General features: G+C 37.3%; 1 long non-coding RNA gene across 3 annotated transcripts; it reads right to left on the bottom strand.

Annotated features, from left to right (window-relative positions):
• Nucleotides 1-35,197: 35,197 nt before the first annotated feature.
• LOC129039324 (uncharacterized) lies at nucleotides 35,198-117,806 on the bottom strand. Of its 3 annotated transcripts, XR_010126790.1 has the most exons (6): nucleotides 117,603-117,806; nucleotides 61,239-61,356; nucleotides 60,917-61,021; nucleotides 51,065-51,181; nucleotides 44,773-45,053; nucleotides 35,198-38,210 (listed from the first exon to the last, which is right to left on the bottom strand). It is a non-coding gene; the product is annotated as an uncharacterized LOC129039324 (long non-coding RNA). The 3 variants fall into 3 exon arrangements; XR_010126789.1 differs by lacking the exon at nucleotides 51,065-51,181; XR_008503309.2 differs by lacking the exons at nucleotides 35,198-38,210; nucleotides 44,773-45,053; nucleotides 51,065-51,181 and adding an exon at nucleotides 58,081-58,170.
• Between the last annotated feature and the right edge of the window lie 13,124 nt (nucleotides 117,807-130,930).

Here is a 130,930-nt window from a genome sequence, read left to right as displayed (position 1 = left end):
ATTTTAAATAGGACAGTCAAGGTAGGCCTTATTGAGAAAGTGATATTTGAGTCAAGACTTAAACTAAGTAAAATGCAAGCCATGGAGATAACAAAAACAAGATTTTTCCAGGCATTGGAAATTGTTTTTGCAAAGAAGCTGAGGCTGGGATGTGCCTGGCATGTTTGGGGAAGAACAAGGAAACCAGTGTTTCTTAGGTGCAGAGTTTCTGTGGAAGAAAAAAAAAAAACTCAGAGGAAATAACTTATTTAAGGGTTAAATTGAACAGTCGGCTAAACAGCAACAGAGGAAGATCTAAGTGTTTCCAGTTATTTGGCTTTTCTTTTTTTTTTTTAACACCTTATTAACTTAGTTAGCTAATTAATTAGCTAGGTAGGAAGGTAGGTGGGTAGGTAGGTAGGTAGATAGGTAGCTAGCTAGTTTTGAGGAGGTAATACATGCACACCGTATACATTTCCGAATTTCCAGTGGTCTGAAGGAGTGCACAGCGAAAAGTCAGCCTCTTTGATGCACTTACACAGTGTCTCCCTACCCACAAGGATCCAATGTCACTAGGTCTCCTATGTATCTTTCCAGAGACATTCCATGACTCTTTCTAATACACACTGCCAATTGAGGTCATTTGGAAAAGCAGAATGTGTCACTGAGATCTCGACAAAGTTTGCTTTCATAGACGCACCTGCATCTTTGTACAGTAATTACAGACCCCAAAAAAGGAGGTCAGCCCAGATGGTGTTCATCCCATATGGGTGGGGTGGGGCCTATCTTGTGAAGTCACCAAGTCACCTCATGAAGAAGTTACCTCGGTGTGGCCACTATTTATTCTGAGAGCTATTTTTGTTCCCATATCCAGAGGAAGATTCCGTGGCTGTCGTTTCTTGTCATTTTCTCCCAAGGATAAGGAGCGATTTCACTGCTTGCGTGAAAACATGTGTAATGAAATTAAAAAAAAAAAAACCATAGGCAAAAATAAATAAATGCAATAATAAAGTGAATAATAAATGGAAAATTTCTGTGTTTCATCAATCAATATGGATCAGGGACAATGCGTTCTTTGATAAAAGTTAGAAATCCAAGTTTTTTCTCAAGTGGAGCCAAACTACACGTAATATATACTTCAGGCATTCAGGCATTTCCCTTATAGGTAAACAAACAGCAAGCCATAAAATCTTCTGTATTTCTTTGATGTTACAGATGGTCTTCTGTTTTATCATGGGCTGCAAGTCTGATTCTGCTCTGTGAGATGTCTTGCATAATTTTCTAGTAGTATCAAAAAAAAGTGCCATACAATCAGAATCTCCAACGATAGTAAGATAAAGGATGTTGCTTTCTTCAGAAACATTCCTATGGCCCTAGCATTGTCATCACTCAACAGCCTATCTCTATAACCACTACTATATTTTTCTAAGACACGATCCCTGGAATTAACGTGTATCTTTAGCTTTGTACTGGTGTTTCCAGTCCTTGAATACCCCCAACTTGATTTTTCTTAGCCTAAAAAATGACCTAAATTTCCTTTTCTTTTACATTCTATCTCTTTCTTGCCTCACCTAACACATGTAAACCACCACAAAAGTTGAGTAGTAGCTCTCCTGTTTTTCCCCTTAAGTTTTTTACTTACTGTAATACACATTTATTCTAGAAGGACATTTTGGTTCTAGCATACCCTCAAGTTAATGATATCATAATGTATGCTTCTGACTCAGTTTGAAAATCCAAATAGATTAATGATAGTAAAGACTTTTGAGAAAGTAAATAAATATATTATGGATACTTGAGAGACAAGTAATACAAATACAGTCCCCCAAAACAAGTAAAGAGAAAGCTGTGATTCAGTGATAGCGTTTTCTGGCAACTTTTACCTGATTCTTACCTTGTTCTCCCACTGTACTGCCCACTCCAGGCTTCTTTTCCCAGCATAATCTATCCAGACCACTTTTGTTTAGTATCCAAGTGTAGCTCTCCTTTGTTCCAGGCTGAGGTCCAGGATATAAAGGTGATGCAGTCACAGGTTCTAATGGGTTAAATAATACTTGGGCACTGCTGGATGCCAACTAGTACAGTTTTCTGGCGATGATATCTTAACTGGAAGAATGGAATCCATTAGTTGGAATTTCAGTTGCTGACTGATCAGCAGAAGAAATATGTGGGATAAGAATGTCTTCTGGAGCCCCTTAAATCAAACCAGCTAGGATATCGCCTTCTCAGACTGCACGAGGAGTCTACTGAAATTCTGATTGTCTTAGATGTACAGCACAGAAGTTTAAAAGACCAAAATAGGGCACAATAGAGTTATCATAATATCAGTACCAACTTTAGGTGAGAATTTAGTCATTAAATATAATTTACTTCCTATTTATTAAAAATGCTGGCTCCTGAAGTCATTCATATGGAAATGAATCTGTGAGGCGTAACTTGTGATCACAGCGGGGGGATGAGGAAGCCCTTCAGATGCAGCTTCCTGGGGAAAGCATGAGGAGCAACTCAACTGGCTTCTTATGTGAAATAGACAGATTTGCCTCTTAGATTTTTAAAAAAGAAGAAGAAAAAATAATTTATAACTTAGAAATTAAAACTGTTGAATGCCACATCTAAGATGAGGCAGCACTATCCATTTCAAGGATTATAAAACGAGAGAAGTATGATTTGTAGAAATGAAATAGAATTTTTTCTAAGGGAAGCTTATAAACTTGAGACTACATATCAGACAAGTTCACAAATTTGGGAAAAAGGGATACATGTATAAGCCTCTCCTGTTGGGCTAAGAAAAGGAAAAAGTTGTTGGGTCTTGAGTTTAATTTTTAAATTTTTTGGTGAGTAGAAATGAGCTCATATAAATAACATTTCCTCTTTTGTGCTTTGCCTAAACTATTCTTCTAAATTGTGATCTTTAGCCACACCAATCCCCAGAGTTCCTCAGATTTCTGCTTCGGTGCTGCTCATGTCATAAACAGAATTCTTATAAAAGCATTTTTAGAATGTAAAATCTGCAGTGGTCCAGAGATGAAGCTGTTTTAAATAGATCTATATTATTAGTGAAAATGTGGTGTAGTACAGCACACAGCAGAGAAAGCCTGAGGGGTCCTGGTCCTAGGCCCAGCTCTTCTGCTGGCCATGTGGCAATGAATGCTCTGTGTCTCTGATTTTTCACTGGTGAAAGAAGAGGGATGAAATGAATGGCTCCTCAGTTATCTTCCAACACTGAGAATCTGCCTTTGTTATGTAAGAGTAGCCTGGCTTTCACTCAGGCCTGATCATGAATAACAATCTTAATAGTGGTGAGTAATGCACAGAGTCACTTTTCCACAACTAGGAGAATCTTGTGTCTTGAAGAAAACCTAGGAAATCATATCGCCTTGCCCTCCATTGCCAGTGAGGGCTGCATCTTCATCCTTCAAATATGCTCTTTCAGGCTAATCTTAACAACACTTCCCAAGGGGCAAACTTCACATCTTCTATGTCCTTAATGGCAGAAGTTCTTCCTTATGTTTGGTCTGAATCTCCCTACTGAATTTGCAATTTATTTTCATTTATCCTATCCTTAGCAGAGAGGGAACGCAACTGGGGCACACATTCAAGTACTATCTATTATTAATCTGAGCCATAGTAAATTTGTTTGTACTAGAGTTTCTGGGGTCTTACATTGCATTCCAGTGAGATGATAGAACCTGATCCCTTGATGGAATGTTCTCTTTGAGGTCTAAAATGACTGAACGATAAAGGCTAACAGGCTGGCAGGAATCCTGAGCAGTTCTTGATAGTGGTCACAGGAAAGGGCATTGTTTCTTTGGCTGTCCAGTCTCCTAGCAACCTAGTGTACAGCGGCTCTTGACATAGGGCTCTCTGAAACCCCACATTTAGAACTATTAAACTATTTCTTCTAAAATTAAATATGTAAAAATCTGATAAAAAGGTAATTTTTCCAATAGCACCTGGTGCTTAGTAGAGATAGGGAAAACTGATGAAAGGGAGCATAATTATACCATCTAGCCGTACCCACTGCTTTCTGAAAGGTGAGCTCTTATTATGCCCATTTTACAGACAAGGCAGATGGACACACACTGAGAAACAAACAATGCTAACAATATCAACTGTTTAAGAGGGAAACGTTTAGGATTTGGAAAAGAAAATGAAAGCAGGGTTACCTTGCTGACACACAAAAAGTAATAAGAGCTCCCTGTTCACTTTCTGCCTCCTCCTAGTCGTGTGGGTATCCTGTGAGAGGCACAGAAGAGGAAAAAAGCGGTATTCCCTGGGGATGGACTTTCCCAGCCTCCTCCAGAGGAGTCCAGGTTTGTGAATCAATGCAGGGGGTGGGAATGGGAGTGGGAGGGGTTGGCCAGGCAAGGCTTTCCCTTTACCCACACAGGCTGTGATTAAGAAGGCATCCATCTGTCAATAGAGGCGCTCAGCTGTATTTCCAGCCCAGCTTCCTCCCAACTGACTCATTCAGTGATGCCACAATCTAATGTTTATGACCTAACAGATGATCACCATGGAAGCAGCACAAACCTTGGACTGTTGAGGATCAAAACCAGCGTAGAGGAGCTGGACCGTTTAGGAAAAGAAAAAATGAAGACCCTTATTCATAGAGACCACATCTTAAGACTGAACATCCCATTCCTCATGTGGGCACTTCCACCCGTTACTAAAATTGATATTTGGATGCCTTCGTGCCTGTTGGAGAACCCAAATAAGGATTTAAGGTGACTAAGTACAAACAGATAGCATGGCATTTAGAAACAGAGAGCAAGAAGTAGAAGGGAAAATGTGTATGCAGCAATTTAACAAGGTTTGGATTACAAATTCAGTTTCCTTATCTTTTTGCCAGCATGTGGCAACAGTTCTAAGGGAGACAGAAAATGGGTTGAATGCCAGGAGAAAGATGAAGATCCCCCCAAACTCAACTTTATAAACAGTCCTGGTGGAATATTCAGAATGTGGATGTCAGGATAAACTGGCTATTCCACCCGCCACTGCCCCCCATGAAAAGAAAAGCCTAAATGAATAAGAAAGGCAACGGAAATAAGTGCTTTTTAGTAAAGATCATCGCATTTGGTGCTGTGAGTGGCAGGAGGCCTTGGCACAGACTTGGGAGCTACATGAGGACTCCAGTGGCGCGGTCAAGGTGAAGTGAGCCTGACTTCCTGGCCTGGCCTCCCCAGACTAATAATCAAAAAGAGCTGCCCTTCCCCAGCCCTAAACAGCCTTGTGTGAACAGAGTGTCTCCTAGTAGTGCCTGCGGCTTACAAGTAATGTGAGAGTCTTTTTATAACTGTTGAGGTTTAACATAAAAGGAAGCTCAGAATCAGCGGTAAAGGGAGGGGAATGTTGTGAACTACAGACCATCTGAAATGGGGAAAATCATAAATACCAGAGTGTCTGATTATTTGAATGTCTCTTGAAGTCAAATAATGAACCTTCTTCATGTTCTGCTTTTCTGGACTTGGCTCCCTCTGACAAATTTGCAGGCATCAGGGTCTGTCTGGAATTCATTCCAAGTTGGAGGGATATTTTTTCCCTTGACATTTTGCAGCTGAGACAGCCGGAGCAGGAAGCTGAGGAGCGTAACATTACCAAATATGTCCTTTCTCCTGCCCGTAAGTTTTATTTCCACAGGAAAAGAAGGCAGATGCTGGCCAATAAGAACTGGCCAGTAGAAATGCAGCCACAGCAGGCGGCCTCTACTGGAAGTGAGGAAATTGATCAGATGCCATTTTTCACAAGAATGGAAACTGTTCTAGGTACCACCAATTAAAATTTGTGCTACCCTGGAGGAAGAAGTTTGACAGGTTCCTACAAGTTGCCCAGCTATTTCAGGGGAATTCTTTATCACTCTATTGGTCTCATTTTCTCAGCACCCCTGGAGTGGGAATTAGAGAGTTGGCCTTGATTGCTGACACACTGTGCTTTTCACCAGATCATTTCTCCTAGGATGTGGGGGAAGCTTCAGATGCTTTATTGCTAAAATGAAGGTTTGGATGTGATGAGCTCCCAGATCCCCTCCAAGACTCGTTTCCAAGCTTCTTCAATCCTGTGTTTCAACCACTAAAATAAATCCAAATATTTGTCCAGATGCTTTTCTTTATGGGTCTAAGACACTAGTCTCAAACTATCATATCTACATGGTCTAGGAAAGAACATAAGTGAGCAGAATAGCTGCAGATTGCATACCCTTTGCTTGCATATTAAATACAGTCAGTTCTCATATCCACAGTTCCACACTAGCAGATTCAATTAACCTTGCATTGAAAATATTTTTGAAAACAATAATACAACAATAAAAAAATACAATTAAAAAAGTAAGATAACAGTTTACATGCCATTTACATTGTATTAGGTATTATAAGTAATCTAGAGGTGATTTAAAATATAGGGAGGATGCGTGTACCTTACATGCAAATACTACATTTATACAACGAACTTGAACAATCTGTGTATTGTGGTGTTACGGGGAGAGTCTTAGAACCAATCCCTTCCCCAAACCTCACCCTTATCCCCACCCTGCTGATACCAAGGGTCTGCTGAATGTAAGAAAATTCTTTTTTTTTTTTTTCAAACGGTCTCACTCTGTCACCCAGGCTGGAGTGCAGTGGTGTGATCTCAGCTCACTGCAACCTCCGCCTCCTGGGTTCAAGAAATTCCCTGCCTCAGCCTCCCAAGTATCTGGGATTACAGGTGTCCACCACCACGCCCGGTTAATTTTTGTCTTTTTAGTAGAGACCGGGTTTCACCATCTTGGCCAGGCTGGTCTTGAACTCCTGACCTCATGATCCACCCGCCTCAGCTTCCCAAAGAGCTGAGATTACAGGCATGAGCCACTGCACCTGGCCAGAAAATTCATTTTTTAAACATAATCTTCTTGTTTGATCTTTAGTTATCCTACTTTTAAAAGAGAACGCTTACTGAGAAAGTTCTTTACTGAGGAAAATAACAACCTATGCATGTTTTAAATGGCCAGCAATGCTTAATGTTGAGTCAAGAACACTTTGGGGAATGGTAGAAATTGGAGTAATCTGCAGCATGGACACCCCATTGGTCCTAATGTGGAAACTGCTTCTCCAGTGGGTCACCTTCAAGCAGAAATGGAGGCCTAGTGCTGTTCAATTGTGATTTTTCAAGAGAAATGGGAAACTCTATTTTAATGTGAAATTGAGTTAATTTCAAATATTTTGTCTCAAAAATTTTAGAGTCAAGATTTGAGGACAAGTGTATGATGGCAACGGGCCACACTCAGCCAATGAGTAGCTCCTTGGTGATCTCTGATCTAGTATTCAGCTGATTTAGCTAGCCCTATAATTTTTTTGTGTGATAATATTGGAACTTTGCAGTCAGACCTCCATGCTCCGGTCAGGGTAATTATGTATGTGTAAGGCAGAAAAACATGAAATATTTCATTAATATCACAGTGTTTTTCTTTGGAGCCACTTCTTGAATCTTCTTAAAGCTGCTCCATCAGACCGGTGATCTATGTTGTTCAGTCATGAAAGTAAGGAAAATATTCCATTGCTCTTGATATAGTTGTCACTTTTGCATATGAAAATCTTACAGACAAAAATGTATTTTAAACAACATTAGATAAGATTGGCAAACTTTTTTTGTAAGGGTTCAAGCAGTAAATATTTATGCTTTGTGGGCCATATGGTCTCTGTTGCAACTGTGCGTGACTGTGCAAAATCAGCCACAGACAATCCATACACCAATGGGCCTGGCTGAATTCCAATAAAACTTTATTTATGCAAACAGATTGTAGGCCAGATTTGGCCCACAGGCTGTAGTTTGCCAACCCCTGTATTAGATCATAAGCTCTTCTAAGTTGTAACCTGTGCCTCATTCAACTCTGTATTTTCGGGCTACACAATCCTGGCACAGGGGAAGCACTCCATTAACATTAAAAAAAATAAATTGAAGGTTGTTGAACCTAGCAGTTTATGTCAATCATAATTAACTTCCCATTTACATGATTGACACTCATAGTAGGGTTTATAGGTTGTGTTCACTCTGAGACTTACATCAGCATTTGAACCTCCTCAGAGAGTTTGTGGCTTAATCTCACTGTTCAAAATGAGGGAAGGAGGTGCCCAACCAGACTCATGCAGCAACCTAATGGCTTGCTTACACCTCATTCTGAGACTGATGGGTCAAAGATCAGGAGCCACAAAAAGACCCTCATCATTTTACAGAGAGGCTCCTTTACAAATCTTTACCTCCACTCTTCCTTTGACAATTTAAATGACCCCAAACCAAGCATCTATGGAGTCCTTACACTGTAGCACAATGGTTTTCAAAATGCTGGTTATGACACAGTGCACATATACTAAAACATTTCCCAAAACAATCCTCATCCTTATGAAGAGTAATTCACTGGGATATTTTCCCTTTGCTTATATTTTATTTATTTTTTAGTGCTGATCATAACTCTCTAAATTGATTTTAGAGAAATTTTTCTAAGTAAAAATGAGATCAGAAGTCACCAAGCTGCTGCCCATTGGCTGGGTAGGGCCCTGTCAGCATCCTATGCTTGGCTCTAAAATTTATGAGCCAAAGTTTTATTTTCAAAATGTCACTGGATGTGACATTTTGTTTGAAAACCAAAGAAGCAGGCTCAGTCCTGTCCTTTGGGGATTTACAATTAAACTGTAGACATAAGACACAGATGTCTGATGTCTATGGAATACCTCCTGAGATCTGTTAGGAGACAGGTCATAGTATTTGTGCCACCTGGAGTTCTTTACTGGTGATAGCTGGCATTTTGACAATCATAGATAAGCAGTATCATTGGTCTGGGCGGGAGCCTTGCACATGGAAACCTGTCTAAAGAAGAGAGAAAGAGAGAGTACTGAATTGGGATGAGGACCCACTTTAGAGAAAAAAAAAATCCAAGAAAAAGGCATCAGAAATGGTTTTTTTTCACCCAATTCCATTCCCATGGTGAATCAGGAGAACCCAAAGTAAAATCAAGATTTATTGGCTGGAACAGTGTGTGAGAGGATTAGAAGAGAATGAGAGTTCAACCTGCTTGACTTCCAAAGTCAAAATGGAGTTACTGGAGGAAATGGTCTGGAGAAGAGCTTAGTTTTTTTAAATGAAAGTAACTCTGTGGAGAAAGGAGAAGATAAAATTTCTCCAAGGCTCCAGCCAAGACTAGTGAGGCCAATCTAGACATGCAGTTATTTTTTAAAATTAAGTATTTTCTTTTTGGTTAATAAGTTTGTCAAACCTGGCATAGTTTTGGAAAGATAATGGGGAAAAGAGCTGAGATCGTTTGGGGTGGATAATGAGGAAGAGAGCTGAGATAGAAACTTGGGTAGCCAAATGGTCAAGCAGATTAATTAGCTTTGATAGCCATATTCAAGTTATGGGTAAAATATACTAATTGACCACCATTTGGCAGTAGGCGTGGGGAGGTAAGGAATGAAGGGATTGGATTTGGCAGAAAGGCCCTGTAATTGAATACATAAAAGCAACCACATGGATTTTCATCAACATAAAGAAATTAGCCAACTGGAAATTCTGATAGAAAACCTCTGAAAGTGAGAACCAAACTATGTAGGAAAAAAATTATATTAATAAAAAGACCTATAAAATAGTTCGGGACACATAAATTAATGTTAAAGACATGTCTATTGAGAATCAGAAACAAAGGACTGCATAAAACGACTTAAGAGAAAGGGAGACAAGATGGAGGGAAAATAGGAGCTTTGATATTAAAACCTGGAAGAGGAGAAAATACTGATTTTCATTATTGTTATAGACTAAATGTTTGTATACCCCCCAAAAACTTATAAGTTGAACCCCTAACCCCCAATGTGACGATATTAGGAGATGGAGCCTTTGGTAGGTGATTAGATCATGAGAGTCAAGTAATGTATGAGATTGGGGCTCTTGTAACAGAGACATCAAAGAGCTCCCCCTTCTCCCCTCCTGCCATGTAGGATACAATGAGAACATGGCCATCTATGACCAGTAGGGGGCCCTTGCCAGATGCCAAATGTACCAGTGCCTTGACTTTGGACTTCCCAGCCTTCATAGCTGTGCAAAATAAATTTCCTTTGTTTATAAGCCACCCGGTCCATGGTATTCTGTTACAGCAGCCTAAATGGGCTAAGATAATTACTATGCATAATTCTAATTTGATGGAAAGAAAAATCATAACAACAATGAATATCTTATTTAAAGATTATTTTCACTTTTACAACTCTACAATGGGATTTTCATTTCAAAGGGCTTTATGAAATACACAAGTAAAAGAAATAGGAAAACAGTAATAAAGCCAAGTGATGATATTCTCTATTACATGAATGATGGCATCATAGATATCAGGAGTCTGGTTTTGCAACACTTAAGGGAGGGTGTCTATAATTATCTCCCAATGATGTGAACCTTCACCTAATTTTTCTCAAAATATAATTAATTTTAAAGCAATTTTAAGAAATCTTGGATGTTATAAGTCCAGTGCTACTATGTCCATCAAAAACCCGACTCCATTATTTTGTCGACATACTAAGTTTCACATAGCATTTTAATGAAAAAAAACCAGCCATATTTTTAAAGCCGTATGTCATACTCTCTCTTACAGGTTGGATTTCATTCTCCTAGTGGTTTCTCCTAAGTCTCTGCCATATATTAGGAATAAATAGAATCTTTAGTAGTGATCTTCTCAAAGTTATGGTTTTATAGGCAACACTTATTGAGCTTGATCTCAAAGTGCTAGTCAAGATTCCTTAACTTTTCTTTTCTTCAGAAGATAAGGCATAGGTCTTTATCCCAAGACTAGTTGAGAAATAACTGAGAATAAAAACAAGTGGCATCCCAGGTGCAAATCGTTCTGGACTTACAGTAAGAAAAAGGGAGAGAAGGGGATGCCTCCTGGAACCTGAAGCAAGTGTCTTGTAATGAGAAACATAGTGTCGGGTCGCTCATTCAACTATTTGATCATCTCAGTAGTAAAAGGAGAAGTAGCAGGAGACATGGATTCACAATCCCAGCTGCTGGACTCTCCCTCAGGGTGGGGTCCCCTCTTTGTCATTTGCCCTTAAGGACAAGCACCATCTTCTCTCTATTCTGGGCAACTTGCTTGAATAGATGGTTTTTACTTAATATTACAGAAAAATTTCCAGGGCACTACATCACTTCCCAATGCAGATTTACATTTTTTTGTTATTTCTCTCCTCTCTCATTGCATTAGTTTGTTTACAGAAGAAAACTCATTATAAACATATATATCTAATATAGATACTTGTGTATAGTATGTGTATACATGTAAACACACTCATTTGACATCCTATTTTATCCCCACACACAATTCATAAAACAATATTTCTAGAGTCCTGTTCAATGAGAGGTAGAGTTATTACAAAGTATTATAATAGTCTGTAATATAATATTGTATAACATAATATTGTAATATAAGAAGCGACCTGCAAAAGGTGTTTCCCCTAAGCCTTTCTCTATATAGGACCAGAATTTATTCTTTACATGTTCTATGTTGCAACTTACAACACAGAAATTGCAGTGACAACAATTTGTAGGAGGCAGAACATAAAAATGACAAATTTTTCCAAGAAAAGAAAATCTTCTTTAGACAGGAAATGACATTACCAGCTCCTAAGGCATCTAACAATATTTTCTGGGTGAATAAGTAAGATATTGTCAGGTTGGGAGGACACCACTTTTTTTCTTTGTTGAAATGTCAGTACTAGTAAGCCAAGTCATCCAGCTCCGGTGACTTGGATAGTGCTGGGTCAGGTCAGGCCTGGGACTCAGGGTGGCAGGGCTCAAGGTAAGAGTGAAATTAGAGGTTAACATACCATATGTCTTAATATTTAAGTTACTAATCAAGCTAACACACTATAAAAACATGTTTGATTCTCTTCCTTGACATATATACTTTCACAATGACAGAATTGGAAGCATGTATAAATCTATGGTTTTTATATGACTGAAGGCCAGAAAACTATTGAAGACAGGTGCATTAATTTTTATTGTGCATTTCTAGCTGTTTTGTTGAAGTCCCATGGTATTGGCATGACTAATAAAAAAGGTAAACAAATTTAAGAGTAATATGAATTTTTAATATTGTGGAATGCTCTACAGCCACGTTATATGATGGTTGTGGATACTACACTAGTTTGTGCGTATTTCTGGAGCCACCAATTGGAACGTGAAGAGAAGTAAGAAAACTTCCTTTTTGAGTAAGAAAATGGCTCAGCACTACTTGGAAACAAGACTTTGTTATGAAAGAATGAATTGCATTCATATTATTAGAGAGGAGGAATTTGACAAGTTACTTAATATTTTCTTGTTCTCTTACCTAAGGGCTTCTGCTGTTCAAATCTTGCCTCTACTCCAAAACAGTTTCTCTCTTCTACATCAGCAACAGCACAGACACAATCACTTTTTCTAGGATACAGGGCATGAGATAGGCAGAAGCATTTCCCTGGAGCCTGAACCATTTTAGTCACAAGAGCAGTGGTTAGGGTTATAAGTCATGCTGTGCCAGTGCTGAGGACTGGATCCACAGTAAGGGCACTCATGTGTTTTTTACTAAAAGTATTTGTCATGTGTTTGTGATATGCAGTCAATAGCAGGGGCCTCTCTTATGTGCAGGTAAAGGCAGTACTAGGTCTAGGGTTTTTGTCAAGTGCTTTCTAGATGTTCAGAATCCAAAAAGCCTTAAGGCATGAACAGCTTTCAAAGAAAGATGTCAGTATTATGGAGTTCTTTGGCAGGCTAAGATTTGATAATTCTACGTACTATGTTGTATTGCCAAGGTGGCCATTGCCATATGGGAATAGAGCTGTAGATCACTTATAGCAAAAGATTTGCACTGATGTTTTTTTTTTTTTTCCTCACGGACATGATCAAGTCTATGGCAGGCAAAATCAGGTCTCCTCCAGTGTTTTGTTTTTGTTTTCTTATGAGAATTCCTGATCCAATTGAATTTGGCAACTCCTTGATCTTGACCCCTGTTTTTCTTGCTCTCATGTCTCTATGTCTTTTTACCTAAAAAACACTCTGTCACCACTGGTTTAATTTCAGTTTGATTACAAGTCTTTTCAATTTCTGATCCATCAAAGGTTTGGTCTTCACTAAGCATGCATTTCCCACTCCAGACTCCAAACACTGTACAGGCTTTGAACAATGGGTATCTGTTCCCTCCTGTCAGGTTTCCAGAAATAAGCTTTAGAGAGCTGCCATGTGTTTCTCTTTCTTTACACTCCAGCAAGAACCCCTCCGTGACTCACACACACAGAAAGCCAAAGGCCCTGAATGGTTATTTATTCTTGCTAGCTGGACGACCCTGCACGTGGCTCTCAGCATGGGTGAGGATTAGAGAACTTTGGAGAGGTGCGTCACGTAATTTAAGTACAAACAAAACTGCATGAATTTGCGCTTTGCTTAGATCATGCAAGGAAGTTCAGGGTTAACCATGAAACCCAACTCAGCTTCCTATCTTTGTTTTTCTTCATGTACACTCAAATGGGAGAAGGATCATATCTGATCCTTCTCAGAGACTTGTCATTTTGAAGAGCTTACAACATAGCATTCAGCCCTTAGAATGGACACTCTGAATATTTAGCACATGACTCCTGATGGCCTGATTAGATCAATTTGCTACACTTGCTTCAGATAAATAAAGATGGACAAACTTTTACCCCAATCATGAATTATATGTGAGCTCTAGGAATTGTTCGTCTTACAGCTTCCCTGTCATCTGGTTGTTTTCTGCCCAGTTTTGTGGAGTTTTATCCTACGCATGCAATTCAGTATTCAGCAACAGGCTCACAGGACCCCAATGCAGAAATGTGGGTGTCTTTCTCTCATAGCATTCTCCTCTCTGGTGGTTTGCTCTGCAAATTTCTGCTGTCTCTGCCTCCCTGAAGTCCAGTCTCTACTCCTCTACTCTGCAAGGCTGAAGTTCTTTCTGAGGTCTTGCTACATGCACCACGTAGCAAATGCCTTCAGGCAGGAAACAAGTACATTCACTGAGCTCACCTCCTTTGTCTCCCTTCTCTCAGACGTCACAGTTCTGGCTGCCCATTGTCCAGTGCCTGTTTCCAATGATACAGGGTTTACTCTGCTTTCTAGTTATTTACGGTAAAATGGTAAATGTGCTACCAGGCACTTTTTTATGGATGGAAGTAGGAATCTCCAGTCATAAGTTATGATTTAATGATATTAAAACCAAGATAAAGACGATCTACATGTTTACCAAATACATTTTCTGTTTTCCTATACTTCACTTTCCATGCTAGATACAAAAAGTTAGAGCTTAGTTCTGGGGTAAAAATTGTCTTAATCTTATAATGAGTCATAATCAAGAGAAACACTTCTTTTTCTTGGATATTGTCTTAAAGATGTGAAATCTGGAATTGCTGAAGTCAGCTTGCAACTAATCTACAGAAGAGGTACATATGCCAAGGATGGCCACATGGAAACATATAAAGTACCTATGTTCTTGATGATTACATAAAGCCAGTGAATTAACCAGTTATGAAATATCCTAACTTCAGACTTCTTATTATATGAGATAATAAATTCCTTACAATTAGAGCTAGTGGAGTCAGGAATGTCCGTTACTTACAACCAAAAGCATTGTAACAGATAATTTCCTTCTTATGAGTAAGTTAGTAGCTGACTTTGAAAGCCCTTAACTGAAATGAGAAGGAAAGGACAATTTTGAGGATTTGGAGACAAAGTGAGCAGTTCACTTTGGACATGTTGAGTTTGAGTTACTTACAGATCATTGATATGGTTTGGCTCTATGTTCCCCCACAAATCTCATTTTGAATTGTCATCCCCAGATGTCGAGGGAGGCCACTGGTGGGAGGTGATTGAATCATGCAGGTGACTTTCCCCATGCTGTTCTCATGATAGTGAGGGTGTTCTCATGAGATCTGGTGGTTTAAAAGTAGCTTTTTCCCCTGCGTCTCTCTCTCTCTCTCTCCTGCCACCTTGTGAAGAAGGTGCTTGCTTCTCCTTTACCTTCTTCCATGACTGTAAGTTTCCTGAGGCTTCCCCAGCCATGCAGAACTGTGAGTCAGTTAAACCTCTTTTATTTATAAATTAGCCATTCTCAGATAGTATCTTTATATCAGTGTGAAAACAGACAAATACAATCGTCCAGTGGGATGTCAATAGGCAACCTGGATATGTATATAACCAGAAGATGAAAATGTTCTGTAGATTTTGGGATCATCAGTGTATGGTTTTTGAAGCTATGGTTATAGAGACTATTACTCAGCAGAATAAGAAAGGATGAAGATATTCATCAAATGTGGTCTCAAGGAGAATGTATTCATCTCATTGTAGAGGGTAACCTAATTTTATCTTGCTATTTCCTTTCAGACATCTGCAAAAGGCTGGGATAGGATCTGTGATGAATCTGGAGACCTGTGACCCCGTGGAAACAGAGATGGTCCCTAAAATTCAATGCAGCCTGGTCACGTATGCAACAGCGTTGTCCACTTCTTGTTTTTAAGGAAATATATAAAAGAGTCCAAAACAAAGCCATAAAGATTATAGTGCTTTATAATCAAGAAAAATTGTATAAACAGAAACCTATGTAGTTTATCAATATAACTCATAGTTCTTAAAGAGAGTTTGACAAGTTTATACAATAAATCAAAACTGCAACAGCTTGTTCTCCTAGGAATTTACCCCCTAGTTAGTAGATTATAAAACTTTCTAATATTAAAGAAGCATAATCCAAAATTGCAATCATAAGAACATTGATTTGGTGATTCCTTAATGATCTTTCTTCATAGAATCATGAATGTCTTCAAAACAGCCAGACACAGAACACCTTTATGTCACATTACAAAATTTTTAAAGAAATAAAGTTTCAGTTTGTGTTCAAATAGGTTTAGAGAAAGATTATTTTCCTAAACTAAATTGGGTGGAACGATCTCCTTTGACAGTCAAGCACAAACTAACGTATTAAAATAAGCTTTGACATATGTTAGCAACTATATATAGACTCAACCAATCATGTTAAAGGCTAGAGTAATTTGATATTTATTAATTACCTTAAAATACAATGAAAAGATAAGTAACATTAGAAGCAAATATACTTGGATATGTAAATGTAGGCACTATTTTTCTTTAGCAGTGAAGATTATGTGTAAAGTTACAAGGATTTGAGAGAATGTACATAAAATATTTGCTCCAGGGCCTGGCACCTGCTAATACTGAATAAATGAGAACCATCACTGTTGTGACATCATCATTCCAGCTAGGCCAGTCCCACTGCATCATTGTAGCATTATTAGAAACACTGTAAAATTTTATTTGTTTTCACCTAAGACTGGTACAGTGTAATTATTTGTCTATAAAAACAAATCATATCAGTGGTCTATTTAAGTTTAGGAAGTGGTAGATAAAGTTTATCAAACAAAACCCCCCTCCCTCAAAAGTCCCAGTATTAAGAATGAGTCAGGAAATGTTGAGGCTAAGAACTGACGTAACTCTCTTTTAAGATGTTACAGTCATGATTGTGAAGGTGCTCCCACCTTCCCAGCCTCACCTCCGCCATGCCATCTTGGCCACCCCTTCCCTCTCTGGAGGTAATGGGAATCCCAGAAAGAGCCAGAGGAAGCTAGCTCTACTTGTCTGCTCATTAACCAATCCAATCTAGCTCTCTCTTTCCAAAGAGTATTAAATAACTTACCATCCCTTCAGACTAATTATTATTCCTTCTTTCAGACCTTTTGTACAATTAACTCTAAAGCTCTCTCCTTATCCTTTCCCTGTTTAATTGCAGTTCTAAGCTAGATATTCTTTTGCTGATAATAGCCTGGAAATTCTAAAATGGCTTTAGGATATGCCTCAGTTAGGGTTGCAGGGATCATGTTATTACTACTCTACCTTATTTTAATGTCCAGTTTTAATTTTTCCTTGAGGGTCTTTCACAAGGTTTGATAAAGGTTCAGTAATGCTTAGGGTTTTACCAGTCACATTTATTGAATGAATGTTGACCATGCTAATCTCAGTCTCCCTGAGGCTCTAATCTTTCTGAACATCTGTTAAATTTGGTGTTCTACCATGCTCAGTTCTAGGCTCTCTTAGCTCTTCCATTATATAGTCTCTCTAGATGATCTTATCTTTCCACATGTTTCCATATGATCTATATGCTGATGGCTTCCAATATATTTCCAGTCCAGTTCTGTATTGAGAGCACAAAGTACATATCTCCAATTATCTAACTGCTCTTGAATATCCCACAGACATCTTGTCCCTGAACCCAAGAGCCTAATCCTCTCCATTTCTCCTATTTGTAATGGAATCATTTAATTAACCAAACAGTAGTCCAAACCACAGAGAAAAATGTCACTTCTGTTTCTCCTCACACATCCAATCAATACAGTTTTTTTTTAATTTTACTGCTTAAGCCTTTCTACTTCTCTATAATACCACTGTCTTTTTTCCTGTTTTGGGTCACTACCATCTCTTACCTAGAATCCTTAAAGAGCCTCATAACTGGCCTCACTGCCCCTAATCTTGTCTTTCTTCTATCTCTACACTCAAATCAGGATGATCTTTCCAAACAAAAATCTGTGATATATAATAACAGAAAGTGGAGTAGAAGAATATGGGATTAATGCCACCTATTGAGCAGTGATACTAAGGAGTTTATTAGAGTTTTAAAAATACATTTGGTCATTTAGAGGTCCGGGGAAAAAAAACAGCTGACATTTGCTGAGGGCTTTTCTTATAACTGTAAAGTTGACAAAGATGGTGATGATGATGATGATGAAGATGATATGAAGATGAAACAAAAAGATGACTTATATGTTCTTAACTCATGCAAGCAGACCAGTGTGGAAGTGAATAAATTGAAAGCTGTGGGTTTAAGCTAAAGGAAACCAGTCTATCTTTAGGGCTGGCCCCAGCAGGGGTACAGAAGCCAGAACAAATGTGTGTCCAAACCTAGGCAGCATTCAGACAGATGTCAATACTGCAGGACTCCTGATCTCCTAGGTGACTAGAACAGCAGAGCAGTACACAGGAGCAAATGGGGACAACATTCTTGTCCTGGGTGTCCGATCAATTTGGAGAAGGACTACATGTAATACCAGTGTGTATTGAAAAGATAGGTGGAGGCATCAGGGTCATAGCAAAGCAGGCTGGCATTCAGGGTAGGACCACACCTAGAGTATAGGTGGGCACATTGAGAACAGAGCTATAATCAAAATACCCGTGCAAAGCTGAGGGTGAATCCTGAGCAAATAACTGTCTTCAGACACACTGAATACAGGCCGACTGGAGAAAAGATGGACTTTGTCTAATGGTGTCTGCAGCTGGATAGAAATGAATGGAATAGAGACTGATGAAGAAACAAATAAATCCACTGTTAAGTTCAGCAAATACTCCTGGAATGCCTACAGCATGAAAGACACTTTGGTGACTTTATGGGCATTGCAATTAGGCAAAGTCAGGAGAAAATGCCTAATTCTCCCATAATGTTGGTACCACTGCCTTCTGTAAAGAAAGGCATGAATAATGCCACCATTTCCAGGCACAGAGACCACAGTTATATAAACAAGCTTCCATCCTTTCAGGGAAGTCAAAGGATGTGCCAGAGCTCCCACTTCTGTTTACATGGGGAGAAGACTTCATCTCCCATGCAGGGAAAACAATTTTGATTTTGCCAGTGCCCCTGGAAGGTGAGAGAGTAAAAGCTATGTATGAATTAATACGAGACAGTTTTCTTTCCAACGTTACAGGACCAAGAATGGAGTGAGGAAAAGAGAAAAGAGAAATGGAGGCAACTTTGCAAGAGGGTAAGATTTCAGAGCACCAAGACAAAGTATACTCTGTAAAGCCAGTGATACTATGTAGACTTCTACGTCATTAGATTAGGCCTGCCTGGAGTAAACTTTTAAATGTGCCATTTGTAAGTTACCTAAATGAGTAAAGGTGGTCTTTTTATTTTTACTCTATTTATATTGCATACACAAATTTTCTTAGAGAAAATTTCAGAAATGATACCTTCTTTCACACTGATGGCCAATATGCTATCACCAGTTCAATTTTCTGTATTTAGACACTAATTAGAATGTTTCAGGGAATCTGCAATAAACCTAAGAAAATAATTAAAGTTTACTGATGATCAGGTCAATTTATATTCTATCTGGCTGTCTTGTTTTTAAACTCATGCATATTAAAGGTATGATATGAGTGTGAATTTACTGAAGCACAAATCAAAACCTGGGATTTGTGTTGTAATTGTGTGCATTAATAGACTCGCCAAAACTTGCAATAACTTTCTGCTAAGCATATCAAGTAGTCCTAAGTAGTTGATACATCTACTTTCAAGCTTCTGCAGATATTCTCAGCTTATGAGTAATTGTGTTTCCCATGCAAGTAAGAAAAAATGAAGATTGCTTGCTTCAGAATAATGATAACCTATTACAATAACCCAGAAAACCAAGATATCAGAAACCCAATGAGATCATTTATTCCGTCATCTCTTATTATGCACCCACACCACCATAGCAATGTCCTCACTTAGCTCTTGGTTTTCTCAGAGGGCTTATTCTTCAGAAGTACTTGTCTTTTGTTTCGCTGCAGACTACTTTGTTTTTGGCTTTAATAGTCCTCCCCCCTTATTTTCTGTGGAGACCCAGGTTCCAGTGCTCATTTGAGCATCTGACAATAAGTAGGGTATTACATTTTAGAATCCAAAGAAATAAAATTCTTTCTGTTTTGCTAAATGATAAAGAACAAAGAAACAAATTTCCAGGCCATTTAAAAAATATAGACTTTCAGAGATATGAGGTTCCCCTAAATAAAGCCTTCTCATTGTTATTCATTTTCATTTTTGAAACACAGACTAGAATGTCTCAAAAAGTTTTCCAAGAATGTTATCTTTTACACTCAACTTAAGAGTTCATTGCCAATTCCAAAGCTCATAAAGTTTATTTTACAAAAATAAGCTCTGCATGAATGGACATATGAATCAAAGCAATTATGTATTAATTAGCCATGTTGCCCACATGTGTGTTTCTTTCCGTCCTTGCTTTAACTCACTTGTACGCATCAAAAAGAATGAAATTTGAAAAGGAAACACAGGGTTTCAATTGATGGACTATTACGATACAAATCGTTCACCAACAGTAGCCTTTGTTTACTTTGTTTCTGTTCCGATTCTTCCCCACAAATCTTTGACATTAGCAAAACTTTCTTCTACAAATTATTCTTAATGAAAACCTTCACACTCTTATGCTTTATCAGATTATGTCAATTCATCTCCTGAAGCTCTGAGAGGCTGTTGTATTTACTGGCAAATATCCTTTGTAAATCGCCTACTCTTTCCCTCTCACCAGCTGCATCACCTGAGGCGGGAGGACATGAGAAAATTGTGTACTAGTCACATTCCACAGTGACACATCTTCATCCGTCAGCTCTTGGCTTCAGTGTCTTGGGAAATTCTGACATGAGGAAATATTTCAAAGAAGCGGTATTGCCCCCAGAATGAAGCCTAGTTCTAGTTGTTTCCAAGGTATTAAAATGTTTCCCATCTGTTCTGTAATCATATCATTTTTAAGCACCCTCCATATTCTATCCAGGCTTCCAGCTGAACTCTGGGAATACAAATATGAATACCATGAATAGAACGGAGTCCTTGATCTCAAGATGGGCAAATTCTAGTAAACAGAGACACAAGGAAGATAATTCAATATATGTTGCTGATATTATGTATTCATTCACACAAATGTGTTGAGAACCTCCTTTGCCAGGCATTGTGTTAATCATGACCATAGAAGCGAACTCAGAGGAGAGGCCCTTTGCCCCAATAGAGCCGGGCAAGAAAAGTTCATGGTCAAAAGCACAATAATGTGAAATGTCATAGACAATGCAGGGATCCATAAACTATTTGCTATTTTTAGAACATAAAATGCTAGGATTAGAAAAATGACAGATAAATTTGAAGTTGTGTGAAGGAGAAAGAACTAGGCTGGGAAGAATCCAAAGGCACTTGGCTTCCTAAGGTCCCTTTCACCAGAAGGAATATATTAGATTGGTGTAAAAGTAATTGCAGGTTATGCCATTAAAAGTAATGGTAAAAACTGCGGTTACTTTTACACTAACCTAATAGAACAGCTGAAGATATTCTCTTAGCGAAGTATTATAAACTCATTAGGCTAATTTATAACTACTGTCTAGAATTTGATTAAAAGATTCCCATCATGAACCAAACAGATAAAGGAGGCTAAATTTATGTGACAGAAATAAACAGGGAGGTTAGCTTGACTGAGGAGTGGAATTTTTCACAGACATACAACACACACATTCACACACACAAACTCTAGCATAGCAATTTATTTGTATTAGCTAAAAAAAAATTACTTAATATTCAGTGTGTCTAAAGCCACTACCCAAGTCACGATTACCCTGAAAGGGAGTAAAAACAGTCAAACTACCTTGAATTTGACTCTTGCTCACTCACTTTCCATATATTCTTCCTAGTCTCTGTGACTTGTGAGACTAGATACCTTTATTATTGGTTGCGGAAAAGACAGAGAAGTATTACCGCTATATTGCTCACTTTTTCCTAATCCCTTTCTTGCTGTCCTACAAGGAGCTGGAGAAAAACCTATTATCTGATGTGAATTACATACAAACTATTCACATTTGACCACATCCGCTGGGTAAAACTCACTTACCGATCCCAAGGAATGTACAAATGCAGGTTCCAAAACACAGGCTGACTGATCATTCTGGCCGTCTAAATTGGGAGCTAATTAAATGTTTTCACTGGAAGTCTCTTCTCACTGCAGCAGAACAGAGCCATTCTGAAGCAAACACTTCAGTGAAACACTTCTTTGGGAGAATCCAGTTCAGCTACAAGAAACATCCACTTCTAGCTGCTGGCACAATGTATTCCTACTTGATTTCCCCACCCCCCACAATGTATACATGTAAGTGAAATAATACTTATGCAAATGTAACCCCAGAGAAAAGATGACATTATATCTCATTGATGTCAAAGTGATCAGCAACAGTTTGTTATTAGCTATGCAGGATTTCAATCCAGTCCACTAAGGCTGATGAAAGATTATATAAATAATTTGCATAAAAGAGCTTTTGGAGCAGCACTTAAATGTGTTGGGTATCATTTGAATGCAGTAAAGAGTGGGAAGCTAAGTCATTCATTTCATTTCCATTAGTAATTAGATGTTGCTTGAAGCATTTCTCCTGCTTGACAATCTCCTAAAGAAATACACTGTTTGAGGCAGTGGAGCTCTAACTCTCTCCAAATGAGGAGCCTGAATTTGGACTTACAGCCCAAGCTTCTTGTGAGGGGCAGCTGGACTTAGACTGTCCTATGGGGATCTAAGAAGGGAGGCTGACAAGAAATCCTGAAGGCCAGAAAGGGAAGTTGCTAAGTGTCTCCAAGTGAGAAGTCTCTACTTGGACTCAGCCCAAGCTTCTTTAGAAAGCCAGGAGCTTTTAGCATCACAAAGTCTCACATGTTATTAATTATTAGGGACAATCATTCAATCACTTTGGATGCAAAAATTAGTAGCACTTTGGGAGGCCGAGGCGGGCGGATCACTTGAGGTCAGGAGTTCAAGACCAGTCTGGCCAGCATAGTGAAACCCTGTCTCTACTAAAAATAAATAAATAAAACTAAAAATTAGCCACGTGTGGTGGCAAGCGCCTGTAATCCCAGCTACTCAGGAAGCTGAGGCACAAGGAGAATTGCTCGAGCCCAGGAGGAGGAGGTTGCAGTGAGCTGAGAGCATGCCACTGGACTCCAGCCTGGGTGATAGAGCGAGACTCAGTCTTAAAATACATAAAAAGTTAAATAAATAATTACTATCAAATATAAAAATGGCTGCAACAAATATACAAATAAAACCTCAAGTTGTTCAGAAGCTGGTCTTGGGCAAGAATTGTCTAGATTGGATATTGCCATCAATGTGAAGTGTCTTCAATATTTAACATGAGTGAGAAATTGTGCCAAGTGATGGTGCACAGATATGAAAAAGACAAAATCAGGCTGACATGTAAAAGGATAACTTCGATTTAGTAAAGTAAATTCTAAGGTAGAGACAAACACAGAGTGGCATAGAAGCCTCCTAAGGGCAGGGGCTCGGTGAAGAAATTCTGGAAAAAGAGTGAGGACTAAACTAAATTATTCACAATGAGTAGGAGTTAACCAGCATAAGAAGGAATGCAATGGATATTCCAATAGAGAGAGCAGAATAACCAAAATAACATGTATATAGTTTTACCATAAGTTTCATAAAATTATACTGCATATGGGGAAATGACAACTGGTGGGTAATAGGAAGAGAGGATTCTGCAAAAAGTAGTCTTGCAGGCCGGGCGTGGTGGCTCACCCCTGAAATCTCAGCACTCTGGGAAGCTGAGACAGGCAGATCACCTGAGGTCAGGAGTTCGAGACCAGCCTGACCAACAGGGAGAAACCCTGTCTCTACTAAATATACAAAATCAGCCAGGTGTGGTGGTGCATGCCTGTAATCCCAGCTAATCGGGAGGCTGAGGCAGGAGAATTGCTTGAACCCAGAAGGCGGAAGTTGCAGTGAGCTGAGATTGCGCTGTTGCATTGTAGCCTGGGCAACAAGAGCAAAACTCCATCTCAAAACCAAAAAAAAAAAAAAAAAAAAAAGAGTCTTGCAAATCAGAAAAGGTAAAAAAAAAAAAAAGTACATTTTTTAAAAAATGATAAAAGGATTCAAATGGGCACATTACAAAAGTGATTATCTAAATATCCAAGAAACATATGACTATTTGATTGCCTCGTTAGTAATCATGGAATGCAAAGAAGCTTTCATGCTATGATAAGAAACCTAGACTTTATCCTCTGGGCCATGGCAAGCCATTGAATAATTTTGACAGAAAACCAATTTAAAAAACTCAGAAAATAGAAATAGACCCACAGAGGATCCAAATATTGATACTTACACTTATATAGAAATGTAAAGAGCCAAGAATAGCCAGAATATTCTTGAACAAGAGGAATACAGTTGGAGGACTTACTTTACCAGATATTAAGACATATTTTAAAGCAATAGTAGTAAAAGCAAAGTGTAATGATAGACAAATAGACCAATGAACACACTAGAGGCTGCATAAATAAACTCACATACATATGGATACTATAGATTTGATAAAGGTGGCACTGTACAGTAGAGGGGAATGTACTGTCTCTCAGTAAATGGTACTGGGGCATCTGGATATGCATATAGGGGAAAAAAAGAAACTTGACTCCTACCTTATATTGCACACAAAAATCAGTTCTAGGTATATTGCAGAGATCAATGTGAAAGGTAAAACATTAAAGCTTATAGAAGAAAACATAGGAAAATATCTTCATGATTTGGGGACAGGCAAAGACTTCTTAAATAGGATCCATAAAGCACTAGCCTTAAAGGAAATCATTGATAAACGGAATTACATGAAAATTCTAAACACAGATTATTAAGAGAGCACAAAGGTATACATATCTGCATATCTGCATCTATATCAATATCTATCTATCCCACAAGATCTTATATCTGGAATATATAAAGAACTCTTACAAGTCAGAGAACAGGTAGTGTGTTCAAATTTTTAGTTGAATAGGCACATTACAAAAATCAATATCTAAGAAACATATGAATATTTGATTATCTCATTAGTAACCAGGGAAATGCAAAGTAAAACTACAGTGAGATAGCACTAGACTGCCCCCATATTATGCAAACTTACATACCAAATGTAGACAAGGTTATAATACCAAATGTAGACAAGGTTACAATACCAAATGTAGACAAGGTTATAATACCAGATGTAGACAAGGTTATAGAGCCACTAGAATGCTCTCAAACACTGATGGTAGAAGCATAAATTGATACAACCAGCTTGGAGACTCTGGTAATCACCAAACTGGATGTAAAGGTACTCTGTGACCTAACAATTTCACTACTAGGTAGATTCCTAGTTTCTAGTTTTCTCAACAGAAATGCATATATATCTGCACCAAAATAAACCTTTAGAGCATCATTATTTGTAATGGCCCCAGACTGGAAATTTCCCAATTCCCATTCTACCACCTATTTTAACAATAGAATGACTAAATAAATGATAGTATATTCATATAATGAAATACCACACAGTAATAATAATGAATATTCTGTAACTACATGCAAAAAAAACAGGAATAGTTTTACAAAAAAAAAAAAGAGTATATTCCACAAGATGTCATTTCACAAAATTAAAAGCAGGCAAAACTACTTTATGTTGTATTCAAGATAGTATTATCCTTGGGGGTAAGTAGGTACTGGAAGATGGCCAAAAAGGAAGTTTTATGGGTGCTGATAATATTCAGCTTTTTATCTGAGTAGTGGTTATGCAGGTATATTCAGTTGAGAAAATTAATGAAGCTGTATACATATACATACTTTTCTGTATATTTTACTTCAACATAAAGGTTAAAAAACACCTAAAACAGCCAGGCAAGTAAAGTACATAAGTGAATCATATTGGGTATAAGTAAATTACTGACAATATTTCTTACTGTTGTTTGCTCTTAACAGAATCTTAGTCTTTTTTGACAGACATACTTGCATATTACACATCCAAGACTACTTTTTACTTTAAAATATGTACTAACTGTTAGCACCAACAGCATTGCTGAATCAAACAGAATACTAAGTGGAAGAAGTCAGATGTGGAATTACCATATAATTCCTTGTATACGCAGTTCAAAGTCAGGCAATACTATCTGTGGCATTAAAAGGCAGCTTGAGTAGTGTTTGTAATGGGACACAATAGGGAATTTTAGGATGCTGGTAATGTTCTCTTGATTGGGTGGTGATTACAAGAGGTTTTTTTTTACCTTGTTGGGTTATGTGCGGTGGCTCATACCTGTAATCCCAGCATTTTGGAAGGTTGGAATGGGAGAATTGCTTGAGCCCAGGAGTTCGAGATCAGCCTTGGCAATACAATAAGACTTTGTCTCTACTATAAGAGTAAGAGTTCATAAATATTAGGCCTTTATTAGGCTACATATTTATGGTTTATGTACCCTTCTGTATGCCAATAAAAACCACATTAAAACACAATTATGGAATATACCTTGTAAGAGAGTTGGTAAAGGATATAACATCACTTTTTTCTCATCATATAGAACTGAGAAAAAAGTTGGCAGAAAATAAAGGCAGAGCAACTGACCTGCTTAAAAGAATGCTTCTATGGCTGGGTGCAGTGGCTCACACCTGTAATCCCAGCACTTTGGAAGGTCAAGGCAGGAGGATCACTTGAGGCCAGAGATGTGAGACCAGCCTGGCCAACATGGTAAAACCTCATGTCTACTACAATTACAAAAATTAGCCAGGTGTGATGGTGCATGCTTGTCATCCGAGCACTCAGGAGGCTAAGGCACAAAGATAGCTTGAACCCAGGGGGCAGAGGCTGTAGAGAGCTGAGATAGAGCCCCTGCACTCCAGCTTGGGCAACAGAGCTAGACCCTGCCTCAGAAAAAAAAAAAAAAAAAAGAATCCTTCCAGGCCCACGTCATTGCGGGAAGTCAGGGACCCTGAATGGAGGGATCAGCTGAAGCCGTGGCAGAAGAACATAAATTGCGAAGATTTCATGGACATTTATTAGTTCCCAAAATTAATACTTTCATAATTTCTTACGCCTGTCTTTACTGCAATCTCTGAACATAAATTGTGAGGATTTCACGGACATTTATCATTTCCCCAAACAATATTCTTATAATTTCCTATGCCTGTCTTTACTTTAATCTCTTAATCCCGTCATCTTCATAAGCTGAGGATGTATGTCGCTTCAGGAGCCGGTGATGATTGCGTTATCTGCACAAATTGTTTGTAAAACATGGGTGTTTGAATAATGTGAAATCTGGGCACCTTGAAAAGAACAAGATAACAGCAATTTTCAGGGAACAAGGGAGATAACCATAGGGTCTGACTGCCTGCGGGGTTGGGCAGAACAGAGTCATATTCTTTTCTTACAGAAAGTGAATAGGAGAAATATCTCTGAATTCTTTTTTCAGCAAGGAATAGCCTTGGGAAAAGAATGTATTTCCAGGGGGCGGTCTCTAAAATGGCCACTCTGAAAGTGTCTGACTTATGCAGTTGAAGATAAGGGATGAAATACACCCTGATCGCCTGCAGTGCCCTTAGGCTTGCTAGGATTAGGAAATTCCAGCCTGGCAAATTCTAGTCAGACCGGTTGTCTGCTCTCGAACTCTGTTTCCTGTTAAGATGTTTATCAATGACAACGCATGCCCAACGGGACATGGAACCTCAACAGTAATTCTAATTTTGCCCTGGCCTTGTGATCTTGCTCTGCCCTTATGATATTTTATTGCCTTTGAAGCATGTGATCTCTGTGACCCATTCCCTATGCGTACACTCCCTCCCCTTTTGAAATCTGTAATAAAAACTTGCTGGTTTTGTGGCTCAAGGGGCATCATGGAACCTGATGACATGTGATGTCACCCCGGAGGCCCAGCTGTAAAATTTATCTCTTTTGTACTCTTTCTCTTTATTTGTCAGACTGGCTGACACTTAGGGAAAATAGAAAAGAACCTATCTTGAAATATTGGGGGCTGGTTCCCCTGATACCATGTTATATCTATCATGCCTGTTCAAGGTCATCCACTGACACTTGACCAAGTGGACTTTAATAGAATGCACTCCCACTCACAATGGCAGAGTATCAGCCCAGTCCATTTTTCTGAAGGAAATTCTGAGTTGTAAAGAACCTTTGAAAAATATCTATATGTAGAATAAACTCAAACTTTTACCATTAGGATTTTTTTCTAATTATTTGTAATCTGTTTCAAAACACTGAAAACATATTAGTGTGTACCCAAACAATTTTGTTTTCTAGCTGAACTTTCATCTTCAGAATCAGCTGTATAATATGGGCAAAGTTGCCAATATACTCTAAACATTTTGCTATAAGACTACAGCCTGAAATTCCAAAGAAATGTATATTGCAGCCTGGTTTGGTTGATTTTTATTCTTTTTCTAAATGAATGCTTTTCTTCTTGTTTGCTTGCTTTCATCCTTTGAGGGAGTCTTGTAACTTACCTCTAACTAAGCGTGCACATGAATTGTTACTCATAAGGTTAGTCTATGTGCTGGTCTTGCTTTTCAGCAGTCTACAGCGTGGCAGAATCTTTTGGAACTATGCTTCACATAACCACAGATAATTTCCTTGCTTTGCCTCCTTGTGCTTGTCCTTCAGAGTGTGACAGCTGCCTAGTTGCCACCAGCCTATATCCTTCTCATATATCCACCCTAGAAGACAGTGCAACTAAGCTAGGGCAAGATACAGGGACGATGCACTTTTTGAAGCCCAAAGTTGATAGTTGAGGTCTTCTTTTTAAATTACTTTTAGTGGCCGGGTTCAGTGGCTCAAGCCTATAATCCCAGCACTTTGGGAGGCTGAGGTGGGAGGATCGCCTGAGGTCAGGAGTTTGAAACCAGCCTGACCAACATGATGAAACCCCATCTCTACTAAAAATACAAAAACTCACTTGGCATGGTGGCGGGTGCCTGTAATCCTAGCTACTTGGGAGGCTAAGGCACAAGAATCCCTTGAACCCGAGAGGCGGAGGTTTCAGTGAGCTGAGATGGTGCCACTGCACTCCAGCCTGGGCGACAAAGCAAGACTCTGTCTCAAAAAATAAATAAATAAAAAGTAAATTACTTTTTGTGTATCACTTATAAGTAATTTTCATAAGGCCTTTGCATAAAGGCTTCTTGTAAGCACAGCAAATCAAGCAATTGCACTGGTGCATGCTTCAAATACCTTGCCTGTTAGTTACTTGCGTCTGATGTTTCTTCTCTGGCAGGAGGGGGTCAACCAAGGACTGGAAGAGTTGAAAGGATAAAACCAAAGTAGCCATGATCACAAGTCATGTCCTGGAAGGATGTTAGAAGTTGAAGCTGGGGTGGCAAATCTGAAAGATGTTCTCAATCCAAGTGATGAGACAGAGAAAGGATGCTGAGACACGTAGATGACTCATAAAAAGGGAAATCAGAAATGAGGGGCGGGGAGGTAGACAATCAGAAGTGGTCTTTAGTTGATAATAGGTTGCTGCAAAAGTAATTGCTGGTTTTGCTTTTTTTTTTTTTTTTTTTCCACCAACCTAAATAGCCTACAATGAGTTAGCATGACCTAAGAAAACATTGATATCTGGTCTCCACCCAGACACACTAAATGAGATTCTTCAGAATGAGGGCCTAGAATCAATCTTCTTTGTAGCTTCCCAGATATTTCTGGTGCAGCTGGTCAGTGGAGCAACATTTGGGAACCACTGCTCTGGAAAAACCTGAGGACAGAATGGACCTCTCACTAGCTTTTTGCAAAACTCCAGCATAAGTTCAGTAGGAGATAATGGTGTTTAAAGGGGCTGGAGGTAGTTTAACAGGTTGTTAGTTATTCAGGAAAATGGCTTCCAGGAAGAATATTTGCTTCTCACACTGAAGAAGAGAAGCCAGTTTAGTGCAAATCTCCTGTTATAGGAATTAATCCAGAATGATGTCCGACTTGGGAACCTTTTTAGTAGATCATTTCCTCTCCATGGTAATATCAGATACATTTAGACAGCAAAAGGGAATGGCAGTATGCTAGCCCATCATAAGCTGAATATTTGATTTTATTTGGTTACTGTCACTGAAGATGATAATATTTGCATCTTCAACTAAAAAGAGAGAGGAAAAGAAACTAGTGTCGGGGCAGCTGAGCTTATATCAGCTTATGGGGAGATAAACAGAAAGCCCAATCAGGAGCTCCGATGGTCAAAAAAGAGGAAGTGACTAAGTGTTTAATTCAGAAACAGAAGAAAGCACCAAGACTTGTTGAGCTAGCAGAGTCTTCAGCAAATCCCAAACGCCTCTTGGGATGACAAAACAACACAAAGTGCCTGAAGCAGGACACTAGCCTTGTTTACAGAGTGAGCCTGTGTGTCCTTGGCTCTCTTGCTTCCACAGCTGGCATTGTGTCTGTACTATTGTCCCATTCACTAAAACCAGAATTGAGGGAACTGAGGTAAGCCATTGCCCAGAGTGTTTCCTCAGTTCTTGAGGAATGTTTACTGAGGTGTGGTGTTTTTCAAAGTCTTTAATAAGTAGTACGCCATGTCCTCCGTACCTTTATTTTTCTAAATGTGTGGGGAGGACACTGTTTTCTGCTCCTTTGCCAGCATTCCAAAACATTTCTTGTTGCTGTGAATTCCATGCCATCTTCTGAAAGTGGACAGCATGACCAGTGCTTTGTACTGCAAGGCTATATTCAGGTTTTCCAAATAAGAGAATCTTGACTTTGTAGACAACCCAAAAACTAAGGCCCATCAAAGGTGTAAAATGGAAATCTTGAAAGCAGCAATATGTATAAGAAGAGTACAATTCATTTTTGCCTTCAGGACTGTGGGACAGAAACAAACAAAAAAATATTTTCTTTAATATCTTCTTCATGTCATTTTGATTCATCCTGAAATCAATTGCCATCATTTAGGCAGACCACAAAACATTGTATTAGAAAGCAAATTTTAGGTTCAATGATATAAATATTTGTTTTTCTAATGTAAGCACTGAAACTTTTACTGATTTTACCAGTGTGTACTAACCTCTGTTTAAATGTTCTCTTTTTGCAGAATAACTAGCCTAGTATGAAATTTTTACTCTTTGCCTACTAAGAAAATAAGGAAGTGCATTTATTTCATTTGGATGACAAGTAGACTATAAGACATAGGAGGAGAGAAGGAAAACCATTTTATTTTTATCTCTGTAAGTTAAGAGATGGAGGTTTATTAAAAATATGCAGGGAAGACATTTTTCAACTAACCAAAGAACAGTTTTCAGACTCTACCAAAATGCTCCCCAACTTTGAAGGATATGAGAAATTCTGACCTCTGTGAACCCAGGGTGCCCATGTTTTGAGAAGGACTACTTTGTACTCAGTTTGGGGGTTTTCAGAGCATCTCACACATGCATTCGTGTGTCATACTCCAAAATGGGGTGATATGGTACACTGCAATTTGCATGTTAGTAAGAATTAAAGTCAGAGCTGGACACAGTGGGCCACTCCTGTAATCCCAGCACTTTGGAAAGCCAAGGGGGGGTGGATCACTTGAGCCCAGGAGTTCAAGACCAGCCTGGCCAACATGGTGAAACCCTGTCTCTAATAAAAATACAAAAATTCGCCAGGCATGGTGGCACACGCTTGTAATCCCAGCTACTCAGGAGGCCGAGGCATGAGAATCGCTTGAACATGGGAGGTGGAAGTTGCAGTGAGCCAAGATCACACCACTGCACTCCAGCCCGGGTGACGGGGAAAGACTTTGTCTCAAAAAAAAAAAAAAAATACAGTCGGGAAAAACATGAAACGGAAGGACACAAACAATTTCTGTAGGAACTATTATAGTCGAGGGGTTGGAGGCTTCATCAGACCACGAAGTATCTTTTTAGAAATCAAAGGTTGAGCACTGATTTTTTAAAAGAGATGATCCAATGGAAAGTGGATAATAAATAGCAAATTAAAGAAATTGCCTTAAAACAGGAAGACTGTAACTTTAGATCTTAAATATCAAAATGTGAAAATAAAGAAGAGAATTGTCTGTGATGAAAAAAGGTACTTTATAATTTTTCAAAAATTAGAGAATTAGGATAGATACAGAGATTTCAGGAAGGTAGTTTGCTATGAAAAAAGGATGCATTCAGCTGGGCACGGTGGCCCATGCCTGTAATCCCAGCACTTTGGGAGGCTGAGGCAGGTGGATCACAAAGTCAGGAGTTTGAGACCAGCCTGGCCAACCTGGTGAAACCCCATCTCTAGAATCCCGGCACTTTGGGGGGCTGAGGCAGGTGGATCACAAAGTCAGGAGTTTGAGACCAGCCTGGCCAACATGGTGAAACCCCATCTCTAGTAAAGACAAAAAAAATTAGCTGGGTGTGGTGGCGGGCACCTGTAATCCCAGCTACTTGGGAGGCTGAGGCAGGAGAATCGCTTGAACCTTGGAGGCAGAGGTTGCAGTGAGCCAAGATCACACCATAGCACTCCAGCCTGGGTGACATAGCAAGGCTCCATCTCAAGAAAAAAAAAAAAGAAAGAAAGAAAAAAGAAAAAAGGTTGCATTCATTAGAAAGGCAAAACATTTTAAATGGCTCTATTTTTTGTAAGAGTTTAAAAATATACTCCTATATTAAATTAGCATCAGCAAGGCCATTTTATCTGTTAGTCACTGGAGACCAGTGCCAATAGATTGTAAGATTTTTAAAGTATTGGCTCCAAACCACAAACGCAAGCTGCAAAATGGAAATTAATAAATGTTTAATTAGCTATCTATAAAAATAACATTACATCAACTAGTCAGCTACAACTCTACTCTTATAATTGCAATATAAATTATATTTAATGTAGGATATGGGTGGATTTTAATTTGTTTGATATGTTATGCATGTGGGGTAGCCAAAAGTAAGAGCACAAGGGCTCAAAACAGCCCTGAATAACATCAATATGATCAAAATGGAAATCTGGGTTTTCCTAGAGACACTGGAGGTTAAATAATAAAAAGTAGGAGAATTGGAAATGTCAGTGTTAAGTACCAAAGCAGCAGGCAGGCCTGGGAGAAAATACTGCCACTCTCTTCCCCTCAGAACAACGAATACTGGCTGAAATCTTCACCTCCATTCATCCAGATGAAGGCACTGTTGTATAGATATCTCTTTCTTCTTTTTTTATTTTTTTGCTTTTAAAAGCATGTTTTCTCTAAAATAGGTAAATATGCCATTAACATTTCATTGTGAATCCAGTTAGAAAGTCAATTAGCTACTATTCCCTGAGAGGTGATATCCTGAGGGTGGGTTGAGTGGTGGGGAGTGGGTGTGAAATTTAAATGTGAAGAAAGACCTGGTTCAGAGCAAGCCAGGACTGACAGGGATGTAATAATTAGGAATGACTAGGATATGAATATATTACATGGACAAGTTTAGTTTGGGACTAACCCCGGATTTAGGTATCTTCACCTGATCTTCCTGACTAAAGGAAAATGATCCACTTTTTATTATCCACTTATCACCCAACAAATATTGTGATACATCAGCTGATACCCTACCAACATAATCTACATTCAAGGGACATGATGGAGAAAGGCCAAAATGCTTTCCTTAAAGGACTTTCTTCTCTCCGTTGCTCTTCTCTCTCCACCACTGTATTAGTGCATTTTTCCACTGCTGATAAAGACATAACTGAGACTGGGTAATTTTAAAGAACCAGAGGTTTAAGGGACTCACAGTACCACGAGGCTGGGGAGGCCTCACAATCATGGTGGAAGAGCAAGGGATGTCTTGCATGGCAGCAGGCAAGAGAGAGCTTGTGCAGGGAAACTCCCCTTTATAAAACCATCAGATCTCATGAGACTTATTCACTATCATGAGAACAGCATGGGAAAGACCTGCCCCCATGATTCAATTACTTCCCACTGGGTCCCTTCCATGACACATGGGAATTGTGGGAGCTACAATTCAGGGTGAGATTTGGGTGGGGACACAGCAAACCATATCAGCCACTCCACATAAACGGTTAATCTTTAGAAATTAAGCCAAAAGTTATGTAACTTGCTGGATCAGGAGCTGTAAAGCAAGCTAGAGCCTTGCAATGCTAAATCATACAGACTACCATGAAACAAATCATTTTTAGGTTTTTATTCATTATTCATGAAGTTGCTTCTGAACCTCTTAACCAAGACAGAAAAAAAAATTAACCTAGGAGGTAAAGTAGGAACTAAAAGAGCCATGTATACAAAGCAGAGGTATGGGATACAGGGAAGAAAGTTGCTTAATTAACTTAACAAAATTAATTTTGATTTACCAATAACTCCTTGTGTTTGACTCTTTACATAACTGTCCTCAACTTGAAACTGTTCTGTTGATTTGAAAAGAAATCAGGATTGAAGTTGACAAGCATTTTAAATTTATTTTTCATTCTTGACTTTGAAAAGTTGATTACTTGGACAAGCTTTCTCCTATCACCCTAAAGTTTTCAGAAGCAGTTCTTTAATTAAACTTTATTCAAAAAAACCCAAAACCTGTCATTTCTCTTGGATGAATGAAGCCTTATGGTTTTCACTGGGAGAATACAGGGAAAATATTATTTTTTATATATAGTTTATGAAAATTTACTTAGTTTTAAATAAAATGAATACCTACCTGTTATAAACAAGTCAAATGGCATAGAAGGGAAAAGTGAAAAGTTTCCCTGCCCCCAGTTTCTCCATCCTTTTTAATCCTACCCCTTAAATGTACACAATTATTTCTTATGTTCTGTACCTTTATTTTCCATTGTTAAAGTGACAACACAGACTTCTGCTTCTGATAAAGGAGGAATACAGCCATACCCTATATAAATTAGTACAAAGTTTTTTCTTTCATACCCAATACTTTTCCTCTGAGTTGCATTTTTCTCCAGATGCTGAGGTACATCCTGTAACAGGCAGTGTTTGTCTATAGGTAACATAGTCATCTGTTTTGACTTAGCAACTGGGAATCAATCCCACAGGAATCCTGACATCTTTGCAAAAGATATGTGCAAGACAGTGTGGCATTATCCAAAACACTGAAATTTAGAAGCAACCTTGAATGTCCTACAATAGGTACAAGGCACATCTTCACTAAGCAGTCATGAAAATGATGAGATAAATTTATATGTGCTGATAGGGAAATATATTTTGTTTGATGAAAAACCAAGAAAAAAAAACTATTAAATGCCAAAAGCAAATTACTGAATATGTATTGTATGATTACACACATATACAACACACACATGCAAAATGAACCTATTTTCTTATTGTTATTCCCAAACTTTTCTATGCATTTACATATATATGTAACATAAATACAGCATATATTATGAAATGAATACCAGAAGATAAAGGTAGTTAACCTTAGTACTAGGAAGAGTTGTTATATATATATTACACTCTTTTGATGAACCTGAGAGCGGCTTTCTTTTGTCCTTTAAGATTCATGAAGGCAGGGACTTTTATCTCTTTTTATTCACTGCTGATCCTTGCATCTGGAACACGGTGGGCTCTCAATCAAAATGTGTTGAATGAATGAGCAATCTTGTTCCTCCCACATTAGAAAAACTGCATATGTTAATAATTGATAGATTAGGCCCAAAATAAAGAGGAAAAAAATAGGACTCTAGCTATAAAAAGAAATTTTATTAAAAAAATTCTATACAAAGAAATTTAAAGGGGTCAGAATGGCGAAGAGATGGAGGGACCAATCTGCAGGGAGAGGAGGAGGAGGAGGAGGAGGGGAAACCTAGGGGAGAGACTGTTCAGAGGAGGAGAGCAGAGAGCTGGTAATGCAGCACCCTCCTTTCTGGGTCTAAGCTCCGTTTTCCAAAGGGAAGACTTTCTATTAATAGGTTCTGAGTTCGCATTCTTACAATACTAAGAATAGCAAAAAAAAGGATGCCATAGTATTAGCAACTAGATTTAGAAAGATGACTTTGACATTGCAGGACAATTTCAATATTGGCAAAAAAAACACGAAACAAAAACAAACAGTGGCCCCAAGAACCATGGTTTATATTTACATATGACCATTGATTCCAGCTGTTAGTGATCACTTCCTTCTTCCTCTTTTAATGCCAGATGACTATCTTTCGTTTTTGAGTAAAGAACCTATGCCTGAATTATAATTGAAGAATTTATGACTTAAATTGGTTTAATTAAAATATATAGAAAAGGGCAGATATATATATGAATGAAACTCACCATAATACATTTCTGTTTTCTCTAATGGTTGTTGATTTAAAGTTTAATCTATTATTTATGAACAGATTCAATGTTCATCATTCATGAGGCATGAGGCTTCTCATAAGTCACTCTGTACTATGAATAATTAAACTTATAGAGTAGAAATCCATATGTGTGTGATCTCTTAGGGCTCTTTGGAGTTACTTCATTAACGATTGTTTAACTTTTTGAATCATGAGTTTTTATTCTCAGTAAACTCAGAGGTACAGGGCCTAAGTGACACCAAATTGTCTCACAAAGCCACAGAGTATTAAAGAATAAAAAGCTTACACTTTATAAAGACTAGCTACATTTAGTCATATTTAGCTACTAAGGTATACAAAAACTAAAGAAACAATATATTAGACATAGATTCTCTATGACTAAACCGAGTGTATGTTCCATTTACCTGGGACAGTTGCTACCGACTCCCATTGTCCTGGCACAATTCTTAAAAGAGTCCCCTTCGGAGTCTGTCCAAGTTGGAAAATAAGTTATATGGTTACCCTGTACTAAGGAAAGAAAATGGTTGGCCTTAGGCCAAGTTTCTGTCTTTTCTTCGTGTTAGTCAATTTCCATTTCATATCAAATTCTCAGAAGCCAGAATTCCAGGAGAATGATTGAAAGGATATCTGAACCTCCCCTAGGATATTGAGGAACACACACTAATTTGGACTACAACAAGGTCCCAGCTGTGATACGGCACAAACTCTCAGAACTCTTTGAGGTTGCACTTCTGTAGAAGAGACAGTTGCTTGCTGTTTGGGTTTCATATTGAAATAAGACAGTATGTGCTTCTCTCTCTGCCTCCCTTAAGTTCCCCTCATTAGGACAAACAGCATTATAACAAGGAAGCTGCTGTTTTGCTCCCTGCAAATCTTAATGGATAAACTAAAATTCCAGTGCAGTGTAATAATTTGAGCTTTTTCTTGAGATAGTTTTGATGTCCACAACAAAATTGACCCAATACTTTGATAAATGTAGAGTCTAAAAAACTTCAGTCCTATGTAGCTTTCAGCTTATCGCTCTAGTATTTCTTGTTCTATCATTGAATGAGCTCACTTATCTGATATTCTTAAGAACCACTTGACATTCCCAGGCTTTTTTTCTATTTTGTAATCATTTTCTAGTTCCAATTTGTTATTTTTATGTTATTAACTAAAACACTTCAATTAAGTCGGGGCATCTATTTAAAGGCAACAAGGAAGTTAACTGAATTGGAATGTGCCATAAATAATAGCTTTGCATTTTTAAAGAGTTATGGTAGTAGTGATGGATAGTTTTTTGGATTTTTATGTTTTACTTTGTCTGCTTAAGCTATGGCTATTATCATGGCTCTCTGATACAGTGTGCTGGAAAGCAATCTCTTCCTTTTCACAAGCATCAGTAAGCAGCTATTTTGCACAAATATTTAGACATTCTTTGAGTTAAAATGGCATTGTTGTATTAATACCCTTGTAGAATGTTAATCTTGGCATTTTAGATTTCAATCATAATTTGTTAAAAAAATTAACTCCTACTTTATTTCCCTTTACAAATATGTTCTCCATTTATTTGATTACAAGTGTCTTCATATACCATTCTAACTTCGAATGGACCAAATTCTCCCCTGCCCACATTCTTCCTGGCTATTGGAAGCATCTTGCCTCTGCAGCCTTTGTATGGTCATCTTTGATAATCTCACCTCTACAGTGAACCTGGCTTCTGGCTGTCTGTGCCTGAGCTTCCCCTTCTGTGTGGCCCTTCTGTTCTCTTCCCTCCATTGATCCTAAACTCATAGGTGAATATGACAGTTTGATATCCCTCCTCAAAGCTGTAATAGCAAGGTGCCCAAATATGACCCAGCTTGAATAAGGACACTTTGTTTTAATGTGAGGTCTTCTCAGAAGAGCTTCCCATACATCCTTGTACTGGTTAATTACCCCACAGAAGCCAGTCTAATAGGGAAGGAGAGATGGTGACAGCTTAGCAACAACGGTCATAGCCCTGCCCTTAGGAGAGCTGTTGTGTAGAAATGCCCTCTCAGTCCAGATCTTGAGGCACAATTCCCAGGCTTCTGTCTTCATTTTGGTATTGCTGATTTCTTTTGCCTTTAATTTGAAACTGGAACCTTAAGCCCTGGCTATAGTCTCAAATTCTACAGTGGACTAACAATAAGTCTACAAACTGCCCCCAGCCATCTCCTCAGACTCAAAACCTTACTGCCTTATCCACACTGGCCTGCTATTACAGACCTCTGATTTCCATTTATATTCAAGACTCACACCAATGAAAAGAAAGCTTTCTGTTTCTAGAATCTTCCATCTGCTTCAATCTCTAGCATAATCTTCTCAAGCCATTTATGACTGCTGAAGCTCTTAAACTTGCTCTTTTTGTGCAGACTTCTCCCATGGCAGCCTCCAGTATTATCCTAAAATATGGATATGGGAAAAAAGAAAAATTAGAAAATGCCTAGTTCTCATTATTCTTTTCCCTGCCTACTAATCTCTGGTGGCTCCCTCAAATGATCAGCAAATGGATTGCTTTGGTAGACAAGATTCCTTAAAATCTTATTCCAAACAAACTTTTCAATTGCATTTGATAACTATCCCAATTTGTCCATGCCTCCTAAGTCCTAATTAAGCAAGACAACTAAAATGACTCCCCCAACTTAGCAGGGGTTTCAATATCTTCATGCTATTACTTGTCTCTTTCATTGGTCTGGAAATGCTTTCTTCTCATGTTTCATCTTGCAAACTCTATTCACTCTCTACAGACCTACTGAATTATCATCTGCCTTAGAAAGCCTTCCCCAGTCCATCCAGAAGGTAAAAACTGCTTACATGTTACTTACTACAGTGCATTAATTATTAGTGTTCTTACGATTTCTCAAGCCTTTGTTACTGGAGAGTAAATATTATGACTACAAGAGGCATCTCTATCTGTTGAAATTAAAAGTTGGCTGGGGATAAATAAAAGTATGGTCAGACTGATTATAAGGATCTAAAATGTGCAAACAGCTCCTCTTAAATCTTTTATTTTGCTTTCATTGTTTTTGTGAATTTGTTAGGAAGATAATCTTCGTTTTCCTAATTTAAGTTTCCACATAAAGGTCTTCCTTAAAAATAAAGAGCCTTTTGGCTGCTGTGGACCTAACTATTAGCTTAGCTTCTATACCCCCTAACCAGGTACTTAGGAAAGTTCCAGGTTACTCAGTAAAGATGATTCCCCCTTTATCAGTCCTAATTGAGTTTATTCAATTTCTTTTTTTTTTTTTTTTTATATTCATTAGTCGGTCAGGCAAGGTGGCTCACACCTGTAATCCCAGCACTTTGGGAGATCAAGGTGGGCAGATCACTTGAGTTCAGGAGTTTGAGACTAGCCTGGTCAACATAGTGAAACCCTGTATCTATAAAACAAAACAAAACAAAACACCAACAAACAAAAATTAGCCGGCTATGGTGGCATACACCTATAATCCCAGCTACTTGGGAGGCAGAGGCATGAGAATCACTTGAACGTGAAAGGCAGAGGTTGTAGTGTGCCAAGATTGTCCCACTGCACTCCAGCCTGAGTGACAGAGTGAGACTCTGTCTCAAAAATATATAAATGTATGTGTGTGTACATATATATATATACTCACATTTAGAGCTACCCCTAAAGAATAATAACTTGTGTTCTAAATTTAGCACACTTACACACCTGGGGAGAGCATAAACTAATCAATGGGTTGTCAAGATGAGAACTGGTGTTACTGATTAAAGGGTTCTTGAGAACTTTCTAGAATTAAAAAAAAACATGAGTTCTGAGATTGGAAGTGTTCAAAAAGTAAAATGTTTGGTCAAGAGAAATAAATTCACATTTGGTTACATTGCAAGGAAACTAAATGCACTGCATCAAAGATAAATATATATACATATATATGCATATATGTATATATATTCATTAGTCTCAAGTCAGAATAATCCTGAATTCAAGAGACATAGACACACTGTTAGTAAAAAATGAAGAGGCAATCTGCTTCTAAGGAGGGAGTTATCCATGCCCCTTGGGAAGCACTTGGAAAACACTTTGCAGTTGTTCTACCTAAATTCCATCATGAGAGTGGTCACTTCTCGACTGTACAATTCACTCTGCCAGATTTAACACCAGCAAATGACTAACTGGAAGTCTGATCGTTAAGTTAGACACATGGCTTCCAAGGAACTATGACGGGAAGTCTCCATGTAAACATGAGAGGCAACCATGTGCCTTTTCCATGTAAAATTGGACTTCATTTCTCAGGGAATGAAAATCACAACAGTAATTACTACTCACATCTTCCACCACACCTCCCAACATCACCCTGTTGTTTTCTTCAGAGGCAGGGCATTTTCAAATGAACAGTTTTCTACCTATAACAATGTAATCTTGATTTCTCTCCATGCCCTCAACATTGTTTTATTTATATATTTAATCTGCTCCTTTTTTTTTTCCTGAGTTCAGATCTTGAGGCTGACATAAGTTCATAATATGATTAATTGTACCCCAGAATACTATGACTTCATTCTAGGAATAACAAAACATAAGCTGCAAAATCTGAAAAGCTTGTTTTGTATGCCATCATCTTAATTAGGTATAAAAATTTGTATGTAATTTGAAACATATTATTGGGAGGGAGAGATTTAAAAATCAGACATTGTATTACTTAACTATTGTTATATAAAAATAACTCCAAAACTCAGTGACTTAACACAACAAGAAATTATACTTTTTCATAATTCTGAGTGTTGCTTTGGTTCTGCTGATATTTCCTGTGGCTGCATTCTACTAGAGGGTTGGCTGGGATTATGTCAGGAAGGCTAGACCATGAGTCCTTGTAAGATGGTGATCTCAGGGTTTCAACAGGGCCATCCCCAATGCACAAGCTTATATTCAGTCTCTGCTTATGTCACATTTGCTGATAGCCTATTGGACGAAGCAAATCACATGACCAAGCCTAGAGTCAGTGTGGAAAGGACTACATAAGAGCTTGGATACTGAGAGGTATTGTGTATCAGGATCGTTATTGTAACAACCTACACAAATAAGACAGCAAGAGAGCATTTTTTAGCTTAGTTTTTTTGTTTTGTCTTGTTTAAAGACAGGATCCTGCTCTGTCACCCAGGCTGAAGTACAGTAGAATGGCCAGAGGCTCACTACAGCCTCAAACTCCTGGGCTCAAGCAATCCTCCTGCCTCTGCCTCAAGAGTAGCTGGGGCTACAGGCATGTGCTACCATTTGCCACCAAAATTAACTACTGGCTAATTTTTTTAAAAACTTTTAATAGAGATAGGATCTTGCTATTTTGCCGAGGCTGGTATTGAACACCTGGCTTCCAGTGATCTTCCTGCTTCGGCCTCACAAAGTGCTAGGATTACAGGCATGAGCCACCATGCAAGGCCAAGAGCATATTTTATTCTTACATTTGGAGATACCCTTAAAGAATAATAACCTGTGTTCTAAATTTAGCATACTTACACACCTGGGGAGAGCATAATCAATGGATTGTCAATATGATAACTAGTATTACTGATTAAAGGGTTATTAATAGAGAGCTTTCTAGAATTAAAAAAAGACATGAGTTCTGAGATTGAAAGTATACAAAAAGTAAAATGAAATGTGTGGTCAATTGAAATAAATTCACATTTAGGTACATTGCAAGGAAACTAAATACAGTGCATCAAGGATAAATACAAAATTTTTTTTTTGAAAAACAAAGACGAATTATAAATGAAAAACATTCATAAGACAAAACAAATCTTATCTGTAACAATAGATTGTAGAACCAAGTGGAGTGATATCTTCCAGTTACTGGGGTTAAATAACTTTCCATTAGAATTCTATGCTTAATTGAATTATCATTTCAGAATATGAACAAATCTTTAAAAGTTTAGATGATAAAAGCTTGAGTATTTTCTACTTTAACAATTATAGATACAATTCTATATAATAGTTAATAAGAAATGATATGGAATTGGGATTGTGTGAATAGTCAAAGCATATTATGCATTTTTAAGTATAGATACACATTTTGAATAACTTTACTTTGTTAGAAAAAAATATATATTTAAGTAAGTAAAATAAAATGTAGTAGGTGTTCACCAAATGAAAAGAAATATAATCTATACTTCCAAATCAGCAAAGAAAATAAAGGCGAATTTTGACAGTGGTGGCCTTTATTTCCTTTGCTGATTTGGAAGGGCAAGAGGGTGTTGATGAGGTGCTGAGAGGGTGTTGTAATCAGGATAGTCTAGACTGTGCTGATAAACAAACAACCCCAAAATATTAGTGGCTTAAAACAATGAAGTCTATTACCAAAGCCAACTGTTCTCAATGCAATGGCTTGACATTTCACCTCCACATTAACATGTCCTTCAAGACCATATTAACAAAGAAGGAAAGCTTTGGAGACTCTTCAATTTTAGTATTGGCAATTCTACATGAAAGTTACGTATGTGGCATGTACTCATATTTTATTGGATAAAGCCATTTATCAAGCCAGACCCAAGCCCAAGGAGCAAAGAAATCCAATCCCATCTATAGTAGAAGAAAAACAATAATAACTATTGGTGAGTAGCACTAATGTGTATCACAGAGGGAAATGCTTATATAGGGGAGTTATACATGTAATTATTTTTTTCCTTTAAAAATTGAAGCAAAAATTCTTAAAAGTTAGCATTTGTTGAAATATGACCAACACATGAGTGATTGTTATATTATTTTTGGCACATCTCTATGTCATTTTATATAATATTAAAAATCAAATGTCCTTAGTTATGACACTCAGAATTTTATATTTTAGCTTTATTACTTATAATTCTATGTTTGCAGCCATACATAAGCAATGCTGTCCTAATAATTAAGCTCATAGTGTTGACTAATCAGCATTTTGCCTTAGTCTTTTACCTATTCCTTGCTGATGGAGCACATCAAAGCATTTGGCTATATAAGAGTTGTTCTTACCTTAGCAATTCTATAAGAGATATTTAATTTTGAAGCTTCTTTCCAAAAATACAAGAGAAAATAAAACAAACAAGAATCCCTTATAAATCCAGGTAATTATAAAATTATTTGTATAACACTGAAAAAACATTTTAGAGTTAGATAATACTGAATTTGAACCCCTAGTTAAGTAGCTGCATGATTAGGGCAAGTTTTCCTAACCTTTCTTAAGTTTCAATGTCCTCTACTGTAAAAATAGTGACTATAATGCTTATTTCTAATAATGTTATGGGGATCAAATGGCATGATGTAATTAAAAGCACCTGACACATAGTAAATGTTTAATTATTTGGTGACTCAATCAGATGCAATTATTGTTTTAAATAAACCCTAGAAGTAAGAAATGAAATAAAACAATTCTAGTTTAGCCTTTTGAAAAAAATGCCATCAGTGACGGTAATAACAAAAGAGTGAATCCCCACGCCTTCTATAGCCACTTACTCCTGCTGCTGAACCTGCTTCCCAAAAGATATAGGTAAAAAGAACAGCACAGCAAAATGCAACTATTATCAGTAATGACCTCTGCTCCAAATCCTTATCTGATTAATCTTTATCATGATGAAATAGACTGAAATATATGTGAGTTTTGAGAGCTAATTTTGCTTTCCCCCTGAGATTTATAACAAAATCACTTTCTTTATTGTGAATCTGGTGCAAAATCTACTGTCTTTCCCAAAAGTTGGTACTTAAGACTTAAAAAATATGTATTTTCTTGATATCTTTGGTTTCAGTGGTTTGACTCTAATGTTGCTAGGTTTTCATTCTATTTATCTTGTATGGGTTTTGCTAAGGTTCCTCGATATGTGATTTGATAGTTTTCATCAAATTTATGAACTTTTCAACTATTAATTCTTCAAATTTGTTTTCTGCCCCACTCTGTCATCTCCCTCCAATGACAGATGCCTAATAGAGTTCTACAGGTCATGGAGGCTTGGGGAATTTATTAAATGTTTTTTCTCAAAGTTCTTCAGATTAAATAATTCTACAGATACGTTTTCAAGTTCAATGACAATTTTCTACCATCTCCAATCTGCTGTTAAGTCCACCCAGGGAACTTTTACTTGTGCTTTTTTAATTCTAGAATTTTCATCTGTTTCTTTTTTATAGGTCTCAATTTTGTGCTTAGATACCCTATCTGTTCACTCATTAAGATTATCTTTACATTTAAGTCTTTAAACATTATCTATAATAGTTTTTAAACATTATCTATAATAGTTTTTTAATATTCTTATATGTGTTTAGAATGATATCTAACTCATCTTTGTTTTAATCAAATTTATTTTTTCTTGTTTATTTGTCGCATTTTCTTGTTTCTTTGTAAGTCAAGTAACTGTTTATAATATGGTGGACATATAATTATAACTTGCGGGAGGCTGGATTCTGTTGTATTTCTTTAAAGGGGAATGCCTTTTATACTGACAGGCAATTAAATTACTAGAAGGACTTTTTGCTCTTCTTAAGTTTGGTCTTATTCTTTATAATCATAGGTCTATTTTGGTTTGATCCTTAGTCTTAGAATGAGACCCTTACCACAACATGTGGTCCTTACTCAAAAGGTGTGGCTTTTCTAAGATCTCAATTAAATTCTCAAGGCAATAAGGACTCTCTATTCTGGCTGAATTGGAGCTTCAGTGTTTCCCAGCACAAAGCAACCTCTGGTATCTCCATTCCTCTCTCAGCCCCTTAGCAGCTACTCTACTAGGCCTTACACACACAGCCCAGCCCTTGGTTAAGGATCCAGAGTGAACCTCTATGCATATTTCTATCCTCTCCACCTCCCATCTCACACACACAAGGCTCAGTTCTCTTCTGGTTTCCTGCTCTGCAAATTTAGCTGTGTCAAGAGCCCAGAACTCTGATCTCTGCCTCCTCAATTTAATAAGACTGCCATTCTACTTGGGCTCTGTCTCTTGTGCCATCATAAGAAAAGTATCCCCAGGCCAAAAGGTAGGGTGAATGTCAGAGCTCACCTCATGTGCTTTCCTTCTGTTAATTATCAGAATCCTGTGCTGCTTGAAATGCATGAGATCAGTTGCCTATACATTGTCCAGTTTTATATTTGCTTATGGTAGGAAAGCAAATATAGTAACAGGTACTTCATTATGGCCAGTAGAAGTCTTTTGAGTCCTTTTCCTACTCCACTGCTAGCATGAGACAGAAGATAGTCCATAGCTTGTTTTTCTTCAGGTCCATATTTTCTTTGCATGGGCTCCATTCTAACCTTGTTTTGCCTTTCTGATTTTAGCACTCTCTGGAGGAGGTAAAAGAAAGTAAAATACAATAAACTCTCTGAGTCCTAGTATTTTATGACTGAATCTCTTAACCTGTTAGAGAAACATGAACATTTTCTGGGACAAAATATACTACATTTTTTCCTACAGCTGTAACCTCTTGATATTTTGTGCAGTGGATTTTTTTAATGGATAATTAAGGTTGGCTACTTTGTAATCAAAGTACCCAAGTAACCAAGTAACCAAGTACTCAAAGTACCCAAAGTAACCAAGTCATATTTACATAGATATATGTTATATGGAAAGCCCCTTAGTCACTTTAGGCTGCCATACAAAATATCATAGACTGGGTGGCTTAAATAAGAGAAATTAATTTTCTCACAGTTGTAGAGACTAGATAGTCCAAGATCAAGGTCTGGCAGAATGAGAGCTGTTTCTCACCTATTTCAGGTGAGAGCTGTTTCTATCTTGTAAACGGTGGACTTCTCCCTGTGTCCCCACATACAAGACAGAGAAAGAAAGAGAGACAGAATGCAAGCACACAAGCATAAGCTCCCAGTGTCTCTTCTTACAAGGGCACGAATCCCATTGTGAGGGCCCCATCATCATGAGTTTATCTAAACCTAATTATTTCTCAAAAGCCCCACCTCCAAATGCCACCACACTGAGCGGGTAGGGCTTCAACATATGGATTTGGGAAGTACACAGTTCACCCCATATCAAGTCTTCACACTGGCACATCAAGAAAGTTTTCTTCTGTGATATATAACATAAGAGGGAAAAGGGTTTATATGAAGATCTCTCCTGTGATAAAGGTATGTTTGTACTTTTTCCAGTTTCATTAGTTTCATGTCTAAAAATAACTGCTCCTTAAATAATATTCACCTACAATGGGAAAAATTAGTCTCAAACATGAAAAAAAAATCATATTTTTAAAAGGCTTGAGGGAAATGTGGCAAGAATCCCAAAAGAAAAAAATATTCTACAGAAATGTCTACAAAGACTAGGCATACATTTTTGAGGTCTTGTATCCTGCGGATATTTGTAAAAGAGGAAAGTTTCTCTAACCTCCTTAGTCAGGCATTTATAGAGCATCTCAATCCCTGCATTTAGATGCTGATGAGACCCACCTGCTAACAGCAGGAGCCTAAACAGGATGGCCAGAAATCCCAAGAAAATAATCAAGATGGAAAAAAAATATGCCATCATCAGCTTCTGAATAAGAAACTGGCTCACACTCACACACAAAGCCATAGACTAAATAGAAATTTCCCGTCCTAAAAACGAAATGTGTGCAGAATTCTTGGGGAGCGATATTCAATACTGCATCCACATTATATCATCACTATTTGCAAAACTACTCTGAGTTTTTGTTTGTTTGTTTTTTGGTTTTTGGTTTTTTTTTTTTTTTTTTTTTTTTTTTTTTTTTTTCAGAAACATGCTTCCTTATTTGTGATATTGCCGCTGGGTGAAGGGGAAGAATCTCCAGAGAGGCCATGTGACACCTGACACCAAAACTGTACATGACGTTAATACTAGAAAAACTATCTTCTTAGTTCAGTAATAAGACACTCGTTTCACAAAAGAATCAGGAATTTTCTGACTCAATTTTTACTTTAGCAGGAGAAATCTTAAAACACTCTTATCAGAGTTAGCTCTAAGATGTAAGAAAAACCTAGATGTTTGGAGAAAATGGACTTTGTGTGTACTTCTGTGTGTTTCTTTACTTTGGGTTTCTGTGTGTATAGAAAAGAGGAATATACAGTATTCTTCATTTATAAATTGAACCTACTCACTCTTATTTCTATCACCAATAGAATTACAAATTCTGTTGTAAATAAGGGCAAAAAAGAGGGCTGGGTAAACTCAATGCCCACAAACAAAAATATGCACTAGCAATTGGCCCAGGCAGTATCCAAAAATGTAGGATAAGTTTTGAGTGTATGTCTATATAAGTCATTATTGTGTTAAATTAAAATATTGCAAGGTAGAGTGTCTTTTTATCATTGTGCCATTTAGTAGCAATGTGTGCATCTAGACTCTGACTTAAGTTCTGAGTGACCAAGGATAAATAATTTATCCCTCTCTGCTCCGTTTCTTTAGCTGTAAAATGAGAAGGAGAATGACAGAAACATCAAAAGAAATTGCAGAATGTGGAGTCGGGACAATTGAGCTGACATTCAAAACAACCTCACTCTTGAGGTAGAATACCTTCTGTGTAAGTGCAACTGAACATAAAGAACAATTTCTGTGGCATCAGCCCTGCACTAAAGCTGATATTAGGAGCAATTCTGGAGAAGAGATGTTCAAAGCTCTATTCCAGAAAACATACCATATTTATTTTCTTCATGAGATAAATCTTTTCTTATATCACACTGACAATTATCAGAGTAATTTGTATTACATATTATTACATTTTTACTTTAATATTTCACTTTATTCATTTTAATATCAATTGGCTGCTGCTGCTTTTATGACAAATAATGTTTAAATGGGAGGATGGTACTTGTGTGTGTGTGTTTTATTTTATATATATATGCTATCATATATGTTTAATTAAGATTTAATTCACATAGCATAAAACTCACTCATTTAAAGTGTACAATTCGATGGCTTTTAGTATATTCATAGAGTTGTACAGCCATCATCACAACCAAGTATAAAACATTTTTCTCTGTGATTTGAATTACATGCGCCTTTTAAATAGACAATGCCTGATCTTCAATTGAAGGGCTCTATAAGAGAACCATAGAATTTCAGAGCTAGAAAGGATGTGTAGACTATGTATTCCAGTAATATCACTTACATAAATTTCACAGCCAGGAAATGGCAGATTCCTGGCTCCGGGTCCTTAGCCTAGCACTCCTTCTATCACCAAAGATAATAGTCTTTCACATGAATCACTGATGTTTGCCAGTTAATGACAACCTATTTTGTTCTGAACTCCCTTCATAAAGAACATAGCATAGTTTGTCTTCCAAGATTTGTCATTAAAATGAAAGAAAGCCTAACCAAACAAAACTTGATATGCTTAGCATATGATCAGCAGAATGATAAAGTTATATACTAAGTGTTTTTACAGTACAATGAAATATATCACTTCTATTTCATGTATTAGAGCCTAGTGGTCAGAAGCATATATTCTGGAGTTATAAATGTCTGTGGCTCTGCCACTTATTAGTTGTATGATCTTTTTGAGCCTTAACTTTCACATTTAAAGTGGAAATAATAATAATAATCATAGTACTCCCCTTACAAGGTTAGTAAGATCAAGTGAGATAATCAGTATGCATACTGAGGTCAGTGCCTGGCTACTAGTGTAACACATGTGCCATTAGTATACTTTCTTTCTTTTTTTAGAAATGGGGCCTCGCTCTGTCACTCAGGCTGAAGTGCAGTGAGGTGATCATGACTCACTGCAGCCTTGAACATGTAGTCTCAAGGGATCCTCCTGCCTCAGCCTCTCAAGCACCTGGAACTACAGGCATACACCATCATGTCTGGCTAGGTTTTTAAATTTTGTCAGAGATGAGGTCTCACTATGCTGCCCAGGCTGGTCTCTAACTCCTGGGTTCAAGTGATTCTTCCACCTCTGCCTCCCAAAGCACTGGGATTACAGGCATGAGCCATCATGCCTGGGCTTATTATTTTCTGATATGTATATATCTCTTTATATATTTTAACACTATCAATTAAAACAAACTTCCTCGAGTTAATGTTTAAAGTCACTATAGGATCTTTAATTGTTGCAGCATTTTAAAGTTTACCAAAGCACATTTACATGTATTATTTCATTTGATCCACTCAAAAATCTGCTAAGATAAAACCCAGGATAACCAAAGGGTTGATCTAGCTTTTCCTTTCTCCTTCATTCTGAACATGTTTGCCGTATCAAGTTACCAAAAAGGAGAGTTTAGGAAAATAGGCTGAAGACCCAAATTCATAACACAGACTGATATAGATTTAATAATTATTTTCTAATGTAGGTCTGATGGCTTAGCAGTGTGAATTAGAAGAAAAGTTTCTTTCTGTAGTGCCCAGGCAAGAAGAAGAGATGCAAGCACTAGAAAGCACCATCCTCCATACTGAAGTTCTGGGATGTTGAGGGCCACGTGGACATGACTTTGTTTCTACAGGAAAGCCAGAATATCAACTTAAATAAATACTTTTATAGAAAAGAAGTGTATTTCTCATATACAATTTCAGCTAGAAAGGCATATTCCAGACTTTAAAAAATTTGCTATTAAACAGGCCAATTCTCATAGTATTAAAAGCCAATGTAATTGAAAGAGGACATCTCAATGCTAGACAAATAAATAATACAAGGGAAAGACTGTCACCTCCCATCAATCATCTTTTTTTACTATCTAAACTTGTATCTTTGTCTATTTTACACGGCACCAGCACCACCCTCTCTTTAATTTGAATGGCTATTTTTATCTCTAAAAATGCCCAGTTACTTTATTCTTCCTGGGGCTGTCCCAAGCCTGAGTACTTGCACCACCAAGACACCGTGGCTTATCTGTGGCTACTGCATAGCTACAGGGGCTGCAGAATTGGGAGGTCTAGGGACTGCCAAAGGATTGGACGCATTGCAGCACCACCACATGACATGCTTTCCATTTGTAATTCTGGTACTGATTTGCGTTTCCCAATGAAAGGCACCCTTGCACTCAGAGACAGGAAGCTGTAAGAAGTGATTTCAATTCTGTTATAATTGGCCAGGTTATGGGGCAAAGTATTTTAGCTTCTGTCTTGTTCTCTTCCTTTGCTAAAGAGGAGCTTAGACTGAGGATTTTTTAGTTTCCTACCCTGGTCATGCATTCTATGATTTTGTGTAGTTTATCGTTAGTTATCCAGTAACTTACAATGTTGTCTTGTGTTTGGAGTTTCATGGTTGTCTTGTTGGTTTCTTTTTGTTTTGCTTTGGTACTTCTGTCCTCACAAACCTAAGGAACACAGTATTAGGCAGAAGCTTCCCTCATGTCTTTAAACAAGCAGGCCAGTCTGTGTGCGCTTACAAAGGGCACAGAGCCTATTGCATAGCAATCATGTTTTCTAAGGTCAGAGTGAAAGCTAGAAGACAATTGGCTGGAAGATGTTGCCTTGGAAAATTCGCAGAGTCCTCTCACATACTTTTACATTATCCTCCAAAGTGCCTCAAGTTCTATTTATTCTTACAGCACTGAAATAACCCCAGCATACCTCTGAAACAGTGCAAGAAAGAGTCTCTTTTTGACTTCGCCATGTATGGTTTCAATCCGACAGTTTCCATTTTCACATCACATGCTGTTCCTGCATTGGGTTCTCACAGGGCTGACATATAGCCACATCTCCCCCAAAAGGGTAAGGGATGCTTGCCGGGAAGAGGCACATAGAAATTCCATCCAATTACTTGAGGGTTTTATTCTTAACATAGCACTGAATAGTTTAATATCTCTTCTTTCCTGTTATAAATAGGTTCTGATGCCTATCACTGTAGCTCACTGAGAAAGAATGCAAACAGTCCCAGGAATGAAATACTCAGGAAGGCTGTTCTTCTTGGTAAGAGCTATTTTATTTTAAATGACAACATTTTCCTCTCAGACACAGAGAAAGCCTTACATTTTTGGCCTGTGAGTTTCTCCTCTTTAGGAATGACATGATGTTTCATATGAGAAAAAGACAAAAGAAACAAAGAAAGAAGGAGGAAGTGACATCAGTAATAATAATGTGCTAAAATAATATCTTTCTTTCCTCAGGTTTTTTTTTTTTTTCAAGATGGAGTCTTGCTCTGTCACCCAGGCTAGAGTCCAGTGGGACGATCTCGGCTCACTGCAACCTCTGCCTCCCGGGTTCAAGCGATTCTCCTGCCTCAGCCTCCTGAGTAGCTGGTATTACAGGTGCCTGCCACCATACCCAGCTAATTTTTGTATTTTTAGTAGAGACAGGGTTTCACTATGTTGGCCAGGCTAGTCTCGAACTCCTGACCTCTTGATTTGCCCTTCTCAGCAACCCAAAGTGTTGGGATTATAGGCGTGAGCCACCGTACCCGGCCTCCTCAGCTGGTCTTTAAAGGAGCATTCGTTATTGTGACCAAATCTGTGTGTTCATGCTGCATTCTCCCGGAACAAGTATCATCCATGTGAAGGTCTGTTCAGAAGGACACCTAGAAAGGGCCAACAACATGAAGCAAGTGAAAGCACATTATAAAAGGCATGAATTTGAATCCATAGCATTGCTAAAAAATCTCAGGAACAGGGTTGGGCCGAGTGGTTCATGCCTGTAATCCTGAAACTTTGGGAGGCCAAGGTGGGTGGATCACCTGAGGTCAGGAGTTCGAGACCAGCCTGGCCAACATGGCGAAACCCTGTCTCTACTAAAAATACAAAAATTAGCTGGGCGTGGTGGCTCACGCCTATAGTCCCAGCTACTCGGGTGTCTGAGGCAGGAGAATCGCTTGAACCTGGGAGGCAGAGGTTGCAGTGAGCTGAGATTGTGCCACTGCACTCCAGCCTAGGCAACAGAGTGAGACTCAGTCTCAAAAAAAAAAAAAAAAAAAAAAAAAAAAAGAAAAATCATCTCAGGAACATAGTTTCAGAAGCTAGACTTGTTCTTTTTCTCCCATACAAGGAAATGTAGATGTGAGAAATGATCTGTATTATTACCTAAACAGATTTTTTTGTTGAATGGATACCAACCTATGTAGCATGTAAGAAACAAATACATGAAGACAGCTACAATTATAAAATTTCCTGGTTTAATTATCGTAAGTTATCAGATATTTGTAGAGGGGATGATGAGGTTTTGATTTCTGAGTGTAGAAATATTTCTCATTCCTGCTACAAGATGAGGAGAAGGCACCTGATAAAATTTTATGTCTCTTGATTGTGGTAACAAAATATGATTCTAAAGGGTTTCTATGTCTTTTAAAGTCAGATAAAACTTACCTTTCCCCAAGATTGCCATATCTCAAACTCAGCTGCGCATGACAGTAATCTCCAGTTTTTGCATGACTACAATTCTTTTCTTGACCTGAGTCCCTAGTTCTGCCATTAGGAGGTTGTAAGCTGTGTGCATTTCTGAATGTATACCATTTTAGTAATTCTGGATCTTTTGAAGAGTATTAGAATAAAGAAGGTGTTCAGAGCTGATGATATATAGAAATATCTAAACACACAAAAATGATGTTAAATGATGTTTGATTTTGAACAGTATGATAAAGAGTTTTGAATTCTAGGCTGGCCCATATTTATAGTAAAAATCAGATTTCTAATGATACCCCCCAAATAGCTATGTCTGTAATCTGTAACAAATGACATTTTTCTTGAAATCATAAATAGGAAATTATTTGAACACTTATCCTAAGAGTTTTTCAGTTGGCTCTTGGTCTAAGAAACATAAACCTATCCAAAATCAGGGAAACATAAATGCAGTAGTAGTATTGGAGTCAAGAAACATTCCAAAAAAGCAACATACTAAGTTTGTTTTGCTAGTTGAATCTGACTGTGTCAATCAAACCCTAATGACTTGCATACACAAAGGTTTTATTTCAGGCACTTGAAATTTTTACATAAAGTTAATAGAGTATCTAAACAAAGTTGTTTTTAAATTGAATCTTCTAAACTGCTTTTACTTTCCTCTCTCCTTTCAATGACAGCATCCATGTTATTCATAATTATCATCCTCACCCAGGTCTAGCAGATATACAAAGTGGCTATTAAAATGCTTATAAAGTTGACTCTGCTCCTATAACAAGTATATACACATGACTATTTTCCCCTAATCTCAATATATTCTTCAAATAATTTCTATTGACGTGAACTCATTCCTGTTTCATGGCATTTGGGATGTTTCGCATGACCCTCATCAATCCAGCCCTAAGAGGTCATCTTTCTCCTGGCCAATTAATTACTCAGTAAGGCTGTGCCATCTGCAACCAAAATACCCAAATAAAATAAACATTTTGAGAATTACATACAATGTGGTTAATCATTGTACTCACGATATTGACTCATGCACCTATAAAGTCTAAATCTAAAGAACAGAAATTCTTTTTAAAAAGCCATCTTGACCCACTTGTCTTTAAAAAATACAACGGAAATTCGAAGAGCAGAATAATTAGAAAGCAGAAAATGTAAAGGCAGAGTTTCAAAGTGACCCAGTTCCATACTTGAGGTCAGTCTACCTTTACAGTTTCCTCATACAAAAAATAGAAAGAGAAGGTGGCCAGGCGCGGTGGCTCATGCCTATAATCCTAGCACTTTGGGAGGCTGAGGCAGGAGGATTACGAGGTCAGGAGATCGAGACCTTCCTGGCTAACATGGTGAAACCCCATCTCTACTAAAAATACAAAAAAAAATTAGCTGGGCGTGGTGGCACCCGCCTGTAGTCCCAGCTACTTGGGAGGCTGAGGCAGGAGAATTGCTTGAACTTGGGTGACAGAATGAGATTCTGTCTCAAAAGAAAAAGAAAAATAGAAAGAGATACCTTTAGTCCATTTTCCCTTGTCAAAGTAGAGAGAGATCATTTAAAATCTGGAACTCTTTAGGTTTTAAATCAAGAAACCAAATACCTACAACATGGTACCTTATGATAGATGACAAGTACAATAAGTCATGTTAGAAGGTGCGCTGTATAAAGCCATGTGGGGATCTGAATAATAGACTGATCTTTCTAATTAATATTAAAGCAGTTCAGCTGCTAAACAAATGGAAATAACTGAAAATAGTCATACTACCAAGTTACAAGCAAAAGCTATAAAAATATGCTTTTCCCCCACATATACAGACATTTCAAATGGATGTAACTGCACAGAGAGGTATGAGCCAGTAAAAAGCAGACAATAAATAGTAAGTTGTCTTATATTAAAATTAGAACAATCTTGAAAGCTTGCACTTTATACTTGGGAAGGATGAGCTTTGATCCTAATTTCAGTTAAAAGCCACCATTACAGGTACTATTTCCTTTTATCTTTTTAAACTTTTAAAAACCAATGTCAGCAATTTCACATTCTCTCTTATACCTGGAAAAGTGCTGGTTGAAACTTACGGGTTATCTTTCAGTCCTTTACTCATTTCACTTTTTAGCTCTAAATGAAAAGTTTGGAAAATAGTCTCTCTACTAAGAGTATCTTCAGTATACTCCTTGTTTATCTATTTCATCGTGGCCACATAGTTTCCTGGGTTTCAGACATACCACAATGTAAAAGTTGTGAAAACCCTTTAACATACAGACTGTGCTTTTTGCATGCTGAGAAGGGAAACCATACAAAGAGTGTTTCCAAAAGAAGTGTTGATGTCTAGGGGAAGAATGTGGAGGAAGTTTCCAAACAGGAAGACAAAATGTCCTTTCAGACAACTTAGGATATCATTTGGTAAAGACATAGCATGAAGATATGAAAGGTCATAAGAAGAAGTTTGACAAATATTTTTAACTTTTGGGAAGACAACATAAGAAAAAATCAGTATAAACAGTATCAATGAAGAGGTCTATAAAACAATAAAAAATAAACCTCTATTATTTTCTCATAAGCAATATTGCTGAGTATCCTTTTATGTGCTTAGCATTTTATTTGGTTTTGCAGGGGACTCAGAGGTTTTGACACAATCACTTCCCTCAAAGAGTTTACATGTGTACATAAAATTAATAAAACAGGGCAAGGAGAGATGAAATAAGGTTGTGACTGTGACACTAACAATATGTGTACTAGGACTCAGCAAAAGAACAAATAGGAAGTCAAGAGTTGTCAGGGAATTAGCCATGACGAAGGAAAGACTTGAGCTGGACCCGGAACGTAGGCAGAAGCTGATTGCAGAAGATAGAGAAAGGGTTGGGGAAGGGTTATACAAAGGGTAAGACTGGGATTTCCAAAGCCCATACAGAACCCAACATGGTGAATAAGAAGAGATTACTGAGGGTACTGGTGTGCATGGAGAAAGGCCACATGTTGGGAAATGAAAGGATATTAGCTTGGAAGGGTAGAGTGGAGTTACATATAATCCAAACAAGACTAAAACCCTATGTGATAAGTGATGAAGGGCCACTGTGCTTTCTTTACTACAACTTAGGCCATGAGTAAGAAAAGCATTTTTTGAAATTTTTGCAGGACTCTTAAAATGTTTCAACAACTGGGACTTGTTCAGGAAAATGTTCTAAGTATTTATAACCTAAATCCTAAATTTTTGTAGATAAATGGGATTATTTTTACCTAGGCCTGCATCTTATTCTAGTAGCACAAATTTTGCTGCCTAATTCTGTAGGATACTTTATGGTATTCCATAAAACCTATTGGAGAATTATTCTACGCATACTTCTATAGAGGTTAAAGTTCATCTAAGGCCATACCACCCTGAACGCACCCAATATCGTCTGATCTTGGAAGAATTTAGTTATATATAGATTCAACATAAATATACTTATTCAGTCTGTCATTCATTAATTAATTCATTCCACATTTACTTAGCACTCTGTCTCCCTCTCTCTCTGTCAAGTATTCTACTTAGTACAGAGGACGTAAAGAAAAAAATAGGTCTTGACTTCTATGAGTCTGGTGGGAGATTATAAACAGATAAAAAACTGAGTATAATCTAAGTAAAAGTTCACTGCAGCACCTATTTTTTTTTTTTTTTTTTTTTTTGAGACGGAGTCTCGCTCTATCACCCAGGATGGAGTACAGTGGTGCAATCTCGGCTCACTGCAAACTCTGCCTTCCAGATTCACGCCATTCTCCTGCCTCAGCGTCCTGAGTAGCTGGGACTACAGGCACCCCGCCACCATGCCCGGCTAATTTTTTTGTTTTTGTATTTTTAGTAGAGACGGGGTTTCACCGTGGTCTCGATCTCCTGACCTCGTGATCTGCCCACCTTGGCCTCCCAAAGTGCTGGGATTACAGGCGTGAGCCACTGCGCACGGCCTGCAGCACCTATTTTAATAAGGAAGAGAGTTTTGTTTTCAGTAGCTTCTTATCAGAGATCAAAGTAATACAAAACACATAGGTATTTCAGGATGTCACAAGAGTCACATTTCTGTAAAAGCTCCTACTCAATGCTGCTTATCATAATGTCACAATGTCAGAATGCACAGATGGCTTGTTTGACCTGGAAGGCTCTATACAGGTGGTGATGGTGGGCTGAGTGTCTAGAAGGAATGCAAGTGCCCTAGATACCTGGCCCAATCTTGGAAAACAATGATAACAACGGGGTTTGTACCTTTCTGCGCCCAGAAACTCTTGGAAAATACCTGCTGCAGCAACTGTTGGACCACTGTTAGCTTTAGTTCTACCAAAGGAGAGTAGCTCTAAACAAGGAAAGAAACTATGCAATGTCATTCCTTTAGGCCATCTATACCCTCACATAGTCTCATTAAATAGAGTAACTTGTGAAGAGATGGAGTATTTCAAGGGCCTCCCACCCTCAAATTATGCCATGTGGTTACTGAATGGACTCAAATCATTCAATTAGAGATAAAATCAAAGCCTTGGATTATTCCAGTGAACTCAAATTTATTCCTTTAGAGATAAAACCAAAGGCTTGAATGAAGATGCTCAGTTGAGATAACGCAGATAACTGAAAATCATTTGCATCAACCTAATGTGGAATCCATCTGCCACACTATAAAGCCTGGCATCAAATTCTCTTCTGGTTATACAAGGAGAAAGTTAGAAAGCAATTGGGAATAATGTAGCAAGAAAGGTCAAGAATGTGGAAGGTGAGGGCCATGAAAAGGAATACAAATTTCATCAACTTTATGGTTCGGTTTGGGATGACTGTGTACCTCTGAGTGTGTGTAAGTCAATGCTGTTTGTAAGCTGATTGCAGTATGCTGCTGGAGTCTCACCAGTTAAGAAAGAATCATGTCACATGGCAGAAATGAACCCTGCTTGACATGATTATAAATATTTTATTTGCCCTTTTAACGAAGAATGTTATCCCCTCATGATTCTTTCCAGAAGAAGAATAGAGTAATATGTAAAGGTGGGACCTCTAAGGAGAACCATTTGGTTTCAAATCCTGGATATTCCTCTTTTGAGCTGTGTGATGTTGAGGACATAACTTGAGCAATTTGTACTCAGGTTCTCGTCTACAAAGAGGATGAGAATGATACCTAACTCAGAGGGTTGCTGCGATGCTTAAAAGCAACAATACAGAGGGGGGGTCTTTATGCATAGAAGAAAGCTCTAAATTCGTATTAGTTAATATTGTTTTTGCATGGGACTGAAAACATCCAAAGTCATTTAATTGAGACAACAGTAGGCATATTCTGGCAAAAAGGAAGACTGAGAAACTTAGGATAATTGCACATTTACATTGTGCTCTGCAGGCTATTCTAAAATATTTGGCACTTTTACAAGAGCCGTGGAATATGATATCATCAGCATCTAACCCGGGGAATGTGCAGAATGGGCTGGCACCACAGAAACTTTTTTTGTGAACTACCAGAAGGAGCTTCTTAAATATTTATAACAAGGTGACCAAATAGAAAATGGCACACGTAGGGTCTTGGGTTGAGGTATAGCCCAAGGGGATCTGTGGCAGGTGGAAATTTCTTTTATGTCTCCTTTGTGCATGTTTTGTTTTCCATATCAAAACATATTGGCTTAAATATATAGAGTGTTCACAAAAAATTCTAATTCTAATAAGATGAATTCTCCAGGAAGTTCCACGTTGTTCATCTGGGAGTATCAACTATTAGGGCAACCTAGCATGAATTCTTGAGGATTCAGTGACTTCAATTTGAGAAGCACAAAAACAGGAGATACAAACAGAATTTTATTTAACATACTGCCACTGAAATAGGTCATACAAATTATTTAACACATAGTTGTGATTTAAGACAAAAACAGGAAAGATAAACCTTGAATATTCTGGTTCTCTGATAATTTCCATGCACATCAACAATTTGAAAATAATGTGATTGAGTATATTTCATTTTTAAATTTATTCAGAGGGTATATGTGATTCTCAATGTAAAGTCATCATATTGATCCTCAGTTAATGCCTCAGGTTGTCCAAGTTACTCTTATTGAAGTTGTCACATTTTTGTGTAAAGAACATTTTACAGTATGTATTTTTTAATATATAGTAATTTATTTCTTCTTTAATGTTCTCTAGTTGATCATTTTTGGCCATGGAAAAGACAGGAAGATATGGGAAATACCTAAAAGAAATAAACAAATCCAGTTAAGGTTTGTCATTCTTCTATAAAACAAAAAAAAAAAAGCCCAGTGGGTAGCCAATAATAGCATAAAACTCTGGCTTGTCATACTCAAACAGAAAAAATGCTAGTTAACAAAATACTGATTTTAATAATGTATGCATTCATCCAGTTCTTTTAATGAACCTTCATCACACTTCTCAATGAAAAACTTTAAATATCTGTTTCAATTCGTTAGATGTTTTCCAATTCCTTGTAGACTTAGGTAGGGTGTGCAGTATCTCTTTTGGGGCACATAAAAGTTCTTGGATGATTACTACCAGTCATTCTAAAATACCAAAATGGACTAGTTTAATCATGTAGAAGTTAATTTATAGATATCATGTTGCAGTGACAGGAATAAAAAATAATCTCTCTCCATAGAAACCAAATACAACAAGGAAATTCTAATTGAATCACATGTGTTACATGGACATGAGCCACATTGGTTTGATCAGGGACATTTATTTTCCATCACCTTTGTAAAAATAAAGTATCACATTACAGTGAAATTCCAAAGGCGTTTCTTCTCTGTGAATCAAAATTAAGTAAAATTCATTTATCTATAGAAACTACTCTGGACTTCTAGATAAACATGTCAGGTTGAGACACAGGTTTATTATTGCCCCTGCTGAAAGTCCCACACTATGTTATCCTTGAGGGAATATGAAAAAGCATAAAGCAATGAGGATAAAAAGAAGATAAGAGGGGATTCAAATAGATGAGCGATATTGTAGAACGGAACCATGGTTCTGATTTCTTGAGACCAAAAGCCTTGACATTATCCATGACTGTTCTCCCTCTGTAACACTTATGTCCATTCCATTAGGAAGTCCTATTAGACCCACCCCTAAAATGATTCAGAATTGAGCCATTTCACACCACTTCCACTACTATCACTTCCGCTATATCAGCAGTCATGACCACCATCCTCTCTTGCCTAGATTATTGCAGCAATCTCTTCCTTGGCTTCCACTGATCCACTATCGTCCATTCTCAGCATAGCTACCAGATCACTTCTTATAACAATGTCATGTCTCTTTAAAAAAAATTCTTGTCCGGGCGCAGTGGCTCAGGCCTGTAATCCCAGCAATTTGGGAGGCTGAGGCGGGTGGATATCTTGAGGTCAGGAGTTCAAGACCAGCCTGGCCAACGTGCTGAAACCCCACCTCTACTAAAAATACAAAATAGCCAAGTGTGGTGGTGCACGCCTGTAATCCCAGCTACTTGAGAGGACGAGGAAGGAGAATCACTTGAACCCAGGAGGGAGAGGTTGCAGTGAGCTGAGATCGCACCACTGCACTCCAGCCTGGGTGACAGAGCAAGACTCTGTCAAAAAAAAAAAATTCTTAATGCTTATTAGAATTCTAAAATACACTGTTCAGCAATGTATATTTATGTAATATGGATAACCAAATGGAGACATATAAAAATAAAATGAAAAATGTTTTACTTAAAGGAGGTATAAGAATAAATTTTCATTGCTCCATGTTGTTGAAGCTGAGGTTATACAAATATAAATTATAGGGTTTACTACTTTTTTAAACTATTATTTTAAGTACAAGGGTACATGTGCAGGTTTGTCTTTTAACAATATCTGTCATATTTAAATACTACCCTTATGCCTCATTCAAAGGAGCCTAATTTTCACAACAGTCCCCAATGCTCCCTACCTTGTCTGGATTCCTGTTGCCATCCTGACCTCATCTTACCGCTCTTGCCCTTGCTAATCCACTGGGACCACTAACTGCACTCCTGCCATGAGCACACTAGCTGCACTCCTGCCTCTGGTTACACATGCTGCTCCTTCTTCCTAGAAAACGCTTCCCCCACAAACTTATTCAGCTAAAGTACCTGCTGTAATTTCACTCTCACTTTGACATTCTTTCTAACACATCTAAAGAAAAATTCCAGTCCATATATATCTGATACTCATTTGCCTATTTCATTTCTTTTTGACAGCATTTATCACTCTCCAACATACTATATGATTTACCTATTATGTGTAATATCTTACCCAGTCAAATGTAAGCTCCTGACAGCAGGGATTTTTTTAACAATTTTTATCTCCACTGTAGTATCTATACCTGCAACAACAGCTAATCCAATAGATACTCATAATAAGGTTGTCAGATAAAATACAGGAAGGCTAATTAGCTTTGAATTTCAGATAAAGAGTGGATAAATTTTTAGTATAAATATATCCCACAATATGTCCCATGCAATATTTGGACCACACTTGTACTAAAAAAAAAAAATCTATTTCTTGTTTACCTGGAATTCAAATTTAACTGGTGTCATGAAATTTTACTTGCTAAATCTGTCAATCCTAACTCAAAAACATTTGTCAAATGAATGAATAAAAATTTTGGAGGGTGGAAAGCAGAAGGAATAAGGTAAATAATATGGCAAGTTATAGAAATTAAATACTAATTGTCAACAGAGCTGGGGTAAAGGAGGAGAGGAATGAGGAGGCCAAAAAGGAAAAAGCTGATTCATGACATGGACCCTCAAAACTATAAAGAGTTAAAAGCATCGGCCGGGCTCAGTGGCTCACGCCTGTAATCCCAGCACTTTGGGAGGCCAAGGCGCGTGGATCACGAGGTCAGGAGATTGAGACCATCCCAGCCAACATGATGAAACCCCATCTCTACTAAAAATACAAAAAATTAGCTGGGCTTGGTGGTGCATGCTTGTAATCCCAGCTTACTTGGGAGTCTGAGGCAGGAGCATCGCTTGAATCAGGGAGTCGGAGGGTGCAGTGAGCCGAGATCACGCCACTTCACTCCAATCTGGCAGCAGAGCAAGGCTCTGTCTGGGGAAAAAAAAAAAGGCATCAAATACTCAGAAGCGGCAGTACAAAAATGCATGGGGGCAAGGACCTGGTGCAGTGGCTCCTATAATCCCAGCACCTTGGGAGGCCAAGGCAGGCAGATCACTGGAGCTCAGGAGTTCCAGACCAGCCTAGGCAACATGGAGAAAACCCATCTTTACAAAAAATACAGAAACTAGTTGGGCATGTTAGCACACACCTGTAGTCCCAGCTACTCTGGAGGCTGAAGTGGGAGGGTGGCTTGAGCCCAGGGGTTCAAGGTTGTGGTGAGCCATGGTAATGTCACTGCATCTCAGCCTGGGCAGCAGAGCCAGACCCTGTCTCAAAAAAAAAAAAAAAAATGCATGGGGACAGGGTGTGAGGAACTATAAACAGGAAGATTAGATACAAGTCTTTAAAGGAAATAGACTAGTTAGACATTTAAAACCACCCCCATGTTGACAAGACTCCAGCACAAGACTAAAGTTGTATCTTTTGGATTTAAGGAACAGTAGAGGTACAAAAGACAATACAATTGAGCAGAAATTTTGATAACATGTAACCACAATCCATTATAAAAGCTCTAAGCAAACTAGCAATAAATGAGGACTTCCTTAAACTGGAAATAGTTGTCTAAGAAAAAACCTACAGCAAACATAATGCTTACTGGTGAAATGTTGAAAGCTTACCCCAGATTTTGGAAATAAAACTAAGATGTTTTCTAAAACCAACTATACTCACTACCTTGTTAATTAATTAAAGGAAACAGAATAAAACACATAACTAGAAAATATGATTGTGAATGTAAAAAATCCAAATATTTACAGATAAAATGATAGAATTAATAAGTCGATTTAACAAAGTTGCAGGATATAAAAATCATTTGTATTTACATATGCTAGCAAAGCTAGTTGAAAATGTAATTTTAAAAAGATAACACTTATAAGCAATAAAATTAAATACACAAGAATAAATCTAAAAAACATGTATAAGACCTCTATACAATACTATAAAACATTTCTGGGGGAAATTTAAAAGATTTCAGTAAATCTTTATGGATTGGAAGAATTGATACTGCAAAAGTTTAAATATCCTTAAATTAATTTACAAATTCAGTAAATTCTTAATAAATAATTTTGACCTGTGAAGGGAAAATAAGTCTTGGGGCTCCAAAATCACTAAGCTAAAGTGAAAAGTCAAGCTGGGAACTGCTTAGGGCAAACCTGCCTCCCATTTTATTCAGTCATCCCTCTGCTCACTGAGATAGATGCATATCTGATTGCCTCCTTTGGAAAGGCTAATCAGACACTCAGAATAATGAAACCATTTGTCTGTCACTACCTGTGACCTGGAAGCCCCCTCCCTGCTTCAAGTTGTCCCGCCTTTCTGGTTGATACCAATGTATATCTTACATGTATTGATTGATGTCTCATGTCTCCCTAAAATGTATAAAACCAAGCTGTGCCCTGATCATCTTAGCCACAAGTCATCAGGACCTCCTGAGGCTGTGTCATGAGCGCCTGTCCTCAACATCGGCAAAATAAACTTTCTAAATTAACTGAGCCCTGTCCCAGATATTCAGGATTCACACGCCCAAAATGAAAATCTGGTACTAAATTTACATGAAACCACAAAGGGCCAAGAATAGTTAAACAATTCTTGAAGAATAACAAAATAGGAAAACTCAAAATGCCAGATTTGAAGATTTATCTTGAGGTTACAGTAAATAAGACAGTGTGGTATTGATGCAGGACCAAGTAGAAACAATGGAACAGAGAGAGAATGTTGAAACAAGTGGGCCAAATGTATGATCTGATTTACAACAGTACAGGAAAATCAATTCCATGTGAACTGTGATGTGTAAATACAAAAGGCAAAGCAATAATATTCAAGAAGATAACATGAAAGAATAGCTTCATACATTGGGAAGGGACAGATTTCTTAAACAGGACAAAAAAAGCAGTCACGATGAAGAAAAACAATTAAAAAAATAAAACTTCTTTAAAATTAAACTTCATTTATCAATGTACCATTCAAACAGTGAAAAGTCACAGCATGAGAGAAGATATTGGCAATATTTAATGAAGACCTCATGGCCAGAATAGAAAAAGAACTCCTAAAAAATAAAAAGATAACTCAAATAAGTTTTCTCACTAAACTAGTTATCCTCCACTAAAGAGGATTGTCAAATAGGCAATAAACATAAAGGTACAAAATAACCAATAGGGAGATGCCAATTAAACAGTAAGTTGCCGCTGCTCACTCATCAGAATGGCTAATAGTAAAACAAATAAGCAAACACAATGGATAATAAAAAATGTTGATAAGGATGTGGAACAACTCCAACTTTCCCACATTGTTGATGGGAATTTAAATTAGGACAACTACTTTGAAAAACTGCCAAAGATTATATTTATACCCTAGCATTTCCAGTAATAGCTATATACCAAACGGAAATGAATACATAGATTCACTAAGAGACATGATGGAAATGTTCACATTATTTGTGAAAGCCCCAAATTAGAAATAACCCAGTTGTCCATCAACAAATAGAATGGATAAATAAATTACAGTATGTTCATAAAATACAAAGAAAAAAACTGAGTACAAAACCACGGCTAAATTTCATAAATAAATGTGATGCCATGCAGAAAAAAAGTTTGTATTTTGTATATTTTTTCTCTATTTGAATTATATTTAAGTAAACCATTTCCAAATGAAAGAGCATTGTGGAAAAAGAAAGTAAAAAGGAAAATAAGTCTCCAGAGTCCAAGAAGGAAGCAGTTAACAGAGGGATAAATGAGGATTGAAATTAAATCTGCCCTGAGGGCATTTTCTGATCCCTGAAACCTAGACAACTGAGTTTTAACTTAGATACTTTCAAAGTGGTGAGTTAAAATGGAGATCTTGTAGATAAAGCTGAATCCTCCAGGGCAGGAGGCAGGAGAGAGCATCTAGAAAATATGTAGGTCTTAGAAAAGAGAAGTATCAAGAAAACTTTTTATTCTTTATTTATCTGGATTTGGGGAAAAGGTATTCAAGGCTACAGGTTTTAAGATCAAACTTTAGATGACCTGTGGGGTCTGAGAAAGCCCAAGATAAGGAATTAAATCATTAGTAGATAAATAATGTCTCAGGATGCTTGCCTGAAGCAAACAATATCCTACCTGGAGGAATACACACTCCCAGTCCAGGTGTCACAAAATTATCACAGATTAAGTTCTGAAGACGAGCTCAAAATACAAAATTGCAAAAAATCACAAAGAAACAAGCTACCATAGACTCTCAATGTCATTTTTCTACTTAGAATAAACTTTAAGTGAAGAAAATTTGTCTGTGGCTCACGCCTGCAATCCTAGCACTTTGGGAGGTTGAGGCGGGAGGATCAGGAGGTCAGGAGATCAAGACCATCCTGGCTAACATGGTGAAACCTCGTCTCTACTAAAAATACAAAAAATTAGCTGGGTGTGGTGGCGGGCGCCTGTAGTCCCAGCTACTCTGGAGGCTGAGGCAGGAGAATGGCGTGAACCCGGGAGGCAGAGCTTGCAGTGAGCCGAGATTGCACCACTGCTCTTCAGCCTGGGTGACAGAGCAAGACTCCATCTCAAAAAAAAATAAAATAAAATAAAAAATAAAGTAAATTCCAACTATTGATATACAAATCTTTAGTGATGTAGGTGGTAATTATTACATGGTATGCTTTTAAGTGATTTATGGGAAACGAATTTCTTTTCATAGCTAGACATGAAAAAGATGAATAAAATATAAAGGAAATTGACACAGTCATAACTGAGAAATTGTGATATATGGATCCTATTTATTAGTTGTGTGAAGTTTGGAAGACCTTGATGTGCTATAGCTGACAAGACCAATACCTGGCCAAATGAAAAGGCAAGTTCATTAGGAAAGTGACCAACCCATAAAAGGTAAAACCATGTATTCTTGGTTCCCATAAACATCTTAACTCTATAGACTATTATAAAGGACTTATAAACATAATAAATAATTGTGAATGTCTGTGCAATATCAGTACTCAATATGGAAAGCCACTCTGCATAAGCCTTTTCCCTGTTTTATGCAAATAGGGTTGCAAACATCTGAACTAACAGAAAGTAAAAAAAAAAAAAAAAGTACCAGTCAAGTTGCTTAGATGCTAGAAATAAACATATATAAACTGTTCTCTGTTCAGCATGAATAACCATAGATATACACAATGCAACACAGAAAGCTAAAACTGTGCATTATAAAGATAGCAGGACTTTTGAAAAGGCCAAACAGCTGTGAAGTACACTTAGCCACGGGTCAGAGCCTATTTTATACTGGGAGGTCTTCATGTTTTGTTCCACTAATAATTCAAGACTGGACTTGTCTTATACCCATACTTTTTATTGTATTAGTAACACATAAAACATAACCAAAAGTAACATCATTCTAAATAAAACAAATGACAATTTTTTTATTTTCCAAAATTTGAAGATATTTGAGGCAAAAACTTTCAACTCAGGAATATTATTGGTTTCTATCTAAACTCAAAATTATTCCTGAAAACTCTTATTTCCTTTTGTTTCCAATTTTTAAGTCTTTTCAATGCTTTTAAGTCTATATCAAAAGATTTTATACATAGCACAGAATATGATATTTAATGCAAAATTAGGATGAAGGAATTTCTCTTGAAATTCTAATTCTTAAAAACTAAAACTGAAAGTTCATTAAAAAATCTGTTTTGAGGAACTGTCAACCCAATTCAAACCTTCTCTACTTTGACTTAGTACTAGATTAAGATTATTACATTTTAAGATCAGGTGGCCTCTGCCAAGTTCTTACCCATTGCTTTACAGATTAATGTTAATTTCATAATTGTAAGACTGGATAAGTCATGAAGAATTCTATATCTGGGAATTACTCCAGCAAGACCTGGGGAACATCCACACATTCATGTAGACAAATTATTTTATACTACTTTTTTAGAGACAGTGCACTATTATCTAGGTATATGGACATAATATACAATTGACATATAGATATATATCTTTTATTTGCTCTCTTATTGGGCCAGAACTCTAACAACCCTCTGCCATCACTATCCAGCCCTATAGAAGGAGATCCCAGGTAGGTCTCATGAAATCTTGTCCTACACAAGCCAAGCTAATCCCAAACCAAAGATGCATAGTGAATCCTCACAAAGAGTTTTGGTGTACGCCCTCCATACAGCTTCGTCTTCTCTGGCACCCTGCTTTACAAATTCCAGCTACTTCAGGCAGCCTGAATCACTAATCTCTGCCTCAAAAGTTCATCAAGACTGGGACTCTATTTGGACCTTCCACCCTTGAAAAGGGTTCAAAAAGCCTTCCCTGGCAGGAGGCGGGTGGAAACTAAGGAAAGAGTAGCCTTTTCAATGAACTTACCTTTTCATGGTGTTGCTCTTCTATACTGAGTGTTCTACTCTTATTATTTTCTGTTCTTACCTTTATTGTTTCCTTCATTCTTTATACTTTAGGTTAGTTTTTCTGTATTGCAAGACTACATGTAATTCTTAGCAGTTCAGAGTCATTTCTTTGGCTGTATCTGATTGTTTACGTGAAAAGTCATATTGACACCAATTGCATATACTATGCCTTGAATGATAGCAGTGACAACACCTATTTATTTTTGTATTTTTAATGCCTAACAAGTGCCTAGTACATAAGCCCCCAAATAACGTTTATGTTTTTAAGGATCTAGAAAAGTACATTTCAATATGATTAATCTTTGGAAAAATGCAAAGCATTTGGTTCATGTTGCAAAATCTACATACAATATAGTCTTTAAAAAATCACTGGGCACTGGGAGTGGTGGTTTATGCATATAATCTCAGCACTTTGGGAGGCCAAGGCCAGAGGATTGCTTGAAGCCAGGAATTCAAGACCAGCCTGGGCAACATAGCAAGACCTCATCTCTATAAAATTAAAATTAGAATAAAAAATAAAATTAAACAATCACGACGTTGTCCAAAGGATGTATGAAATAGAATAAGCATCAATTTTAGTCAACTTTCAAATCATTGTCCATATCAATAGATAAAAGCAGCAGTGTTAAATTTTTCTTTTACAATATCTCCAATTTTCTCTGAAGTATCTCTAAAATTCTTAAAAAACAAAACAGCTACACAGTGCATTTTAGATATTTTTTTTTCCTCCTAGCCTTCCCCCTGATTTCACTTGGATCTATGGGCAATATCTGATAAGTTGGCTCCCACAAGTAACTTTAAATAATATTAAGAAATGAAATAGTTTATTTTATAAATAGGTCATTAAATATCTGCCATCATAATAGTGTATTATTAAATATTACTAACAACCAGATTTTTATTTTTACAAGAAGCCTTCTGTAAATTTACCCCAAATGTTATCTGTCTATGGCTCAGGTCATCCTTACATAAAGTGTAATATAAAAACAAAATTATTCCATTTTAATTTTTAAAATACTCTGAAGGGAGAAAATTGAAAACATAGGCCACAGACCCTAGGTCTCAAATATCTTCTCTTGACAATCTCATTTCCAAGTCCTTTCATCCTTTACCCGTTAATGAACTTTTGGATATCCATGTAATGGAGAGAAGTAATCATATGGAGCATTCAAAGTTCTGAATGCTTTGAGAACTGTAAACACTTAAGAGGCAAAGATACGGCTCTTTCTCTATTCAACACTGAAATTAATACATGAGTATTTAGATCTCAATTTTACCTTCTACTTATGTTGTGACTGAAATATCCCTGGACTGAATTAAAATCAGTCTGCATTAATTAAATGACAACAAAATGTTGAGGGCCTTCGTCTTGGTGACAGGCATTCTATAGATGCATTTCCTTAAGCACCCAGAATCATGCCTGGTGGCAGACACAAATCATTCTAGGGTCCATTTATATTTACACACATTACTCACAAAGAATACAATGCATATATACTTTGGAGCAAATAACCTACAGGACTAAAGATGTGTGATTTCAAACTGTGTTAGGAAGGGCCACCATGAGGGATCATCAAGTGCGAGCTAAACATGATTGGTCTTTGGATCTCTTCTGAAGTCTGTAATGAGATTTCATTGATGCTGAAATAACGTTTTAAACCTCATGTTCCACTCAATATAGTTTTCTTGGAAAAGCATTGTAAAAATACCACCTTCCAGTCTTACTTGCTTCTGTGTTTAAGTAAACTGTTTTTATCCCAGTTTGTAACCAAGGCTGCACATAAAAGAAAGAAGGAAATCCATTATGAGTCTGAAACAGGTAATTCTACATGTGTTCTAAATCATCTAATGTAGAAACAGCTACATCGTTACTGAGCAGCCACCACGGTAGCCCTGGGAGTGAAAAAACATCTCTCTGGGGCCCTGATGCCTCACAGAAGAGACCTAGAGAGAGCAGCTCAGAGATGAGTTGCTGAAATTTGAAAATGTAATTGGGTTGTTTTTTTTTTAATTTAATGGGTTTTAATTTGGTCTGACAAATGTTTCTTTTCCAATTATGAATATAGAATTTGACAAAAGCTCAAGCCAGGCATGGTGGCTCACACCTGTAATCCCAGCACTTTGGGAGGCTGAGGTGGGCGGATCATGAGGTTGAGAGATCGAGACCATCCTGGCCAACATGGTGAAACTCTGTCACTACTAAAAATTCAATAGTTAGCTGGGCGTGGTGGTGTGTGCCTGTAATCTCAGCTAGTCGGGAGGCTGAGGCAGGACAATCACTTGAACCTGGGAGGTAGAGGTTGCAGTGAGCCGAGATTGTGCCATCACACTCCAGCCTGGAGACAGAGCAAGACTCCATCAAAAAAAAAAAAATTTGCAAATCTTCATTCAAATATGGTGTTTTTTTATTCTATGATTCTGCTCTTTAAAAATATGTAATGTATTTATAAATTTAGATTATAATATTAATATGAAATTGAATATTATAAGGATATAGAAAAATATCCAGTAAAATACTTCTACAGTAGGATTAGCTAATGTAGAAAAGAATATTCTTCACAAAGCAAAAGAGGTTTAAGATAAAAGAACAATGATTTGAACAGGAATATTAAGTGTTTCTTAAATTAATTTTTTCATCATTCTTTTCTAGATCATCTATAAATAGCATGTATAAATAACAAAAGATTCTAATTAAATATGATGATCTAGCCCAATTTCCCCTCTAAATTTAGAAAGAAATATTCCACATGACAGCAGCTACCACCAATCAGTCGTCTTCCATCTTTGCAATCCTAGCACCCCACACTACAGCAATTTTGTAACTTGCGCATGTGACTCCCCTTCAATACCCTTACACATTCTGTTCCCTACAACTAGATCAGTCATAAATCTCACCTTTCCATCAAGGTCCACCTCAGGTTTGACATCTCAATAAGCTCTTATTTCATCTCTGCCTCCCACTCACCAAAACCAAATGGTAGTCATTTTCCCATCTCAAAACTCCATGCACCTTTGTTCTCATCTCTCATCTAGTGTGTTGTGCTTTGTTTTTAAGCAAAGAATGAATTTGATCAAGAAACACAGAAACTCTACAGGGGTGAGTGAGAATACACTAACTGAAGAGTCTACATAAAAAGATCTGGGCTACACTGTCTATTAGTCTTTTGCTCAGATATGTGGAAGACCCGTACTGACATATGGGTCACCATAAGGAAGGATGGATGGCATAAGAAAGATGGCCAGCTGTTGCCACAATAATTAAGTAGACTCTGTCTACTATTTTCTATTAAACACTTCACCTCAGCAAAAGCAGCAAGATTGAAGCCTTATTTCTAAATATGATCAGTTCTAGGCAAAAAAAAAAAAAAAACAGTGGTCAAAATCATGGCCTTCTGCCATTTTTTTGTCGTGTCTCCTTTCTCCAGTCAACCTTTCACCATAATCACGCCACCACAAGGGTCTCTCACTGGATACCCCTTGAAGATCATCATATCCAGCCAGAAGTCCACTTCCCCAAACCTTCCCTGCATCCTCTCTACACTCACTGAACTCTAAACCCCTCCCTCATGGGCGACTTGTTTGTTAATTTGATAAAAAGAACTTCAGGTGAAAGCTTGCTAAAGATGAGCTCATGTTTTGTCCATTCATAGTAACATACCATATCCACTCCCAAGGTGTAATCTAGATGAGTGACTCATTGTATGTGGGCTTCGAATTACATGATAAGAACATATATTTTTAGCAATTTAAAGTCTTACTGTAGTATGATCTATAGTTTCTATAATTCAGTCCTTTTAAACAAGAGCCCAAAGGCCATTACTGCTCCTTCTGCTGCTCTCCAAGGAGCAGGAGCATTTAGTGTAAAAGGGAGACCTGTTTAGGCTCTACCTACTCAGATGTGGGATAAAGACCAGAACCATACAGAATGGCTACACAAAGATTTTGCCAATACTTCAGGAAATGAGAAAATGGCAAGGGCAAAAATTGTTAAATTCCAACTCAGTAAGATCTAAAATCTTCAAAATGAGTTTGCAAAACTTTTGTGCAACACATGGAAGAATCTATTTCAGAAGACTTCTAGAACAATTAAGAAGGACGGCCAGGAAAAGATTACCTATTGGAGCAACTTTTTAATACCAATAAATTTAGTTTGCCTTAGCAGCAGATGCCTTCACGACCTTATACGAATTGTGATATTTAAATGAACAAACATACACACCATTTTTATTGCTGTTCCTACAAACTTCTATTTTGTTTAAGTTTTCAGTCTTACCATCCGTAGTTTTTTATACACCACAGTCCTTTTCACAAGCATGCCACAGGCACACAGGTTTAGGGAAGATTACTTATTTCCAGACAGGTCTATATCCCAGCCCCACCTAATCACACCACTCAGCAAATACCTGGACTGACTACGTGAAGTCTAGATGGGCTTCCAAGGGGCAGCTGAGAAAATGCAAAATTGCTCTCAGTTAGCATGCTGCAACTAAACCCACCATCTTCCTCCCTGGCTTATGAAAAAAATGCCCTTTCTCCAACTGTATACCATTCCTCACTCTTAAAATATTTTGTTTTTGGTAAGTAGGAGAAGAAATACAACCTGTTCTTAATAATTAAATGTGAGTATTGTGCTATTACATTTTCCAGGCAGATCTACAAACATTCCACCCTTTCATTTTTCTGAACAACACTATTAAGTTAGATATTATTCTTATTTTATAAGTGAGCCTTCCATCCCGCAGCTAGAGTTGAGGTTAGGGTCGGGCCTTCGGATTCAGTGCCTTTTCCATTATGTTCTTCTGCTCTCCCTTATTCAAATGTTTGTTGCTCTGTACATATTTTGCTACATAAGTTTTAATTATAACATCTGAATAGGAGGAAGGCACTCTGTTTCTTTTTTTACAGCACATAGCATAGTTTTAACTAATATTTCTAAATAAAATGTGTATTTGCCAAAATCAGTGACATGATATTTCTTTTAGATAAGAAATATGTCTATAGATTAGCCAGTGAAATCCGTTAACAAGTTTTCAAGCAAAGGAAGCAAAAAAGGAAGTGGACCTATTCAGTGCTATCCAGAGGCAAGGATATAGTCTGTCTTAACTCTTTTGATCTTCATGGCAACACCATGAGTGGGTTATTATATTTTATACATGAGAAACCGGAGTTTCAAAGAAGTTAAGTGTCTTACCCAATACATGAAATACGTGGCGGAAATGGGATTTAAACTTAAGTCTGTCTGACTCCAGAGCTTGTAGTCCTCCCACTAAGCCATCATACCTTTCTACAGGGTGGCCTCTCTGGTAAACTCTAAGAGAAGGAAATTTACTTTGCACAAAAAATTCAGTCTAAGCCTATCCTGATTAAAAGGTCGTGGTCTGTCCCTGTTCAGACAGTAAATTCCAGACAAAGTGCATGTGCACTGAGCACTAACTGTGTGTTTCATCCTGGAGATTCTCTGCAATAACAAGAGTTCCTTTGGGGAAAGTTCAGTTCTTTAGCCACCCTGGCACAGTCTGGGATGACTCAGGTCAGACTACAAAGGCTCCAAACAATCCCTTCTAAACAAGATCTTAAGAATGTCAATGACTAAGGTACAATTGTTCTCAGATGACCTTGGGTGGGGGCCATGATCACTCACAGTATGAAAAATTAAGTGATATAAGACGGGGAAAGTTAAGGTGAGGAGTTTTACTGCTTTCAGGATCCAAAAAGAAATTTTTAAAATGTGCCAACAGACTACAGCATAACCTGATAAATGGCAATCCTCTCTCAAATCTTACTTTTTCCTCTTTTTGTTGAAGAAAATGGAAGATAAGACTTGAGTGAAGTTACCCTCTGAAGCCCTACAGGAAGTGTTTATTTTGTCTTATGTATAAAACCATAACTAGTATCCAAAAGAACTTGATGTCCCTGTTAAGAATGAAAAAGACCATGGTAAACAGCTGGCGGGAGCTGATAGCATGTCGCACCGTGTGCATTCTTTACCAGCCCCTTGAATTGCTCATTTCAAAAAGGAGAAAACATTTCCTGCCTCAGTGCATAACAGGGAAAGGCGAATGGTCTGGAATGACCTCACAAGATTTAAGCAGTTTGCCAAAGAACTTAAACAGAATTTGCTCAAAGCTTCAATCAACTGAACATTTGCCATACTATTTCAAAAATGTCTGCATTCACAAGAAAGAAATGTCTGCATTCAGAAGAAAGAAAAATCCTCACCATGAGACATATTCTCAGTAAGAAATCATTACAACCACTGAAAATGTTTTCATTGTTAATATGTACAAATGATAATATCCGAATTTTTGGTGTTTCTCCAATTTCCCTTACTCCTATCCAACTATAACTTTGTGAAAGCAAAGACTATAATTTACTAATGTATGGGATCTTTGTAGAATTTAACATATTTATGCATTTACTCCCTCAACAAACAATTGTGCTTAACATTGTACAAACACTGGAGATACAAAGACATTTGATCTATAGATCAAATGTTTCTTGAGCATTTGCTGTGTTTCTGGCACTGAGCTAGAAAATGGGCTTATAACTGTGAAGCAGACAGTCAACTGTCCTATCTTCATGGAGCTATCAGTCCAGTTCAGTGGGTCATAATCCTGGCTGTGAATCAGAATCACCAGGGAGCTTTATTAAATAGACCACTGACCATGCCTGACCTAACACCAATTAAATCAAAGTCAAGACATGATTACAATATACTATGATAAACGTAATGACTGAGAAAAATAAAGAGATATTTTGAGAGCACATAGAAAGTACATACAACTCAGATTCAGGGCTAAGTAGAATGTTTTAAATAATGATTTATCAGTTAGCCTAGGAAATAAAGGGAAGTAAGGGAGATGGAAGCGTTCTGGACAAAAGAGGTATGAGATTCAAAGGCAGAGAGGCCCATTTCTGGGGTAGTACCGTGATGTCACTGCTTCTGATGTCATATAGCATGCAAGGAGAGAAAGACCACCAAAGAGACGGGATAAGTATGTAGGGGCCAGAGCAAGAAAACCCCAGATTCTCACACTGAGGAGGAGGTATTTATTCCTGAAAAAAATTGAAGCTTTGGAGGAAATTTAAACAAGAAACGTATGTGATATGACCCATTATTTTACTTCTTTACTCTCAGGCCATGGACACGTATATTTTGCAGATCTAGAAGCAATAATACAGAAATTCCAAATTGAATCATCTCTTAATCCCTGAAGAAAATCAATCATTTGATCCGCTAAAGCGATCTGTCATTATTCCACTTAAATTCATGCCCGGCTTTCTCTGTTACCCTTCCAGCAAAATCAGTCATTTGTCTTGCTCCTAAGACTTTCTCAAGCCCAATCCCTGAGTGATGCTGGGGACACTTAACACCCCTGTTCCCAGGAAGAGGAGAAAGCAGTGGGGTATGGAAGGCATAATTTGAGCTTTGTGCACAGTCCTCCAGTGGAAAGGGAAACTAAGTATCCCAAAGTTGTTTTTAAAGCATTTTGTCAGCTTGCTTACCTGATAAGGCAAGAAAGTGGATCATTTATTTTCCTGGGAAATGATGGTAATTTAAACTTTTGCTTCAGAGTGTCCTGTAATTGCCTTCTGGGTTTCATGAAGCCCAAAACATGTTTTTGTTATTTATATCCCCTTATTTTTCCCCACTATTCATAAAGCAGTGAAAAACAGTTCTTACAACTAAGGGAAAATTCAAGTACAGTACCTGCTTGTTTGACTCAATATTTTGATTTGATTTAAAAATCAATAATTTATTTTAACTAAATGACAGACATTTTATTCCTATGTACAAAGAACTCAGAAATTCCACCCTACCTCCCACATCCCGTTTGGTCACACGAGAGATAATGGCTGCATTGACAAGAACTATTTCCAGTTCCTGTCAAGGGTCATTTCAGAAAGAAAGCTCAAGCAAAAGCCTCACACTATTATTTTTATTTTAGAACATTTAAAAATAAATAACCAGTTATTGGTCTCAAGGGTCTTCTTGTTTCTGCAAATGAAAACCTTGGGAGAAAGTAGTTTTATGCTGGTGAAGCATCAGGTTGGTCAGATTAAAAGGGACCAAAGAGAACAGCCCAAACCCAAATCCTATTCCTCTGGAGCTACAAGTCAGATGCTGGGTTTTTTTTCCCATTTGGTTTTCCTAGTGGCCTTATGGGGTCAATCATATGAGATGAATACTCACATGAGACAAATTTAGGTTTTAATTTCCTTTTAAGAGGAGCCAGACAACAGCATGCCACATCTTTTAACATCAGTACTAATAGCAGATACGAGTTGATGCCTTACTCTGTTCTAGGCACCATGCCAAATGTTTTACATACCTCTTTTTCTTTAGCTTATACAATAAACCCATCCCAAGAGCCTTATGTACATCCCACTGATAGGAAAAGAGACACAGCCAATAAATGGCACAAAAGAGATTAGAATCCATTTTTTAGACACAAAATTGAGAGCTCACAACCACTATGTATTTGTTTCTCTGTCATTAAACTGATTTTCCATGCAAATCATTGTCTTTCAGTATTCATATGATGCATATGTGACAAAGGCCCCAAGTAATGAACTGCTGCTCTCTGACTCATTACATACACATTTGTGGTCTTCAGCTATGTATCACAAAGCTGCAGAACGGTATTTACAACTTCAGCGAGGCTCTAGCAGTTGACCATGAGCCAGCTGCAAGTCACCTGGCCTTACAAAACAATTCAAAGTCATATGCTCGTGTAGCTCTTTCCAGCCAGGAAATGGAAATAGAGTATTATTGATGGTATATTTGTTTTAGATTTGTTAGCCCTGAGATAGATTGTCTGCTGAAATATTTATTCTTTTCTTCCTTGATAGTATCATTCCTGCTACTCTTGATACAGTTAGCATATTACCACTGAAAATTACTTTTTGTTCTCTTAATTCTACCTTCTGCTATTCTAACACAGTGGTAAAAAAAAAAAAAAAAAAGTAAAAAACAAAACTGTCACGTTTTTCATTCTATTGTCCATTCTCTGACATTTCTAGTTCAAGTCAATGTTGGCAATCATTCTTAATAGCCTCAATAATAACCCTTATTCAAGGATTTGAGAAAACAATGTGTGGAATCAGAGGAGCAATGTGTGGTATAGGGGGAGCAGTCTGTATTGTAGAGTAAGACTGGTTTAAACACTGGTGCCTATGCTTAACCTCTACAGTCCATGAGATTCTTATTTGTAAAACTTGAAAATTAATGCTTACTATGAAGAGTTGTTAAAAGGATTAAATATAAGATATCTGAGGGCCAATAATTTTACATGTTTAAAATAAATGACACTTTATAAATGACAATACTTATAGTCCTGTCCTTAAAGACTGTTTTAAAACTATTTTCTTTTAAGAAATAGATTTTTAAAATTAAACAATGTCAAATATATTAGTGTCCAGTACAATAATAAAATCCTTTTAAGCAGGAACCTTAAGTGATAGCTTTATCTCTGCCATATTCATCTAGTCCAGTCCTGATAAACATCACAAGGAATAAGTGGGTAGGGTATAGAGTTTTAAAAATATAATTAAGAGCCTCCTTTTATGCAAATGTTTCTGTGACTATGAATTCCATGAAGATACTTTTTAAAACTTCATTTTTTTCTTACATCATTTCTGACTATTGCGTGTAAAATCTTTTACATCGTTGTCATGAGAGTGCCAGCAAATGTTCATGAACATCACAGCGGCCTCGACTATGAACTTCTGGGTGAAGAGGCGTCATGGTATCGTGGTCATGACACATGAATGGAAATCACACTTGAGTCTGAATTCTAGCTCTGACATATAAAGTGGTTTGATCTTCCTGAACTGTTTCCTTATCCATATGCTGTAAATATGATAGCTATAGTTGCCAGTATTAAGGACAATGATGCTGATGAAGGTGTACACATAGTAGGTGCTCAATAAATGTGTTTTTTCCTCTAATCTCTCTATTTGTCTTGATATACCTATTATTTGCACTTATTAGGTTAATTTGATTGAATCAATATTGTATCAATATATGAGATAAAAACACTTTACAAAATCCAGCTAAGCACAATAACCTTTTATTATAAGTAAGAAAATACGCCTCTTCTCACTTCATTTTCCAACTGGTCTATGAGTGCAGATATGCACACATCCATCTGTGGACACACATCACAGACACATGCTGACATGCAAATTGCTTAATCTTGTTCCAGTTAATAACAAAAAGAAGAGCCTGGCAGCAGCACTACAAACACACTTTTGTTTAGTGCTCCCCAGTGCCCCAGATAGCTGAGTGAAATACTTTATGGTTTAGTTGTTGCTGGACAGCAAAGCCATTTCGAGTGTTGCAGTGGGAACTGCAGTTTTCCAGTGGACATATAATCAGCCATGTCAGAAAATAAGAAGCCCTTATCTAACTTACAATTCAAAAGACATTGTGATATCCTCCTGAGGTCAGTATCTGGTTACATGATTCCCAACAGAAACATAAAATCCTTATGATTAAGAATGATTAAGAAAGCAATGTACAATATACAAGAATCGCCAGATTTCATAGGCCACTCCAGACCCATTCTGCTTTCTGTGGGAAAAAACAAAAACAAAGTAAATTCTTTTGTATCTTTCTCAGACAGGAAATTTCATGATGACAAAGTTAAAAAAAATTGTAAGGAAAAAGCAAAACAAGAAATTTCAGTGATGCAACTTATTTATTCTTAAATCTATTTCCCTGATCTACTGTTACACTGGAAACCATTAGCAGGTGCCTTAAATTTCCAAGAGTTTTGAATGTGTGAATCTTGTTAGGTTGCCAAATAATTACCTTTGTTTACTAATTACCAGTTTCAGGATCTTTAGCAATAAATTTTGCTGGTAATGAAGAACCACTTACTACACACATGCACACACACACACACACACACACACACACACACACACACACACACACACACACACACACACACACACACACACACACCCCGGGGGACCTTTTACAGCATGAGGCTATTAATAGGCAGATAGCCTCTGTTTTATGAGACTCTGCCACCAAATTGATGATGTTGACCCACTGCTCTTTCATATTATGCTTGTAAATACTTGAAATGGAAATCTTGGGATCATAGATGAAACATCACAAGGTAAAAACATTGCAAGGTTAAAAACTTCATGTGTCTCAATTAGAAATTATTCTGCTTGGTTGATATTTTCCATTTGAAACTTTTTTTTAAGGAGTCCTGGTTTCTCTGAGGTTTTGCTCAGGAGGCTAAAATGTTATGTCTAACAGAAAGCTGCTTTAACTCTTCTCCCTTTCTGTTTCATAGTTGAAACAGAATTTACATTGTGAGGCATATCCAGGCCTTGCCCTAAAGACAAACAAAACGTTGAATCCTCCAAAAGTTGACTATGTGATCTATGCCACTGGAGGCAAACTATAAGTAATACATTACATGTTGAATCCACTTAAGAGAGAACTAAAAGTATAATTAAACAGCTTGAGAGGTTGTTTAAAAATGTTGTCTATTTCCTAATGAAAATTTAGCCCAGGCTACAAGTCATTATTACTCCGAAGATCAAAGACTTGAAGATTAAGCCCCCCTTTTGTTGACAGAGGTCTTCTCACAGCAGAATCAAGAATGTTGGTAGGGAAATCTACACAGTAATTTCCTATACTGCACATAACTCAGTAGAGAAACAGTTTGTCCCAACAAGATCACCATTATATTTTTTTAAGAAGAGCAAAAAATAGTAATAAAATAGTTAAATAAAAATGGAGTGCCTCAAATTATCAGGACTGTTTGAGAAACTTGATCGTGTAATATTTTACATAAAGAGTCAGTTTGCATTTTGGGGGCCTTTTCAAAGACTGAATTCGTTTTCCCTTTATTTCATGTCATGCCACTCTATCTTTATTTAAGGTACTTAACCAACCTTTATCTCATTCATCACTTTAGAGACCAGCAATTGGGGCTGGGCTCAGCTGAGGAGTTCTGGTCAGAGTTAGACTTACTTATGCATCTGCAATCAGTTTCTGGTGGTCAAGTGCTGGCTGGTCAAGGATGGCATGGTGGGCAGAGTAGTGACCATTCTTCCCCTCTACACACACACACACACGCACACATAGATGCACACACACACACGGTCCACATTCTAATCCCTGGAATCTGTGGATATACTACCTTACATGGCAAAGGGGGGTTAAATTTGCAGATGAGATTAAGATTGCTAATCAGTTGATCTGAAAATAACATTACTCTGGATTATTTGGGTGGGCTCAGTGTAATAATAAGGTCCTTAGAAGTGCCAGAGAGAGTCAGAAGAGGACAGAGTGATATGATGTGAGAAAGACTCCACCTGCTTCTGCTGGCTTTGAAGAGAAAGGAAGAGGTTATAAAATCAAGGAATATGGGCAGCCTGTAGAAGCTAGAAAAGATTAAAAAATAAAAAAGGGATTCTCCCCTAGAACCTCCCTCTGAAAAAGAACACAACCCAGGTGACACATGATTTTAGCCCAGTGAGACCTGTGTTGGACTTCTGCCTTACAGAACTGTAAGATGATAAACTGTAAGATGATAAATTGGTGGTGATTTTAGCCACTAAATTTGTAGTAGTTTGTTATAGCAGCCACAGAAAACTAACACTGATGATCTCATCTGGGACAATTAGTCTCTGCTCCACATGGTCTCTCAACTTCCAGGGCAGCAGGGGGCCTGTTTGCATGAAAAGTGAGCAGGTTCCAAAAGAATGAATAGACAGAATGGAAGACTTGTTGTTATCTAAGTCCAGAATTGGCACACCATCATTTATGCCATGTTCTATTGGCAGAAATTCACGAGGCTCATCAAGATTTAAGGAGAGGGGAAATAAACCCCACCCCTTACTGAAAGGAACTACTAAGTAGCTCAAATAAAAGAGGGAAGGATTGAGTAGAGTTTTGCAAGAAATCTACCACAAAGACTAAAATGTTCACATGCAGTTCACATCTCACTTTTATTAGTTTTTAGGAATTGGGTTTAAAATTTGAACAACAGGATTATCTTGAAGATAAGAAGAGTATACTCTATACTTTGAAAACAATGTATCAGTTTTGAATTGCAGTAACCTTCCTTTAAAAGTTTAATAGTATTTTTTTTCCATTTAAATTTACACTATTCAGGTTGTTCAGTTTATCCAGTTATCTAAAGCAGTGTTGTCCAACAGCAATAGAATGGGAATCACATACATAATTTTAAAATTTTGGTAGCCACATTTTAGGAAGTAAAAAGAAACATTATTCTACTCTCTAACTCCATGGGTTTATTTTTTTAGCTCTTGAATCTGAGTAAGAACATGCAATATTTGCCTTTCTGTGCCTGGCTTATTTCACTTAATGTCCTCCAGTTCCATCCATGTTTTTGCAAATGACAAGATTTCATTCTTTTTTTTAATGGCTGAGTAATATTTCATTGTGTATATGTACCACACATTTTCTTTATCCCTTCATTCATCAACAGACATTTAGGTTGATTTCACATTTTGGCTATTGTGAATAGTGCTGCAATAAACATAGGTGTTCAGTTATCTTTGATATACTGAGTTCCTTTCATTTGTGTATATACCCAGCAATGCGATTGCTAGATCATATGGTAGTTCCATTTTTAGTATTTTGAGGAACCTCCATACTGTTTTCCATAGTGGCCAGTACTAATTTACACTTCTACCAACAGTGTAGAAGCATTCCAATTTCTCAACATACTCACTGGCATCTGTTATTTTTCGACTTTTTGATAAAAGCTGCTTTCACTATGGTGAGATGATATTTCACCGTGATTTTGATTTACATTTCCCTGATGATTAATGCTGTTGAGCATTCTTTCATATGTCTCTTGGCCATTTGCACGTCTTCTTTTGAGAAATATGTGTTTGGATCTTTTGCCTATTTTTTAATCAGATTATTTAGTTTTGCTATTGAGTTGCTTGAGTTCTTTGGGGTTGGTTAATGGCTACAAAAACATAATTAGATAGAAAGAATAGATCTAGTGTTCAGTGGAACAATAAGGCAGCTACAGTTAAAAATAATTTATTGCATATTTCAAAATAAATATAGGAGGAGTGGAATTTGAATTTCCTAACACAAACAAATGATATATATTTGAGGTGATAGCTATCCCAATTACCCTGATTAGATCACCACACTTTATTTGCTTGTATCAAAATATCACATGTACCCCATTAACATGTACAACTATTATGTATCCATGAAAATTTTTTAAAAATAAAAAGAAAGGAAAAATTTATTTTAAAAAAGTAAAAAAAAACAGGTGAAATAAATTTTAATAGCATATTTTTATTTAACCCAGAATATCTAAATAAATATTGTCATTTAACATGCAATCAGCATGAAAATATTGATGAGATGTTTGACATTGTTTTTTTCATGTTCAGTCTTCAAAATCCAGTATGCGTTGTATGCTTACAGCACATCTCAACTTACATCAGACTCATTTCAAGTGCTCAATAGTCCCATGTGGCTAGTTGCCAGACAGAGTGTAAAAGAGTCAAGGAAAGTTGCAGGCAAAATTATAAGTTGCTCTTAATGCTCTTCTCTCTTTTCTTGATTCAGACACCTTCCTGCTTCCCGTTTCGGGCCCCCCAGTGTTTTGCTGTCCATACCCTGGTTCCAGGAAAGCAGAAGAGCACATGGTGTGGAAGTGCATTCTGATTCAGACAGCCCTGGATGTGAAATCCAAAATACCATTCACTAGACTTTGTAACATAATGTAATCTGAGCTTCAGATTGCTCATCAATACCTATCTCACTACTCATCACAGAGTTTTTTTAAAGTCCAAGTGCACTGATAGACAGAAAGGCATTTAGCACAGTGCTTGGCACAATAAAGGCACTGTAAAGAAGCTACTACTAGTTTTGCTTTTTAAATCATGTCTGCCAGATGAAAACAATGCCCAGTATTAAAAACTAGATTGCTTTTGGAGTTTCAGGAACCAGTCACAAGCTCTAGTGGGTATTCATTCAGGAGAGGATAATGAATCAGGGATTTAAACAGATGATGGAGGAAAGGTGTGCTAGACAGCAAGATATCCTGTGAGATTCCTGACACTCCTAAATTCTTCTCTCCTGATAGTATAAAAGGAAAATTAAGAAATCATATTTTGCTGGGCATGGTGGCTTGCACCTGTAATCTCAGCAATTTGGGAGGTCAAAGCAGGCAGATTGCTTGAGCCCAGGAGTTTGAGACCAGCCTGGGCAATATGGCAAAGCCCTGTTTCTACAAAAAATAAAGAAATTAATCAGGCATGATGGTATTTGCTTGTGGTCCCACCTACTTGGGAGGCTGAGGTGGGAGAATCACCTGAACCTGGGAAGGTCAAGGCTGCTGTGAGCTGTGATCGTGCCACTGTACTCCAGCCTGGTGACAGAGTGAGAGATCCTGTCTCAAAAAAAAAAAAAAATCATATTTCAAGACTTCATTCAAGATAAAATCATTTCCAGTTATTCTATTATGATAACATTTTAAAAATCAGAGTATGAATATGGAGTAAACAATAAATTTGGTTTTCATTTTTCTTTCAAGCCAAGAAGCAACTGACTTTCCAAAACTGGACAAACTGTAATATGCTTAAATATGGAAATGAAAATCGGGACAAAGGACAAATTCATTGATGATTTACAGTTGTTTGGAGCCCTTACAGTTTTTCCCACAAGCTAGACAAATCTTAATACAGTTACATGATACCAGCATAGTTCATACTGTCTTAGTGAATCACTGCACCTCCAAAATGAAGAAAAATATACAATTATTAGCTTCCCAGAAACTTAAGAAAATGTTGGCAAATTCAATGAAATATTCACTTTGTGAGTCAGTCAGGGTGTTCTCTGATATTTCCAAGGCGTACAGAAGCAGCAGCAAACATATTATCTTTGGCCTTCACCCCATGTGACTGGGCACCATGCAGGTATCTGACAAATGAGAGAGGACACAGATGAGGAGTAGGAGAGATGTGTTCATGAGCTAACTGGGTGGTTGGTTGGACACTGGAACATCCTTTAAGTCACCAGGTGTATTAGTCTCCTCAGGATGCTATAACAAAGTACCACAAACTTGGTGGCTTAAAAACAACAGGAATTTATTGTCTTACAGCTTTGGATGCTAGAAGGTACAAAACCAGGGTATCAGCTTGGGTATATGCACCCTCTGAAACCTATAAGAAAATCCTTCCTCGCCTCTTCCTAGCTTCTGGTGGCTTGCAGCTGCGTAAGTCCAATCTCTGTCTTTGTCATCACACGGCATTCTCCCTGTGTATATTTTCACACAGCCATCTTCTTATAAGGACTTCAGTCATACTGAATTAGGAACCAATCCTACTCAAGTATGGCCTCTTCTAAACTACAGGCATACCTCAAAGATACTGAGGGTTTGGTTCCAGACCACCACAATAAAGTGAATATTGCAATAAAACAAGTCACACAATTTTTTGGGTTTCCTGGTGTGTATAAAAGTTATGTTTGCACTATGCTGCAGTCTATTAAGTATGCAATAGCACTATGTCTAAGAAAACCAACGTACATACTTTAATTTAAAAATACTTAATTGCTAAAATGTGCTTATGATCATCTGAGACTTCAGCGAGCGGTAATCTCTTTGCTGGTGGAGGGTCTTACCTCTATGTTGATGGATGCTGACTGATTAGGGTAGTGGTTGCTGAAAGTTGGAGCGACTGTGGTAATTTCTTAAAATAAGACAACAATGAAGCTTGCTTCATCAATAACCTGCACACCAAGTTTTCCACCGTTCATGAAAGACTTCTCTGCAGCATGGGATGCTGTTTGATAGCATTTACCCAGAGTAGAACTTTCAAAATTGCAGTCAGTCCTCTCAAACCCTACCACTGCTTTATCAACTAAGTTTATGTAATATTCTAAATCCCTTGTTGTCATTTCAACAATGTTCACACCATCTTCACCAGGAGTAGATTCCATCTCAAGAAACCACTTTCTTTGCTCATCCATAAGAAGCAACTCCTCATCCATTAAAGTTTTACCATGAGATTGCAGCAATTCAGTCACATCTTCAGGCTCCACTTCCAATTCGAGTTATTTTGCTATTTCCATTACATCTGCAGTTAGTTACTTCATCTACTGAAGTCTTGAATCTTTCAAAGTCATCTATGAGGGTTGGAACCAACTTCTTCCAAACTCCTGTTAATGTTGGTATTTTGACCTTCTCTCATGAATCATGAATGTTCTAAATGGCATCTAAAATGAATTCATTCCAGAGGTTTGCAATTTACTTTTTCCAGATCCATCAGAGGAATCACTATGGCAGCTATTGCCTTACAAAATGAATGTCTTACAAAAGTCAATATTTTTCCTTGATCCATCAGCTGCAAAAGAGATGTTGTTAGTAGGCATGAAAACAACATTAATCTCCTTGTACATCTCCATCAGAGCTCTTGGGTGACAGGTGCATTCTCAATAAGCAGTAATATTTTGAAAGCAATCTTTTTTCTGGGCAGTAGTTAAAATATTCAGTAAACTATGTTGTGTGAACATTGCACTATGATCTAAGTTTTATCATTCAAGTTATAGAACACAAGTAGAGTACACTTAGCATAATTCGTGAGGACCCCAGGGTTTTCAGAATGGTAAATGAGTACTGGCCTCAACTTCAAGTCACCAGATGCATTATTCCCTAATGAGAGAGTTAGATTGCCCCTTGATGTTTTGAAGCCAGGCACTGACTTTTCTTCTCTAGCTATGAACGTACAAGATGGTATCTTCTTGCAATGGAAAGCTGTTTCCTTTACATTGAAAATCTGTTGTCTAGTATAGCCACCTTCATCAATGATCTTAGCTAGATCTTCTGGATAACTTGCTGCAGCTTCTACATTAGCACTTGCTGCTTCACTTTGCACTTTTATGTTACAGAGACAGCTTCTTTCTTTAAACCTTATGAACCAACCTCTGCTAGTTTCCAAATTTTTTTCTGCAGCTTCTTCACCTTTCTCAGCCTTCATAGAATTGAAGAGAGTTAGGACCTTGGTCTGAATTAGGCTTTGGCTTAAAGGAAGGTTGTGGCTGGTTTGATCATCTATCCAGACCCCTAAAACTTTCTCCATATCATCAATAAGGCTTTTTCACTGTCTTTTTTTTTTTTTTTTATTGCTGAGTAGTCATTTATTGTATACAGGTACCATAGTTTGTTTACATTTTTAATTCATTCCCCAGTTGAGGGATCTTTGGGTTATTTCCAGGTTTTGATGATTATGAATAAGGCATCAATAAACATTCACATAGAAGTTTTTTTGTACAAACATAGGTTTTCATTATATTTGTATAAGTATCTAGAAGTGGAATAACTAGATCATATTGTAAGTGTATATTTAACTTTAAAAGAAACTGTTAAACTGTTTTCCAAAGTGACTGTATTATTTTGCACTCTCACCAGCAATGTGTAAGAGTTCCAGTTACTCCACATCCTCACTAGCACTTGGTATCCTCAGTTTTGGGGTGTGTGTGTGTGTGTGTGTGTGTGTATGTGTATGTAGTCATGTTAATAGGTATGTATTAGTATCTCATTGTAGTTTTACTTATATTTCCCTAATGACTAGTAATGTTGAACATCTCTTGATGTGCTTTTTCGGACATCTGTATATCTTATTGGGTGAAGTGAATCCTCACATATTTTTGTGATTAAAAAAAGGTTTTCTTGGCCGGGAGTGGTGGCTCACGCCTGTAATCCCAGCACTTTGGGAGGCCGAGGCGGGTGGATCACCCGAGGTCGGGAGTTCGAAACCAGCCTGACCAACATGGAGAAACTCTGTCTCTAATAAAAATACAAAATTAGCCGGGCATGGCGGCGCATGCCTGTAATCCCAGCCACTGGGAGGCTGAGGCAGGAGCCCTCGAACCCGGGAGGCGGAGGTTGTGGTAAGCCGAGATCGTGCCTTTGCACTCCAGCCTGGGCAACAAGAGTGAATTCCACCTCAAAAAAATAAATAAATAAATAAATAAAAGAAAATAAGGTTTTCTTACTTCTGCATTTTGAGAGTTCTTTGAATATGTGGGAAACAAGTCCTTTGTCAAACATTTTCCCCAGTCTTTGGCTCACCTTTCATTTCCTTACCCATATCTTTTGTAGGTAAATATTTTCAGTATTTGTTTAGTTTTTAGAGACAGGGTCTTGCTCTATTGCCTGGGCTGGAGTGCCGTGGCATGATCATAGCTCACTGCAGCTTTGAACTTCTGTGTTCAAGTGATACTCCTGCCTCAGCCTCTTGAGTAACTAGGACTACAGGCATGCGCCATCCACACCCAGCTAATTTTTTATTTAAAAAACTTTCTGGACAGATGCTATCTTGCTATGTAGCCCAAGCTGGTCTCGAAATCCCAGCCTCAAGTGATGTTCCCACCTTGGCCTCCCAAAGTGCCGGGATTACAGGCATGAGCATGCCTGGCCAAGGTTTGTTTGTTTCTTTTTTGCATATAGATGTCCAGTTCCACCACTTGTTGAAAAGATAATCCAGGTGTGCTCAATGTAATCACAAGGGTCCTTACGAAAAATGCAGGAGGGTCAGAGTCAGAGAAGGAGATGCAATGACAGAACCAGAGATTGGAGTGATGTCCTTGCTGAAAGGGGCCAAGAACTGTCTTATCTTTCATGTGTTCACTGGAGTAGCTGGAGTAGCGCCTTCAATTTCCTTCAATAATTTTTCTTTTGCATTCACAACTTGGTTCACTGTTTGGCACAAGAGACCTAGCTCTTGGCCTCTCTTGGCTTTGTACATGCCTTCCTCACTTAGCTTAATCATTTCTAGCTTTTGATCAAAAGTGAGAGACATGAGACTCTTCCTTTCACTTGAACACTTAGAAGCCACTGTAGTATCACTAATTGCTCTAGTTTTAATATTGTTGTGTCTCAGGGAATCAGGAGGCCCAAGGAGAGGGAGCAAGATGGGGAGCTGGTCATTGGAGCAGTGAGAATACACAAGATTTATTGATTAAGTTTGCCATGTTATATGGGCATGGTTTGTGGCACTCCAAAACAATTACAGCGGTAACATCAAAGGTCACTGATGACAGATCACCATAACAGATATAATAACAATGAAAAAAATTTGAAATATTGCAAGAATTACCGAAATGTGACACAGAGACATGAAATGAGCAGATGCAGTTGGAAAAATGGTGCCGATATACTTGCTTTATCGCAGGGTTGCCACAGACTTTCAATTTGTAAAAAATGCAATATCTGTGAAGTTCAATAAGGCAAAGGTCAATAAAACAAAGTATGTCTGCAATTATATCTGCAATGCCCCTATCTCCAAATAAGGCTACACTTTGAGGTACTGAGGATTAGAACATATATATATGAGAGGGGACAGGATCCCACCTACAATCCCACAATCCCACTGGGATTTGAACAAAATGGTTGAGAAACAATATTGTATAGTGGTTTAAACATGGACTCTCGAATGCTTATCAGCTTGGATGAACACAGGTGAATTCCAGTCCTAGGTTCGCTGCTTAGCTGTGTGACTTCAAGCAACTTCCTTTAATCCAGGTGCCTCCATTTTTTCTAACTACACAATGGAGGTCACAGTAGAAACTAACTTACAAGGTTATGGTGAGGATGAAGTAAATATATAAAATGCTAAACTAAACAGTGCCTACCGCATAGGAATATTATAAAAGTGGTTGCTAATTATTATTATTGTTATCTTTCTTGTGTATTGCAGCATAGCTACTCACAACTATTCCTACCCAAATTTGAAGTTCTATTCCTCACAGAGGCAGCTATGCTACCATTCTGTTTTGTCTTGTTTTTGGTCTTTATTGCATAGTTATTTTTCTTTTGAAATTAAATGACTCTTCTGTCTCTTATGCTTAGGGCATGTAAACAGATAAACTTTCTGAAGAGGAATTTGGCCACACATATCAAAACCTATAAAAAAAATGTTTACAGCATTGGATCCAGTCATTTTATTTCTATGAATTTATGCTAAATAGATAATTCGAGGACAAAATTCTGTTACTTGGGGTTTTTTAAAATAATAGTCATGATTATAATAATAAAAAGTTATTAAAAAGCTATTTTTGTAATAATTGACTTTTGAAAATCATGATAGCTTAATGTGATTGAATACTATTCCATTTTAAATTTTTATTTGAAATCATCTTTAACAAGAAACTATATTCACTACATATTGTTAAATAAAATAAGGACAAAACACTGCCTAAAGCGGCAATGCTCAACAGAATTTCTACAATGATGACAATGTTTTATATCCATGATACCTAAAATAGTAATCACTAGACATGTGGTAAACAAACACTTGGCTGGTGCACTAAAGAACTTTGTTTTAAACTTTATTTCATCCAGGCGTGGTGCCTCATGCCTGTAATCCCAGCACTTTGGGAGGCCGAGGTGGGTAGATCACAAGGTCAGGAGATCAAGACCATCCTGGCCAACATAGTAAAACCCCGTCTCTACTAAAAGTACAAAAATTAGCCAGGCATGGTGGCGCATGCCTGTAGTCCCAGCTACTCGGGAGGCTGAGGCAGGAGAATCATTTGAACCTGGGAGGCGGAGGTTTCAGGGATCCAAGATCGTGCCATTGCACTCCAGCCTCAGTGACAGAGCGAGACTCCATCTCAAAAAACAAAAACAACAACAAAAAAGCCCCCCCACCCAAAAAAAACACTTTATTTCATATTTATTAATTTAAATTTAAATAGTCAGATGTGTCTCATGACTACCATAATAAACAGTGAGGGTCTGTGGTGTCTTTTGTTTGTTGATTCCTCTGCCCTTTTCTCTTCACCTTCCTTTAAAGCCTCATCTTTCTCTGTGGTTCCCTATAGACCCCACATTGCCAGTGATGCTCACTATTCTCTATTTTTTTTACTAAGCATCACAGATAACCAACCTAATAAATGAATCTAATTCAAACCATAATGAAACTTAATGTGCTACTAGCTTTGTAAGTACTTGGAGTACTTGGAATTTAAGCAAAATTTGACCTACTGCCAAAATAGTCTCATGAAAATTTCATGCATGCAACTGAATATGGGGACAGTAAATTATTTTTGATGATCCAATAGAAGACCTTCCATCCTTCCTTTTTTTTTTTTTTTTTTTTTTTTTTGGGGGGGACAGAGTCTTGCTCTGTCACCCAGGCTGGAGTGCAATGGTGTGATCTCAGCTCACTACAAACTCCGCCTCCCGGGTTCAAGCGATTCTCCTGCCTCAGCCTCCTGAGTAGCTGGGATTACAGGTACGTGTCACCACACCTAGCTAATTTTTGTATTTTTAGTAGAGACAGGGTTTCACCACGTTGGTCAGGCCGTTCTAGAACTCCTGACCTCGTGATCTGCCCACCTCGGCCTCCCAAAGTGCTGGGATTACAGGCGGAAGCCACTGCGCCTGGCCTCATCCTTACATTTTTAAACATCCAGTATTTCCCTGAGGGCAAGCCATTCCACGTATTTAGTGAGGACACTGAAGTGCTGAAATATGAAGAAAGAATGGAGCAACTGCAGCTTTGCTGAGTTTATTAGCTCTAGTGGCCTTGTCATGGATTCTGTAGTAGTTCTACATATAGGATCAAGTCATCTATGAACACAGATAGTTTTACTTCTTCCTTTCCCATTTGAATCCTTTCGTTTCTTTTTCTCATCTAATTGCTCTGGCTAGAACTTCCAGAACTACATTGGATAGCAGTGACAGCACTAGGGTCCTGTTCTGTTCCTGATTTTATGGGGAAAGTTTTAAGATTTTTGCTATTGAGTATGATATTAGCTGTGGGGTTTTAAAAAATAAATACCCTTTACCATGTTGAGGAAGTTCCTTTATATTTCTAGTTTTCTGAGAGGTTTTTTTTTGTTGTTTTTTTTTAATAATAAAAGGGTGTTGCACTTTGACAATGTGAATTACTTCCAGGTCATTAATATTCTGCAAACAGCACCCAGCATTGAGCTTTGCACAGTCAATAATTTAATAAGTGTTTGCTGAGTTAGACTGATTGAAAACAGCAAACACCAAAAACCTGGAATCACATGTTAAGAGACATTCTTTGAATAAATTATCCTTAGAGATTTATTTGGAAAGGTTGGCTTTTTTTTCCATCGAACACAAGCCATAGAATTCCCATAAGAGTAAAAAAAAAAAAAAAATAGAGATGACCTCTTACACTAAATAAATTTTAAAATATGAGAAGCGTTAACTCTAACACCTAGTACCATTAGCAAATATAATTAAGAACACCCTCAATTTAAACAGGCTCAGTCATATGAGGGGAAGCCTATCTCAGGCCTTCTATAGAAAGGAGTATTTGCAGCCTCCATAGACTATGCCAAATATAAAAGTTTCCTTGACAGCTCAATGTCAAATTTTAATATCTAACGGTTTCCTCTAATTAGATCACATGACATATATTTTTAAAGTCTATCAACAGTTGAGTAGCATTTTGCAGAGGGACTCTGTGGCTTCCACTAGAAGTCTACATTTTTCCTCCTAGGTGCATCTGTGGTCTCCCTTGCTAGGTATGATGGCCTCAGGTATGCTATTTTCCTTTCAGGCATCCTAACTGGACCTTGGTGATGAAAAACAAAAAAATTCACAGGGAACATGCAGTACTAAATAATATTTGTCACTGATGTGGTAGAAATAGAAAATTACACAAACAATTTGGGAATTATAGGTTCATCACCGCTGGGGTAAAAAGTTATAGACCATTTCTCACCCTCAATTATCCATTGGTTCCCTGTTGTGCCTAAGCCAAATACTTGGTTTCTTTGCATGCTTCTCTAACTTCTACTCGCCAAGATCTAACACTCTAGAAGGCCAGCCAGGAATGACACTGGCCAGGTTCTTGGTGAATACCTTTGAGGGCAATAATATATGTTTACATGTAACTCATAATTAATCACTAAACTTCCTTTTGGAAAACAAAAACATGTTTGGGGGTATATTTTACTCTCTGAGGGGCAAGAAATAATAGGATGGGAAGAGAGAAGCAGCAAGTAAGGGGGGATGATTGAAAACATTTGACTTGGCTTAAAATAAAAGTACATATTTCACACATATTTTTAAACCAACCCCAAAAGACAGCCTGACTTCGAACATGCTGAACAGGAAGCCATTTACTGTTGGAATGCTTGCTGAGGCCATCCAAAACACACACGTTTTTAATACCCCTGGGCTATCTAAAAAGGGTTAGGGTGAAAATATTTAATTTATATGTGCAATCCAGCTTCCTGTTTTATTTTTTTCTTCCTTGCCAACTCTGTTTTTCAAACTTTGTGAAAAATGATAGGAAACCCATTTCATTTTTCTCCCCGCCCTTTATTGACCCAGCTGTAAAGCCTGCCTCAATTTATAGGTCCTACCTGGCTTGAAGACCAAAGAAAGAGAAAGGTAAAGGCGGATGTTAAACTCTTCTGGTCACTGTGGCTAAAAAGGAATCCTGGGTGGGGGAAAGCTTGCCATGGTGTCGATATCAAGGGCAGGGGCTGTGGAAAAGGAGCTCGCCTTAGCTTTCAAAATGTGTGCATTCAGTAGTATGTGTTCAAAAAGGGTAAAAGGAAGCCTATAAAGCAGAGGGAGAAAAGAAACAATTTTCTGAGTATCAGATGAGTGACTGGAAACACCTGAATCCTACTAAATTTCAGAGTCTTGGTTATCAAAAGGAATTTTAACATATTTGGGAGGAGAAAAAAGATACAAGTAATTAAGAATTATAATTCAAGCAAAAGATTTCCCAAAACTTCATTTAACTATATTGGAGTGCTTTACACTTGGTTTAACATTGAAAGTATGTTCTTTTAGATTAAAATGATTTCCAGAAGCATGTACTTTACATAGAATACCTGTTACATAGTATTATATTTTGATTCCTTAGTATTATATCTTGATTCCTTGAGAATGCTGAGTCAATGTTCAATAAAACACTTGAAAGAAAATCTGAAACCAAATGGAAATCCAGCAAGTCTTAAGTTCAGATTTCAAAATTCTTGAACCCAATCTAATTTTCCCAGAAAGCTGACCATACTCTATGGAAATCCATCATAGGAAGGGTTTTCTAATTGAGCGGTTTCTTTCCAATACTTCAAGAGATGGGGGAAATCTGTAAACACTTGAACCCAAGTAAGTATTTCCACACTGCCTCTTGAAGCTGTGGGTTGTTTTCTTTAAAAAATTTTTTTTTTACATTTAGGAGGCACACGTGCAGTTTTGTTACATGGATATATTGCATACTGGTGATGTCTGGGCTCTCAGTGTAGCCGTCACTGAATAGTGAACACTGTACCCAGTAAATAATTTTTCAACCCTCATCCTGCTCCCACCTTCCCACCTTTTAGAGTCTCCAATGTCTATTATTCTACTGTATATGTCCATGTTTAGCTCCCATTTACAAGTGAGAACATGCGGTGTTTGAATTTCTGTTTCTGCGTTATTTCACTTGGGATAAAGGCCTCCAGTTCCATCCATGTTACTGTGGAAGACATTATTTCATTCTTTTTTGTGGCTGAGTAGTATTCCACCGTGTGTGTGTGTATCACATATATATATATGTATATGTATATGTATAAATCACTTTTATATTGTCAAGGAAATATTCAACTTTATAGTAACACAGCACCTTATATCTTTATTAAGCCAGCTTTCAAGGCTTATAATCAATAAATGTGATAGCATCAATTTGTACTTTTGCATTTGGAAAAAAGTCAGACTTTCTATTAGCCTACAAATACTGTATGGCCACAGGTGCACACTGTAGCTGATGCTGTGCAGTTCCATTTGAGACTACATTACTGATTCTTATCCTTGTAATATATTTTCACCATGGCTTCTTTTAAGGAAGGTGACACAAATGTAAATTTCTGATATATTTTCAAGGTGAACTAACATGGATTATCAGTCTTGCTGCACAGTCTCAGCTCTGTGCCAGCCATCTATTATAATAATAAGACTGCTGCTATGAAACCCCCTGGAACAATTTTTACCATAAAATTATATCTCTTGGAATTATGGCCCATTGCAGTATTGTATCCAATCACCTGTGAATTGTGCCAACCAGTGGTATGCTGCTAAACCAGGTCTCTGGGTGAGACTGATTGTAGTCTTTGCTGATTTCTATGGTATAAGTGCTCCCATTATGGTCAATTTCAAGGTACCAATTTGATGATACCACTGAACACAGGTACAAACTGGATCTAGCATACCACTGAAACCAACCCATCTGAGACCCAACAGCATGTATCAGAAGGGGATACCCTCCCTTTCAGGTACACCTGCATTCTAGACACCTCATGTTCTTTCTATGTCTGGTGACCAACAAGCCAAAGAATCTTGAAGCCTGAGGCACTGGGATCAACTCTGGGTGGGCAGGTTCTCCACTCTACCTTGGAGAGTTTGGTCAACCTTTCTGACCTGTTCTGCTCCTATTTCTCCCACCCTGGATCTCCTTCTGTCATTGGCTCTGTCATCCAGTGATGCTCTGGTGGACCCCAGAGATGGGTGACAAGGGTCCTGCTTTCTTTCTTCACTTCCATTATACTCTTGCCCACTGGTGTTAAAATCTAACTCAATTTCCCTTATTCTTAAACCACCTTCTCCAGTTAATGACTCCAATTGCAGTTGACTCAGGCTTTGGCTACTGCAAAAAGCCCCCAAACCCTTTCCCCTGCTATTCCCCTCAGACAAGCTCCTCTAAACCCAGAGATTGGTGCTTGCTTGTGTTAGACTGGCATTTTTGCTATGCTTCCTGAATTTGGTTTTTTATAGGTTGCAATCTCATAGTTGAGACAGAAGGATCTACAGCTTGTCCTGTCTCCATTCTTTCCTTCTGCTAACCCCAGTCCCTTAGGGCTCTCCGCTATTGCCTCATGGCAGTGTAACCTTCTGGAAGCCAGTCCTAATCAGCACTGAGTAGGACTGAATATTTTTTTCTGCCTAATATATTGACTCCTGATATTTTCAAATATAAAGGTCTCTTTAAGGTCAAGAAATTACTCAAACTCTTCCATGTGTAATGATAATTTTAATATGATTTTTATTGGGTAACAAAAATTACCATGATTAGAAGAATTTTATAACTAATTTATATTTTTGGTTCATAACAGCCCCCTCGTACATTTGAAAAGTAGTCCATTTATAACTAAATTAAACAATGCATCTGTTGCCTAGCATGGTACCGGTGCATAAGAGTACAGAATATGTCACTTCTGGTTATTATTGCTGACGTTGTTCTTATTCCAAACATAGGACCTCATATCCAGACCACTAAATGATCTTGTCTCTACTCTTATCACTCCATAACCCACGCAGCAGCAGGAGTAATCACTCTAAAACCCGAATTGGATCAAATCATAAAACACAAGTTTGTTTAAGCCTTCCAATGTTTTCCTTTAAATAATAATAAAATACCAGCACTTTGCCTAAGCTTACAAAGGTCTGCAAAGTCTGGCCCTTACTTTTCTGGCTTTCTTTCTGATCCTCAGATCAAGCATCCAACTTCCATAGGACCAATGCCCTTAGTCTCTTCCACCTGGCATCCTCTCCCCCCAGATCTGCTCATGGAAGTCTCCTCTTTAGTCATCAAATATCGGTTGAAATGATATCACTTCAGAGAGGCCTTCCCTGACCACACGATTTAAACAGCCATCCACTTGCTTTCTATTACTTTATTTTAATCCTCTGCACAGTGATTTTATCCTTATCTGCTATTTGCTTATTTATCTATTTATCGAATACCTTCCCAACCAAAACATAAGCAGAGATCCTATCTTATTTACCATTGTATTCTTGTAGCACTGGATTTGTAAAACATCTACTTTATTCAGCCACAAAAAAAAAATGATATGCATTTATTGTGGCAGATTCTTTGCAATAAATTCTTGAGCTTGCATCATCCTTGACCCACTATATTAAATGATACATTTTCTGAAATCTAACAAATCACAATCCTTACTCAACTATTTGAAACTGAAGGCAATGATAATAATATCTATGTTCCACGATTTGCCGGTTAGTTCCTATGGCAAGTCTGATGAATTACTATTTCCCATAGTGAACAGCCGTTTGATCTACCTTTACCTAGACCCCAATCTTGAAATAACCAGGAATCACTGGATAAGTGCCTCGATATATAAAAGAGAAGTTATACACTATTAAACCTGGTTCTCTGAAACCTGGAATTTTAGCATTTTAAGTACTTGTATCACAAAAAAATAGATGGATTCATTTCCAGTTACTGCAGTAAAAGGAACAGGTTACAATGGAGACTGAAAGCTGCTTTATATAAACAAAGCCTTCTAAGTCACCGTGGAGAGTCTTCTAAGGGACACTCAACCTAGTAGCATGGAGGCTGAAGTCATGGAAGTTCTTGGGCAAACCATATAAAAAGCCTAGTCATTTTATGGCAAGTATTTTTGCTGAAACTACTTTCACAAAGGAAGCAAGTTCCTCTCCAGCATTATGTCCATATACAGTTGACCCTTGAACAACACAGATTTGAACTGCATGGGCCCACTTATACATGGATTTTCTTCAATAAATACATTAGAAAAATTTTGGGAGATTTGTGACAATTTGTAAAAGCTTACAGATGAACTACGTAGCCTAGAAATATCAGAAAAATTAAGAAAAAGTTAAATATACCGTGAACACATAAAAAATATGTAGCTACTATTTTATCATTTGCTATCATAAAATACACAAAAATCTATTATAAAACGTTAAAGCTTATCAAAACGTATGCACAAAAACAGACCGTATAAGGTGCCATTTGCAATTGTGGGAAATGTAAACAAATGCAATATTAAATCATTACTGCATAAAGTTAACTGTGGTCTATACTGTACTACTGTAATAATTTCATAGCCACCTTGCATCGCTACTGCAATGAGCTCAAATGTCACATTATACTCTTAAAGCACCATGTGACGTTAATCATCTCCGTGCAAGCAATTTGTCTCTCTAGTAAATGGTGAATTGCAGTACAGACAGATCGCTCACAGTCTTTACATATTGGTCATCATGCTTAGTTCAATACCATAATCCTTGACTAACAACACGGGACCCACATGAAGTGATGCTGGAAGTGCTGCCCAGAAGCAGAGAAAAGTCATGACATCACAAGAAAAGGTTAAATTGCTTGATATGAATTGAGATTGAGGTCTGCAGCTGTGGTTGCTGCCATTTCAGACAGAGGATTCATCTTGTAAACAGATAATGTAACCTTAAGGAATCAATAAACACAGTACAGTGCAATTCTTGCATTGCTATAAAGAAACATCTAAGGCTGTGTTATTTATAAAGAAACGAGGTTTAATTGGCTCACAGTTCTCCAGGCTGTTCAGGAATCATGGCATGGCATCTGCTCAGCTTCTTGGGAGGCCTCAGGGAGCTTTTACTCATGGTGCAAGGCAAAGGGGGAGCAAACATCTCACATGGTGAGAACAGGAGTAGGAGAGAGCACAGGGGCTGGAGATCATGTGAACTCAGAGCAAGAGCTCTCTTATCACCAAGGGGATGGCCCAAGCCATTCATGAGGGATCCATTCCCATGATCCAAACACCTCCCACCAGGCCTCACCTCCCGCATTGGGGATTATAATTCAACAAGAGGTTTGGGCAGGGACAAATATCCAAACTATATTAGCTGTATATGTATTTCCTCCTCATGATTTTCTTAATAACATTTTCTATTCTCTACCCTACTTTATTGTTAGAATACAGTATAAAATACATATAATATACAAAACGTATGTTAATCAACTATTTACCAATAAGACTTCTGGTCAACAACTAATGTACTTATGGTTTTGAGGCATCAAAAGTTATACATGGATTTTTGACTGTGTGGGGGTCAATGACCCTAACTCCCACATTTTTCAAGAGTCAACTGCCATTAGCGGGGAAAATAATTTTTTTTTTTTTTTTTTTTTTTGGAGATGGCGTCTCGTTCTGTCACCAGGCTGGAGCACAGTGGCGCCATCTCAGCTCACTGCAACCTCTGACTCCGTGGTTCAAGCTATTCTCCTGCCTCAGCCTCCTGAGTAGCTGGGATTACAGGCATATGCCACCATGCCCAGCTAATTTTTGTATTTTTAATAGAGACATGGTTTCACCATGTTGTCCATGATGGTCTCAATCCCCTGATCTCATGATCCGCCCGCCTCGGCCTCCCAAAGTGCTGGGATTACAGGCGTGAGCCACCATACCCGACCTGAGAAAAGAAATTTTAACAACTAATAATATCAGTTCATAAATAAATATTAATTATTCAACTGAAGTTTGACTGTTGCAGACATACAGACCAAGAATTTAACCACAGTGACTGCCAAATAGTGACAATCGTGACTGACACTTTGGCAATAATGACTAATCCAGTACGGACTGGCAAGGAATAGAGAAACATGATGGAAACCAGAGTAAAAGAGAGAAGAGGTCCAGACAAAATGAGAGCATGGATGCTTGCGCAGTGTCTAAGTAGTGTTGCCAAAATGTGAAACCAACTGTAGCTTTATTCATATATTGTTTGTAATTGCTATATATGTGAAATAACTAATATGGTGTGATAAATATTTACAGAACTCAATATAAGCCATTCCATTCATGTGTTTGAATCTTAGCTAGTTATTTCATTCTTAAAGACTAATTATTGAGAGGATAACTTGAATCAATTGGAAACATTCTACCTTTCTAGTCATTTATTCAGTGAGATAAAATAGTTTACAATCCTTACAGCAGACTTCCTTATAAGGTGTTCCTCAAATAAAGAAAAGGAAAGAGTGGTTTCGTATGCTCATACGGGTTTTGGAAACACCATATGAAATAATGTTAAAATGTTGGTAATAAGATGCTTTCATAGCTCATGTGCAAACTGTACCTCCAAGGGTAATGGATGCCACTTCCAGATGGCCATGGACTCATTTCTTCACAAAATACCTACTAACACTTGAGAAACATTATATGGGAAATACATGCCTAAAATGGTGCCTAAAAGCCTCATACTTGTCCCTCTATCAGGAAAAAAAGAATAACAATAGGATTCTTAGTCTTCCACCTACGGAAGACTACAATCCACGACAAAACAAGCTAGGATGTACCAGAAAGCTTTTCCAGAAATTCCTCAGACTTCTGCTCAGAGCTCATTAGTCTGAACTTGGGCACATGACCATACACAGGGAATTCTATTTCCCAGCAAATACAGTTGAGGAAGGTATAGGGAAAGAAGGTTGAGAACAGGTCTGGGGACTTCACAGCTGTGGTTTCTGACATAAAGGGAAGTACCTTGACTTGTACTCACAGATATTAAAGTGCACTACAGAAATTACAATATTAAAACAGTATGGTACCAAAGAAAAATAAACATGCCAGAAACAGAACATAATACATAGTTCAGAAATAACAACTAGAACATTTTAATATATTTAATATATCACAGAGAAGACTACATTTATACGGAAAGGAAGGGTTACTAAATAGATAGTTCTGTGAAAATGGTTAGCTATTTGAAGGATACACAACATTAGTCCTTACTTCAAATTATAGTCAATATACGATATACATTCCAGATTGGCTAAAAAGTTTAATGTTCAAAAAAGCCTAGAGGAAAATGTGGATAAGGAGATACCGTGGTTTCAGACTTACTAAGCATAAAAGCTATAGAAAAAATACAAAGATAAAAAGATGGTAAATTTGTCCTTAAAAAATAATACATGGATCACAAAAAGCATCCTCCTCCTCCAAAATTTAAAATCAAAAATTTGGGGAAAACAGTTGCCAAAAATATGACAGATTTCAAGTTGAAATATTAATATATCAATAATTTCTACAAACAAGAGAAAGAAAGGGAATGGACAACTTACAGGGGAAAAATGTATAACAAAATATATTTTTTAAAAAATTCTAAAATCATAGTCAAAGAAATACAAATTTAAATTCAAACATATAGCCTAGTATAAAATGTTTTAAATAAAAATTCTTAGTACTGTCAACAGTGTGGTGAAATAGACAAACTTATAAGTTGGGAGCAGGAAGGTCAAATCTTGCAATCTTTCTCTAATTCTGCTTCTAAGAAAACTATCCTAAGGAAATATTCAGATGGAAAAAAGACAAATATAAAAATTTTCATCATGGTTTATTTTTTAATAAGAAAAATCAGAAATAGTCTATTTAACATCATATTAATCATGGTAATAACGGCCGTTGCTTACTTTGTGCCAGGCACTGTGCTAAATGTTTTTAAAAATGACCACACATATTAACCCACTTAATCCTTACAACCTTATAAACCTTATTTTCAATCTCATTTTAGAGCTGAGGAAACGACAGTAAGGAAAGGTTAAGTAACTTGCCCAAAGGCACCCAGCTGGCGAGCAGCAGAGCTGGTATGCAAACCCAGGCTGTGTCACTCCATATTCCAGTCTTAACCCCTACACATACCACCTCATGCATCTGTCCATATCATGGCACATGATATAGTCATTAAACTGCTTCCAAACACTAATAATGTGAGAATATGCTTACATTATAGTTGGGGAGGGAGAGGAATCATGATATAAAAATATATGTATGGCATTATCCCGATTTTGCTAAGAAGCAAAATACATACAAGTAGAAAAAAATTAGAAGGAAATACATATAGAGGTCAAAGTTATTTTCCCTGCTTGGTAAGAAATTTTTAATTTTCATTTTTTTCTTTATATTTTATGTACTTTACAAAGTTATAATGAAGACATGTCACTATTATAACCAGTGAAGAATAATAGGAGTCAATTTAAAAAGAGAATCAAAAAGTATCGATAGAATATTTTTTGTAAGTGGATGTAGCTAAGTAGGTTAAAAGTAAGATGAAAGTAGATGAAAAGTAGAAAGATGAAAGTAATATTTTTTGTAAGTAGATGTAACTAAGTAGGTTAAAGTAAGTTGAAAGTAATGGCAAAAACTGCAATTACATTTGCATCAAACTAATATAACTGGGTACAAAATTCTACATGTAACTAGAATAATTTATATCCTCTTGCCTTAATTGCCTTTCTCATTGCATTCTCAAGCTAGTACTAATAAGCCTTAACTATACATACAGCAATATGAGAGCTGCAGCTGTGTCTTAAAAGCTGCCTCAGTTATAGAATTCCTTCCCCATTTATGTATCTGAAACATGGCTTTTAGCACATTCTTCGCAGTACTGCTGAAGACTTCTTTCAAGAGCACTGTACTGCCATTGCTGAAACAAAAACCTCCAGAGTTTCAGAACCTTCATTTATTGAGAGAAAGAAAAATTATTTATGAAGAAAATTTCCTTCCTTCCTTCCTCCCTCCCTCACTCCCTCCCCTTCTCTCTCTCTCTCCCTCTCGTTCTTTTTCTTTCTTTTTTTCTTCCTTTCTTCCTTCCTTCCTTCCTTCCTTTCTTTCTTTTCTTTCTTTCTCTTTCTTTCTTTCTTTCTTTTCTTTCTCTTTCTTTCTTCTTTTCTCTTTCTTTCTTTCTTTTTCTTTCCTCCCTTCTTGGCAAAGACATTAAAACATTCCTGTCCATAGCCATTGCTACACTTCTTTCAACTATAACCTGTCACCATGTGAAAAGAGCCAAGTTGGCTTCTCAGTTTTTTCCACAGAATTCAGATTCAGCTTGAGCCTCTAAACCAATTGAAAATCTTGTTGTGTAGAATTAGCTTTTCTTTGAGGTCCACAACTGTTAGACACAGATGAAATACACACACACATATACATATAAACTACCTCTTCCTATATAAAAATTGAACACACTTCTACATATATTATCTAACTTTATCTTCACAATAGCCCTTTGAGGTACTAAGGATGCAAATCCTTAGGCAATTGGGAGGCTTTCAAAATAAAGTTAAATTATGATATATATGATATATATCATGTTATATATATGATGATATCGTATATATCATTATATATATGATATGTATCATATATATCATATATATGTATCATATATATATCATATATATGTATCTCATATATATCATATATATGTATCATATATATCATATATATATATATATCAAAAGCCCCTAAGTATTAAAGCTATTCACATACCACTGAGTTTCAAAGGCTAAAAGCTGACCACAAGGAATAAAAAGCAATGCACAAGTAAACAAATTCAGGAATTACGGTCAAGGCAGATTGCTATTTGGGGTCTGGCTAAAAGATCTGCAATAAAGCTTTGCTATAACAAACTTCTCATCCTACCGGGGGGGGGGATTTTTTTTATACATCCTGAATGCAAATTATTTATTTTTTTCAGAAGCTCTTTTTGTCCTTGTCCTTGTCAAACCCCACTTCACTTAAAAATTACCCTCCAGCCCCTGGATCACTGGACAAGAGTTTTTAAATCTGTCAACCAGCTAATCACAGGAGTTGGTCTATGGGGACCCAGACATGACGGTACCACCAAGTGAGGCTACAAGTGTCAATAACAAAGTTATCCAGTGATGGCCTGCAGTCTGCCCAGAAGCCAAACAGAAATAACAGTGCTAATTTTAACTTCATCTGATTGGGAATAGGGAAAGTGGCTTCAAGTTTCTCTCCTTCCCACCTGGAAAGAAAGAACTAGCTGGGCGCATGAATGAGGAAGCAATGGCACAGGTAGATGATTCCAGTCTTACTGTGAACTCAAATCTAATTCAGCCACTTTCTCCCCACAAATTTCAATGGTTTTTCTATTCCATGAGCAATAAAGTTCAAACCACCTGATCTGTCCTGAAAGACCCTCCACACTTGCCTTTCACTTCTTTCCCAAATTGATCTCCCTACCCTAGGTGCACCCCCTCCACTTCTTTTGGAGGAACATAACAACAGTAATTCTGAACATTAATTTGGCTCCTACTGTATGCCAGGCAGCGTACTAAATACTTAACATCTGTTACCTCATCCGAGTCTCACAACAATCCTGTATTGTTCCTCTTATTATCATTCCTATTACAAATAAAAAGTACACAGAAGTAGAAAATTTTACATTTCTTCATCCTCCAGTCTACTACAGCTTTGGTTGTTTTTTGTTTTGTTTCATTTTAGATTATACTCATTAAATTGTTATTTTCTTCTTTTACTTATTGTTTGTAGTTGTTTCGGGCTATCATCACAACCTGCTTTGTATGATAGTTACTTGCTCAGTAGACACTTGGGTGTAGAGAGGGATGTCTCTTAAACTGACATCCAGGGATCTTTGGGGTCCCTAAGTCTCTTTCAGGGGCTCTGTGAGGTCAAAACTATTTTCATAATTCTACTAAGGGTTTATTTGCCTCTACGATGTGCAATACTACAAAAAACTTATTGCAGAAGCAGATAGAATACTACTGCCTCCCCTTAAACTAGGCATTAAAATATTTTCAGAATATAAAACAATCCCACTTTCTCACTTATTTTTTGTTTTTGAAAATATAGTTATTTCTATAAAGGGTTATATATTATATTTACATTGTAATGAGTTTAATTTTTTTTTTTTTAGATGGAGTTTCGCTCTTGTTGCCCAGGCTGGAGTGCAATGGTGTGATCTCAGCTCACCGCAACCTTCACCTCCCGGGTTCAAGCGATTCTCCTGCCTCAGCCTCCCAAGTAGCAGGGATTATAGGCATGTGCCACCGTGCCCAGCTAATTTTGTGTATTTAGTAGAGACAGTGTTTCTCCATGTTGGTCAGGCTGGTCTCGAACTCCCAACCTCAGGTGATCCGCCCACTTCGGCCTCCCAAAGTGTTGGGATTACAGGCCTGAGCCTCCACGCCTGGCCAAGTTTATTCTTATATAGATTAACATAAACATTAAACTTTTGTTCAGGTTCAGTCTTTAATATGGTAAATGTAGATATGCATAACTCATGTAAACAAAAGCTCACAAATCCCAAGTTTCACAAATATTTTCCTCCAAAATGTCATTTTCATTGACAGTCATAGATTGTCTTTCCCTAAAGTAACCTAAAGAAACATTTTTCACCCAAAGTTTTTAATAAGATGTATAGTGTATACAACTCTTCAACAAAGTGGCTCCCACACACATCAATCTGCCATTCAAATAGGTGCTTCACAGATTATTACACATCATGATCCTTCAATCAAAGGAATGTGTATGTTCTTGCTTCTCTTACTAATACAGAAAACAGAACCATCATTATTCTTTTTTGTGTCCCCATATGGTATTTAGTTCTGAACCTAGTATGGTACTGAACCATATGGTACCTAGTTCTGAACTGAATAGGTGATGAACGAATGTTTATTAAAAGTGTTTTGTCTAAGAGCAAATTACCTTGAATTATTATAAATCATTTTTAAATGTTCATTTTCTCATAAATAATTGACATGTTAATTACAAGATTTCCATTTCACATCATTCAAGTAGTTCTGCTATTTGTTGCAGTTATCATATGAGTTTATTTCAATGCCATCTCATTTAAAAATATTATAATTCAGACTTCATGATAATGGCCTAATGACCTTGTCACAAACAATAATAATATTTCAATATAACTACATAGTTATATGAACTATAGTTAAATAATAACTAAAAATTACTACAGAGATAATATTATATTATGCCCTGCAATGTCCTTAAAAGGGCAAAATTATTATTTTGGATTAGATGAGTAAAGATCAGGCAAGCCATACTTGAGAAGCAGTGGAGACAAAAATTCAAATGAAGACGTTTATCTGGGCCTCCCAAGTTGTCTAAATTGGTCTGGAAGGGTCCAGAAGTATTTTCTTCTGGGCTGGCCAGAATCCCCATGAGAAGAGCCCACTAATATGAGTTGGTTCTTCTCAGTCTGACCCTAAAGAGTGATGAAATGGAACTCTAGGAAGTAGGGAAGGGAAATCTTGATAATACAAGTGTGCTGAACTTGACCCATTTCAAATGTGGCTATTTTCACCAATAAACTTGAACATCACAGGTTATTATCTAGAAACATCAAAAAATATTTTTTCCTACAGGAAATGTTGCATGAACCAATTAAAGGAGTACACTGAGAACAAATAACCAAACCACAATCTTACCTAGCAACCCCTTTTGTTTGACTGCTGTGTTATTTACTATGGGTCAAAAAGTTAGATTTTTATTTTTAAGAATATGAATTTAGATTCAATTGCCTGGTTCTCCTCGTGACGTGAATTTGCCTTTGCAACCTTTCCTTAACTTATTTTCTCTCATTAATTCAACAAGTATATATTGGAAAACCAGCTGCATGCCAGGAATTACAGATTCAGAAGTGAACAGGACAGACAGGGTCCCTGACCTCACAGAGTTTACATATTATAGGGAGAGTTTGAGCCCACATGAATATTCATATTCAAACTATAATAGGTGTCAACAAGGAAAATATCAGCTATTTTAGTGGAGTATAACAGAACTTAATTATAATGGAATAGAAATGATATGTGTATTAATATTAATCCACCACTCTTTTGTTTATCCTATTAATCACCAGATAAATGTCACAAAATAAACAGCATATATAACTTTAATACATATACCACTATTAGATGTGGTCATCCATTTTCATGATCCATCTCATAAAACTGCATACACATCCATATATATATATATAAAATCTCTTTTTTTGTAGCAGGTATTTACATTACTACCTAAAGATATGGACATAACGTGTAGGTTTTGATGTTGGGATGCTATGTTAATAATAATTATTATCAATCTATCCTTCTCTCTCCTGCTTGACTTTTTACCTCAAGCACAGATTTCATTATGTTTCACTATTCAAAAAACTTCAGTTGTGAATTTTCTTATTTTTTTGACTGCAATGAAGAGGAATACTATGACATCATTCCTGAAACATACTTTCAAACCATATCCATTATCAAATCAAATGTTCACCTATTCCAAGGACTTTTCTTAGTATTAAGACCCTTGACTTTCAGAGTTTAGAGAACTTTATTATGGCCTTTCAATGCCAAAAAGTAAGGTTTTATGAAAACTAGTATTAATGACGATTCCACAATACTTAGAATAAAGCCTATAATTGCACTGAACTTTTTTCAAATTAGATACATGATTCACTTTCTGACCAAAGGGACTAGACTTGACACATTTGTCTTTACTCTGAAGTTGGCTTTGGGAAATAAGCCTTATTATTACATAAAAAATTAATTATCTATTTTGATAATTGACTCATGATCTAATATGAAAAAATGATAGCAGTCAACAACAAAAGAAATGACACAACTCAAAAATGAGCAAAGGACTCAAAAAGGCATTTCTCTGAAGATACACATATAGCCATTAAGCATATGAAAGGATGCTCAACGTTAATAAATATTAGGAAAATGCAAATCAAAACCAGAATGAGATGCCACTTTATAGCCATTAGGATGGCTATTATAAAAAAGAAACAGAAAACAAGCGTTGGTGTGGATGTGGAGAAATTAGAGCCCAGGTATATTGCAGGTGGGAATGTAAAATGGTGCAGCCTCTGTGGAAAACAGTATGGTGGGTCTGAAAAAATTCAACATAGAATTACCATTTGAGGCCGGACACAGTGGCTCGCGCCTATAATCCCAGCACTGTGGGAGGCTGAGGCAGGTGGATCACGAGGTTGAGAGATTGAGACCATCCTGGCCAACATGGTGAAACCCTACCTCTACTAAAAATACAAAAAATTAGCTGGGCATGGTGGCACACACCTGTAGTCCCAGCTACCCGGGAGGCTGAGGCAGGAGGATCGCTTGAACCCCAGAGGTGGAGGTTGCAGTGAGCTGAGATTGTGCCACTGCATTCCAGCCTAGTGACAGAGCAAGAAAGGCTCCTTTTCAAAAAAAATAGAATTACCATTTGATACAGCAATTCAATTTCTGGGTATATACACAAAAGAACAGTAAGCAGCAACTCAAGCAGATATTTGTGCACCAATGTTCATAGCAGCATTATTCACAGTAGCTAAAAGGTGGAAACAACCCAAATGCCCATCAGTGGATAAGTGAATAAACAAAATGTGATCTATACCTACAATGAAATATTATTCGGCCCTTGAGGAGAATGAAATTCTAATACATGTTACAATATGGATGAACCTTAAAGACATGTGCCCTGAAATACATGAAAGTGAAATGTTTTATATAACCCTACTTCACGTACGGGCTTCTGTAATAGTAGAGAGAGTATTCCTTTATTATTGTATTTTTTTTTTGAATTTTTAAATGAGACTTGTGTCTTATTTAAATAAGTGAAATAAGCCAGACACAAAAGGATAAATATTGTTATGTTTTCAGCTTTTTGAGATACCCAGAATAGTCAAATACACAGAGACAGAAAGTAGAACAGTGGTTATTAGGAACTGAGGGGAGGGGGAACTGGGGAGTCATTGTTCAGTGGGTACAGAATTTCAGTTTGAGATGATGAAAAAGTTCTAGACATAGGTAGTGGTGACGGTTACATATCAATGTGAATGTACTTAATGCTAATGAAATTTTGGAAATGCAAATCAAAACCACAATTAAATATGATTTTACATCCATTAGGATGGCTAAAAACAGAAAACAAGTGTTAGTATGGATGTGGAGAAACTGGGGCCTTGTACATCAATGTGAGTGTACTTAATGCCACTGAACTGTACACTTAAAATGGTTAAAATGGTATATTTTATGACGTTATGTATATTTACCACAATTAAAAATTTTAAATGATAGCAAAATTGATGAAGAACAAGGGGACAAAAACAAATATGTTAGCTATTTGGAAGCAACCTATTTTCATTCCATTGTTCATTATCAGGCATTAGACACAGCCTCTGCGTGTATGTTATTGATGAGCATAACAGACTCCCTAATAAGTTTTTGTAAAGGCTTTTCTACAATACATTATTTTAATTGTCAAGAAATTGGAGAGTTTTTTATGTTTAACCAAAGATTACATGGGTCCTTGGACATTAGAACCTACTTTACAGAACAGAAGTAGGACTTCAGAAACTTAATTGCTCAAATCTTTTTTTGCATTTGGAAGTCTCACTCCTTTTGGACAGCCAGATTTTACTGTAGTCTTTTTCATAAATTCATCTTGTATGCAATAAACTGTATCTGTTTATCTTAAGTTCTTCCTCCTGGGATGAAATACCAGCAAAACTGTAGACTTGTGAAATAGACTCAACATTAAATACAATGTGTTTTTTTCCTACATGTTAAAGTACTGGCTTCATAGTAGATATGACCTTACTGAGGAGAAAATATTTTCCATTTGGATAAGCTCTCAAATCGGATGGAAGGGAAATAGTTTTGGATTTCCCAAAAACTAAAGAAAGAGGTCAATTTCTTAAGGAATTTGCAAAACAGTTTTGCTAATCAACACAAATTAACCTATTTTTATTATGAAAGTGTCTACTTATATCTATTTAAAGTAATAATTCAAAATAATGGCAAAAAAATGCCACCTTGGTACTAGTAATTGATTGTTATTCATAATACAGTGGGCGTGAGTCTCATTTAAAAACCTAAAAAATAATAATGGAAAAGGAATACTGTCTCTACTTTTAGAGAAGACCATAAGTGGAGTAGGACTGTATAAAGCATTTCACGTTTTTTTTTTTGAGACAGAGTCGCACTCTGCCACCCAGGCTGGAGTGCAGTGTTGCGCTCTCAGCTCACTGCAACCTCCATCTCCCGAGTTCAAGTGATTCTCTTGCCTCAGTCTCCTGACTAGCTGGAATTACAAACGTGAGCCCTACTAATTATTGTATTTTTAGTAGAGATGGAGTTTTCACCATGCTGGCCAGGCTGGTCTTGAACTCCTGACCTCAAGTGATCTGCTCACCCCAGCCTCCCAAAGTGCTGGGATTACAGGCCTGAGCCACCGCGCCTGGCTGCATTTCATTTTTATGTTTTTCAAGTCACATAGACCTCTCAAGGAGGTCTTAAACCTGTGGGAATAAATAAAGAATCTCTTGGTCAAAATTTGATAGCTCTTGCACCTTACTTTTAAGTGTAACAGAAAAGCACTGAAGCCAAAAAGCATTATACACCAATGCCTTCAGAATGAAAATGAGGAAAAAAAAGGAATGTCTGTCTATGTGACTGTCAAAGTAGAGAGAGAAGTCCATAGAATCATTGTCAAAAAAATATATACATCTTCATTTGGCAGTCCACACTGAGAATGGGACACCTGAGAATTCAATGGGAAAATATATTATTAGCATGTGAAATCTCAAACACAATCCATTTCTTACAAATACCTACATTGCTTAATGTCAGTGTACTTATTCTAGTGCCTGATCCTTAGTAATGCAGAGATCAAAGGAAAAGTATTAAAATTTGTTTTATCACATTCCACACAATATGATATGACTTCATTAATGATAACTTCTCTAAAGCCAAAGAGAAATTTTTCCTATGTATAGAATGGGACCTAGGACTTATTTTCCCAGATTTTTATGTTCTTTTTTATTTGGGCCAATGAATATAATATAAACTAACTGAGCAAAATTACAGAAATGTACTAACAGTTTTTATTATCAATGGTATTGAAACAGGACTACATCGCTACTCTATACCCAGGTCGCCAGCCGTCTCAGATTGGAAATGACCCATTTTCAGTAATTAAGATAAAAATGAGCTTTGATTTCAAGCATTCCCCATGCGTTTATGCAGTCTTAGATTTTGATACAACTTTGGGGAAAATCCTATGAGATTTTTTCTAAATAAACTCACATTCAAAAGATATGTTTTTTTAAAAGACTGTATTTTATGCTGATACTCATGATTAGCACATAGCACAGTTATAGACAGAAATGGGGAGGACATAGTTTGATTTTAATGCCTCGTAATTATGTCCCTGTAGTCCCCTTTCCCTTAAGCCTTAGTCGAAATTAATTTCTTTTTAAAAATAATTCCTACTTTTATTTTAGATTCAAGGGTACAGGTACAGGTTTGTTACATAGATGTATTGTGTGAAGCTGAGGTTTGCAATGCAAATGGTTCCATCACCTAGGTAGTGAGCATAATACCCAATAACCCAATAGTTAGTCATCCTTTGCCTCCCTCTCTCCCCTGCTATTAGTCTCCAATGTCTATTGTTGCCATCTTTATGTCCACGAATGCCCAATGTTTAGCTCCCACTTATAAATGAGAACGGGTGGTATTTGGTCTTCTGTTCCTGCATTAATTCACTTAGGATAACAACCTCCAGCTGCAGCCATGTTGCTGCAAAGGACATGATTTCATCCTCTTTATGGATGCACAGTATTCCATTGTGTATATATACCACATTTTCTTTATCTAATCCACCATTGATGGGCACCTAGGTTGATTCCCTGTCTTTGCTATTGTGATAATGCTGAAATGAACATACAAGTGCATGTGTCTTTTTGGTAGAATTATTTATTTTCTTTTGGATATATACCCAGTAATGGGATTGCTGGGTTGATTGGTAGTTCTAAGTTCTTTGAGAAATCTCTTGCTTTCCACAGTGGCTGAACTAATTTACATTCCCATCAACAGTGTATCAGCGTTCCCTTTTCTCCACAGCCTCGCCAGCATCTGTTGTTTTCTGACTTAGTCAAAATGAATTTCTAAAACTTAACTTCCAGGCAATTATATTCTGAATGAAAGGGAATCTTCCGGTACCCTTCAGTCAGCTAAGGAACATATTGTTATCTATTCAGATTTCTGGATTGCAGATATTAGGAATATTTTTCATGATATGTATTTGGACCAGAGAGAAAAATCAGAGATACTAATTTATTTATTTAGATCATAGAGCAACCCCAGTACAGACCTTCATTTTCCTTTTGAATGTATGAATCATGACTTAAGTCCCAGTTCTAAACACAGCACGAATATAAAAGGGCTGCCTAAGTCCAATGACCTCTTAGCATCAACATATTAGGACCAACTAACTTGTTTTATCTGTTAAGTTTTTCACTATATGAATGAGAGTGGTTGAAGCAGAATTCACATGAATCATCTCTGGAATCAACATAGTATGATAATTTGCCTGTAGTCAATCACAGCAAGGATGTGAACCGAAAACCCCTAAGGGAAGCAATCACAAAAAAGGAGTTTTCCTAGCAGGGTTGTCCAAGAGAGAGAATACAGTCATGGGTTCTTAGTTTCTGTCTCTGGTTGGGCCAGTAAAGCCCCTTCCTCATCTCTCTCTTCCGCTTATCACTGAAGACAGAAACTAAAATCCATGGCTTCGGGCTGCTAAAAGTCTAAAATAATACAAAACAGAACAGCAATAACAACAAAATAAAGTGGTTTGGACAAGCTTGCTACAGGGTATGAAAACTCTGAGCTTTCATCGTTAGTGACTACGCTGCTCCCCGCTGCAAGGAACATAATGTGCCGCCATCCTCCTGTAGCTGGAAGATCAAGTTCCTGGCACAAGGTTCTGCATCTCACTTTGAAGGAAGCCTTTTCACAGGATTCAGCCCCCATGATGGTGTAGGCAGGAGAGAGACCAAGAACACCCACATCTACACAGCAAGGCAACTAATGGACTTTTGCATGTTCCTATCTACATGTCCTTGCCTTTAACCACTACCTAAAAGGGAGCTTTTGTTTAGATAAAGCAAATGAGTTTATGTTGGATAATTCTTTTTATATTGAATAATCCCATAATAACTGTAAGTAATCTGAAAAGGCACTCTCTGTTCAGTTTTTACTTATTATGTGAAAACAAGTAGAATAAATGTAGTATGGCTCATGATAAATTTTGAGGCTCCTGTAGCTTTGAAAATACCCAGGGCACTTCAATCTGACTTTCCCAATATCACAGGCACAGCAGAGAGCATGCTAAAATCCAGGCTATTTACTTTCCAGCTCAGCTCTTTTTCTATTCCATAACATGCATCCCATAAAAATATTCCCTCGTGACCAAACCAAATTACATAAATTACAAACTCATAATTTTTGTTAGAATTCAGTGGGTGAAAATATTTCCTAGAAGACAAAGATTGAGACTTTTCCACGATTCTTTTACATTGGCATCCTAATTTTATTTAAAATATTATGTGAGAAATATAAAAATTAAGTAACGTTTTAAATTATTTTCTTGACAGATCCAACCAAAACTTCAGTGGTGAAAAGTACTGAGCTGAAATGGTGAAGAATATTACATGGGCTTTTACATAAAATCACACATCCTTAATACTGTTATATTTTAATGTCTTGAAATCAGAATTTATCTTAAAATCAATGTGTTCACTGTCACACTCAAAAATATATTTAAATCAATGATAGATCTTACAGCCAATGTAAACACAATAATCTGCTAAGCCATTTCATTTTGAATCTAACTATAAAATGAATGAAGCCTCCTATCTGAGATCCTAGGAAAGTCTATGTAATTGAGATTCTTGTTTTATCCTATAACTGTTGGCAAAGAGTTTAAATCTCTCATTTTTCTTTTTATTAATCAATACCCTCTTTGGCATTGTTCTTTCCAGTCATTGAAGAAAGCTGAGGTGGTCAATGCAGAATATATGTCTCCCATGTTTTTCACCACAAGTTTCTTTTCTTTTTTCTGTTATAATTCTAATGTGGATTTACAGAGTTAGGGAAAATGTCCCTCAGAGTCCTAGTGGAGAGAGGCTACTGATTTCTCTCCTCAGCACACTCTGGCTTCATCCCCTTTTGGAGTTCAAAGCTAGCCTGGCCCCTAGACATACTCAGAAACTATGAAATATTAGGTTGGTGCAAGAGTAATTATGATTTTTTATTCCTGGCAATGTTCAATGTTGAAGCCAGAAAGGAACTCCATAAATTCCCCAAGGCTGAGAAAGCAGAAAACACTCATTTTCCTCAGGCAGAAGAGAATTCTCAAGCAATCACCATCACAGTTATGCAAACTGTCTTTTCTCTGGAATAGAATGATGCCATAAGTCTTACCTGTTTAGTAAGGTATTTCCCTGAATGTAAACAGGACTCTGAGGCCATCCAGCCGTCTTTCTCTAGCTATACTTGCTTTAACCTTTCTACACAGACCCCGTTGTCAAGCCCTTGTTAATAATACCCTGGATTAATCTTAAGTTCTCTACCTCTTTGGGGGGGCACTCTATGTAAAATAGTATTTGTGAAACATTAAAGTTTGTGGGTTCTACCAAAGCTGTTTCTTGGTAAGCGGGGTTTGGATTCTCGTTGCCAAATGCCATCTCCCTAAAAGCTGAAGTAAAACCACCCATTCAGCTGGATACAGTCAGTCCCCTTCCCCCACTAAAATAGTCCTCAATGCTTTTCTCTGCATCCCAACCCGTTCCTTCCACAATTCTCTCCAGGCCTACAGGGAGTGCCCTGCACCTGTAGCTTCCGTCATACCCTCATCTCTCTCTCTCTCTCTGGGTTGAGTCCATGTGACATGTCTAATGGTGGCATAAAATGAAGACATGCAAAGAGGGAAGAAGTGTGAGCTCAGTGAATTATTTCTTGACCCTTCCCTGCTCCCCATGCTGCCTCTTCTCCAGCGTTGCCATCGGACCTTCCCTGCTGTGCTCAGGCCAGTCCTTTCTCTCCCCGCCTGCCTTGCTCATGAAAAGCAACATCTACACATCAGTCTACTTCTCCATCCCAGTTCCGCATGCACCCACTACCTCAGCAAGATGCAACCCTGTCTCCCCTTAAGGACCTACATAACAAAAGCAAAAACAACCAAAACAGAGATGAGGGGGACTATCGAAGAAACTTTTTTATGTCTGTTTTGTCTCACACAGTTCTAAAGCAAAAATGAAAACAAAAGCAAAATGAACAAAAAACTCAGAATAAGACTGAGGAAATCTTATGAGAACATTTTCACACACACACAAATTGTCCTAAACATCATGATAAGTTTTGTGATTCTATTAGTAGAATATTCCATTTCAGGAGAATGATGTACTTGAAAGGCCCTTCTGCATGAGATTGAGGATCTTATTTTAAAACTTCATTTTTCACTTGGCGGAACACCTGGATACACTCTGAAGCCAGGTTCAGCTTAATTCTTGACTCTCCTATTTGCTATCAGTGTGACCTTGGAAAATTTATTTAATCTTCTTATGACTCAGTGTTTAATAATCTGAGAATGATGATACCTACCTAATATGGTTATTAAAGAGGAACAAGTAAATTAATACACATTAAGCACTTAGAACAATACTTGGCACAGTAGGCATGCAGCAAATGTTATTACTATTATTATTATATAACATTATTTCCTATTTTTAATTTTAATTTTAAGTTCTGGGGTAGATGTGCAGGATGTGCAGGTTTGTTACATAGGTAAACATGTGCCATGGTGGTTTGCTCCCCTTATCAACCCATCACCTAGGTATTAAGCCCAACATGCATTAGCTATTTTTCCCAATGCTCTCCCTCCTTTCACCCCACCCCATGACAGGCCCCAGTGTGTGTTTTTCCCCTCCCTGTATCCATGTGTTCTCATTGTTCAGTTCTCGCTTATAAGTGAGAACACGCAGTGTTTGGTTTTCTGTTCCTGTGTTAGTTTGCTGATAATAATGGCTTCCAGCTCCATCCATGTCCCTGCAATGGACATGATCTCTTTCTTTTTTATGGCTGCATAGTATTCCATGGTGTATATGTACCTCATTTTCTTTAACCGGTCTATCATTGATGGGCATTTAGGTTGATTCCATGTCTTTGCTATTGTAAATAATGCTGCAATGAACATACGCTTGCATGTATCTTTGTAATAGAATGATTTATATTCCCTTGTTATATATCCATTGAAAAGATTGCTGGGTCAAATGGTGGTTCTGGTTCCGGATCTTTGAGGAATCTCCACACTGTCTTGCACAATGGTTGAACTAATTTACATTCCCACCAAAAGTAACATATTATTTCTAACTAGGTTGCAAATTTCCAAATATCCTTATGAACTACAATCTGTGCAGAATTTAGGGACTCTTGTTAATTCCTTTGAGAGGAAATTTTAGGATGTTGTTCAAATTTGTGTTGAGTGGAATGATAGACTGTTCTCTTTATGCACAACTAATAAATAGTAAAAGGAAGTAGTCTGATTGAAAAAGCTAGGATGTAAATTTGACACAAGACATCTTTAGGGGCTGAAACATGGAATTGGCACTTGGGAGATTACATGTAGTATTTTCTTCTGGAAATATTAAGAAAGGAACAGTTAATTCTTTTTTCTGGGTGCCTTAAAATTCACCAGCTTAAAGGTAAACTATTAAGTGAATCTTATGAGGTTCCCTTGAGTCCTCTTCCTCCATTTTGATACAGGTATTCGTGATCAGGCTCTTAGAAGATATCTCTATGGCCCTTTTTGTTTGAGGCCTCATGAAGGCTTCCATTTGGCTCACCCCTCCCTCTACCTAATATAAGTTTCCAGGGAATTAATAGCATTTCAACAAAAGAAATGACTGATAGTTTCCAGGGCCTCTTGTGGTTACTATAATGTCGCTACAGCGGGACAGGGCCAGGCCTACTGCAGCTAGATGGCAGCGAGGAGACCACTGTAGTATGTTAATTGGGATACAGCAAATAATCCCTTACACAGTGTAGTTTCTGTGTGTGCTAAGGGGCCTTTGTCCCAGCCTGTTAGTTACAAATGGTAGGAGACTGCATTAACTCCATGCAGTTTCATGGCCCCTGTGACTTAGTGAGTTTCTGTGGTGGCTGGATTGACTACCCCCCACCACTGGCCCTCTGCTGTGCCATATCAGGGAGCATCAAAGAGCCAGTCTATTCACTTCTATCCTTGTCTGTTAAATATCCAAAAAAGTGCTGAACTAAAGAGAATAAACTTGAACAAGGGGAAGTTCTTCTAACCCAAACTGACTCTTTGTTAGTCTACCCTACTTTGCTTACCATTTGGTGTTAAGAATCGGTTTCACGTTATGCCAATACAACCAGATAGCTTCATGAAAGTCTATTTAGGTTTGGAAAATAACATGTATGCCAGGCCCCTTGCCATTTCAATAATACCCAAACAACATTAACATGATGAAAGCTAGCAAAAGCAAGCTATTATGCTTTCATCTTTCAGAATCCTAGTGTGACGTGTAGAAACCCTTCTTTTTCTCCAATAACACCAAGATTAAGCAAATGCAAACTTGGTTATCAGAAACAATTCTCCCTTTTTAACTTGAGGACCTCTCTAATTTTTAAAGCTATTTTCTGCATCCACACAAAAAGCTTTCTCCCTACCCTTAACGTATTGGGTATGAAGCAGTAACAATGTGCCAAATTCTGTGAAAGACATAGTATCTTTCAGCATTGCCTACTGAGTTTATAATCTACACTACAGCTGGACGCTAGAAGCTGTCACCTGAGATTTTTCTACATTTGGAGGTGGTCCAATGAGAAAATCCTTCCCATCAAGATTGTTAGGGTCGGCAATACCTCCTAGAGAACACTTGTTCAAGTGACATTTTACCATTCCAGCGATAGCGTTAAGGGGATATAATACAGAAAAAGCAATCCCAAGAATGCCACAGATTCCAAGAGAATCGGAGTGCCTGCCTATTTACCACCTGACAATCACAGCCTGGGAGCCCAGAGCCTGTCCCTTTGGTCATGCCTTGGACCTAATTTAATCTCCTATGTCCTTGAAATTAACCCATGAAAAGGGCATAATGCTCACAATGCACAGAGCAGATCTGAATTAAATTTCTTTGAGACCTAAAGCGGAAAACTCTGAACCCCTTCTCCTTTCCCCACTCCCACTCTTTCCCCTTTTTAAATTGCCAGAAAAATGACAAAAACTGCTTTTCTCAGTATTATTTCATGTTGTCCCCCTGCCCTCCCCACATCCCCCCAATCTAAAACACTAGGGTCTCTGGCCTCAAGGGTGCTAGTCTGTCACCTTAGAAACTGTTTCCTTATAAGGCCATGGAGTGGCAGAGGGCATGCCTTCGCTGCATACTTTGGCAACCATGAATTGCTGAGAGCTGTTCTCATGAATGGGAGTCTTTCACTGCCATCTGGACATGCCCACAGGTATAAACATTTTTTTTTTCATGAAGAGGTCCAGGGAATACACATTGCATCAGTAAGCCTCCTGAATGGCAAACAAAGCCATCTCATACATTGGGACAGCTATAATCACATCAGAGTTGATAGAACATAGGTCTGTCTCTAATGGCATTGCTTCTAGACAAGGTTAAATTAAATGTTCAATTTAGACATTCTTCAGCTTTGTCAGGCAAGCAATGTGAATTAGAAAGACGCATGGAGAGGGAGGTAGAAAGAGGCTGTCACTATGATATGGAAGACCGCTGAGTTTTGCCCCAGTATAAATATACTACCTTAAAGAGTCAAGAAGAGACTGTTCATGCCTCACTAGCAATTCTCTAGGTGGAAGACCAAAAGAAAGGATACTTTCCCTTGGCTTGGCAAAATAAGACTGGGACTTACTTCATTCAAAAGCATTTTTATGGTCTTCATAAACAAACATTACAGATGAAATTCTTAACATATTTATAAGAATATAGACTTTGTACTTGTTTGGAGGTGGCAGAGGGGAGAATGTGACAAGGGCTCTATTATGTTTTCCTGTAAACAAAGTTGCCATGAACTTGGAATTCGATCATATCCAGCTTTAAACTTTATTCTTCAATGTGTCTACTGTTTTGCTTGGACGTATTACTGCCCTTTGGCATAAAACTTTTAAATAATTTACTAAAATTTTTTTAGTAATTTTTCTACTCTTACAGATATAAGTAGTTGACATCTCTGTCAATTTTTTTCAGGTATGAGATATTTTACATGTCTCTAGTTCATTCATACACACACAGGGACAGAAGCAAAATATAGAATTCCTGCCATACTCAGCTCATATAACAACAGAATTCTCCCCATGAACTAAGACTTTTCATTGAAAGAGATGAAGGAGAGAAATCTTAGGCAAACAAACAAACAAACAACAACAACAAAAACAGATAATAAGCCAGGCACGGTGGCTCATGCCTGTAAACCCAGCACTTCGGAAGGCAGACGCGGGCAGATCACTAGGTCAAGAGATCAAGACCATGCTGGCCAATATGATGAAACCCCATCTCTACTAAAAACACAAAAATTAGCTGGGTGTGGTGGTGCACACCTGTAGTCCCAGCTACTTGGGAGGCTGAGGCAGGAGAATCACTTGAACCTGGGAGGCGGAGGTTGCAGTGAGCTGAGATTGCGTCACTGCACTCTAGCCTGGCGACAAAGTGAGAATCCGTCTCAAAAACAACAACCACAACAACAACAACCAAAAAAACAGATACTAATATTCCTAATACGACAAAAAGGGCAACATGAAAGATCCAAGAGCTGTGGGCAGGGAACAAGTAGGTGTCAGTTTTCAGAATTTTGCCATTTGTGAAAAAGACGAGTCTTCTACAAATCTTTACGGACTGATGAAAGGAGCAGGGAGATGGCCAGGTAAATTTTTACAAAAATTATATCACACCTAATACTTCTGCCACAACCACTGATGAATCTGGTCTGGTCTCAAACATGACTTAGAATGGAATTGGGAAGTTTGTAACAATATACCCCCTTGTCATAATAAGAAGTGGTATTTTTTCCTTGCTTGATGATAAAGCTTTCCATTTCAGTAAAAATCTTTGTTGACCAGATATAAAAATGTTCCTTTCCAGCTGTTAAATTGACCCTGGGCTTTTTCCTCTCCCCCCCCTCTCTGCCTTTTGCCTTTAAAAGTTCAGGATGTCTCAAACAGTAACTGTTACATTCTGTCTAGCAAGCCTGGATTGTGGACAGTGATCTAACCTCCTGGAAAAAACATGGAGTTCACCCAAAAACTGAGAGAGACATTTCTCGCCCCAGCCGCCAGCTCATAGGTTTCAAAGCTCTGGGACAGACCTCATGAACAGCTTGGGGCTTTAACGTGTAAGCTGGCAGCGCCAACTCAAACACAGAAAGCACTTCAGCAGGTATAAACAGCAGACACACACCAGGCCAGGCTCAGAGGAAGGCGGGTGGGGGAAATCAGTCAGCAGCCCTTGCCTGCATCACTCTCCCTCAGCCTTCTGTGTCTGGGGACACACGGAGAAAAATTGGACACACCCCCTTTGGATGACAAATTAAGAGAATCAGAAGTCTCAGATTAAATGATTAAATGAATATAAAAATATCTTTCCTCTTGAAAAGCAAGAGATCTTGCTAGTGTGTATACACAGACACACACACACACACACACAGAGAAGCATCTTTGCAGCAGTAACTCACCTATAATCATTTTGAATTGCTTGAAAGCAGCAAAATTAGCCTTTCATAGGAAATGTAGAAAATAAAGACACTTCTTTCTCCTTTGGGGACTTTGCTCCTTTTCTTCTCATATTCTCAGTGTTTGCCCTTTCCTCCGGGCCTACCACACTGTTTTAAGCATGCTTGGCTTTCCATATATTGATATTTATTGCTGGCCTCAGCTTTCAATGCTGACACTGGCACTAAATCTCAGTGCTTCTAGATCAATGTGTCTCATTGTACATTTAGAGAACAAAAGAGAATGTCCCCACCACTGAGGGAGCAGGCCATCAAGCTTATAGGATATAAATTGACTGGACTTACCCGGGGGCATTCCCTCCGCCGTCTGAGATTTTAAAGCAAGACAATTAACCATTACAGGTGCTATTCATTTTCATACAAACCGTTTTCTAACAAGAAGGAAGTACATTCCCTTCCCCAAGAGAGTTTGTTGACTAATATAGCTTCTTATAAAGAGAATATTTATTTTTAAGCTTATATTTCTTTATACTTTTACCCTATTTTGTATTTAGTTGAAGTTCACTTAATAAACTTTTTAAAATAACTTTCAAATTATTTTTAATTCATTTACTCAACTAGCATTTATTGAGTGCCCACTAAATGCACTACGTTGCTCTTACAGATATAAGTAATTTACATCCCTATCATCAATAAACACAGCCCCTAATTGGAAAAACAGTCTTTGAAATTATACATTATAAAGTTTGCCATACAAAACCCCTAAATCACTTGAATATTATATTCACTAATCACCACTAAAATATTTATGGAAGCACATACTGCATTCTGAACTCTTCCCTTAATTTTATGGAGGTACAAGTCACAGAAAGCATGCTCCCTGCTACAAAAGGACTCACAATCTACTTGATTAAAGCATATTTCACTTGTTTCATGCTTTATACATTAAAACTAAGACATATATGAAATGAACATCTCTCTAAAAGCCACAGACTCACAATATCATAGACTGTTATACCTAATAACAATTGACAGGGTAGGCATATAGATATTTGCCAGCCAAATTCTTAATGATAGAGTGAGATCTCTCCAAATTTGAAAAACTATGCAGAACAATTCAAAATCATTTTAGTCATAAGCTCTGACTGGAGCTAAGTTGAAGAAATGTGTCCAAGTGGTGGTGATTGACTTCTGCTTTTCTAAGTTATCAAAATCCAAAGATGTATAAAACACTTCATAATGGGTTCATCTGTTTCTATTTTAATTCTTTTTATTAATTTAGTAGAAACTTGACTCTTACATCACTAAGAAGCCACACTTCAAAATAAAGTGACCTTTATATTGGTTTTGAACACTTCTGAATGACTTCTCAAATCTAGATGAAGCTATTTGGCCCTTAAAATAAAAACACTTAGTGTAATGAGATTGTTTCCCTATTCATGGATATATGGAGCTAATTAACTTTATAAAACTATGGAAGAAAGATTTTTTTTTTCTTTTTGATTTACCTGTAAGTTGAGAAAATTTCAAGCTTAATGGAATCACTCATTTGCTATATCATTGATTTAGTTATATTGTGGATCCAGCTTTAAAAATTCCCTAAGTGTCATTTTAGCAAAATTAAATGCACCATCTGAACTACATTTTGCTAACAGATCCTGTGCTCTCAACTAAGAGCAAGAAGACAGGAAGAGTACAACGGTTTCTTGCTATTTTTACTTGACTTTCTGTTGCTTAAGTCCTCTGGGATCTCAGAGGGCAATCTAGATTTATTGAGTCTATACCGCAGCAGACATTTTAGAGCCCATGACACATATCATCTCTTGCATGTGTTATTATCTTCCTATTTCAGATGCAGAAAGAGATTCAAAGAAGTTATGTATCATTCTCAATGTCAAACTGCTAGTTAGGTGATAGAGCCAGGATTCCAACCTGGTTATTCCAAGATCTGATGTCTTTCCAATACATTGTGTTCAGTTCTTTATTCCGGACTTTGATATATCCACATGTCATGTTTGTACTAAAACACACATAATTTGTACCTTTGTATAGTATAATAAGAATTCTTAATTGGCCATCAACAGAAAAACACCACATTAAAAATGAAATATTAAAGTCAATCTCATTAACAGGAAAAAGACAGGGACGTATATTATCAAAACTGCTATTCAACATTATTCAGGAGATTGTGGATAAAACAAAAAGTAATAAAAGAAGAACACATGTACATACATACTGGAAAGAAAAGTTGTACATTCATATCTAGACATGATTATACATCAAGGAAATTCATAAGAATCAAATAAAAAGTTTATTTTAGAAAGTTATTAATGTTTAAAATAAATATGTGTAACTATCATCATTTGTCTTTTTATATCAGCAATAATTGGTTATTTGAGCCACTATCTGGAAAATTCCCATTCACGTTATTAAAAACAATTTAAATGGTCTAGAAATAAGTGTAGCGTGAATGGGGTAAAACTAATATGAAAAAACAAGAACTATAAGACATTAATGACTTATACACAAAAAGACATGAATAAATGGAGATAATCATGTTCTGCATGTGTATATCATGGTAAAACTCCTCACTATTATAATGATGTAAATTACCTCAAAATTAATGTATAAATTGAATGCATCCCCAATAAGATTATAGATGATACTTGACAGGTTGATTCTCAACTTCATGTAAAAATGAAATATGTAAGAAAAGTAGAGATTTAAAAAAAATTTTTTTAAATCCATGGTAATGAAAGTAGTATGATATCAACACAGAAGTAGCCAAATAAATTCAGAACAGGATATATACAAATGTAGCCATGACAAAAAGATAGTTTGATATATGATAAAGAGGATATTTTAGTTCAATGAGAAAAAGGATGGAACTAGCTATTCCAACAACATTTGGGGGGAATATAGCCTTCATTTGCCAAAAGAAAAATGAGTGAAAAATATGATCAAATAATTCACACACGCTGTAAGACAAATGTTGAAAAATAAAGTTATATAGTAGCCTTAACGCGTACACAAAAAAATTTTAAATGTCAAAGAACTTTATGTAAAATTAAAGAATATAAAACTACTAAAAGAGAATGAAGTAAATATATTTATAACTATAATGTAGGGAAGCCTTCTTGCCTAAGATATATTAAAAAGCAATAAAAATAAGATAAATATTAAAAAAGAAAAGAGTGGTCAATTTAACTGTATCAACCCTAAAACTTCAAAATATAGCCATACAAACAAGGGCACATACCAAGTTAAAAGACAATTGACAGCATGCAGAAAAATATTTTAATTGTATGTATTACAGACAAAATATTAACATTTAAACTGCATTGTGAACAGATCATCTGGATCAAATCAGTAAGAAAAAACTAAAACAATGACAAAAATAGAAAAATGAGCAAAGCTTATAAACTGGCTTTTCACAGACATGGAAATACAAATGGCCAAATGAATAAGTAAAGCTGTTCAACCATCCTGGAACTATTAAAATACAAATAAAACAATCAGGAGATTTTTTTTTTTTTTTGCTCCAAATGGGAATAAATTTTAATGATAAACTTTATGAGTTTGTAGGGAGATAGGAAAATGTCTGTGATTGCCTCTTAGGAATATAAATTGATACTGATTTTCTGGAGGATAATTTGACAATAGCTTTAAATTTTAAATGTGTATATCTTTAAACCAAGCAATTTGCTTTCGGTAGGTTTTAGAGAAATGTGAACCAAAACAAGTATGTATCAAGAGTTTCATGATGATGTTGTAATGCTGCAAAATAGTAATTCTCTAAGGATCCATCAAAAGGGAAATCATTAGATAAATAAAATATATCTATGCAATGAAATCCCTTGTAACAAAAAGAATGAAGAGGGTCTACTTCTATGAACATGGATAGATCTCAAAATAGGGACATTAAAGGAAAATACATACCATTCATCATTCAAGTTTTTACAAAAGGAAGTTAAAAATAAGAATATATCAGATCAGTAGTAAAGTGTAAAGAAAGATGTGTATGAGTATATATATACATATCTATGTATATGTTATGTGTGTATATACATCTCAGATCTGATAAAAGAACTAGAACTTTTTTTAAAAAGGGGCCAATCTTAGTATTATTTGGCTCTTTTACAAAAGGATATATCCTATGTATATAGTGTTAAGAAAGGTTTAATATTGATTGTCTGCAAATTAACTAAAAGTCCAATGCAATACCAAACAAAATTCCATTTCTTTTTAGAACCTAACAATTGATTATCTAAGGAAAAAAAGCTGAAATGTAGCCAATGCCTTTTTGTAATAGAGTAATGAGGGAAAAATAATTAACACAGTATGGTATTAGTATAGAAAAAGGCTGGTAGAGCAAAGGAATACAATAGGAAGTCTGTAAACAGGTACATGCATATTAGTTGAGAACCTCTGGTTACTAAGTCTAATTTGCCTAAGCAAGACAAAAAGGTACATCAAAGAAACAAATAAAAAACATAAAAAACAATCCATATACACCCATGTTCATCGTGACATTATTCATAATAACCAAAAGCTGAAAGCAACCCAGTTGTCCCCTGACAGATGAATGGATAAACAAAAAGTGATGTATATGTACAATGAAATGTTATTCAACTTCAGAAAGGAGAGAACTTCTGACACATGCTACAACGTGGATAAACTTTGAAGACATTGTGCCAAGCAAAACAAGTCAGTCACAAAAGGACAAATATTGTATGAATCCAGTGATATGAGGTACCTAGTAGTCAAATTAATAGAGACAGAAAGTAGAATGGCGGCTTCCAGAGACTACAGGAGGAGAGAAACATGAAATTATTGTTCAATGGGAATGAAGTTTTGGTTTGGGAGGATGAAACGGTTCTTCTGGGATTACTAAATAACTGGAATCAAGATGGCCCACACAACCAGGTTTCTTTCCATTGCATTTCTCTTTAAACTTGTTTTATTTACTTTTACTAGACACTGCATTTTCCCATTTAATAGAAAGTGCAGATGTCAAATAGCCTCTGAGTTTTATACTACGTGGTCACCTGGTTTACAACAAAGGTGCCACTATAGCATGTTTCAATAAAGGGTGCAGAGTCAATTGGATATCTGCATAGAGGAAATCCGAGCAGACCACATAAAATTAAGATGGATTGTCAATCTAACAAAAAAAAGTGAAACAATAAAGCTTCTAGTAAAAAACACAACCTTAGGTAGTCCAACATTTCTTAAGTAAGTCACAAAAGGTAATAATTATAAAGGAAAAGTTTGAAAAAAACAGATGAACTTATTTATTGAAAGACATGATTAAGAGAAAAAATATTTCTAACTGTAAATATGAGACATCACATATATGAAGGAGCACATACCCAGAAAAAGAAAGAACTCGTACAAATAAATAAGGAAAAGACAACCCAATTTTTAAAACAGGCAAAAGACTTGAAAAGGTTTTCACAAAAGAGAACATCCAAATTATTAATAATCATATGAAAAGGTGCTAAACTTCCCTAATAATCAGGAAAATACATTGCAGACTACAATGATATACCTCTACACAACCATCAAAATGACCAAATTTTTTAAAATAAATAATACCAAGAATTGGCAAGAATATACAACTGGTACTACCCCCCATTGCTGACATAGTGATAAACTGGCACAATTCCTTTGGAAAACTGGCAGTATCTTTTACAGTTGAATGGACACCTATTCTATGAACCAGCAATTCTACTCTGAGTTAAATGTCCAACAGAAATGTGTACATGTATATACCGAAAGACGTATGGAAGAATCATAATAGTGTTATTTGTAACATATAAAACAAACATACAAAATGCCCATTCACAATGAATAATTTACAATATATTCCTGCAGTAGAATACAGGAAGATGAATGAACTATTGATACCTGCAACAACAGGGATGGTTATAATCATCCAATACATGGAAAATGTTGAGTGAAAGAAGCCAGATTATAAATGAATACAAGACTAAACTATGGTACCATAAGTAGGATAGCACTTAACTTTGGAGAGGAAGAAGCAAATTAGGACAACGTAGGAACCCAAAGGAGGCCCCCAGAGTGATGGATATGATATGTACTCTGCCTTGATCTGAGTGTTGGTTACACAACTGGTTTCACTTTGTTGAGCCAGTACCTATAATGTGCATGTACTTTTCTATATGTCTGTGATGCTTCTATTGAAAAGTTTAATTTAAATGGTGTCGGAAAACAAATATTCTTTATTCCTTGATGATGGGAGTATAACTTGAGAGGACCTCTTTGGAGGGCAATTTGATATTTAACAACCGAGTAATTTCATTTCTAGAAGTTTGTCATATGGACATATTCACTAGCAACAAAGAAAATAAAGAGAATAATACATTTATAACATTTTGAAGCACTTGTTGTCATATATTTTTTCAGAATTTTATATGTACTAGTGTATTTATTAATTCCAATAAACCTATGAGACAGGTGATGATGTGTACAGAGATGTAAATAGCAGTATTACTTGCAATAATAAGAACCCGAAATCTTAATAATCCTCAATAATGAAATAAATTAATTATCTCATTCATACAGTAAAATGAATAAAGTAAACATATATTAAAATAGGTTGATAATTTATTAATAAAATTTAAAATTCAGGGCTAAAATGATCATTTTAGGGCTCGTTTTATTTTAAAAACTAAAGATGAACATACACACAGAAATAAACCTGCAAAGCTACAAGCTAAACTGCTAAATCTGGTTATCCCTGGGAGGTGGGATTGTGAGGAGGATGTATTCTTTGTAGTTTATACATTTCTCTATTGATGGAATGTTTTACTGTAAGCAATGCATTATATTCATAATTAGGAATAAAATGTAAAGCTATTTCCCATTTTTTAAAAAAAGTAATGATAATAATGATGCACCTTAATTTGTCCATTCTTCAGCTAAAACACCAAAAATATGGAATAAATTCAAGAAACTAGCTTATTTTAAAATATATCCAGAAACATTTTATATATTAAAATGAGATTAAATGGAATATATCTCAAAATGGCTGCATCTAAATCCCTTTGCATTTTTTTTTTTTTTTTTTTGTCCAACTCTTAAGAGTGATCTTTAAATCCATTTTATCTTAACACCAGCCAACATCAAAAAAAGGTATGGTAATGAGTATCTCTATATTCTCTTTATGAGAAAACTATGTCTATATTTCCTGCCTCTTTGTTTTGGTGATACTGAATGGAAACTTTAATTCACAAGATTTGAAAGTAAACTTCGTAAAATGACACAAGTGTAAAAACCATTAGTGGCAACAACATTTGCTAAATACTGACATCTGACTGCGTGATAGATCAAGTTTAGCTGCTTGGGCTATCTAATTAGAAAAATGAAGGTATATGGAAGAAAAATAAGAAGCCCTTGGCACCCAGGTCAATAGAATAACTTGTAATAGAACTGTTTTTCAGCCTTACCTAACTAAAAAAGAATGTTTTCAAGAGTTGGAGTTTAAAATATGTCAGCCAAATTGCAAGGCATAAACAGTGTATTTATATGCACACAAACAACTTAGGAAAATTCATAGCCAGGAGAAATGCATTTTAAACCAAAGTGTTTAAAATCTCTTTTTCTCTTTCTCTTTCATTATGGACTTCTGATTAAACAATTCTTTAAGAAGATAAATTGCAAGCCTTCTAGTATTCATGCCTAAAAGTTGAGAAGACACTGGCAAGAAGGAGGAAAAAAAAAAAAAGAAAGAAAGAAACAAAAATAAACAAGGGACCTGAAGGAACTGTGAGCGTTCAAAGCTTGGCATTAGATTTGGCAACAGGTGAATTTTCTTTGGAGGGTATTAATTTTGTAAGTCAAAGCTATTAAAATCCAACTTCCCTTTCAGGTCTGGAAGGCATAATGCACAGATCTCTTGCTCCAGCTCTCCCTAGGGACTGCATTTTATCCAATTAGTCCCACCCCCTTCACTGGCTCATATTTTAAGTACAAAGTCTGCTGGCCAAGACCATTCATTTAGTCTTGCCACATACTGTGAGGAAGTCTATGTCAATGTTAATCTGGCCTTCCCGGATAAGGATACATGCCCTTAGCAAATGCACAAACCTACAGTTTCCAAAAATGTCTCATGATACTTTTAAATCTCAGGAAAAAGTAAAACCTTTAAAAAGGGTTTAATACCCTTTTTCTTCACAACCCTGTTGGAAACAGATTGTTATTCATTTATAAGTTATTCACTACCCTTTATTTTCAGCTTACTCTTTCAAGATGTCTGACACCAAGAATTCTTTGACCACGCTGGATTCAATCCCACATTTCCTTCATATATAGATTCTCCTATTTTTTCTCCTAAAGGATTGTTCCATACATTCTCCATTTTTCCTCTTAAACTTCTATTCATCCTATAATCTCTGCTGTCAGTCCCATTGAAATGGGTGACTCTATGAGCCTGTCTGATGTCAGCTCTTTTACTTTTGCCCCAGCTTCCATCCTCTCTTGCTCAAGTCTGTCTTCTCTCTTCTATATTGTTCATTTTTTCTCATTCTACCTGCTATTATTTAAAAGCAAATATCTCATTCTCTCCATCTCACTTCAAAGAGACTTCACCTCACCTCTTCACAGAAGTTGCCTTGGTAAAGAGCCCTAAGAACCTCCACATGGCCAAATCCAATGGTCATTCCTCAATCCTCATTTAGTTGGTCAGTTGTCAATGTTTGACACAATCCCTGCCTCCTCCTGGAAACATTTTTTCTCAATTTCAGTAGCCATAAGACAGAGCTACTTTTCTGATTTTCCTCCTACCTGATTTTCCACTTCTCAGTGTCCTTTTCAGGTTCTATCACCTCTCCTAACTAGTAGTTCCCCACAACATAGTCCTTGGTGTTCTTCTCTGAGTTTACTCACCCTCTGGTTAATGTCACCCAGACTCATGGCTTTAAATATCATCTATTTGCTGAGTTCTCCCAGATTTATATTTTCAACTGACCTCTTCTTTGATCTCTGGACTTAAATATCCAGCCATGCATTCAACACCTCCAGTGGGATATCTAATAGGCATCACAAATTTAACTGGTATAAACTAAGCTCCTCCCCACCTTGCCAAGAACTGCTCTTCCCGTCATCTTTTTCACTACAATACATGACAACTCCATCTGTCCACTGGCTCAGGCCAATAAATCCTAGAGACTCCCTTTGCTCCTCCTTCCATCACCTTCCCTCCACCCTATTTTGAATTCATCAGAAAGCCTTACTGACTGTAGTTTCAAAATACACATGCAGAATCTGACCAGTGTTTACCACCTCCACTGCTACTACCCTGGGTCCACACCACTATCACTTTCATTTGGATTGCAACAAACACTTACTTGATCTTCCTATTTCCACTATTGTTTCTTCACTCATTTTACTCTCAACACAGCTGACAGACTGATTCTTTTAAAACATACCATGTCATGTTACTCCTCTGCTCAAATTGGCTACTTTTGTCACTCAAAATAAATGGCAAAGTCCTTACAATGATCAGAAGAGCTTCTTCTTTGTCCTGCCCCTTTCAACATCCAAGTTTCCTCTCTTACCTCCTCTTCTACTATTTCACCCTTCCCTGACTCTGCTCCAGCCACATTGGGCTACTTGCTGTTTCTGGAATAAGCCAGGCTTATTCCCACTTCAGGCTATTACCTCTGCCAGGAGTACTCTTTTTTTTTTTTTTTTTTTTATTCTAAACGTTTATGTTTATTATAGAAAAAGGGGAAAATAAACATAAAGAGAAGAAAATGAGAAGCCCCCATAAGCCCATTTGGTGTCCATTCTTCTCTATTGGCTTGTTTCAATGGAGGCTTCTGCCTTGGTGGAAATGCTGTCTGCCACCCCATACAGTAGCCACTGTTCTTGGGTGGTTATTGAGCACTACTCTTTATCTAAGATAGAAACATGGCCCATGGCCAGGCGCAGTGGCTTATGTCTGTAATCCCAGCACTTTGTGAGGCTGAGGCGGGCAGATTGCCTGAGGTCAGGAGTTTGAGACCAGGACGGCTAACATGGTGAAACCTCGTCTCTACTAAAAATACAAAACGTGGCCAGGCATGGTGGCACACACCTGTAGTCCCAGCTACTCAGGAGGCTGAGGCAGGATACTCGCTTGAACCTGGGAGATGGAGTTCAAGCAGTGTTCAAGTTGCAGTGAGTCAAGATTGCACCCCTGCACTCCAGCCTGGGTAACAGAGCAAGACTCTATCTCCACACACACACACACACACACACACACACACACACACACAAATCAAATCTTCACTCAGTGAGACCACTTGTTACTGAAGTAACTCAGCCCTCCAAACTCTCCTACCTGCCCTTCTCAGGTTTTCTTTACAACATTTATCATCACATATGTTTTATAGTTTATGTACAATGTTAAGTTCCATGAAGACAGGAATATTTGTTCATTTTCTTCACTGCTGCATTCCCAGCACTTGAAATAGTGCCTGAGACACAGTAAATACAGTCACCTTGTGGCCAGGAAATGTGCTAGTTGCTAGATACAGTACTGTTTTACTCCTGTAACCACATTTTCTTAGTCCTTTTTCTGCTGCTATAACAGAAAACCACAGACTGGGTAATTTACAAAGAAAGAAGTTTATGTCTCACTGTTCTGGATGCAGGAAAGTCCAAGAGCATGGCAATAGCATCTGGCAAAGGTCATCCCATAGAGCATGGGTGAAAGGCAGGAGTACAGGAGAGAGAGGAGATGGGGCAGAACCTCACCCTTTTATCAGAAATCCACTGCTGTGATAACTAACTCTCTCCTGAGATAATGGCATTAATCCATTCATGAGGGCAGATCCTGCATGAGATTAACCCCTTTTAAAGGCCCCACTGCCCAATACTGTTACATTGGCAATTCCATTTCAATATGACTTTTGAAGGGGACATTCAAACCATTGCACACATCATCATTTCTCTGAAGTCAAAAATTCCCACTCAGATATCTCTGAAAAAAAAAATTTATTTCAGAAAACATACCAAGTAAAACATTTATTATTACCACATTTATGTCCCAGAAACATGCCAGGTTAACTCCTTTTGCTGATATCCTCATAAATCTGCCTGACAGTATAAACCTGAGCATCTTTTCTTAAAAGTGTATTTCCTAATAAAACTCAATAGAAGAAAACAAGTTCTCTGCCTACTTTAAAATTAAGTCATGCCAGACGCAGTGGCTCACGCCTGTAATCCCAGCACTTTGGGAGGCCGAGGCAGGCAGATCACGAGGTCAGGAGATCGAGACCATCCTGGCTAACATGGTGAAACCCGGTCTCTACTAAAAATACAAAAAAATTAGCCAGGCGTGGTGGCAGGCGCTTGTATTCCTAGCTACTCCGGAGGCTGAGGCAGGAGAATGGCGTGAACCTGGGAGGCAGAGCTTGCAGTGAGCCGAGATCCTGCCACTGCACTCCAGCCTGGGTGACAGAGTGAGATTCCATCTCAAAAAAATAAAATAAAATAACATTAAGTCAAAGAGGTACTCTATAAGCAAACTCAATAATAATGCCACTTTATTAATTTTTCACTGTGTATAACTTGGATTGTTTTCTGATTTTTGGCACCAGGATTCCTGTATTCTGTGAGCTTCTTGGCAAAAATGACGTCATGTTTTTTAGAGAGAATTCATTACATGCACTAGACTTGTCTGATTAAGTTTCAAAATTTGAAGAAAAAATCATTTATAACGAAAGCAGAAGACATTTAAGAGAACCAACAGCAAAGAATTATTTAACAAGCTACTTTTTAGTTTTTCTCATTCTAGTCTCATCTCTTTAAATAAAGCACTGTTAAAACTATCTGTTGTTGAAACAACAGGATTTGGCTGGTGACTTCCAGACCACCTTGTGGCTGACTCAGCAATGTGTTCATCAAGCTATTTTCTTCTACTTCTTCTATGTCTATGTCAACGATAGATGACACTGGCATTCCCTTTGCACTTGGGTGTGGCCGTATGACTGGATCATCATGTGTGATTTTGTCCTATGATTCAGGATGAAGCATTAAGAAACCTCTTATGTGATTCTCTCTGTCCACTCATTTTTTAGCTGAATGTGAAGGAAGCTTGAGTCCTTGAAGGACCACAAGATAGACTGATCACTGATCAGGAACATTTACTTTGGATCTGGTACATCAGCAATAAATATACTTTTATTGTGTTAAGCCGTTAGGATTTGGGAGTTTATTGTGGCAATCATTGTTACTTATTTTAAGTAAAATACTACTAGAAATTGGGACCCCAGAGGTAACTGGTTCACAGTCCTATCATAGGTATATCCTCCAGATGTCTGGCAGGAGCACATGTAAAATAAACATACCACATAGCATCAAGCAAAGCTGCCTTTCATCTGTTTTATGCAATGACTACCACAGCATGGCAGAAGTAAATTAAGGCTTCCCAGAACCAAGAAATGTTCTTAAATATAAGTTGAAATGATTGGAATGCAGTTCAGTGAATAAGAACCTTTCTTTACTCTTTAAATCAAAGTTAAGCTTAATTTCTGCCCCCCGCCCTTTGCTCTCAATAGTCATGAATTTAATAAGAATTTTTGAACCTATTTTCCCCAGTCAGAAAAATCTTCCAAAGAGTTCTCTAAACATCCCTAACATACCGTGACCTATTTCCCCTTAAAACTATAAAATAAATCTATTCATATATATTTTTTGAATGTCTACTAGACCCAAAGCACTGAGATAATCCTGTGGAGAAAGAAAAGTACAATACATGATGCTTACTCCTATTCCTAAGCTTAACTTTCCTATTTCAATCCCTCCATAATTCAAACAGTGCTTTATAAAATATGAACATATGTGTCTATGATGATCAAGAAAGAATAGTTGGGATTATACTTGGAAGTAGGACACTATAGATGAGACAGAAATCAACAATGGAGAAGTGAGAACAGAAGGAGTGGACTAATGAGGACAGGGAGGTAGGACCAGCTATTAACCAGATTTTGTTTTCTGGTTTTGAGAGGTAGAGGTTTTCCCACAATTATACAGGTGTTGCCTAGTGCCATGGCTCCTGAACACTCCAGTCTTGACGTTTCTAGACAGATATTACCTATGGTTGTGGCTGTTGAACTATACTGCAACCTAGGCGCTTCTTAGACTAAGGCTGAGTTGACGAGGATGAGGATTCTAGGAACAGGTCTAAGGGACAAGAGCAGCCCTGGACCAGGGCCTAGAGGTGGCCTGGGTTAGAAAATGGCCTGTAAAGTAATTCAGGCCCAAGTGTTCTTAGAAGACAGGCATGGAGCCCAGCTTCTGAATCTTTTGTGATTGCCAAT

The sequence above is a fragment of the Pongo pygmaeus genome, chromosome 5, assembly GCF_028885625.2.
Source record: "Pongo pygmaeus isolate AG05252 chromosome 5, NHGRI_mPonPyg2-v2.0_pri, whole genome shotgun sequence".
Taxonomy (NCBI): domain Eukaryota; kingdom Metazoa; phylum Chordata; class Mammalia; order Primates; family Hominidae; genus Pongo; species Pongo pygmaeus.
The sequence above is the reverse complement of the archived record's forward strand: the minus strand, read 5'-3'. Positions and strand labels throughout refer to the sequence as shown.